The sequence below is a fragment of the Chelonia mydas genome, chromosome 24 (genome assembly GCF_015237465.2).
Source record: "Chelonia mydas isolate rCheMyd1 chromosome 24, rCheMyd1.pri.v2, whole genome shotgun sequence".
NCBI classification, from domain to species: domain Eukaryota; kingdom Metazoa; phylum Chordata; order Testudines; family Cheloniidae; genus Chelonia; species Chelonia mydas.
Window position 1 is genome coordinate 17,763,456 of NC_051264.2, and position 121,429 is coordinate 17,884,884.

At 60.8% G+C, this 121,429-nt stretch overlaps 9 protein-coding genes across 20 annotated transcripts; 4 read left to right on the plus strand and 5 right to left on the minus strand.

Annotated features, from left to right (window-relative positions):
• The first annotated feature begins 4,953 nt into the window (after positions 1–4,953).
• On the plus strand, positions 4,954–9,557 carry LOC114022268 (ly6/PLAUR domain-containing protein 5). Of its 2 annotated transcripts, XM_043535464.1 has the most exons (6): positions 4,954–5,134; positions 6,784–6,936; positions 7,529–7,705; positions 7,876–8,007; positions 8,730–9,017; positions 9,051–9,557. In XM_043535464.1, the coding sequence occupies exons 1-6, from the start codon at positions 5,056–5,058 to the stop codon at positions 9,293–9,295; spliced, it is 1,074 nt and encodes a 357-aa protein (XP_043391399.1). In that variant the 5' UTR covers positions 4,954–5,055; the 3' UTR covers positions 9,296–9,557. The 2 variants fall into 2 exon arrangements, with proteins under 2 accessions (XP_043391399.1, XP_037738749.1); XM_037882821.2 differs by having other exon boundaries at positions 8,730–9,557.
• A 5,386-nt stretch (positions 9,558–14,943) lies between these two features.
• Positions 14,944–33,615, minus strand: LOC119564170 (ly6/PLAUR domain-containing protein 5). Of its 2 annotated transcripts, none has more exons than XM_037883112.2 (6): positions 30,373–30,501; positions 25,502–25,600; positions 19,576–19,707; positions 17,639–17,815; positions 17,160–17,306; positions 14,944–16,359 (listed from the first exon to the last, which is right to left on the minus strand). In XM_037883112.2, the coding sequence occupies exons 2-6, from the start codon at positions 25,575–25,577 to the stop codon at positions 16,034–16,036; spliced, it is 858 nt and encodes a 285-aa protein (XP_037739040.1). In that variant the 5' UTR covers positions 25,578–25,600; positions 30,373–30,501; the 3' UTR covers positions 14,944–16,033. The 2 variants fall into 2 exon arrangements, with proteins under 2 accessions (XP_037739040.1, XP_043391387.1); XM_043535452.1 differs by lacking the exon at positions 30,373–30,501 and adding an exon at positions 33,420–33,615 and having other exon boundaries at positions 15,086–16,359.
• On the plus strand, positions 33,590–40,377 carry LOC102947794 (ly6/PLAUR domain-containing protein 3). 2 transcript variants are annotated; one of them, XM_043535451.1, is made up of 6 exons: positions 33,708–33,870; positions 35,529–35,660; positions 36,191–36,361; positions 36,453–36,596; positions 38,138–38,379; positions 38,410–40,371. In XM_043535451.1, the coding sequence occupies exons 1-6, from the start codon at positions 33,804–33,806 to the stop codon at positions 38,605–38,607; spliced, it is 954 nt and encodes a 317-aa protein (XP_043391386.1). In that variant the 5' UTR covers positions 33,708–33,803; the 3' UTR covers positions 38,608–40,371. The 2 variants fall into 2 exon arrangements, with proteins under 2 accessions (XP_027689284.2, XP_043391386.1); XM_027833483.3 differs by having other exon boundaries at positions 33,590–33,870; positions 38,138–40,377.
• Positions 40,378–44,287: 3,910 nt separating this feature from the next.
• On the plus strand, positions 44,288–50,113 carry LOC114022266 (chemokine-like receptor 1). The gene is made up of 2 exons (XM_043535508.1): positions 44,288–44,418; positions 48,075–50,113. The coding sequence occupies exons 1-2, from the start codon at positions 44,383–44,385 to the stop codon at positions 49,080–49,082; spliced, it is 1,044 nt and encodes a 347-aa protein (XP_043391443.1). The 5' UTR covers positions 44,288–44,382; the 3' UTR covers positions 49,083–50,113.
• A 2,073-nt stretch (positions 50,114–52,186) lies between these two features.
• LOC119564120 (chemokine-like receptor 1) lies at positions 52,187–56,865 on the plus strand. Its single transcript, XM_037882927.2, has 2 exons — positions 52,187–52,261; positions 54,967–56,865. The coding sequence occupies exon 2, from the start codon at positions 54,975–54,977 to the stop codon at positions 56,013–56,015; it is 1,041 nt and encodes a 346-aa protein (XP_037738855.1). The 5' UTR covers positions 52,187–52,261; positions 54,967–54,974; the 3' UTR covers positions 56,016–56,865.
• A 462-nt stretch (positions 56,866–57,327) lies between these two features.
• Positions 57,328–75,496, minus strand: PHLDB3 (pleckstrin homology like domain family B member 3). Of its 4 annotated transcripts, XM_043535107.1 has the most exons (17): positions 75,283–75,496; positions 73,584–73,685; positions 71,407–71,567; positions 69,638–69,769; positions 69,083–69,220; positions 68,605–68,733; positions 64,319–64,474; positions 63,568–63,678; positions 63,003–63,089; positions 61,852–61,947; positions 61,545–61,644; positions 61,248–61,359; positions 60,796–60,883; positions 59,986–60,045; positions 59,642–59,864; positions 59,137–59,222; positions 57,328–58,473 (listed from the first exon to the last, which is right to left on the minus strand). In XM_043535107.1, exons 1-17 carry the CDS (start codon positions 75,479–75,481, stop codon positions 58,339–58,341), a joined length of 2,115 nt encoding a protein of 704 aa, XP_043391042.1. In that variant the 5' UTR covers positions 75,482–75,496; the 3' UTR covers positions 57,328–58,338. The 4 variants fall into 4 exon arrangements, with proteins under 4 accessions (XP_043391042.1, XP_037738815.1, XP_043391043.1 ...); XM_037882887.2 differs by lacking the exons at positions 61,852–61,947; positions 75,283–75,496 and adding an exon at positions 73,878–74,104 and having other exon boundaries at positions 71,407–71,650; XM_043535108.1 differs by lacking the exon at positions 75,283–75,496 and having other exon boundaries at positions 60,796–60,887; positions 61,249–61,359; positions 71,407–71,659; positions 73,587–73,774.
• Positions 75,497–77,112: 1,616 nt separating this feature from the next.
• On the minus strand, positions 77,113–81,392 carry ETHE1 (ETHE1 persulfide dioxygenase). The gene is made up of 7 exons (XM_037882888.2): positions 81,282–81,392; positions 80,183–80,327; positions 79,766–79,914; positions 79,321–79,450; positions 78,786–78,875; positions 78,381–78,497; positions 77,113–77,890 (listed from the first exon to the last, which is right to left on the minus strand). The coding sequence occupies exons 1-7, from the start codon at positions 81,339–81,341 to the stop codon at positions 77,838–77,840; spliced, it is 744 nt and encodes a 247-aa protein (XP_037738816.1). The 5' UTR covers positions 81,342–81,392; the 3' UTR covers positions 77,113–77,837.
• Positions 81,393–90,596: 9,204 nt separating this feature from the next.
• LOC102932629 (persulfide dioxygenase ETHE1, mitochondrial) lies at positions 90,597–95,340 on the minus strand. Of its 2 annotated transcripts, none has more exons than XM_043535110.1 (7): positions 95,257–95,340; positions 93,611–93,755; positions 92,961–93,109; positions 92,504–92,633; positions 91,951–92,040; positions 91,639–91,755; positions 90,597–91,411 (listed from the first exon to the last, which is right to left on the minus strand). In XM_043535110.1, exons 3-7 carry the CDS (start codon positions 93,054–93,056, stop codon positions 91,359–91,361), a joined length of 486 nt encoding a protein of 161 aa, XP_043391045.1. In that variant the 5' UTR covers positions 93,057–93,109; positions 93,611–93,755; positions 95,257–95,340; the 3' UTR covers positions 90,597–91,358. The 2 variants fall into 2 exon arrangements, with proteins under 2 accessions (XP_043391045.1, XP_037738817.1); XM_037882889.2 differs by lacking the exon at positions 95,257–95,340 and adding an exon at positions 94,329–94,503.
• An 8,132-nt stretch (positions 95,341–103,472) lies between these two features.
• On the minus strand, positions 103,473–115,427 carry XRCC1 (X-ray repair cross complementing 1). Of its 5 annotated transcripts, XM_037882892.2 has the most exons (17): positions 115,085–115,427; positions 114,668–114,760; positions 113,776–113,883; positions 113,381–113,539; positions 111,962–112,042; positions 111,629–111,746; positions 111,163–111,308; positions 110,342–110,462; positions 109,888–110,104; positions 109,352–109,468; positions 108,951–109,050; positions 108,596–108,770; positions 108,445–108,499; positions 107,958–108,097; positions 107,568–107,658; positions 106,577–106,652; positions 103,473–106,181 (listed from the first exon to the last, which is right to left on the minus strand). In XM_037882892.2, the coding sequence occupies exons 1-17, from the start codon at positions 115,133–115,135 to the stop codon at positions 106,068–106,070; spliced, it is 1,962 nt and encodes a 653-aa protein (XP_037738820.1). In that variant the 5' UTR covers positions 115,136–115,427; the 3' UTR covers positions 103,473–106,067. The 5 variants fall into 5 exon arrangements, 4 of the variants coding, with proteins under 4 accessions (XP_037738820.1, XP_037738819.1, XP_037738822.1 ...); XM_037882891.1 differs by having other exon boundaries at positions 108,445–108,770; positions 115,085–115,244; XR_006287313.1 differs by lacking the exon at positions 107,568–107,658 and having other exon boundaries at positions 106,044–106,181; positions 108,445–108,770; positions 115,085–115,251.
• Positions 115,428–121,429: the final 6,002 nt, after the last annotated feature.

Consider the following 121,429-nt stretch of genomic DNA (forward strand, 5'->3'; position numbering starts at 1 on the left):
GCTGGGTATCATCCGCAGACTCTATAAGCGTGCTCTCGCTGCCATGGTCGAAACCACTGATGAAGATATTGACAGAACCAGACCCAGAACTGATCCCTGCAGGGCCCCACTCGGCACGCCCTTCCCGCGTGACTGAGGCCTGCTGCACTTGGCAGGGGGGGGGGTTCACACCCCTCAGCGAGGAAGTTGCAGGGGTGTAAAGTGCCGGTGTAGACGAGCCCTCTATTTGCCCGATTCCAGTCTCTGGAATCTCTCCCGTCTTCCACGACTGTCCCAAGATCATCACGCCCGGCTCAGCTGTCTCCTCCGTCAGCTCCCTGAGCGTTCCCGGACGCGTTTCGTCAGGCCCTGGGGATTTGAGGACATCGAACTCGTCTAAGTCATTTTTAATTGTTCTTTCCCTATTTTAGCCTCTGATCCTACCTCATTCTCACTGGCAGTCGCTATGTGAGACGTCCACTCGCCACCAACCTTCTTGGTGAAAACCGAAACAAAGACGTCATGAACCAGCTCTGCCATTTTCTGTTTTTGTCTTTCCCCCCTCATTGAGTAACGGCCCTGCTCTGTCCTTGGTCTTCCTCTTGCTTCCAATGTATTTGCAGAATGTTTTCTTGTTTCCTTTTATGTCCCTAGCAAGTTTGATCTCGTTTTGGGCCTTGGCCTTTCTAATTTTGTCCCTACAGACTTGTGTGATTTGTTCATATTCATCCTTTGTCATTGGACCGAGTTTCCACTTTTTTTCGGACTCTTTATTGAGTTTCAGACCATTGAAGCTCTCCTGGTTACGCCAGGGTGGTCTCTGGCCAGGCTTCCGATCTTTCCTCCACAGTGGGATAGTTTGGTCTTGTGATAATGTCTCTGAAAAACTGTCAACTGTCTTCAGTGGTTTTCCCCTTAGACTTGCTTCCCACGGGATCTGACCTACCGGCTCCCCGAGTTTGCTAACGTCCAGGGATGAAAGTAAGTCTTGGGGCTTACCGGTACGGGGCTGGGCTGGGGCCGGCTCTGGCCCGCAGAAGGGGCGGGGCCTCGGGTGGAAGGGGTGGGGCTGGGGGAGGTCAGAGCCAGCCCCGGCCCACCCTGTACCGGCAAGTGCCTCCTTCCCCCTCCCCGGGGTAACAGCGGCAGCCGGGGCCTCTGGCATCAATTTAAAGGGCCGGGGGCTCCAGCCGCTGCTGGGAGCCGCAGGCCCTTTAAATTGCGCCTGGGGAAGCCGATCCACCCTGGTACGGTGCACCGGCTCTTGCCGATACGCCGTACCGGGGCGTACCAGCTTACTTTCACGTCTGCTAACGTCTGCCTTCTTGAATCGCCCTTTGACTGCATCACCATATTGTGCACGACTCCGGCGGGTGCTGCTGATACGGGCGACCCACTCCAGTCCCTTCCCGGGGCCTGACGGACCCGCTCCATCCAGGAGGTGGTGACCGCGAACCCGGAGGCAGCCTGGGCAGAGAGAGGGACAGATTTAAACAGGACACTCGGACCACTGCTTGCAAATCCCCCTCTTTAGAAGAGACACACCTGGCACGAACCCAGGCTCTTTGTGTAAGGCTGGGAGAGAAGCGCAGGGATCACCCTTCTCACGGCAGGGCTCCTCGCAGGATCGCATGTGAGAGTCCTCTCTGAATTTATGCAGGTCAAAATCTCGTCTTCTGTATCCCCTTCCCTAACTCCCAAACCCAGCCCTAACCCTAAGGAGAAACTCTAACCCGAACCTGAGCACTTCTCTTAACCTTAACATTTAATGTGTACCTTAAACCTATCATCTTAACTCTACTCCTCAAGTGAACTGTAACCCTAAATGTAAATTCGAACCCTGACCTCAAATATTAGCCCTAACCCTACATTTTATCCTGACTGACCCCTCCCTGACTGACTGTGCGCCCCAGAACCGGACCCAGGGCCTGGCAGCGTCACCCCCAGGTCAGCTCCAGGGGGAGAATCCCCTCCCTGCTCCAGCTGGAGATTCTCATTTAGCCAGCCCAGGACGGCGTTAGCCCGTCTGGCTGTAGCGTCACGCAGGGGGGCCCGGTTTGGCTGATTCTCCCCCAACGCCCCAAATCCCTTCTGGAGTCGCTGCTCCCCAGCCCCTGCTGTGTGTCTGGCCAACGCCCCTCGCCCTAGTCGGTGACGTGTGGCCGAATGAAAATGCCCAGTTATCGGCTGGCCCGGCGGGTTTCCCGCTCCCCCTTTCTCAAAGCCGGCCGCAGACACACTAGTTATTTCACCTGGGAAACTGCAAGGGCGTTTTAGGCCTGTTCAGAGTTTCCCCTGAGCTCGCCCGTCGCTGCGTTTCCCCGAGACCAGCCCGAGCCGAAACCAAACGGCCGCTCGGCGCGTGAAGCCGGCCCGGTGCCACGTGGGCGGAAGGTTCGGTCCGGACACAAACGAGCCGTTTTCCAGAGAAACCGCGTCTCGGGCATGACACCAGCTTGGGTGTTCGCGTGGCTCCCTGCTGCGCTCGCGGGTTTAGCGCGTCTCCCATGCAGGCCGTTGTGGCCTGATTGTGCGTGCACACCAGTGGGGCTGGGTGTACATGTGGGCGTCAGGCTGGGTTTGGGTGTGTCCATGTGTGGGGGGGATTCCTGTGTAGGTCTCAGCCCTCGTGTCCCCCTTCCCTCAAGCCCGGATTCCCCCCTGGCCAGCGCCCACACGTGGGGCCGGATTTTTTGGCTCCGGGCCCGTTGCCCACCCAGGCGCTGGGGTCGTCGAACCCACCCACTGACACACAGAGCAGGGCTCAGCCCCTCCAGGAGGGGGCAGCCCCCCAACCGGATCGCGAGCCGAACACCTGACCTCTGTAGCCTGACCCAGAGCTGGGTATTTATAATTGTAACCTGAGGATTAACAGGCTCTTGTCCCAAGATCAGGCCCAGTAAGATTATTGTAAAATTACCGTATAATTTGGGAACCCCGATGTGCCCAGGTGCAACACTCACACATAGGAACTCTCCCTACGTATATAAATATATGATTTATTAATAATTTAGCAAAGTTATACACACACTTAAACGCAACGAGGCAGACAGAGATAACAGAGAAAATACATTTGGACGGCCATCCTTACACCCTGGACTGTTCACCATTATCTTTCTCATCACCGTCACCGTCCTCGTCTTCCCATCAGTCTGGCCCCCCACAAGGTCTACGTCTCTCCAGCCCATCTGCTGCCCCTGGGATGTTACTTTTATAGTCGGTTACGCTGACGCTGCCATGACCAATGCGTATTCAACAGCGCTCCTGGTTTGCATTTCCTCCCTGTAAGGGGTCCGTTTGCTACGGGTTAGTCGATGTCTGACGTCACCCCATTAGCATCCACGTCTGTTTGCTGTCATGGCACTGTTGCGGTCGGAGGCTCTGTCCCAAACTTTCTGGATGCTGGCGTCAGTGATGTTCTGTGGGTGGCTGATGTTGGGATTTTGGATAAAATTCCCGCTCTGGCATACCACTTTCAGCTCCCTATAACTTACCTACTACAGGACAGGCCCAACAAAGAAAATAAGAGGACGCCACTAGCCATCACCTTCAGCCCCCAACTAAAACCCCTCCAACGCATCATCAAGGATCTACAACCTATCCTGAAGGACAAACCATCACTCTTACAGATCTTGGGAGACAGGCCAGTCCTTGCTTACACACAGCCCCCCAACCTGAAGCAAATACTCACCAGCAACCGCACACCACACAACAGAACCACTAACCCAGGAACCTATCCTTGCAACAAAGCCCGTTGCCAACCGTGCCCACATATCTATTCAGGGGACACCATCACAGGGCCTAACAACATCAGCCACACGATCAGAGGCTCATTCTCCTGCACATCCACCAATGTGATATATGCCATCATGTGCCAGCAATGCCCCTCTGCCATGTACATTGGCCAAACTGGACAGTCTCTACGTAAAAGAATCAATGGACACAAAGCAGACGTCAAGAATTATAACATTCAAAAACCAGTGGGAGAACACTTCAATCTCTCTGGTCACTCGATTACAGACCTAAAAGTCGCAATATTACAACAACAAAACTTCAAAAACAGACGCCAACGAGAAACTGCAGAACTGGAATTAATTTGCAAACTGGACACCATTAACTTAGGCTTGAATAAAGACTGGGAGTGGATGGGTCATTACACAAAGTAAAACTATTTCCCCATGCTTATTTCCCCCCCCACACACACACCCCTACTGTTACTCACACCTTCTTGTCAGCTGTTGGAAATGGGCGACCCTGATTATCACTACAAAAGGTTTTTTTCTCCTGCTGATAAAAGCCCCCCTTAACTGATCGCTCTCGTTATAGTGTGTATGGCAATCCCCATTGTTTCATGTTCTCTGTATATATCTATCTATCTTCCTACTGTATTTTCCACTGCGTGCATCCGATGAAGTGGGTTCTAGTCCACGAAAACTTATGCTCAAATGAATTTGTTAGTCTCTAAGGTGCCACAAGGATTCCTCGTTCTTTCTGCTGACACAAACTAACACGGCTGCCCCTCTGAAACCTATAACTTATGAGTTACTTAAGTCTACCTATGCCAAAGGTTATAGGTCTCAAGCCTCTCACTCCCTACGAAAGGCAAATCGTACAGGGTCAAAGCCGGCAGGTTCCTGGCATTATCACTAAATAGAATAAAGCAGGATAACAAAGCAATGAATGTGATACGGGCAAGCTGGCCCCCTGGGCCACACCTCCCCCCGGCGTGAGGGACAGGGACTGGGATGGCGAGGAGAACGGGGAGGAAATTGGGCACGGGGGGGGGGGTCTCTGGGGCACCCCGGCTGCCCCCACATCCAGGGCCTGGGTATCCCCGTCTCCAGCCAGGGGCCGCTGTGGTACCGGTTGCCCAATGGGATCATTGCACCACAGCTGTGGAAGTCGCGCCGTGGTGCAATCCCGCTGAGCAGCGCGCGGGAGGGGGGACTATAAATTAGAGGTTCCCCCCCCACACACACACACACACCCGTACGTGGCTGAGACTCGCCCGCTCGGACACAGCTGCACGGATCCCAGGGGGGTTGCGCCTCTCCGGCAGCTGGGCTCTCTGGGGCCATGGGGGGCCCTGGGGCGGGACATGGGACGCCGGCGGCATCACTGCTGGCAATCCTGGCTTCTGCTCTGCTGATCCCAGGTACCAACAGCCCGGATTCCTGGGTTCCCTGGGAGCGGAGTGGGGGCTGGTGGGTCAGAGCAGGGGGGCTGGGAGCCGGATTCCTGGGTTTTCTCCCCTGCTCTGGGAGGAGAGGGGAGGAGGAGCCTAGTGGATAGAGTTGGGTGGGGGGGGTTCGGGAGCCAGGATTCCTGGTTTCTCTGGGAAGAGAGTGGGGTCTGGTGGTTAGACCTGAGGAGGGAGGAGACTGGGATCAAGGACTCCTGGGTCCTCTCCCCAGCCCTGGGAGGGGAGTGGGGTCTGGTGTGGGGGGGATGGCTGGGAGCCAGGACTCCTGGGTTCTTTCCCTGGCTCTGGGAGGGGAGTGGAGTCCAGTGGTTAAAGCAGCGGGGCTGGAAGCCAGTAATCCTGGGTTCTCTCCTCAGTTCTGGGAGGGGAGTGGGGTCTAGTGGGTTAGAGTGGGGGCAGCCTGGGAGCCAGGACTCCTGGGTTCTCTCCCCTGCACTGGGAGGAGAGGGAGGGGGAGCCTAGCGGATAGAGTGTGTGTGGGGTGGGGGTCGGGAGCCAGGATTCCTGGGTTCTCTGGGAAGGGCGTGGGGTCTGGTGGTTAGAGCCGGGGCAGGAGGACGCTGGGATCCAGGACTCCTGGGTTCTCTCCCTGGCTGTGGGAGGGGAAGGGGGGGGGGCCTAGTGGACACAGCTGGGAGCTAGGACTCCCCCTGCCTAGCCCCTAGTGGGCACAACTTGTGGTTTTGTTGTTTCGCTGGCTCAGGCACCGCCTCCGTTGTGAGTGCACACGCAGAATTCTAGACACACGACACTGCCCGCCTCTCTCCCCCCCCAACCACTAACACACAGAGGGACCCACAAACCATCACGTCTACACAGACCCACCATGGCATGCAGAGAAACACAATCTCACACACACACAGAGCAGGGCTCGTCCCCTCCAGCAGGGGGCAGCAGGGACACACACACGCAGGGACACACACACACAGAGCAGGGCTCATCCCCTCCAGCAGGGGGCAGCAGGGACACGGACACACGGACACACACACACACACACACACAGAGCAGGGCTCGTCCCCTCCAGCAGGGGGCAGCAGGGACACACCCCCACCCCCCCCCCCCACACACACACGGCTCGTCCCCTCTAGCAGGGGGCAGCAGGGACACACACACACACACACACACACGGCTCGTCCCCTCCAGCAGGGGGCAGCAGGGACACACACACACACACACACACACACACACACAGAGCAGGGCTCGTCCCCTCCAGCAGGGGGCAGCAGGGTCACGGACACACACACACACACACGGCTCGTCCCCTCCAGCAGGGGGCAGCAGGGACACGGACACACACACACACACACACACACACAGCTCGTCCCCTCCAGCAGGGGGCAGCAGGGACACACACACACACACACACACACACAGAGCAGGGCTCGTCCCCTCCAGCAGGGGGCAACAGGGACACGGACACACACACACACGGCTCGTCCCCTCCAGCAGGGGGCAGCAGGGACACGGACACACACACACACACACACACACACACGGCTCGTCCCCTCCAGCAGGGGGCAGCAAGGACACGGACACACACACACACACACACACACACACCCCGGTGCCCACCCCGCCTCCACGTCTCCGTCTCCCCGCAGAGGCCGGCTCCCTGCGCTGTGACAGCCACAGCTCCGTCCTGCTCCGCGACCGGGGGGGTAAACGCCTCGACAGCGTCGTCACCCCCAGCGGCACCGAGTCCTGCGCCCCGGCCCACAGCGCCTGCATGGAGGCTGCCGTCACCCTCAGCGCAGGTGACATCCCCACGGTGCAGGGAGGCCAGATACCGGGCTGGATGGGCCCAGGGGGCTGAACCCAGGGGGCAGGGAGGGGGCATGATACCGGGCTGGATGGGCCCAGGGGGCTGAACCCAGGGGGCAGGGAGGGGGCATGATACCGTGCTCGATGGGCCCATGGGGCTGATCCATGAGGGGCAGGGAGGGGGCGGGATACGAGGGTAGAAGGGCCTGTGGGGCTGATCCAGGGGGCAGGGAGGAGGCGGGACACAGGGCTCGATGGGCCCATGGGGCTGATTCGAGGGGCAGGGAGGGGGCGGGATACGAGGGTAGATGGGCCCGTGGGGCTGATCTAAGGGGCAGGGAGTGGGCGGGATACCAGGGTAGATGGGCCCGTGGGGCTGATCCAGGGGGCAGGGAGAAGGCGGGACACCGGGCTCGATGGGCCCATGGGGCTGAGCCAAGAGGGGCAGGGAGTGGGCGGGATATGAGGGTAGATGGGCCCGTGGGGCTGTTTCCAGGAGTCCCCCAGAGATGGGCCCCGCCCCAGGGTCTGGGGAACTCCCTGCTACTGTCTTCACCTGCCTGTCGTGTGGCTCTTTCTCTCCAGGGGGCATGTCTGTGACTCTGATCCAAAGGGGGTGCAGAGATGGACACCCCAAGGGAGGGACCGAACCCCCCGCTGGGCCCAGCAGATTCCTCCACATCCAGGCCGATGTCCGCTACTGCCAGTCTGACCAGTGCAATGCCAAGGGGCTGGATCTGGGGAGCCCTGGCCAGGCCACAGGTAACAGGAATGGGGAACAGGGCCCGGGGCCTCTCCCCTCTGGGGGGCGCCGGCTCCCATCCGGCCCCGGGGCAGGGACTGGCTGGCTCCGGGGGGGCGGGGGGGAAATGGGGCACAGGGGCCTGTCCCCTCTGGGGGGAGCCCCGGTTCTGATCCATGTCTCGTTGCAGCTCCGGCCCCCAGCGGCCCCACCCAGTGCTACGCAGGCCTGAGCCTCGGCCCCCAGCCCCACACTCTGGAGCGGGTGACGTGCGACGGGGAGGACGCCCGCTGTTACCACGGCAACGGCACCCTCACAGCAGGTGGGTGGGGAGCAGTGGGGGTGACGCTGGGCTTTGTACCCCAGCAGCCCTGGCTCCCCCTGCTGCCCTTGGGGTGCATTGCAGCCCCCGCACCCCCCCGCCAGTGACCAGGACGGCCCAACTGGCCGGGGCACTGCCTGGGTCAGGGTGCTGCCTCCGGCCCCCAGTGCGCCCCCGTCCCCGCCCCACTGCACCCTGGGGAGGTCGGCACGATGCCCGTTGCCCTATGACACATTACGGCTGCCCCATTGCACCCTGGGAAGGTCAGCACGATGCCCGTTGCCCCATGGCACATAACAGCTGCCCCATTGCACCCTGGGAAGGTCAGCATGATGCCCGTTGCCCCATGGCACATAACGGCTGCCCCATTGCACCCTGGGAAGGTTGGCACGATGCCTGTTGCCCCATGGCACATAACAGCTGCCCCATTGCACCCTGGGAAGGTCAGCACGATGCCCGTTGCCCCATGGCACATAACGGCTGCCCCATTGCACCCTGGGAAGGTCAGCACGATGCCCGTTGCCCCATGGCACATAACAGCTGCCCCATTGCACCCTGGGAAGGTCAGCACGAGGCCTGCTGCCCCATGGCACATAACGGCTGCCCCATTGCACCCTGGGAAGGTTGGCACGATGTCCCTCTCCCATGGCACATAGTGCCTGCCCCATTGCACCCTGGGGAGGTTGGCGTCCCTCTCACACACGTCCCTCTTGTGCCCCCAGGGAAGCTGGCGGTGCCCATCTTCATGTGGAGCTGCCAGGCCCCATCCTGCGCCGTGCCACCCAGCCGCCATTTCGGCCCCCTGCAGCTCCGCCAGGCTGGCACCTGCTGCTCCGGCAGCTACTGCAACGGGCAGGGGGCCCTGGCACCGCTCTCCCTGGGCCTCAAGATCTCCTCCGGCCACGTCCCCACCGGGATACCCGGCTACGGCCCCGTCGCCAACGCCACGGCCTGGAAAGGCCGCCAACACCCCGGGCGCAGCCACGGCACGGCAGCCACGGAGCTGCCCTCCTACAACGACAGCACGGAGGCCCACTATCCGGACTCAGACTACACCGGCTACGACGACAGCACGGACCCACTCAACCCCAGCTACGAGGGGGACCCGCCCCACAGCTCCCGCCCCCGCGCGCGCCCCACCTGGCCCGGCAAGAAAAACAGCTACCCCACATCCACCGTCCGCCCCAGCCGCAAGCACCCCAATCCCTGGGGCAACGTCTCCCAGGCGCCCGGCCTCCGCCTCTGCCCCCTGCTAGTGGTTCTGGGCATAGCCCGCCTGGGGCTGTGAGCGGGGCTGGGGGCCAGGACTCCTGGGTTCTCTCCCCAGCTCTTAGCAGCTATGAGGCAGTCACTCCCCCCTCCCCCACATTGCATGCCTCAGTTTCCCCACATTTAAAGGGAGGGCTCCCAGAGGTGGGGGATCAGCCCCATGTGACGCTCCCTGTTTCCCTGCGTTTCTGCTGCTGACTTCAGTCCCCATTGTGGGCCCCCCCTGTCCTGCCCCCCCCTCCCCCCAAGCCTCTCTCTTTAATAAAGTCTCTTACCCACAAGCCCTTGCATCGCCCAGCTGGTCTCTTTCCGGCGGCGGGGTGCGGGGTGGCAGGAATCCTGGTACCGGAGAATTGAGGCTGCTGCCCTGGGACATGTCAGGTGGTTCTGCAGCCCCCTTCAGGTCCCCCATCGGAGGGGATATGCCAGCCCCCTCTCTGGTACAGATGGGACCCACCCCCACCCCAACCCATCGCAGTATAGAGGGGAGGGAGAGAATTCCCCCCCCCATCCCCCCGTTCCTTAGTATGGTGAGAAGAAAGGCAGGGGCCCTTTAAATGTAGAGGAAAACTGAAAAATGGACCCAGGCATCCAGGTGGGACTCCAAATTAGACAATTCCATACTGAACACCCCCCCCCAGCTTCTTACCAGCCCCCCTTCGCTCCCTTGGGTCATTACGCAGCTGCCCTGCCCCAGAGGTGGCTGCATCTCAGCGCCGGGCGAGGGGTCCCTGTGTAACCAGCCCCCCGCGCCCCACCCCAGAGGTGGCTGCATCTCAGCGCCGGGCGAGGGGTCCCTGTGTAACCAGGCCCCCGGATGGATGATTTCCCACATGCTGCCGGCAGAGCAGGTTCTATCCAGCCCCAGCCTGGCTGGGAGCCAGAAGCCAGCTGGAGGGGTGGGGAGCGAGCGGGGAGCAGGACGGCTGGGGGGGCCAGCAGAGGGGGGGTCATTCATGGAAGCAGCCCTTCCTTATCAGTCTGGCCGTCCTACCCTGTCGCTCACACGCAGTTTGTGACCACAGAGCGGGGCTTCGGGATCCCCCGTCACAGCCACCCCCCCAGCCCAGCCGAGACCCTCCTCTGGACCCCAGCACAGGCCGAGCCACCATGACCCACGGCAGGCCCAGGGCATGGGAACTGGCACCGCCCTATCTCCTGGCATCAGCTCTCCTGATACAAGGTACCGGGGTGGGTTAATGGAGCCCAAAAGTAAGCAGGGCTGGGAGCCAGGACTCCTGGGTTCTACCCCAGCTTTGAGAGGGGAGTGGGGGCTAATGGTTAGAGTATGGTGTGCGGGGCGGGAGTCAGGACCGCTGGGTTCTCTCCCCAGCTCTGGGAGGGGAGGGGAGTCTAGTGGTTAGAGCAGGGGGAGGGGAGCCAGGACTCCTGGGTTCTGGCCCTGGCTCTGGGACGGGAGAGGTGGGACATGGAATTTCATCTAGTGATTGGCACGAGGCCAAAGCTGGGGCTTCTTCTGCCCAAGGACAGTGAGGTGGGGGCAAAGTGTGGGGCGGGGGGAACTTGTCCCTCTGTGACACAACCCGCTCCCCCCGGCCTTGAGGGTGTCAGGGGGCCCTGCTACTGACCCCTGTATCCTGATGGGCCCTTGTTCCCAAACCCTGGGGGGAGTCCCAGATGGCTCCCCCATAACCCCCCGACTCGCTCATGCCGCGGGCACCGCCCTGAGATGCTGCAACGACCGCGGAATCGACGACGGAGCCTTCACCCCACCGCGCCCTGCCAGCCGCAGCACCGCACCTGCGTGGAGGGCATCAACACGGGCGCGGCCCCCGCGGCTTCCCCGGGACCTCCGGGAACCAGGCAGCAGGGGGAGCCGCTGAGCCACGGGGCGGGGGGAGAGAGGGGGCAGAACCTGCTGGGGCGGGATCCGTGGGAAGCACAGGGCGGGGCCGGCGGGCGCGGAGACGGGACAGAGACGAGTTTGATGGGGGGCCTGTAACTGCTACAACATTACTCCCCATTTCCACTGGGATTATGCTCCATGGGCATTACTCCCAGTTCACTCCAGAGTTACTCCCAGTTTACACTGGAATTACTCCTGATTGGCAGTGACATTACTCTCAGGTTACTTCTGATCTGCAATTGACTCACTCCCAGTTTACATCGGAGTTACTCTAAATCTACAATCAGAGTTGATCCTCATGTATACCAGGGCTCCTTTCCTTTTACACTGGAGTTACTCCACATTCACTCCTTGGTTACTCACTATTTACAAAGGAGCTAATCCTGACCTGTACTGGTCTCATTCCCAATTTACTCCATAGTTACACCCAATTTAAACCACAGTGACTCCTGAATTACACTGCAGTTATCCCCGATTGCTCAATGGGTTTACTCTCGATTTTACCCTGGAGTTACTCCCAATTCACAACAGTTACTCTAGTTTTACTCTAGTCACACCGGATTTGCTCCTGATTTACAGTGACATTACTCCTGTTTCACACTGGAGTGACTCCTGATTTCCACATCTCAGTTACCAGACTGACACTGATTTGACTCTGGATTGACACTGATTTTACTCCCATTTCAACCGCAGTTACTCATAATTTATACTATATTTACCCTCTATGTGCGATGCCGCTACCCCTAATTTGCAACAGAGCCATTCCTGATTTACACTGGGGCCCCTCCCCATCTCCACCATAGCCCCTCCCCATTCCAACCAGATTTCCTCCCCATTTACACCAGATTATCTCAGGATTTAGGACCAGTCTTGCCCCTCTTACCCCCTTTAAGCCTCACCACCCACTGCAGCTCTGCTTTCGGTGCTGGCAAACCCAGGCCTAAGGTTCCCGGAGTAAAGGGAGGAAAACCTGCCTTTGAGTGAGAGACTCCAGGAGCTCCAGCTATTTAGCTAAACAAAGAGACTTGGTCCCCGTCTATGCGTCCCTGCGAGGGGAACAACTATTGACAACAGGCTCTTCGGTCGCGCAGAGGAAGGTCTGACCCGACCCGACGGCTGGGAGCTGAAGCCAGACAGATTCAGACTGGAAATAAGATGGACATTTTTAATGGTGAGGGTGAGTTCCCAAGTGGGGCGGTGGATTCTCCATCAGGCCAAGTTTTCAGTCAAGCTGGGATGTTTGTCTAATGGCTCTGCCCCGGTTCACACAGGCCCACGGCACACGGAGCGTCTACACTCGTTGGTAACCCTGGGTTAGGCAGGGTTGAGCCCTGGCCCCCGGCTTGGGGCTCCTGCGTCTACACTGCAGAGCGATAGGGCTTGACTCCGACTCGACCCCACGGGGGGGTCCTGGGTCGGTGTGTAGACAGAAAGGGGGCAGGGTTAGGCCTGCACCGTGGAAGGCCCCGGAGCTCCGCCCGGCTGGTGCCAGCTGGCCTTGGAAGAGGGAATTGTACCAAGGGTGGGTGGCATCTGGCCCTCGCCGTGCGCTCGCCTGGGTGCTCTCTTCCGCTGCTCTCTTCACCCCCCACCCCCAACTTTGATTTCCAGGCAACTGGACGGTGACCGTGGTGCACCCAAAAGCCCCTTCTCGGGCACCTCGGCGTCGTCTAACCCCAAGCTGCCTGGCTACTCCCGCCACCACATCTGCAACACCAGCCTCTGCAACTGGCTGGGAGAGTCCAGGAGCCAGGCAGGTAACTGCAGCTCTGGGCATCTAGGGGGCACCGGCCTCGGGGGGTGAGGAATGGGGCACGGGGCCTGTCCCCTGTAGGGGGCGCCGGCTCCCATCCTGCCCCAGGGCAGGGCCTGGCTTACGGAGGGGCAGTAACCTCCCAGGTGCGTCTCCCCACCCAGAGTCCCTGCCCAGCGGCGCTGGGTGCCCGGTGTCTCCGGCTCCCACCCAGGAGGCCTGCCCTGCCGCTGAGAAGGCCAAGTGCACTGCTTCAGCGGCACCCGTCCCAGGCCATCAGCATCGGTGACAGACGCCCCGGGTCCGCCCTGGCTTGGGCAGGGCAGTGTGGTCCAGTGGTTAGAGCAGGGGGGGGCTGGGAGCCAGGACTCCTGGGTTCTATCCTGGCTCGGGGAGTGGAGTGTAGTGGTTAGAGTGGGGGGGCTGTGAGCGAGGACTCCTGCGTTCTCTACCTGGCTCTGGGAGAGGAGTGGGGTCTAGGGGTTAGAGCAGAGGGGGCTGGGAGCCAGGACTCATGGGTTCTCTCCCTTGCCCGTGCTCTCCTTGTACGGTGGACGATCCCAGCAGGGCCGGTGCCCGGGGCTCTCAGCTGTGAGCCGTGGCGGCCCCAACCGCTCTGTGCTTTTCTTGCACAATCCGGCGGTGAGAGGAGGGATGGGCCCACCCGGCCCGGGCTGAAGAACAGACCTTGGACTCCAATAACCTTGCGCCCGGCCCCCTTCCTGGGCACTTCGCAACAGCCAGACAGCCCCAGCAGCTTCCTCCTTCTCCTCCGCTGTCATAAATCCGCCCTAAGGACACAGCCCCACCTCGATGGGATCAAGGCCCCCTTGCCCTCCTGCCATCGACTCTGTGTCACTGTGCGGTTGGTCCCCGGCTGCCCCACTCCAGAGGTGGCTGCATCTCAGCGCCAGCCGAGCCGACCCCATGTGGCGTTATGTGTCACTGACCCCTGGCTGCCCCACCCCAGAGATGGCTGCATCTCAGAGCCAGGTGAAACACCCCAGTGTTATGTTTCCAACCCTGAAGCTAGCTGCTTTATTCCTGTAGCCGTACCCTTCCCTGCTGGGGCCCAGCGGAGGTGACATGGGGGGAGAATCACCCAAAGAAAGGGGTGTCTGGGGGGTGCCACCCACGACCAGGCCTCAGGCTCTTTAAGAAGGGTGAGGAGCAGTTGCCTGGCACCCCATGTCCTCTTAGCAACGGGATGTGGACACCCTGGCTCCCTTGGCAAGCTGGGATGGAGATGGAGGCTTTAGGGGGCTGGACGGGGGCTGTCCAGTGCACCACTCCGGGCAGCTCATGGGCTGGGCTGGGTTATGGCTCAGATGGCAGGGGGCAGGGCTCAGCAGGGGGTGCTACACTGCAGGGAGTGGAGGCCAGTGGTTAGAGCAGGACTGGGGGGTTGCTGGGAGCCAGGACTCCTGGGTTCAATCCCCGGTTCTGGGAGGGGAGTGGGGTAGTGGTTTGGGGGCTGGGAGCCAGGCCTCCTGGGTTCTCTCCCTAGTACCAGCCCCCTCACCTCTTCTTAGGGGATGCCAAGGTCTGTATGGTGCTGCAGACCTGCGTGCAGCTGAAGACCTGCACCGTGTTCTCCTACATCCAGAACCTCAACACCATTGAAGAGAAGGGACACTGCTTCCTCGGGGGTGCCCCACATCCTCTCCAGCACCTAGGCCAGACCCCTCCCTGCTGCTGGCACTGGCCACTCGCGGACTGTGACGGGGAGGCTGGATGCCGGGGTAGAAGGGTCCATGGGCTGATCCAGGGGGCAGGGAGGGGGCAGGATACTGGGGTAGTCAGGCCACGGGGCTGAGCCAGGGGGAAGGGAGGAGGCGGGATACTGGGGTAGATGCGTCCGGGGGGTTGATCTGGGGGGACAGGGAGGATACCGGGTGTAGATGGGCTTGTGACACCTGGCACCCCCATAGTCACCACTGTCATATAGTTATGACATGTCTTGTACAAAGTCTGCTTTGTGAGGTATCATTCTAAAAATCTTAATCTGTTGAACATTAATCTCCTGTTAAATTGTGTGCGCTAGCGTTGTACGGGAAGGTTTGTACGGGAAGTTTGGGAACACCCACGAGCAGCCTTTCAGGTACAACAGTAAAAAAGCCAACCAGTGTTGATGGCTTATTGAGGAAATACACACAAGCACAAGGATTACGCCCAGTTTGTGTCTTTGTTTATTTGCTAGGTAATCTGCTTTGATCTGTTTGCGGTCACTTATAATCACTTAAAATCGATCTTTTGTAGTTAATAAACGTGTTTTATCTTAACCAGAGGGGTTTTGAGTGAAGTGTCTGGGAAAACCTCAGCTTGGCTAACACAGGCTTGTTGCACAACTTCCCCACATCAAGTTACTTAATGAGCAAGTTAATTAATGAGCTTGCACCGTACAGATCCCTGTGCAGCGCCCGATGGTCTAATTCTGGGTTTATACTCCAGTAGGGGTGCAAGGCGGGGGAGCTGGGAAACTGGCTGGCGTTTCATTGGCCAAACTGGTGTCTATGAGTGGCTTATGGTAAAGCACTCAGGTAACTCAGTAGGGTGTGTGGCGCCACCTGCTGTCGTGTTGGGTAACAACAGGGCCTGGAGAGACAGGCTGAGCCAGCCCCTCTGAATAATCAAGGGGGCACAGCAGTTCCAACAGCTCCCAGACTGCACCCTGTGGGGTACAGCCCATCACAGGGCCGATCCAGGGGGCAAGGAGGAGGCGGGACACCGGGGTAGATGGGCCCTTGGGGCTGATCCAGAGCAGCCGTCCCTCAGCTACCACTGAACACCCTCAGCTTGGCCAGATGGGGCAGCTCCAGGGTATCCGGCTCAGCCATTGCACATTTCCAAAGAAATCGCCAGTCCGCACATGAAGTGCGATCGGACTGGGGGGTTTGGTGGGGGGTGGGGGCACCTAGCAGGGACAGCGTCTCCCCTGCTCCAGAGTGACGGGTATTAAAGAGCCCTGGGCAGCATCTCCATCACTTCATGGGGGTTGTGGTGCATTGAGGGGCAAAGGGTGGGATTCTCTGGGGTGGCTGGGAGGAGCTGGGCACAGTGGGAACTGGGGCATTGGGATATTGGGCTGGGGCTGGCTCAACGGACCTTATGGTGCACCCAGGACTGGGAGGGGTCCTCTAAAGGGGGTTTCTCCATCCCTGCTCTGATCCCAGAGCAGCCCTCTCAGCCCCCCAGGCCCAGCCCCCCAGCAGCAGCAGCAGCAGCAGCGTGGGCAGGGGCAGCCCGGGCCGGGGGCTTGCATTGGCGGGGCGGTCCCGGGTGGAGGCTGTGTGCGAGGGGCGGGGGCTGGCTGTGGGTGCCGGCTCTGGCGCGTGGTTGCACAGGGGCTGGGCACAGCAGGATGTCCCCTCAAGCTGGATCTTCAGCCAAGGGTCCCACGACGTGATTGACACGCAGCCCACTGCGTGGCAGGAGCGGAAATAGATGGGGACTGCAAATCCCCCTGGGAAGCCCGGAGAGAGAGGGTCAGATGGCTCTCTGTCGGTCCCTCACTGGACGCGCCCTGCTGCCCTGCCAGCCATGTATACAGCTGTCCAGCCAGCCATCCCTGTACACATCTATATCCATCCATCCGTCCGTCCATCCATCCATCCATCCATAAGAACGGCCATACTGGGTCAGACCAAAGGTCCATCCAGCCCAGTATCCTGTCTACCGACAGTGGCCAATGCCAGGTGCCCCAGAGGGAGTGAACCTAACAGGTAATAGTCAAGTGATCTCTCTCCTGCCATCCATCTCCACCCTCTGACGAACAGAGGCTAGGGACACCATCCATCCATCCATCCATCCACTCCCCCATCCATCCATCCGTCCATCCATCCAATCCCTGCACCCCACACACACACCTCTGCATCCAGCCATCCCTCTCACCCTGGACATCCCCCAGACAGTCATCTAGCCAGCCCCCCCACCCTACCCCCCATGCACCCCCGCCAGCCCTCCCTAGGCCTAGACACACCCAGCCAGCCATTGGGATGCCTCTCGCTCCCATCAGCCCCCTCCCCAGCGCCACGGACGGTCCCTTTGAGCTGCACTTCTGGGGCTGCCCCCAATGGGAGTGGCCTGACCCCTCCAGCTCCCTCCACCAAGCCAGCCAGTCCCCAGTCTGCAGCCGGATCAGGGCCAGTGCCCCCTAGAAGGGAAAGGCCCCATGTCCCATTCCCTGATCCTACTGCACTGGGAACCCAAGAGTCCTGGCTGCCCCCCCCCGGCCCGGCAGCTCCGAGCCCGGCCCCTCCCTACCGATGGTGGCCGTGCCCGTCCCGCCGAAGCACCTCGGGGAGTCATCGTAGCAGCGGCTCTGCTGGGCCTGGCGCAGGGAGCAGCTCTCCGGGGTGGTCCCGAGGCAGGTGTAACACAAGAGACTGGCCGAGGCGTTGCCTGGGGGCGCTGCGGGGGAGGGAAGAGGGGAAAAGGGTGAGGAACCAGCCCCCCTGACCTCGACGGAGTCGGGGGGACGGCGGGATGAGGGGAGGTGCAGAAACCCAAGCTCATCAGACACCCCTTGGCAGGGTGGGGGCCTGAAGGGGGGGGGGGCCGTTAGGACCTGAGCTGAGACCCAGAAAACCAGTTCACACACAGCACCCCAAATCGCTGAGGATAGGATCGGGGCTGGCGCCCCCTGGAGGGGAAGGGCCCCGTGCCCCATTCCCGCTGAGCCAGCCAGCCCCTGCCCTGGGGCCGGACGGGAGCCAGCGCCCCCCGGAGGACGGAGCTGGTACCTGTGGGAAAGGCCGGGATGAGGCTATTGTCCCGGTACCGGTGGTTGCAGAGGCTGGCGTTGCAGAAGCGGGTGTGAGAGTAGATGGGGAGATACGGCCAGTCGGGAACGATGGAGAGGTCCCGAATCTGCGCCGCATGGCAGCCCTTCTTCATCATAACCAGCACCCGCTGGTCCCCTGGGGAGACGGGACCCCGCCGCGGGTGAGTGCAGGGGGCAGCAGGGAGTTCCACAGGCCTGCACCGGCTCACACCCACGGGCCCAGCCACCCTGACATCCTGCCCCCTCCTCCCCCGCCAGGATCAGCCCCACGGGCCCAGCCACCCGGATATCCTGCCCCCTCCTCCCCCGCCAGGATCAGCCCCACGGGCCCAGCCACCCTGACATCCTGCCCCTCCCGCCCCCCCGGATCAGCCCCACGGGCCCAGCCACCCTGACATCCTGCCCCTCCCGCCCCCCCGGATCAACCCCACGGGCCCAGCCACCCTGACATCCTGCCCCTCCCGCCCCCCCGGATCAGCCCCACGGGCCCAGCCACCCTGACATCCTGCCCCCTCCTCCCCCGCCAGGATCAGCCCCACGGGCCCAGCCACCCTGACATCCTGCCCCTCCCGCCCCCCCCGGATCAGCCCCACGGGCCCAGCCACCCTGACATCCTGCCCCTCCCGCCCCCCCGGATCAGCCCCACGGGCCCAGCCACCCTGACATCCTGCCCCTCCCGCCCCCCCGGATCAGCCCCACGGGCCCAGCCACCCTGACATCCTGCCCCCTCCTCCCCCGCCAGGATCAGCCCCACGGGCCCAGCCACCCTGACATCCTGCCCCCTCCTCCCCCGCCAGGATCAGCCCCACGGGCCCAGCCACCCTGACATCCTGCCCCCTCCTCCCCCTCCAGGATCAGCCCCACGGACCCAGCCACCCTGACATCCTGCCGCTCCCGCCCCCCCGGATCAGCCCCACGGGCCCAGCCACCCTGACATCCTGCCCCCTCCTCCCCCGCCAGGATCAGCCCCACGGGCCCAGCCACCCTGACATCCTGCCCCCTCCTCCCCCGCCAGGATCAGCCCCACGGGCCCAGCCACCCTGACATCCTGCCCCTCCCGCCCCCCCGGATCAGCCCCATGGGCCCAGCCACCCTGACATCCTGCCCCTCCCGCCCCCCCGGATCAGCCCCACGGGCCCAGCCACCCGGATATCCTGCCCCCTCCTCCCCCGCCAGGATCAGCCCCACGGGCCCAGCCACCCTGACATCCTGCCCCCTCCTCCTCCGCCAGGATCAGCCCCACGGGCCCAGCCACCCTGACATCCTGCCCCCTCCTGCCCCCCTGGATCAGCCCCACGGGCCCAGCCACCCTGACATCCTGCCCCCTCCTGCCCCCCTGGATCAGCCCCACGGGCCCAGCCACCCGGATATCCTGCCCCCTCCTCCCCCGCCAGGATCAGCCCCACGGGCCCAGCCACCCTGACATCCTGCCCCCTCCCGCCCCCCAGGATCAGCCCCATGGGCCCAGCCACCCTGACACCTGCCCCCTCCTGCCCGCCCAGGATCAGCCCCACGGGCCCAGCCACCCTGACATCCTGCCCCCTCCTCCCCCGCCAGGATCAGCCCCACGGGCCCAGCCACCCTGACATCCTGCCCCCTCCCGCCCCCCAGGATCAGCCCCAAGGGCCCAGCCACCCTGACATCCTACCCCCTCCCCCCCACCCCCCAGGATCAGCCCCACGGGCCCAGCCACCCTGACATCCTGCCCCCTCCCGCCCACCCAGGATCAGCCCCACGGACCCATCTAGCCCGGTATCCCCCTGCCCCGGATCAGTCCCATGGGCCCATCTAGCCCAGTATCCCGCCCCCTCCCGGATCAGCCCCCTGATGATCCCAGCTCTGTCCCTCGGGGAGTGGCGCAGTCCCGGGGTGCCCCAGATCTCCAGGCAGCGTTACCGATGCCCAAGGCGATCAGCCCCTCGGCACAGACGTTCTGCGCCGGCCCGCACATAACCTTGGGCACCTCGCCCAGAGAGACGCTGCCCATGAAGGTGCCCATGTAGCTGTAGCACTCCAGCCCGACGGCCACTAGGAGAGAGGAGATGGGAGAGGATGGGACAGAACCCAGGAGTCCTGGCTCCCAGCCCCCCAGCCCCACTCTAATCACTAGACCCCATGCCCCTCCCAGAGCTGGGACAGAACCCGGGAGTCCTGGCTCCCAGCCCCCCAGCCCCACTCTAACCACTAGACCCCGTGCCCCTCCCAGAGCCAGGGAGAGAACCCAGGAGTCACTGCACCCCGTGAACGGCGCTTCCTGCAGTAAGTGACTGGGGAACAGTAAAACGAAGGGGGATTGACGGGGACCAGGCGTGCTGAAGATTCAGAGAGAGACGGTTCCAGGGGGCGGTTAACCCCTGGGAGTGTGTGACCAGAGAGAAGGACTTTTGCAGTAACAGGGTCCCCCGGGGGATTGCAGCGAGCGGTCCCAGGGGCGGAGGAGTCTGCAACTCGACCCTGGCAAAGAGGTGGTGACCTCAAGAAGGACTGGCACACGAGGGGCTTTTCCTGGAAACCGTGGACAGCTGCCCGGCCTGCGAGTGGCCAGCAGGGAGATGTACGCTAAACGCCTTAAGAGCGACCTGGTGGAGCTGTGCAGGCAGAGGGGGCTGCGCATCGGGAGGTCCACCAAGGAACAGCTGATTGCCCAGCTGGAGGAGAGGGATCGCTTGGATGACCCGATCCCTGTCCCTGAGGGAAGCCGCCCAGCGGACGCAGCGTGGGCCCTGGGGCCTGACCAGGCTGGGAGGGGTCAGACTGCTGCCCAGGACACCCCGAGACCCTTCCTACCTATGCCTGGGGGAGGGGTTGGGGGAAGCCCAGCGAATACCGAGGGCACCCTGACCCCAGCAGCCAGCAGGGGATCCTCCCAGCGGAGCTCCCCATCCCTGGAGCGGATGCGGCTGGAATGGGAGAGGGAGAGGAAAATGAGGGAGCTGGAAGATCATGAAAAACAACGTCAACATGAGGAGAAACAACGTCAACATGAGCAGGAGGAGAAGGAGAAACAACGTCAACATGAGCAGGAGGAGAAGGAGAGGGAGCGTCAGGAGAAGGAGAAACAGAGGCAGCATGAACTGGAGCTGGCCAGGCTGAGGAGCAGTGGGGCCCCGGCTGCGGTGAGTGAGGGGGGACCCAAGACTGCAAGGAGCTTTGATAAGTGCTTCCTGGCCCAGCGTAAGGAGGGGGAGGACATGGATAGCTTCCTGACGGCCTTTGAGAAGGCCTGCGAGCTGCACAGGGTTGACCCTGCAGACAGGCTCCAGTTCCTCACCCCCTTACTGGACCCCAAAGCCGTGGAGGTGTACAGCCGGATGACAGGGGTGGAGGAAGGGGACTACGAACTGTTCAAACAGGCCCTGCTCCGTGAGTTTGGGCTGACCCCCGAGATGTACCGGAGAAGGTTCTGGAGTCAGCGTAAAACGCCTGAGGTCACCTACCTACAACTGGTCAACAGGATGCAGGGATATGCCCGCAAGTGGACAGCGGGGGCCCAAACTAAAGAGGACCTGCTTGACCTAATCGTACTGGAGCAACTGTATGAACAGTGCCCTTCCGACCTGAGGCTGTGGCTGGTGGACAAAAAGCTCGCGAACCCCCAGCACGCAGGGCAGCTGGCCGACGAGTTTGTGAACAGTCGGTCGGGGGTAGCCGGGAGGAGTCCCAAAAGAACAGGCCCCCCCCGATGCAGAGAGAGAGTCACCATGGGGCCTCCCAGCGGGGAAATAGGGAGAACCCCCTCCCAAGGGGAACGCCTGGCGTCGGGCCCCTCCGACCCGCTCGAGGGGACCAACGTGACCTGAGCTGCTATCACTGTGGCCAGAGAGGCCACGTATGGACCCAGTGCCCCAGGCTCAGGGACAAACTGAGCAGACCCAACCTACCCAGGGTTAACTGGGTAGGGACCCAGCTGGACGAGGGGCAGACGACACAGGCAAGGGGGGCTGCCAGTTTACCACCTGCTCAGGAGGGAAGAGTAACCCCAGCCAGCCCCGCCAGAGGGCCGGATGCTCCGGACTCAGGGTGCTCAGTTTACAGGGTGGGCGCGGGGTTGTCCCTCCGGAGAGAGTGCCTTGTTCCCCTGGAGGTGGATGGGAGGAAGGTCAATGGATACTGGGATACGGGCGCGGAGGTGACGCTGGCCCGGCCCGAGGTGGTGGCCCCAGATCGGGTGGTGCCCAACACCTACCTGACCCTGACAGGGGTGGGCAGGACCCCATTTAAGGTGCCCGTGGCAAGGGTACACCTGAAATGGAGGGCCAAGGAGGGCCCCAAAGATGTGGGGGTACACCACCATTTGCCCACTGAAGTTTTGATGGGGGGAGACCTAGAGGACTGGCCAAGCAAGCCCCAGACCGCCCTGGTTGTGACCCGTAGCCAGAGCCGGCGAGGGGCACTGCACCCTGACCTGGGGGAGGGTACCACACCGGAGGCGCAGGACCCTACCCTGGTGGGGAGGGAGTGCCGAGGGGCACGGCTCAGAGAGGCTGAGGCCTCAGACCTGACCACTGAGGGGGAACCGGGCCCCATCCCTTCCCCAGCCGCTGAGTTCCAGGCCGAGTTGAGGAAAGATCCCTCCTTGCGGAAGCTCAGGGACCTGGCCGACCTCAGTGAGGGACGGACCATGAGGAGAGCCTGCCAGGAGAGGTTCCTGTGGGAGAAGGGGTTCCTGTACCGAGAATGGGCTCCCCCAGGGGAAGGGGAGTCCTGTGGGATCAGGAGGCAGCTGGTGGTCCCCCAGAAGTATCGCCGCAAGCTCCTGTACCTGGCCCATGACATCCCCCTTGCAGGGCACCAGGGAATCCGGCGCACCCGGCAGAGGTTGCTACAGAACTTTTACTGGCCCGGGGTCTTTACCACAGTCCGGCAGTATTGCTGATCCTGCGACCCCTGTCAGAGGGTGGGGAAGGCCGGGACAAGGGGAAAGCGGCGTTGAGACCTTTGCCCATCATAGAGGAGCCTTTCCAGAAGGTGGCCATGGACATCGTGGGGCCTCTCAGCAAGACGACCCGGTCGGGGAAGAAATACATTCTGGTGGTGGTAGATTTTGCCACCCGCTACCCCGAGGCAGTGCCCTTAGCTTCCATTGAAGCAGACACCGTGGCAGATGCGCTCCTGACCATTTTCAGCCGAGTGGGGTTCCCCAGGGAAGTCTTGACAGACCAAGGCTCCAACTTCATGTCGGCCCTGCTCCAGTGCTTGTGGGAGAAATGTGGGGTCCGGCACGACTGGGCCTCAGCGTATCACCCCCAGTCCAATGGGCTGGTGGAGAGGTTCAATGGGACGCTAAAGATGATGCTGAAAACCTTTATGAACCAGCACCCGCAGGATTGGGACAAGTACTTACCTCACCTGCTGTTCGCGTACAGGGAGGTGCCCCAGGAGTCTACCGGATTTTCGCCTTTCGAACTGTTATATGGAAGGAGGGTGAGGGGCCCCCTGGACCTGATGAGAGACGAGTGGGAGGGGAAGGCCACTCCCGATGGAGAGTCAGTGGTGGAGTATGTCCTGATCTTCCGAGAGAGACTGGCTGAACTCATGGGCCTGGCCAGGGAGAATCTGGCCAGAGCCCAGAGGAAGCAGAAGGTCTGGTATGACCGCATGGCGCGGGCCCGGGCCTACGCCACCGGGGATCAGGTGATGGTTCTCATCCCCGTGAGAAAGAACAAACTACAGGCCGCCTGGGAGGGCCCTTTCAAGGTCGTCAAGCAGCTAAACGAGGTAAACTATGTGGTGGAGCTGTCGAACCGGGCGCACCACCGCCGGGTGTACCATGTGAATATGATGAAGCAATATTATGCCAGGGGGAATGTGGTGCTGGCCGTGTGTGGACAGTGGGAGGAGCAGGGAGATGACCCTTTAGTAGATATATTCCCTGGGACCAGAGCTGGTTCCCCCCTGGACACAATTCCCCTCTCGGATCAGCTCACCCCTGCCCAGCAAGCTGAGGTCAGGGGGGTGCTGCATCCGTACCAACAGCTGTTTTCCAACCAGCCTGGACGCACTAATCTGACTGTCCACTGGGTGCAGACAGGGTCGCACCCGCCGATAAGATGCTCCCCCTTCCGAGTCACAGGGAAAACTGCTCAGGACCTGGAAAGAGAGGTCCGGGACATGCTGGCTTTGGGGGTGATCCAGCCATCGGCCAGCCCTTGGGCCTCGCCGGTGGTGCTGGTCCCCAAAAAGGACGGGTCGGTCCGGTTCTGTGTGGACTATCGGAAGCTCAATGCCATCACTGTATCGGATGCCTACCCCATGCCCAGGCCGGACGAGCTCCTAGACAAGCTGGAAGGAGCTCGGTACCTTACCACCATGGATCTTACAAAGGGCTACTGGCAAGTGCCGCTGGATGCAGATGCCCGGCTGAAATCGGCCTTTATCACCCCTCTGGGGCTCTACGAGTTCCTGACCCTGCCTTTCGGCCTCAAGGGAGCGCCGGCCACCTTCCAGCGCCTGGTGGACCAGCTCCTGAGGGGGATGGAGAGTTTTGCTGTGACGTATATTGATGACATCTGTGTCTTTAGCCAGACCTGGGAGGACCACGTGTCCTAGGTTAGACAAGTGCTGGACCGACTCCCGGGGGCTGGGCTGACTGTAAAAGCGGAGAAGTGCAAGGTGGGGATGGCTGAAGTATCTTACCTGGGCCATCGGGTGGGGAGCGGCCGCCTAAAGCCAGAACCGGCCAAGGTGGAGGTGATCAGAGACTGGCCCGCTCCCCACACCAAAAAGCAGGTCCAAGCCTTTATTGGGATGGCAGGATACTTCCGAAGATTTGTGCCCCACTTTAGCGCCATAGCCACCCCCATCACTGAGCTATGCAAGAAGGGGAAGCCAGACAAGGTGGTCTGGACCGAGCAGTGCCAGGAGGCTTTCCGGGCGCTGAAGGGGGCTCTGGTCAGTGGCCCAGTTCTGGCAAACCCAGACTTTGACAAGCCCTTTGTGGTGTTCACCGACGCCTCCGACACGGGACTGGGGGCGGTGTTAATGCAGGAGGATGAAAAGGGGGAGAGACACCCCATCGTGTACCTGAGCAAGAAGTTGCTACCCCGGGAGCAACACTACGCGGCCATCGAGAAGGAGTGCCTGGCCATGGTGTGGGCCCTCAAGAAACTAGAACCCTATCTCTTCGGGCGACACTTCACCGTCTACACCGACCACTCTCCCCTGACCTGGCTGCACCAGATGAAAGGAGCCAACGCCAAGCTCCTGAGGTGGAGCCTGCTCCTGCAGGATTACGACATGGACGTGGTCCACGTGAAGGGAAGTGCCAACCTGATAGCGGATGCGCTGTCCCGGAGAGGGGGCCCCGAACTTCCCCAGGTCACTGGTCACAGTGACCCCGCTCAGTTCAGTCTCGAAGGGGGGAGAGATGTGACGATGTGACGCAGCAGGGAGGGGGGAGTGTTGACCTGGGAATGTGCCCTGGGGAGGGGAGACCTGAGAGCCTGTCACCTGAGCCAGGAGGGGGAGGGGGAGGTAACACCTCTGCCCAGGAATGTGAACAGAGGCTGCAGGAGGGGGCCTGCTGGGGGGGTTTAGTTTTCAGTTTGGTGCTGGGTGGAGGAACACAGGGAACCCCAGGGCTGGGGTCTAAGCTCCCTGCTCCCCCAGAAGGACTTGACTGAGGGGTCCTGGGTGTACCCACAAGCTCTGTTCTGGACTGTGTTCCTATTGTCCAATAAACCTTCTGTTTTACTGGCCGGCTGAGAGTCTCAGTGAATCCCAGGAAGAGGGGTGCAGGGCCCGGACTCCCCCACACTCCGTGACACGTGCCCCCACCAGTAGACACAGGACCCCGCTGGACTCTGTGGAGATGTGTCAGTACCTTGGAGCAGCAGAGCTGAGAGCAGGGAGCAGAGCAGCGCCCCCTTCAGGGCCTGCCTGGAATCACTGAGGTGCATTTTCTTGGACACTCTCCACTTTTCTGCAGGGAAAGGGTTAACATTGGATCGGGCCTCTCTGTGAAGTGAGCCAAGGACCCAGGAGTCCTGGCTCTCAGACCTCCCCCGCTCTAACCCACTAGACCCCGTTCTCCTCCCAGAGCCAGGGATACAGCCCCAGAGTCCTGGATTCCAGCCCCTTTCACCTCACAGCTGCCCCACTGAAAACTTCTCGGAGTCTGCAACACCTAGCACACTGGGGGGGCCCTGATCCAAGCCTGGGGCATGCCGGTGCAATGTCAGTCCCACTGCTGTGGCTCATGATAATAATAAGTAAATATGAACCGATATATATTTACCCTATGCAAAATTACCCCGTGGAACTCACTGCTACAGGACCTTGCCGAGGCCTTGTGCTTGAGGAGGGCTCACGGGGAGCAGGGGAGGGCAGTACAGCCCATGAGAGAACCCAGAGTTCCTACAAGGGGGATTAGAATAACTAGGACCCCCATGCTCCAGGCTGTGAGCGAACCGCCCCCTCACAAGGGTCAGGAAGGAACAACTCCCTTGGGCAGCTTATTCTGGCCACTTGTAGCTTCCTCTGCAGCTGCTGTAAGGATAAGACCTTTGCCTGCACGGCCTAAAGCCTCAGGCCTTCGCCTGCAGCCAGATTAAAAGAGCAGCCGAGCAGCAGCCATCGGCCGAGAAGCAGGAAGTCCCATCCTCACATGCCATCTACATGACAGTAAAACAATGTCAGATCCGGCTGGTAAGAAGCAGCCCCCGTCCTAATGGCCCCCACGACCACCCCATAAAGAAACAGATCTTAAGATGGTTAAAGGAAACGTAGTTTGGTACAGTCTGTCCGGCAAGAAATCATTTCTCAACAGCTGTGGTTGGGAAATCCTTGTTTCTGTGTTGTTTTGTCATTAACGTCCCCACGTCCCTCTTGTTTCTCTCTCTGGTCTCTGTCTGGTTCTTTAATTGTTTCTGTCCGTTACAGAATGAATTTTGCTCGGTGTGAATTAATGAAGGTGGTGGGGTTGGATTGGTTAGAGAATTTGGTTGCACTTTGTTAGGGTTGGTTAGTAACATTTTAGTGTAATAATCGGTTAAGGTACAGCTAAAAAAGGACTCAAATTTCACTATATACACTGGGGTCCAAAAGGACGTTATTTGGGAACCAGCTCCAGGTCACAGTCCCCAAGATCAGAGCTGCCAGACCTCAACCCTCTGCCAATGATGTCGGGCAGAGACTGGAGTCCCCCAGATAGAGCCGATCCTGACTGGCCATCAGGAAAGGGTGAGGGCTGTGGGGTGGGGCTAGGGATGGGGGGTTTGGGGTGTGGGAGAGGCTCAGGGCTAGGGCAGAGGGTTGGGGTGCGGGGTGAGGGCTGTGGGGTGGGGCTGGGGATGAGGGGTTTGGGGTGTGGGAGAGGCTCAGGGCTAGGGCCGAGGGTTGGGGTGCGGGGTGAGGGCTGTGGGGTGGGGCTGGGGATGAGGAGTTTGGGGTGTGGGAGAGGCTCAGGGCTAGGGCCAAGGGTTGGGGTGTGTGCAGGGCCGTCCTGAGGATTTGTGGGGCCCTACGCAGTGTTATTAAACGGGTGCCCCTGGGCCCGACAGCAGCCCGAGCTCGCAGCCTGGGGAGGCTGGGGGGGACGAGGCAGCAAAGGATAACAAGATGGCAGAAAGTCACAGTTCCCCGCAGAGACCCCCGGACCCTCTCCCTCACGCACAATGGACGTGCAGAAGGCACCTAATGAAAAGCACTAAACTTGGGAATTAAAAATGTCCGCCCCAGGTTCTTGATCTGCCCTGAAGTTTGTCAGACATTTATTTGCCAGAGCTCTGTGGGAAGGGCGACTCAGCTGCCCTGCTGAACACAACCCTAAATATGATGGGACACACGAGGCTGCTCTTCTCTGTTTTACATTTTCTTAATCAGTATTTCCAAGCTGATTTTATTGTTTAAATGTACTCTTAAGCCTTTATCGTTCCAGATTACTACATATTTAACTCACTGAAACAAAGACATTCTTTTCAATTAACCAGTCCCGGAGGGTTAGTGCCTTCATAGCAATGCTCATTGCTTGTCGAACAAGGGAACACGCATTTACTTTGTGTCCGGTGGTACCTTAAAGACTAACAGATTGATGTGGGCATAAGCTTTCGTGGGTTAGAACCCACTTCATCAGATGCATGGGGTGAAATGACAGGAGCAGGCGTTGTTATCCTGACACATGAGGGACGGGAGTTACCTCACAGGTGGAGAACCGGTGCTGACAGGGCCAATTCGATCCAGGGGGATGTGGTCCACTCCTAATAAGAGATGAGGAGGTGTCAATTCCCGGAGAGGCAAAGCTGCTTCTGTAATGAGCCAGCCATTCCCAGGCCCTATTCAGGCCCAAATTAATGGTGTTAAATTTCCAAATGAATTTTAGTTCTGCTGTTTCTCTTTGAAGTCTGTTTCTGAATTTTTTTTGTTCACGTACAGCTACTTTCAAATCTGTTATCGAATGTCCAGGGAGGTTGAAGTGTTCTCCTACTGGCTTTTGTATGTCACCGTTCCTGACGTCCGATTTGTGTCCATTTATTCTTTTACGTAGGGACTGTCCGGTCTGGCCAATGTCCATGGCAGAGGGGCATAGCTGGCACCTGAGGGCATATATCACATTAGTAGACGTGCAGGTGAACGAGCCCTGATGGTGTGGCTGAGGTGGTTGGGTCCTCTGATGGTGTTGCTAGAATAGATCTGGGGACAGAGAAGGCAATGAGGTTTGTTACAGGGGTTGGTTCCTGGGTTGGTGTTTCTGTGGTGTGGTGTGTGGTTGCTGGTGAGTATTTGCTTCAGTTTGGGGGGCTGACTGTAAGCGAGGACTGGCCTGTCTCTCAAGGTCTGGGAGGGTGAGGGATCGTTTTCCAGGATAGGTTGTAGATCGTTGATAATGTGCTGGAGAGGTTTTAGCTGGGGGCTTGTACGTGATGGCCAGTGGCGTTCAGTTATTTTCCTTGTTGGGCCTGTCCTGTAGTAGGAGATTTCTGGGTACCCGTCTCGCTCTGTCAATCTGTTTCCTCACTTCCCCAGGTGCGTATTGTAGTTGTAAGAACACTTGATAAAGATCTTGTAAGTGTTTGTCTCCGTCTGGGGGGTTGGAGCAAATGCGGTTGCATCTTAGGGCTTGGCTGTAGACAACGGATCGTGTGATGTGTCCTGGATGGAAGCTGGAGGCATGTAGGTCAGTATAGCGGTCAGTAGGTTTCCGGTATAGGGTGGTGTTTATGTGACCATCGCTTATGAGCACCGTAGTGTCCAGGAAGTGGATCTCTTGTGTGCACTGGTCCAGGCTGAGGTTGATGGTGGGATGGAAATTGTTGAAATCCAGGTGGAATTCCTCAAGAACCTCCTTCCCGTGGGTCTGTTTGATGAAGATGTCACCAATGTAGCGCAAGTAGAGGAGGGCGCTAGGGGACAAGAGCTGAGAAGCGTTGTTCTGAGTCAGCCATGGAAATGTTGGCATAGTGAGGGGACAGGGAGTGGCTGGCTCATTACAGAAGCAGCTTTGCCTCTCCGGGAATTGACACCTCCTCATCTCTTATTGGGAGTGGACCACATCCACCCGGATCGAATTGGCCCTGTCAGCACCGGTTCTCCACCTGTGAGGTAACTCCCGTCCCTCATGTGTCAGGATAACAACGTCCGCTCCTGTCATTTCACCCCATGCATCCGGTGAAGTGGGTTCTAGCCCACGAAAGCTTGTGCCCACATCAATCTGTTAGTCTTTAAGGTGCCACCGGACACAAAGTAAATGCGTGTTCCCTTGTTCGACAAGCAATGAGCATTGCTATGAAGGCGCTAACCCTCCGGGACTGGTTAATTGAAAAGAATGTCTTTGTTTCAGTGAGTTAAATATGTAGTAATCTGGAACGATGAAGGCTTAAGAGTACATTTAAAATATAAAATCGGCTTAGAAATACTGATTAAGAAAATGTAAAACAGAGAAGAGCAGCCTCGTGTGTCCCATCATATTTAGGGTTGTGTTCAGCAGGGCAGCTGAGTCGCCCTTCCCACAGAGCTCTGGCAAATAAATGTCTGACAAACTTCAGGGCAGATCAAGAACCTGGGGCGGACATTTTTAATTCCCAAGTTTAGTGCTTTTCATTAGGTGCCTTCTGCACGTCCATTGTGCGTGAGGGAGAGGGTCCGGGGGTCTCTGCGGGGAACTGTGACTTTCTGCCATCTTGTTATCCTTTGCTGTCTCGTCCCTCCCCGTGTCCCCCCCGCCCGCTGGGGCTGTGAGCTCGGGCTGCCGTCGGGCATAGGGGCACCCGTTTAATAACACTACGTAGGGCCCCATAAATCCTCAGGACGGCCCTGGGCGGCAGGCGGGGCCGGGGCAGAGACCTGGCCCCAAACATTGCTGGGCCCATGGAACTCGCCACCCATGGAGGAAGGTGCAGCCAGCTTGGGGGCCGGGGTCTGGCTCGAGGCTGGAGGATCCCAGACGAGCTCAGAGGAGGGTAAAGACGGGAGGGGATGAGCTCCGAGAGCTGCCAGGCTCCCCAGCCAAGCTCCCAGACCGAATCCCAGGAGCCAAGAGGCGTGGGGTGCCCCACAGACACCTGCAGCCCATAGGGGCCCTCCAGCACCGCACCCAGCCCTTGGGAGCAGCAGAGGACCCTGCTGTAGCCCATCCCCAGGGCAAGGGGGCACCACCTGGCATTTCCCTGCACCCGTCTCCCTCTACCCAGGATTGGGGCCCAATCCAGCCCTCCCTGCTTCGGGGCAGGGGCAGGGCCTGGGGGGATCAGCGGGTACCTGGGCCGTGGCTCAGCAACCTTCCAAGGGCCAAGGGCTCCTCTGTGTTCAGCACCCCAGCTCCAAAATCGCGGGCTCCCACCGGCCCTCGCCAGGCTGCCGCTTCCCCAAGGAAGCTGTGTGACAAGACATTGCCCAAGAGCAGCTCTTCCGTTGGCACAAACAGCCCGCGAGTAGGCACAGCCCCGGAGGCCTCCACCCCCTCCCACCGCCCGGCTCCCCTCCGCAAGGAATCCCATCGCAGCCCCACGCAGACCAGGAGAGAACCCAGGAGTCCTGGCTCCCAGCCCCCCCCTGCTCTAACCCACCAGTCCCCACTCCCCTGCCAGGGCTGGGGAGAGAACCCAGGAGTCCTGGCTCCCAGCGCCCCCTGCTCTAACCCACCAGCCCCCACTCCCCTGCCAGGGCTGGGGAGAGAACCCAGGAGTCCTGGCTCCCAGCGCCCCCTGCTCTAACCCACCAGCCCCCACTCCCCTGCCAGGGCTGGGGAGAGAACCCAGGAGTCCTGGCTCCCAGCCCCCTCTGCTCTAAACACTAGCCCCACTTCCGTCCCAGAGTAGAATTGGGGTAGAACTGGGGTACTGACTGGAGTACTGACCACCTTTCGCCCCAGAGGGCGCTCACGCCACATGACATGGCCTGCACTGATTTTCCAAGGCCTCAGCAGCCAGCAAGAGACCCTGACGCCCCCCCTCTAAGTCTCAGCTGCCCTGGAGCTGACGCCCAAAGAATCCCCGGCAGCTGCCCTGGGACCCTCGGAGCCAGGCTGGCAGGAGAGCCCAGCACCGTCTAGGCAGGGCCGGCTGAGGGGAAATGCCCCCTTCCTTGCTAGAGATCGCCCGGTGTCGCCCATGCTCGGCTGTGTGAGCTGGCGCCAGCCCCCTTGCCTGGTCTGCGGCGCTGCCCGCCCCTACCCCACAGGGAGAGCTCCAGGAAGGGGAGGTGGAGGAGATGTGGTCGCCCCCCTTCAAAAAAGATCTATTGGGATTGGAAAAGGTTCCGAAAAGGGCAACCAAAATGATGAGGGGTCTGGAACGGCTGCCATGTGAGGAGAGATTAATAAGAGTGGGACTTTTCAGCTTGGAAAAGAGGAGACTAAGGGGGGATAGGATAGAGGTCTATAAAACCATGACTGGTGTGGAGAAAGTAGATAAGGAAGTGTTGTTTACTCCTTCTCATAACACAAGAACAAAACAAACCAAAGGAAGTATTTCTTCACACAACGCACAGGCAACCTGTGGAACTCCTCGCCAGAGGATATGGTGAAGGTCAAGACTATAACAGCGTTCAAACAAGAACTAGATACGTTCATGGAGGACAGGTCCATCGATGGCTATTAGCCAGGATGGGCAGGGATGGTGGCCCTGGCCTCTGTTTGCCAGAAGCTGGGAATGGCGACAGGGGATGGGTCACTTGGCGATTCCCTGTTCTGTTCATTCCCCCTGGGGCACCGGGCACTGGCCACTGTCAGTAGATAAGACACTGGGCTGGGTGGAGCCTTGGTCTGACCCAGTCTGGCCGTTCTTATGGTCTTATGAGGAGAGCTCGTTCTCCGGGTAGGGCAGGCAGGCGAAGTGAGCCCCGGTGCCCATTTCCTGCCCTGGCTCCCCGAGCAGCGGTCGCCACCAGTGCCCACCCGTAAGGCCGGTCCTGCCACTGTCATCCCAACGGGGCACGTCTGGGCCCTGGGGAACCCGGCTGGGCACCCTGGTGGAAACCAGCCCACGAGGGAGGCGGTGGAATAGAACCCAGGAGTCCTGGCTCCCAGCCTGCCTGCAGTAACCACTAGACCCCACTCCCCTCTCAGAGCCAGGGAGAGAACCCAGGAGTCCTGACCCCCCACTGCGCTAACCACTAGACTCCCCTTTTCCCTGCCCCCCACACCCCGAGTCAGGGAGAGAACCCAGGAGTCCTGGCTCCCAGCCCCCCAAGGACAGATCCTTGGCGTGCTGTAGATCGACAGTGCTGTCCCTTTTTACCTGCCCGTCCCCGCCCTGGAGCCAGGTGGGGCTGGCGCCCCCTGGAGGGGAAGGGCCTCCTGGCCCATCCCTTGCCCCCCCCCTCTGAGTCTTCCCCTGGGTGTGTCCCTGTTTCCGAGGCCTGGGACAAGGGGGGCCCCGTGCTCCCCACACCCCAGCCCCAATGACTCAGGAGCTGCCTGGTGCCAGCTCTGGGGAAGGGAAGGATTCGCCCAGGGGTGCAGGGGGGCGGGTGAGACAAGGGAGGGGCAGCTGCTTGTCTGGACTCGGGGGTCTGTTCCCAGCTGCACCCCAATATCCTGGATGTCAGGCCTCTTCCTCCCCTCCTGAGCAGCCTCGGGGTCTGCCCAGGCTGGGGTCGGGTCCTGGGGGGGGGCACTGTATTGCGGGGGGGCAGAGCTACCCAACAACACACACAGCACCTCCACACATGCTCATACCCCCACCCACCTACCCAGCAAAACACAACCCTGCTCGGGAGAGAACCCAGGCGTCCTGGCTCCCAGCCCCCTGCTCTAACCACTATACCTGGTGTCTAGGGGGCTGGTTGCCACACCTATGAGCACCCATGTTGGCTGCGTGTTTCGTGACTCCTCCGGGCCAGGGCTGAGGCTGGGCCCTCGGTGCCAGCTCATGCCAGGGGCCAGGCGCTGAGTCAGTGCTGACCTCAGTGCCCTCAGGCAGCGGTACGGGGCCCCAGGGCAGGCTGGGGTCACTCAATAAGTCAGTGTGTCCTGCTGACCCAGTCCTGGCCCCAAGGCCCCAGGGTGACGCTAGGGGGCTCACCAGGGGGTGCTGGGCCACAGGGCAGGGGACACAGCCGGGGGCACCGTGCTGAGGGGGAGCAGGACAGGGGGGCTCAGCAGGAAGGCAGGGGCCACAGCCAGGGGGACTCCCTGGGGGGCGCTGTGCTGTGGGGAGCAGGCAGGGGGCTCACAGGGGTCGCCCTGGGGTGGGAGGTTCAGAAGGGAGGTGGGGGACTTGGCAGGGGGCGCTGTGCTGCGGGGAGCGGGGCAGGGGACTGGGCACCGGCTGCCGTGCCATGGGGAGCTGGTTGGGGGTGCTTACCCCTCGCGGTTGCTGGGGGCCTCCCCAGTTCCGATCCGCCCCGAGGCCCCCCCGGGCTCCTGCTCCCCCCGGTGCTGAGCCCCCAGCGTTGAAGCTGCCCCGCGAAGGCGTTGCCCGCTCTCCCGACTGGCCGGACCGGTTCCTGGCAGAGCCACCGCCCTGGTACTGACGCGCCGGGGCTTGGTGCTGGGGAGGCAACGTGAATAATCACCGGCCCGGGGCCCCGCAGCAAAGCCAGGGAAGGTGGGATGTGCAAGGGGGGGTGGGGACGCCCCGCCCCATCTGCTTCCTCTTATTTATCGTCTTAGCTTAGCGCTGGCAGCCGGAGTCGCGTGGAAGCTGCCGGGAGCCGAGAGAACCCGCCTGGTCGAGGCAGACGCAGCCATGGGAGCCCCCCGCCCCCCGAGAGCCGGCCCCCTTCTCCTGCTGGCGGCCGCACTGCTCCTCCAAGGTACGGGGCCCGGGAGCACGCCGCTCCAGAGGGGACGAGACTGGGGGTGCCCCCCCTACCCCCCGGGTTGGAGGGGTCGATCGGGCCCGGGGCACATTGATGGGGTGTTTTCATCTCAGCTGCATCTGCCAAGGGAACCCTGCTCCTTGGAGAGAATGACTGAGTCATGGCATGATAATCCAGCCCCAGGCCGGGGGGCTGGCTGGGGAATGGGGACACGGAGCCTTTCCCCTCTAGGGGGCGCCGGCTCCCATCCAGTCCCAGAGTGGTGGGCTGGCTGGCTCAGGGGGGCAAGGAATGGGGCACAGGACCTTTCCCCTCTAGGATCTCCTGGAGAGGGGACTCCCAGCTCACCGACGCCCCCTTCCCCAGTTCTGGGGGCTGGCTATTGACTCCGTTCTCCATGCTGGAATGGGAGGGGGCAGCCGTTAGGACCATGGGATTGGCGGTGGGGGGGGCGGGCAGGGGTGCTGTGCCTGCTGGGACAGGTTGCTCCACCTGGAATGGGTCTGGGGCACAGTGCCAACTGGGAGGACTCCTCCCAGGGACGCCAGCCTCACCCCGGGGTGGGGTCACCCCCATCCTGGAGCTGACACAGCCACCCACTGGAAAAGGGGGAGGTCTGTCGCCCGTGCAAGTGTTCGTGAGAAATGGTGCAAAACAGAAGTGCAAATGCAAGTGCAAGCTCCCAGACAAATGGTGCGAAGAGGAAAGCCAGCGTGCAAGCATCCGTGGGAACACCTGGAGAAAATGGTGCAAAGAGGAGGGGAAAGGTGGCAAATCTCTGCAAATGTACAGTGGAAATAACGCAACGAGGGCAGGGAGATGGGCCACCCGCCATGAGAATTTACAGAGCTGGGGGCAGGGGGGTCCAGAGAGGAGGGAAAGTGAGCGCACTTCTAGCGAGTTAAAACTGGTGCAAAAGGGGAGAGGAAATGTGCCACCGAATTTCTACGAAGATGCACAAGGGCGTAAAACACAGGCAGACCCACTCGAATGTTTATGAAGCAGGAGTTTGGGGAACAATCCATGAGGCAGAGAAAGGGGACAATTGACATGTAAAATTACACAGGAAACGTGTCACCCGGGAAAGGGTCCAAATTGACATGCCAAGCTATGTGGGAAAGGTGCAAATTGGCACGTAAGATGATGTGAAAATTGACATGCAAAATTACATGGGACAACATAAAAATTAACAGGCAAAGTTGCAAGGGAAAGGTGAAAATTAACGTCATTTGTCATGTTTCCATGTAATTTGACGTGCTAATTTTCACCTTTCTTTGCAAATTTGCATAATAACTTTCACGTGGCCCCATGTCGATTGTCACGTCTCCGTGTCATTTGACATGCAACATTACAAGGGAAAGGTGAAAATTGTACAGACGGAGTTATACAGGGAAACTTGTGAATTCACACGGAAAAGTGCAAAAGTGGCGAGGGAAGGGTGCAAATCTGCGTGCAAAAGCAGGTGAGAATCTGTGCAAGGAGGAGAGGGAGCCGTGCAAACAGCCGTGCAAAATTACCCGGGAAAACACACAAATGTCACCTGCCTTTGAGAAATTAGGGGTCCCTCCACTACCGGGGACAGGCCCAGGCAGGTCCCCGCACAGGTGTGCCAGCCACGCTGGGTTTCACAGGGATTCCTTCCCCCCACGCAGGAGCCACGGCCCTGGAGTGCCACAGCTGTGTGGAGCGCAGCGACGGCGGCTGCAGCCCCGAGAAGATGAAGACGATCTCGTGTCCCACCAACACCCAAGTGTGCATGGAAACCGTGGCGGCCGTGAAATGGAGTGAGTGGGCCCTCGGGGTGAGGGCTGGGAGCCAGGACTCCTGGGTTCTATCCCTGGCTCTGGGAGGTGACTGGGGTCTAGTGGTTGGAGCAGGGCAGGCTGGGGACGGGACTCCTGGGTTCTCTCCCTGGCTTTGGGAGGGGAGGGGAGTCTAGTGGTTAGAGCAGGGAGGCTGGGTTCTAGCCCTGGCTCTGGGAGGTTGGAGCAGGGGAGGCTGTGGACAGGACTCCTGGGTTCTCTCCCCAGCTCTGGGAGGGGAGGGGAGTCTAGTGATTAGAGCAGGGGGGCTAGGAGCCAGGACTCCTGGGTTCTAGCCCTGAGTCTGGGAGGCAACTGGGGTCTAGTGGTTGGAGCAGGGCAGGCTGGGGACAGGACTCCTGGGTTCTAGCCCTGGCTCGGGGAGGGGAGTGGGGTCTAGTGGGTTAGAGAAGGGGGAGCTGGATTCCGTCTCCATGTCTGGGAGGGGGAAGCTGGGATCCAGGACGCCTGGGTTCTCTCCCAGCTCGCTCACCCCTTGGCTGTCTCCCCAGGCCACGGGCAGTTCCTGGTGGGCGAGAAGGGCTGCGGCCTGGGCAGACCGGGCACCAACGACAAGGGCGTGGACCTGCACGGCATCCTCGCCTTCTCCCAGGTGCACAATTGCAACAGCAGCCGCTGCAACTCCCGGCTGGACATCCAGGCCATGGCGCTGCAGCCGATGGGTAAGTGCCCCACCGGGGGGAGAAGGGTGCGGGGAGGGGCCAGCCCCCCACCTCCTCCTCTCGAACTGCCCCCCCTTTGTCTGGTCGCCAGGTAACGAGAGCGCCCGGGTGCCCAACGGGCTGGAGTGCTACAGCTGCCAAGGCAACGAGGCCTGCTCTCCCAGCAACGCCACGGTGGTGAAGTGCTACGACGGGTACCAGGGCTGCTTCCACGGCAACGTCACCATGAAAGTCGGTGAGGCCCGGGCGGGAGGCTCAGAGGCAGCCCCGTCTGGGGCGAGGCGCGGCAGCTGTTTGCCCGCCGCAGGGAGCCGTTTCGGGTGGGAAGCCAGGGCGGCTCAGGGGAGCCGGGCGCAATCCCCACGATGGCGGGCTGGCCGGGACACCGGAGTTCGCACCCCAACGAGGGGGCCAAGGGCCTGGCAGATCTTTGCAAATCGTGCTCTGGCCGTGCATCTCTCCCCCCCCCGCCAAACTCCCGGAAAGGCAGCCCCTGCTGCAGCACAGCGCCCCCTTGTGGTGCATCGGGGCCAGCCCTGACTGCCGGAGGAGGGCCCCCCCGCTCCCGGTCCATAGCACTGCGCCCCCTAGTGGCACATTGGGGCCAGCACGGAGAGCCAGGGGAGGGCCCCCCCACTCCCTACAGCACAGTGCCCCCTAGTGGTGCATCGGGGCCAGCCCTGACTGCCGGAGGAGGGCCCCCCGCTCCCGGTCCATAGCACTGCGCCCCCTAGTGGCACATTGGGGCCAGCATGGACAGCCAGGGGAGGCCCCCCCCCACTGCCTAGAGCACAGCGCCCCCTTGTGGTGCATCGGGGCCAGCCCTGACTGCCAGAGGAGGGCCCCCCGCTCCCGGTCCATAGCACTGCGCCCCCTAGTGGTGCATTGGGGCCAGCATGGACAGCCAGGGGAGGGCCCCCCCACTCCCTAGAGCACAGCGCCCCCTAGTGGTGCATCGGGCCCAGCACGGACAGCCAGGGGAGGGCCCCCCCGCTCCCAGTCCATAGCACTGCGCCCCCTAGTGGTGCATTGGGGCCAGCATGGACAGCCAGGGGAGGGCCCCCCCACTCCCTAGAGCACAGCGCCCCCTAGTGGTGCATCGGGGCCAGCACCAACAGCCAGGGGCGGGCCCCCTGTTTCCCCCCCACACACTCCCTACAGCACAGCCAGGGCCGGATTAACCTTTTGTGGGCCCAGCGCCACACATATTTGTGGGCCCCCATGGGGCCATGGAGCCTGGCGTGGGAATGTCGGTCCCCACAGCAAGGGGCCAGCCAGAGGCAATGGGGCATGGCAGGGGTGGCCCTACCCCTCCCAGCCCAGTGCGAGGGCACCATTTACAGCCCGGCAGTTGCCAGACGCACACTGGGCCTCCCAGCCCTCTGCTGCCCGCGCGCCCCCTTCCCCTCGGGGGCTGGCGGGGTCTCGGGGCGCAGGGCAGGCGGAGCAGGCCGGGGCCCCTTCTGAGCATGGGCTTGGCCACTGGCTCCACTGCAAACCCGGCACTGAGCACAGCACCCCCTACTGGTGCATCAGGGCCAGCACTGACAGCCAGGGGAGGGGCCCCCCACTCCCTACAGCCCCTAGTGGCGCATCGGGGCCAGCCCCAACAGCCGAGGAGAGCCCCTACCCTGTTCACATAGCACAGCGCCCCCTCCTGGTGCATCGGGGCCAGCACCGGCAGCCGGGAGAGGGTCCCCAGCCCGCTCCCTGCAGCACAGTGCCCCCCAGCGCCACGGCCCCGCCCCTGACTCTCCCCCGTCCCGTCTCCTCCAGGCAACTTCTCGCTGAGCCGCCCCATCAAGGGCTGCGTGCAGGACAAGGACTGCACCAAGGAGGCAAAGGGCAGTGCGGCCGTCAACCTGGTGGGCTCCTGCTGCTCCGGCCACCTCTGCAACAGGGACCTGACCAACAAGACCTTCTTCGCCCCCATCATCCCCCGGCTGGAGGTCATGCCCGGCCACGGGGCCAACGCCACGGGGGCCAACGCCACAGCCAATGCCACGGCCACGGCCACGGCCACGGTCGCCACCACGGCCCCCGCCGCAGTCACCGCCGCCGCCACGCCCGCGCCGCCGGACCACGGGGACCACGAGGACCTCATCCAGGACGACCGCCGCGTCACCGTGGAGAGCGAGCGGCGGAACAACCCGGGCGTCAAGCTGCCAGGCGGCGGGAAGGGGGGCGCGGCGGGGCTGAGCGCCTCGGCCTGGCTGGTCTTGCTCGGGTCTGCCTTGCTCCTGTGAAGGGGGCACCGAGGAGGGGAAACAGCACGAGACGCCCCCCCCCGCCACCCACTGCCCCCCCACCCATCACCCCCACCCCCGTTCCGCTGGCCAGCCTCCCCCTGAGTTCTTCAACTCCAGCCAGGCTTCGGCCTGTGCACGGCGGCCATCTTCTTAGTTGAGCAGCAGCTCTTGACGCCAGGCCGGGTCGTCCCTGTTGGTGCCGCCAGGCGGGGCTAAGTCTGCAGGTTGCATCTTCGTGTGTCAGAGCCCCATCCTCACGACACCTGGCCTTCCCTTCGGCCTCCCCGCAGCAGCCATCTTGGTCTGGAAGCGGCGTGGCTTGATGTCCCTCTCGGGCATCTTTTGTAGTTTCCCCGTCACGCAAAGCCTCCATGGTTTTTTTTGACCATCAGGGAGCCCTTCTCATGGCACCACCACAAATCCAGGCTTCCCTTTGGCTTGCACAAGGCAGCCATCTTGGTTGCACGTGGCCTAGTTTTGCCTACTTGCAGTGGCCAACTTGTTTTTTAAGTGGGGGGGGAAACAACACGGAGGGGGAAGAGCGACACTACCCCTGCCCTCCAGAACAAATTCCCACGTGCTGCCTTCCCAAATCACAGGCCACATTCTTATAGCAGTGCAGCAAATTCAGGCTTCTCTTCAGCCTGCGCACGGCGGCCATCTTGTTTCTACACGGCCTAGTTTGAGCCCAGTCTGGGGAGGGCTGTGACGGCCGCCATTTTCTGTTCGCTTGGATGGATCCCATCCCTTCTTCACCTCGCTGAGGCGTGTGTTTTGCCACGCCAATGCACCTTCGAGCTTTTGTGTTATCCGCAAACACTGGGCAGCCATCTTGTTTCTTTATGCAACACCAGTTGACATCTGTCTAAGGAAGGTGGCCGCTGCTTGGGGGTCTTCGCTCCCCGGGGCAGCGTCCCAAGGCTGCTCCAAATCAAATACAGGACTACATGCAGCAGCCACCTTGCCATTATTCTGGGTCAGCCATTTTGTCTCCAGCCAACAGGCTGGTGGGTCCCGTTGCCATGGCTCCGAAGGTAACTCAGGCTTCTAACAGCCTGCTAGGCCTCAGAATTGGGACCCACAGACATTGGGAAGGGATGCCTAGTCTATGCCCCCTCCCCACACACACACACATAAAGCTGGTTGTGGAAGATGGCGCAACAAGATGGCCACCGGCGCGGTGGCCTGGGCACAACAATGGGAAGAAAAGGGCACTCGTGGCTTGGTGGGCTTGGGCACTCTCTCCCCCACCACCGCCTTGCCGGCTGGGTATTTAGCCCCAATAATGGGGTCCCAGTGCAGCTTCCCATCCTTCCACCAGCCCCGGTGGCACAGCTCAGAGAAGGATGGGAAAGTGCTAAGAGAGCGGAGGGGTCAATGAGTTCCTCATGGCCCCACTGGGGCAATAGGGACTATCCCGGATCAGCCCCACAGGCCCATCCAGCCCGATATCCCGCCTCCTCCCTGCTCCCCCACCCAGATCAGACCCATGGGCCCATCCACCCTGGTGTCCCTGCTACCTAAAACCTCTGGCCCCATTACGCCCCCTCACTGTGCAATATTCCCCTTCCTGACCTCTCAGCTCAGCACATGCCCTGGAGCCTGCGGGTGAGGCGTCCCGGAATCATTCTCCCAGCTGGCACGGCTGCAGCTGCCCTTCCCAATGTAAATAGTTTCAGAGACTCAACTCTCGCCATGGGAAGGGGGCCAGGAATTCCTGGGGAAGGGTTTAAAGGCTCATTAATAAAAGGATTGTAGCTGTGTTTAAAGGGGTCTAGCTCTGTTTCTTTGAGGGGTCTGATTTTTTGTCTGGGTCAGTGGCTGCCTTAACATCCCCGCCCTGCTCTGTTTAAGGAAAATGTTTCTTTTAGCATCAGTGGGGCCAGATCCCCAGCTTGGTGGGGAACGGGACATGGGGACTTCCCCTTCAGTAGGCATCACTTCTGATCTGGGCCCCCACCACGCAGGCCACTGCAAAAACCCCCCTGGACTGGGCTCGGAGCCCCAGTCAGGTCAGACACGCTCCCTGCCCTGAGGCACATACTACATAGAGAAGGATGATTACCCCCAACTTTACAGATGGGAAACTGAGGCACAGAGAGGAGCTGAAGCAAGGTCACCCAGTGAGTTAATGTCAGGGTTACAAATTTAAAATACAAGGTCTTTACCACAAGACCTTCAACATTTCCTAGGCTGGAATGGTCCCCTGGGATCATCCCCTAATGGAGCCCCGATGCAGCTCGAATCAGGGCCCAAATCCAGCTGAGAGGAAGGACTGGGGCAGCCTGGGACCCAGTACACCTAGGTTCCAACCCTCGCTATGCAGTCCCTCGGGCAAGGGGCGCTCTGTGCGTCAGTTTCCCCACCACCCATTTGGGGATAATAGCCCTGCCCTCCCCCATGGGGGGCAGGGAGGGTGACTAGGATCAATGTGTTAAAAACTGCAAGGTCCCCAGAGACCAGTGATGGGCAGACCAGGACTCTAGCCACTGCCCCGAAACATCAAGGAGGGCTGATGGCAAAGCCAGGCAGGGGGGTGATCTCCCTCTCGTTCGGGCCCCTAGAGAGCATCTCTGTCACCCCACCTGGCCCCGGTTTGGCCCACCTCTGGACCGTGCCGCCCCGCCCGCACACCGGGTACAGGGGCTTGCCGGGCCGCAAGGCAGGAGCTCCCTGAACGCCGTCCTGTGAGATGAAATTGGCGGCACCGAGCACGTCAGCGCCGCTGGCTCCGAGCAGGCAGGTCATACCTGGCGCCCTGATGCCCCAGCACAGGCCTCCGAAAGGAAGCCGTAGCTATCAGCAGGATCAGCCTCATCGTCTCTACAGCTCGGTATCTCCCGATCACGATCACCGTGAGCAACCTCCCGCCTCGCAGAGTATCACAGGCCCTTTCTCCGGAGCAGCCTTGAGGTTTCTGCTCTGCTCGAGACACGCGAGATAACACCTGATAGACAGATTTCAGGCCCCCAGCCCAGGGAGCTTTTTGCAACTGAGTCTGTCCTAGGCCAGGGCAGCGGGCTTCAGCCTGCACGTAGAGCGCAGGTTCCCCTCACACCCCAGCTCTGTCGGTGCCCCGCAATGCTGACCCACAGCCCCCTGCGAGCCAAGGCCTGGGCTCCCCCTCTACATACAGCTTTAAAGTCTATCGGGCCAGAACCCCAGTTGATGTAAATTCAGTGCTGTTACAGCCAATTGACCCCAGCTGGGGATCTGGCCCTATTGACTTAAATGGAGCTACGGCTGATTGACATCTTTATTAACGATCTGGATGGTGGGATGGATTGCACCCTCAGCAAGTTCATGGCTGGCACTAAACTGGGGGAGAAGTAGATACGCTGGAGGGTTGGGATAGGGTCCAGAGTGACCTAGACAAATGGGAGGATTGGGCCAAAAGAAACCCGATGAGGTTCAACAAGGACAAGTGCAGAGTCCTGCACTTAGGATGGAAGAATCCCATGCACTGCTACAGACTAGGGACCGAATGGCTGGGCAGCAGTTCTGCAGAAAAGGACCTAGGGGTTACAGAGGACGAGAAGCTGGATAGGAGTCAACAGTGTGCCCTTGTTGCCAAGAAGGCCAATGGCATTTTGGGCTGCATTAGTGGGAGCGTTGCCAGCAGATCAAGGGAAGTGATTATTCCCCTCTATTGGTGAGGCCACATCTGGAGTACTGGGTCCAGTTTTGGGCCCCCCACTACAGAAGGGATGTGGACAAATTGGAGAGAGTCCAGCAGAGGGCAACGAAAATGATTAGGGGGCTGGAGCACATGACTTACGAGGGGAGGCTGAGGGACCTGGGCTTATTTCGTCTGCAGAAGAGAAGAGTGAGGGGGGATTTGATAGCAGCCTTAAACTACCTGAGGGGGGTTCCAAAGAGGATGGAGCTCAGCTGTTCTCAGTGTTGGCAGATGACAGAACAAGGAGCAATGGTCCAAAGTTGCAGTGGGGGAGGTCAAGGTTGGAGATTAGGAAACACTATTTCACTAGGAGGGTGGTGAAGCACTGGAATGGGTTCCCTAGGGAGGTGGTGGAATCTCCATCCTTTGAGGTGTTTAAGGCCTGGCTTGACAAAGCCCTGGCTGGGATGATTTAGTTGGGGTTGGTCCTGCTTTGAGCAGGGTGTGGGACTAGATGACCTCCTGAGGTCCCCTCCAAGCCTAATATTCTATGGTTCTATGACCCCAGCTAGGATCTGGCCCCATTGACTCCAATGGAGCTACGGCCGATTGACCCCAGCTGGGGTCTGGCCCTGATTCTGTTCTCCATAAGTGTTTGCCCCTGACGGGCCCCCAGCTCTCAATCTCGGGGTGGGGGCGTGAGCTCCTGGATGCCCTCCAGCAGAGGGGGACTGCTGAAAAACAGGAAACACAGTGTTGAAATGAAAACCCCAGCTCGAGACGTTTGAGAACATGGCCAGATAATTATCTTGCTGAACAAGAACAATCTGCTGCTGAGGCTGCTGCGACTTGGCCTCCCTGCAGCACCCGAGGGGTTAATGCCCTGCTGCTCAAAAGCCAGGAGAATCATTGTTGCCATGGCTGGTGTACATGGCAGCAGCAGGTGGGATTCCTGTGTTGGCACCAGAGGAGCGCTCAGCCCCAGCATTGTGGATAAGAAAGGGCTGATGGGAAATCTAGCTAGACAAGCAACGTGATCTAGTGAGTAAGGACATAGGGCTGGGAGCCAGGACTCCTGGGTTCTCTCCCCAGCTCTACCACGAATCTATTGTGTGACCTTGGCCAAGTCTCCTCCCCTCTTACTGCCTCAGTTTCCCCTTCCAGCCTTTGCCTATTTAGACTGGGCGCTCTCTGGACAGGGACTGTCTGTGCAGCGCCTGGCACAACAGGGTCCTGAGCTCAGACCAGATCTCTCTTACTGTGAAATATACATCGTGAGCTGCTTGCACAGATGGGGAAACCGAAGCGGGGGGCTGGAAGTAATGTGGGCGGTTTCTCACAGGGCGTCTGCGGCAGAGCAGGGAACAGAACCCAGGAGTCCGGAGTCCCAGGCATCTCAGCCACAAGCCCCTGGTGCTATGCGGCCCCAGGAGAGACACAACGACGCAGCATCAATTAAGAAGCTTTATCAAGGAAAATCCAGGCCAAGGCCACAAGGCGCTGCCAGGCCCAGCCATCGCCGTCAGGAGGCACTTGTGTTGCAGTCAGGCCCCTGCTCAGGATCGGGGCCCCACTGCGCCAGGGGCTGCACAGATGCATTGCAGGAGACGATCCCTGCCCCAGAACCAGTTGCACCAGTATAGCCATTATCCCCTATGGGGAGCTAAAGGAGTGGCTCCATTTGCTGGCAGCACTAGTGCAGCTGTTATCCACCCTGCGCCCCAGCCCCTAGAGGGGCATGTTGCTGTCCTTTCCGCCCAGCATCCTGGTTCCTCATCCGTCAGAGACCTCTACACCTGCGGAGGACGTAGGAGAGCCAGGATATCCAGCCCCCCAGGCCCCCATGACCCCTGCCCCCCCCGCCCCCCGTCCAGTCCCCTTCAGGAGACACCAGGCTGGGACTGCCCATGCTGAGCCCTCCCCCCATCCTCCGCACCTGAGATCTCCTGCTCCCAGCCCTGCCTCGTGCTGCTCTCCTGGGGAGGGGACCACGCTCCCCCCCAGAAGGGGCGCATCTAATCACTTCCTGCCAGTGCCCCGGCTTTACCCGACTTCCTACCTTCTGCACAGCCTGCAGAGCCCCAGCGCCAGGATTGCAGACAGCGCTGAGAGGAACAAGCCCTGGTCTATCTCCACCCACAGCTCCCTGGCCCATGGCATCCCCCGTCCCCACCAGGAGCTGGGGGCAGGTAAGTCCAAGCCTTGATTTGACAGAGATTGCAGGGAGCCAGCCATGTAGCAGGGACAGCCATTTACCGGCACCAGAGATGGGGAGAGCCCATGTCCCCATCCCTCCCAGCAGCCGAAACAGAGAGAACCCAGAGACCTGCCCCACTGTCCAGCCAAAGAGGGTCCCCAGTGGAACCCAGAGTCCCACTCCCACTCCCCTCCCAGAACCAGAGGGAGAACCCAAGAGTCCTGGCTCCCAGCCCTCCTCGTGTAACCATTAGACCCCACTCCCCTCCCAGTGCTGGGGATAGAACCCAGGAGTCCTGAGTCCCGGCCCCACCTTTTCTAACACTGGAGTGGGGGTGTGGGTAGAGGGCAGCAGCCAGGACTCCTGGGTCCCTCGCAGCAGGCTGCTACCCCAGCACTGGACACGCCCAGCGGAGTCAGGCCACCAAGCCAGCCTGTGGGTCAGGTGAAGCGCGAGGGCACTGGAGCGCACCTGTAACAAGGGCCTCATCATCAAGTGTGGGGGGGTCTCCAGTGGGGTCCTGCGGGGATCGGGTCGTGCCCTGCGCTAGTTACCGCTGGGATCGGTGTCCGGGAAGGGAACATCAAACCCTCCCAGCTAACGTCAGCAGAAGGCCCAGAAATCGGGAAATTCCGAGGGGGCCGGGGCAGGGACCCAGAGCACGCGGGCAAACGCCGGGCGGTTTAACACGTCCGCACGTCCCCGCCCACGGCGAGGAACCGCAAATGTCAGCCAGGGGCACTCCCCTGGGGGGTAGCGACTCTGGAACAGATCTGGGGTGATGGCAGAGAGTCGGCTGGACTGGGGCTAATGCCGCCCTGGGCAGTCTAAGCAGGGATCTCGAGGAGCAGGGAGGGGATTTTCCCTCTGGAGCTGACCCGGGGGTGACTCTAGGTCCGGTTCTGGGGCACACAGTCAGTCGGGGAGGGGTCAGAGCTGAGCCCCGAGGACGATTTGAGGGTTCGAAGCCCTGCCGCAGAGAGAGTGATGCCAGGAGCTCCACCTCGTGTGCTGAGCCCAGGGCAGGCTCCGGGGCAACGTGATCCCCATCTGTCCGTCCCTACGCGGGGAGCAGAGAGTTGATCAGGGCTGGTCAGTTTTTACCGGGGTGGGGTGGAATTAACCATTGGGACCATGCACCAGGGCCGAGGGGGATTCTCCTTCCCCGGCAGATTTTCAGTTCATACTGGGGGTTTTCCTAAAAGAGCAGCTCTGGGGATGGTTTCGGGGGCGGTCTCTGGCCTGGGCTAACGTCAGGCTAGACGGCCACAGGGACCCCTGCTGGCTGGGGATCTGGCAATGACTAAAATCAGGTGAATACCCACAGGGCAGCTAGAGACTATCCCAGTTGGCTCAGGGGGTGAATGGAGCAAGAGGGGTACTATATAACGGGGTACGGTGGAAGAGCCAGGACTCCTGGGTTCTCTCCCCGGCTTTGGGAGGGAAGTGGGGTCTAGTGGGTTAGAGCGAGGTGTGCTAGGAGCCAGGACTCCTGGGTTCTATCCCTGGATCTGGGAGGAGTGTGGGGTCGAGTGGGTTAGAGCAGCGGGGGATGGGAGCCAGGACTCCTGGGTTCTCTCCCCAGCTCTGGGAGGGGTGTGGAGTCTAGTGGTTAAAGACATGGGGTCTGGGAGCCAGGACTCCTGGGTTCTCTTCCCGGCTCTGGGAGGGGTGTGGGGTCTAGTGGGTTAGAGGCTGGGAGCCAGGACTCCTGGGTTCTCTCCCCAGCTCTGGGAGGGGTGTGGGGTCTAGTGGTTAAAGCCGGGGGATCTGGGAGCCAGGACTCCTGGGTTCTCTCCCCAGCTCTGACTCTCTGTGTGACCTCCAGAGAGTCCTTTCACCTCAGTTTCCTCTAGTACAAGTCGGGATCGATGCTGCTGAAGCTGGTGGGGAGGAAGAGCTGGGACCCCCCCGTAGCCACAGCTCAGGAGGGGCTGAGTGGCTCTCCAAAGGACGGGGCCCTGTAGCACAAACCCAGGGTTGGTACCCCCCCCGGGGGGGGGCTGGCTGTGTGTGGCGCAGCAGGCTGGCGGGGAGGGAACACGAGGTTAGCTCCTGGGAACAGAAATCCCCTGAGACAAGAGGTCCCGGAGCTGTCTGGGGGGGCAGAATAGTAGGGGCTGCGAGTCGGGAGTGAGGGGCTATCACGGAGTGTGGGGGAATCCGGGCCCTGCACCCCTCTTCCTGGGATTCACTGAGACTCTCAGCCAGCCAGTAAAACAGAAGGTTTATTGGACAACAGGAACACAGTCCAAAACAGAGCTTGTGGGTACCCCCAGGACCCCTCAGTCAAGTCCTTCTGGGGGAGCAGGGAGCTTAGACCCCAGCCCTGGGGTTCCCTGCATTCCACCACCCAGCCCCAAACTGAAACTAAACCCACCCCCCCAGCAGGCTCTCATTCCTGGGCAGAGGTGTCACCTCCCCCTCCCCCTCCTGGCTCAGGTGACAGGCTCTCAGGTCTCCCACCCCCAATGAACCCCCCTGCCACATTCCCAGGTCAACACTCCCCCCTCCTCAGGCATTGACAGAGCTCCGCGAGGAGGGGGTTGGGAGAGGAGGGGCTGCGGGACAGGAGTGATGGGCACTGGCAGAGGTGGGGGGGAGACAGCAGGGGCTGCGTATTGGGAGTAGGGTCGCCAAATTTCTAATTGCACAAAACCGAACGCACTAGCCCTGTCCCCTGCCCCACGCCCTCCCCGAGGCTCCGCCCCCCCCCTCGCTCTCACTTTCATTGGGCTGGGGCAGGGGATTGTGCTGCGGGCTCCACCTGGGGGTGTGGGCTCTCGGATGGGGGCGGGGATGAAGGGTTTGGGGTCCAGGAGGGGGCTCTGGGATAGAGGGAGGGAGTGCAGGGTGCGGGCCCAGGGAGGGACTTTGGGTGAGGGAGGAGGTGCGGGTTCCAGCAGGGAGTGCAGGGTGCCAGCCCTGGGAGGGAGTTTGGGTGCAGGAGGGGGCTCAGGGCTGGGGGTGGGGTGCAGGAGGGGGGTGCAGGTTCCAGGAGGGAGTTTGGGTGTGGGCTCCAAGAGGAGGCTCAGGGCTGGGCAGGAGGATGGGGTGCAGGGAGGGGGGAGGGGTGCAAGCTCTGGGTGGGAGTTTGGGTACGGAAGGGGGCTCAGGGCTGGGGGTGGGGTGCGGGTTCCAGGAGGGAGTTAGAGTGCGGGAGGGGGTTCCGATTTGGGGCAGGAGTTCAGGGTGCAGGCTCTGGCCAGGGGGCGCTTACTTCAGGCAGTTCCCAGCCGGCGGCGCAGTGGGGCTAAGCCAGGCTCCACGCTGCTCCCGGAAGAGGCCGCCATGTCCGGCTCATAGGCGCAGGGGCGGCCAGGCAGCTCTGTGCGATGCGCACTGCCCACTCCCACAGGTACCGCCCCCGCAGCTCCCATTGGCCGCGGTTCTCGGCCAATGGGAGCTGCAGAGCCGGCACTCAGGGGCAGGGGCCGCACACGGAGCCTCCCTGGCAGCCCTGGAGCCTGGCTTAGCCCCACCACGCCGCCAACCGGACTTTTAACGGCCCAGTCAGCGGTGCTGACCGGAGCCGCCAGGGTCCCTTTTCGACCAGGCATTACAGTCGAAAACCGGACGCCTGGCAACCCTAGTCGGGACTGAGGGGCACCGGCCAGGCCACGTGCTAAAGCAGTCACCTCCCCCCAGGTTTCCGGCAACGCCACCCCACCCGTGGCCAACATCAGCGCCACACACACCTCCAATGTCCTCAACCAGCTCTCGGTGGCCATCTTCGTGGTCTCCACCCTGCTGGGCCTGGTGGGCAACGGCCTGGTGGTCTGGGTCACCACCTTCCGCATGCGCCGGACGGTCAACTCGATCTGGTTCCTGAGCCTGGCGCTGGCCGACCTGCTCTACTCCCTGCTGCTGCCCTTCTACGCCGCCAAGACCGCCGCGGACAATCAGTGGGCCTTCGGCAACTTCCTCTGCAAAGCCGTCAACTCCCTCCTCTTCCTCAGCATGTTCGCCAGCGTCTTCCAGCTGACGCTCATCTCGGCCGATCGCTGCCTGCTGGTGGCCCGGCCCATCTGGGCCCAGCGGCTCCGCACGCCGCGCTGGGCCTGGGGGGCGGCCGGCGGGGCCTGGCTGCTGGCCGGGGCTTTCTCGGTCCCCTACCTGGTCTTCCGGCGGGTGAGCTGCCAGGCCGAGCGCTGCAGATGCGTCAACAATTTCGGGGAGGGGGCGACGGGGGTGGCGCGGAAGCAGGCCCTGATCGCGGTGCGGTTCGTGGCCGGCTTCCTGGCGCCGCTGCTGGTCATCACGGCCTGCCACGCGGTCGTGGTGCTGCGGGCCGGGCACCGGGGCCGCCGGCCCGGCCGCACGGCCAAGGTGGTGGCTGCTGTGGTGCTGAGCTTCTTCCTCTGCTGGCTGCCCTACCACGTCTTCAACTTCCTGCACGGCTCGCCGCGCAACCGGGCGGCCATCCGGGTGGGCGCCTCCCTGGCCTTCAGCCTCACCTGCCTGGGCTGCTTCCTCAACCCCCTGCTCTACGCCTTCCTGGGCCGCCGCTTCCAGGAGGGGCTGCGGGGCAGCAGCCGCGCCCGCTGGCTGGAGGCCGCCCTGGCCGAGGACTCGCTGGGCTGCGGCCGCGGGCGCCAGCGCAACCGCTCGCTGGGCTCCACCACCTCCTCCGAACTGCGGGTGCCGCAGCCGTGACGGGGCGGGGCGCGGGGGCCAGGGCCCCGGGGGGCGGGGGAGCGGGGGGCAGCTGTGGGAGGGCTCCGAGCAAGACGTGCTGGGAGCAGTGCATGCTGGGAGCCCTGGGCCGCGCCGGAGCAGTGCATGCTGGGAGGCCGTGGGCCGTGCCGGAGCAGTGCATGCTGGGAGCCCAGGGTTGTGCCGGAGCAGTGCATGCTGGGAGGCCGTGGGCCGCGCCGGAGCAGGGCATGCTGGGAGCCCTGGGCCGCACCAGAGCAGTGCATGCTGGGAGCCCTGGGCCGTGCCGGAGCAGTGCATGCTGGGAGGCCGTGGGCCGCGCCGGAGCAGTGCATGCTGGGAGGCCGTGGGCCGCGCCAGAGCAGTGCATGCTGGGAACTCTTTCCCTCATTGGCCACACCGGAGCAATAACGGGCCACGCCCCTTTCCCACGCTGCAGGAACTCGGTGGTGCTCACTGGCCGCCGCCCCCACAGGGTGGGCGGGGCTGTTACAAGGCTGTGGCCCTGGCAGTTGCCGTGGATACCACCCCCTGGCCACCATTTTGGGGCCTGATTTTCAGACGGCGGCGGAGTGATTCCTAAAGCCAGGCTCTCTTTATACGGGCGGCTCAGATCTACTTTTGTGACGTCGACCACCCCATTGGTTGGTGTATCCTTCCACCGATTAAGGCAGTCCGTCCCAAAAAAAAGAACTCTGGAAATCCAGCCCCCTTTATACAGGAGCCGGCTCTACTTTCAAGGGACACCAACTGAGCATCCTTCCGCCACCAAAGGAGTCCCTCAAAACATAGGTCTCAAAACTGGACTCTTTTTATACAGGAGCCGGATCTACTTTCAGTATATGCTGATTGTGTATCCTTCTGCCAAAAAAAAATAGTCCCTCAAAAAAAAATAGCGGAAAACCAGGCCCTTTCCGTACAGAAGCCCTGTGACGTTCCTCCATAACTTGTGCGTGTGTCCTTCCGCCAAACAATAAAAGGTAAAATAGCCCCTTAAAAATCTTAAAATAAAGCTCCATCTTACGCAGGTACCGGGACTACTTCCTTTGTCATCGTCTCGCGCTCTGTTTTGTGGCCTTCCACCACAAAATATAGTCCCTGAAACACACATGGGAAAGCTGCGCCCTTTAAATACAAGGGCTGGGCCTTATTACGCCCCCCCGTCTGTCTTCTTCCACTCAAAAGAAGTAGTCCGCCCCACAAGTAGAGGGCGTCTCCTTGTCTCCTTTGTATCCTGTCCCAGACAGATGAACGCCAGCAAAAATAGCCCCTCCAATAAGCATCCTGAGAGGCATGCTCTGTGATACGGGCCAGAACTCCCCCGCCCTCCCCCTGAGCTTTGTATCCTTCCGCCGTCCCGGCAATAGCCTCTCCCAAGAAACGGTGAAAAAAGCTGCCAAAGTGGCTTGGGCTTCTCTGAAAGACCAAAGGCGGAGGGTGTGACTTTAGCCCCGGGGGGGCCGCGCCTGGAGGGAACAGCCAGTGGGGTAGAGCTCTGCAAGCCCCGCCCCTGGGCGGAGTCATGCCACTTAGTGGGCAGGGCTTGGTAAGCCCCTCCCATGGGCGGCGCCATGTCTTTTAGTGGGTGGGGCTGTGGCTCTGGCGCTCCCAGTGGCCACCTGGGGTGTTTGTTACAGAGAAAAGAACGGGTGAGACTTGTCCACGGCCACATGGTGAATCAGTGAGACAGCTGGGAATTGAACCCAGGAGTCCTGGTTCCCTGCCTCCCTGCTCTAACCACTAGACCCCACTCCCCTCACAGAATTGAGGATAGAACCCAGGCATCCTGGCTCCCAGCGCCCTACTCTCACCCACTAGACCCCACTCTCCTCCCAGAGCCGGGGAGAGAACCCAGGTATCCTGGCTGCCAGCCTGCCACTGCTCTAACCCACTAGACCCCACTTCCCTCACAGAGCAGGGGGAGAACCCAGGTATCCTGGCTGCCAGCCCTGCTGCTCTAACCCACTAGACCCCACTCCCCTCCCAAAGCCGGGGAGAGAACCCAGGAGTCCTGGCTCCCAGCCCACCTCGCTCTCACCCCCTAGACCCTACTCCCCGCCCAGGGCTGGCAAAGGGAGCCAGGGGTCTCTTTCCCCGGGCATGGCAGGCGGGCGGGGCTCCAGCCTGGCTCGCAGCGGGAGGAAGACGATACCTCCGGTTCCAGATCTGGAAAGGGGAAGCCGAGGCCCCTACTCTGGGGCCAGGGGAGTTTTCCACCAGAGGATGAAGCAACCTGGCTTCCCATCCCACCGGTCGGGGAGGAAGCGAAAGCCCAGGGCAGAGGTGGGCGAGGGGTGGCAGAGCACCCACCGGCAGCCCCACTGATCAGCCCCTCCCCGCCCCTCCCAGGCCAGCACCTCCCACCCACCGTGATCACCTGGGAGGGGAGGGAGAGGAGCGGGGGCAGGAAGAGGTGGGGGAGGGGGTGGAATAGGGCAGGGGTGGGGGCTTGGGGGAAGGGGTGGACTGGGAGCACAGCGGGGGTGGGAAGAGATGGGGTGGGGGGAAGGGGTGCAGTGGGGGCAGGGTCTGGGGCAGACCAGGGGTGAGAAGAGGTGGGGTGTGGGGTTGGGGGAAGGGGTGGAGTGGGGCGGGGCCTGGGGCAGAGCGGGGGGCGAGCCCCCCCCGTGGATGGCTGGGCCCTGACGAGACGCCCACCAAAGGCGACACCCCAGCCAAGACCAGCCCAGCACCCTAAGGCCTTGCCATGCAAGGGGGAGCAGAGCATGCTGGGAACTCTTGCCCCCCCCATTGGCCATGGTGCAGCCGTGCATGCTGGGAGCTGCCTGACACCTGGCTTGGCTGCTCTGAAGCAGTGCATTGTGGGAATCCTCCCCCTCCCCAGTTGCTCACACCTGGCTCCTCAGTGAGCCCTGCCCCGTGTCTCTGCCGGCTCCTCCCGGACACCTGGGTTCTCCCCTGCCGGCCCTGCCACGACCCCACCGCTCCCGCCCCGACAGCCCCCCGCCCCGGCCCCCACGCTGGCCGCAACAGGTGGTGGCCCCCCCACCCCACCCCCCAGCCCACTTCTCCTTTTCAGCGCATGGCTGCCCCAGCGTCCGCTCTGGCTGGGGCCCAGCCCGGGGGGGTGGGGGGCGGTCTGGCAGCCGCCGGGTTCCCGGAAAATAAGCTCCGGGCCAGACACAAGCGGACGGGGCCGGCGGGCGCTGCCTCCCCAGGTAACGGGGTGGGGGGCCCCACCCAGCCCCTGTGGCGGCCGGCCCGGGAACACGGGCAGGGGCCGGCGGGGGGGTAATAGTCTATCTCTGTGCGTGCGGGGGGGTGCACACGTTGTGTGTCAGCTGTGTGTGCGTTATAACCATCGCTCTGGGTGTGTGTCTGCCGTGACGGTGTGCGCGTTAAAACCATCGCTCTGCGTTTGTGTGCACACGTTGTGTGTCGGTTGTCGCTGTGTGTGTGCGTTATAACACTCCAGGTCTGTGCGTGCACACGTTGTGTGTCGGTTGTGGCTGTGTGTGCGTTATAACACTCCAGGTCTGTGTGTGCACACGTTGTGTGTCGGTTGTGGCTGTGTGTGCGTTATAACACTCCAGGTCTGTGCGTGCACACGTTGTGTGTCGGTTGTGGCTGTGTGTGCGTTATAACACTCCAGGTCTGTGTGTGCACACGTTGTGTGTCGGTTGTGGCTGTGTGTGTTATAACACTGGGTCTGTGCGTGCACACGTTGTGTGTCGGTTGTGGCTGTGTGTGCGTTATAACACTCCAGGTCTGTGCGTGCACACGTTGTGTGTCGGTTGTGGCTGTGTGTGCGTTATAACACTCCAGGTCTGTGCGTGCACACGTTGTGTGTCGGTTGTGGCTGTGTGTGCGTTATAACACTCCAGGTCTGTGTGTGCACACGTTGTGTGTCGGTTGTGGCTGTGTGTGCGTTATAACACTCCAGGTCTGTGCGTGCACACGTTGTGTGTCGGTTGTGGCTGTGTGTGTTATAACACTGGGTCTGTGCGTGCACACGTTGTGTGTCGGTTGTGGCTGTGTGTGCATTATAACACTCCAGGTCTGTGCGTGCACACGTTGTGTGTCGGTTGTGGCTGTGTGTGCGTTATAACACTCCAGGTCTGTGCGTGCACACGTGTGTCGGTTGTGGCTGTGTGTGTGTTATAACACTGGGTCCGTGCGTGCACACGTTGTGTGTCGGTTGTGGCTGTGTGTGCGTTATAACACTCCAGGTCTGTGCGTGCACACGTTGTGTGTCGGTTGTGGCTGTGTGTGCGTTATAACACTCCAGGTCTGTGTGTGCACACGTTGTGTGTCGGTTGTGGCTGTGTGTGTTATAACACTGGGTCTGTGCGTGCACACGTTGTGTGTCGGTTGTGGCTGTGTGTGCGTTATAACACTCCAGGTCTGTGCGTGCACACGTTGTGTGTCGGTTGTGGCTGTGTGTGCGTTATAACACTCCAGGTCTGTGCGTGCACACGTTGTGTGTCGGTTGTGGCTGTGTGTGCGTTATAACACTCCAGGTCTGTGTGTGCACACGTTGTGTGTCGGTTGTGGCTGTGTGTGTTATAACACTGGGTCTGTGCGTGCACACGTTGTGTGTCGGTTGTGGCTGTGTGTGCGTTATAACACTCCAGGTCTGTGCGTGCACACGTTGTGTGTCGGTTGTGGCTGTGTGTGTGCGTTATAACACTCCAGGTCTGCGTGTGCACACGCTGTGTGTCCGTTGTGGCTGTGTGTGTGTTATAACACTCCAGGTCTGTGTGTGCACACGTTGTGTGTCGGTTGTGACATGGCATGTGAATTATAACACCCTAGCTCCGTGCGTGTGCGTCTGCCATGCGGCCGGACCTGGGCTGCCCCATCGGGGTCAGACCGGCCCAGGCCAGGCAGCAGGCGAGCCAGGGGCTGCCGGGGGGGAAGGTGCCCCCAACTCGTCGCTCGTTTTCAGCACCGGCGAGAGCGAAGCGAGGGTGTGTCCCTCTGTCGCGCAGTGTAGACAGACCGGGGGGGGGGGGGGATCTGTGGCTCTGTTGTGCTGTTCTGGGGGGTCTAAGGCTCTGTTGTGCCGTTCTGGGGGGGTCAGAGGATGCTCCATGTGCGAGCTGGGAGGGGGCTGTGGGGGAGGGGGGGGCTGAGATTTGTCTTGGCTGTTCTGTGCCGGTGGTTGGGCTCTGGTAGCTTTTGGGGCGTGGCCCTGGCCGTGTTCTGGATAAGTGGGAGGGCTGGGTCTGCCCTGCATAGAACCCAGGAGTCCTGGCTCCCAGCCCCCACTCCTCTCTCAGAGCCAGGGGGAGAACCCAGGCGTCCTAGAAGCCGTGCACAGGGTTATTTCCCCCTTTTTCCTGGTTGAGAGGCACCACTGCCCCCGACGGCAGGGGGGGGGGGGGAGAGCAGCGATGAAAACCAGGTGCGGAAGTTGGCCTCTGTCCGCCCACAGTCCGGGACACTGGGCAAGGAGCCAGATGTACCCCTCCCTACCCCCCAGGCTGCCAGGGAGCGATCGTGCCCCCCCGTAGCTCCACCGCTCCCGGGGCCCTTAGCTGGGAGCCCAGAGACGAACAAAGGGCTCAGCCCCGCAGCACCTGGGGAAGACCCGGGTTGCGCCTGGCCATGCAAATAAACCCAGCCCCACCTCCACAGAGGGTTGCTGTGAACCCTTCCCTGGCTAGGGGGTGCCGCCCCCAGGGCAGGGACTGGCTGGCTCAGTGGGGCAGGGAACGGGACACGGGACCTTTCCCCTCTAGGGGGCACTAGCCCCGATCCGGCCCTAGGGTGGGAGACTGGCTGACTCAGTGGGGCATGGAATAGGACATGGGGCCTTTCTCCTCTCGGGGGCACCGGTGCTGGTCCGGCCCCAGGGCGGGGGACTGTCAGGCTCCGGGAACAGGCCTCCCCTCACTCTCAGCGTCTCTCTCTGTCTCAGGTCCTGGCATGGAGGCCAACGTCTCCAGTCTCTGGCTGACCAGCCCTGGTCCTTCCCCTGTCAAGGCCAAGGCTGACCTGGGCGCCGTCATGGACCGAGTCCAGGTCATCTTCTACACCGTGGTCTGTGTGGGGGGCTCGCTGGGCAACGGGCTGGTGATCTGGCTCACCGCCCGCCAGGCCGGCCGCTCCGTCAACTGCGTCTGGTTCCTCAACCTGGCGGTGGCCGACTTCATCTTCTCGGTCACCCGGGTGGTGCCCCTGGCGAAGAACGCCTTCTACCGTGGGCACTGGCCCTTCGGCGTCTTCCTGTGCCGGGCCACCAGCTTCACCAAATACCTCAACATGTTCTGCAGCCTCTTCCTCTTAGCGGCCATCAGCCTGGACCGCCTGGCGGCCGTGGCCTTCCCGGTGTGGTCCAGGAACCGCCGGGGGCCCCGCCTGGCGTGGGCGGCAGCTGCTGGGGCCTGGGGGGCGGCCGCCGCGGCCAGCCTGCCCTTCTACCTCTACCGCAACCTGGTGCCGGAGGGGAAGGCCAGTGGCCTCAAGTGCTCCTTGACGCTGGGAGAAGGGCCTAAGCTGACGCTGTATCTCCTCCGGCTGCTCTGCGGCTTCCTGGCCCCCTTCGCCATCATCCTGGCCTGCTACGGGGCCCTGGGGGCCATGCTGAGGGGGCGCTCAGCCACCGTCCGCTCCAGGAAGCCCTTCAAGGTCATGGCGGCCATCGTGGTGACCTTCTTCCTCTGCTGGGCCCCCTACCACCTCTTCCTCCTCCTCAAGCTGGCAGGCGTCAAGGGCCAGGCCATGGCCGTGGGGCTGCCGCTGGCCTCCTCCCTGGCCTATCTCAACAGCTGCGCCAACCCCGTCCTCTACTTCTTCATGGGGCTGGACTTCCGCCGGGCGCTGGGCCGCACCACCTTGGCCGGGGCCTTCCGCCGGGCCCTGCTGGAGGACGCGGGCTACTCCGCCAGGTCCCACAGCCAGAGGAAGCAGGCAGCCTCCTCCGTGGACGGGCTGGCCCAGAGCTCGGTGGCCCCCAACCTGGCTTGAGAGACCCCGAACTTATCCAGGACAGGGAGCAGGGCCTGTGGGGCCGAGGGAGGCAGGGAGTGAGTGAGGGGAGTGCCCCTGGCATGGACGGCAGTGGCGAAGAGAGCAGCCCAAAGGCAGATGCCAAAGAAGCCCCGCAGCCATCCCACCGTAGACACCAATGTGCTTCTTCCTGACCAGAGACCTGTGGGTGTCCCCAGAGCGGGGACAGCAGCAAAGAGGGCTACACACAGCCCTACACACACACACACACCCACACACACACACTCACAGCACCCCCGCCCACAGCCTTTATCCATCCCACTACCCCCACCAACGTGAGTGCCGCCGTCCTTGAACCAGACTCCTCCATCCACCCCCAAAGCACTTGGAGGAAGAGCTCCACAAACACAGCCTCTGCCCACCCCCAACACACACATGTGCACACAGCCCCTCCCGCACCCAGCCATGAGGTATCCCACCGGCCCCACCAATGTGCTTCCCTGTCCTGGAGAGACTTGCCTGTGGGTCTGCAGAACAAACAGCAGCTTGGATAGCGGCGAAGAGCCCACTGCCTGCCCAGAGCTCGACCCTCCCTTCCCACCCCCCACTGCTCCCTGCACACACACACACACAGATCCACCCCATCCATACCCCCTCCCCCACCACTGTGCCTGATTCTCTTATGGCCTGGCCCCTCTTACATCCCTCCAGGGCGGGAGGCCACCAAGCCCTGCCCTGTTGGAGACGGGGGCCCCAGTCAGGCCAGGAGGCCAGGTGGTCCCAGTGGCAGCTTGGTCTGAGTCCCCACAAACTCATGCCATGGATCGTCCCATTAAACAGCTTCTCCTTGAACGTCTCTGGCCTGTTCGCTGCACATGAGCCCAGCCCCGACATGGGGGAGGGAGCCTGGCACCCAGTGCCCCCCAGCGCAGGCCTGGGAGACAAAGGGCTCCTTGTGACGAGGTGCTGTCGGCACAGGAGAGGTTGTGGTTACAGTGGGGGTGAGGAGGCTGGGAGCCAGGACTCCTGGGTTCGCTCCTCAGCTTTGGGAGGCCCCGCCAATCCTTGTGTGCCTGAGACATCCACAGTCTGGGGGTCAGAGCTGCCAGCCACAAACCTCCCAGTCTATCACCTGCCTACTTGCTGCTTTGTGATCCACCCGGGGCACCAGCAGAGCTGTGGGGCTGGGGGGGGGGGGCGGGAAGGAAGCCCAGGGGGCTGGGGGTCAGGAGTGAGGGGCACCGGCAGAGCTTGGGGTGGGGGAGCCCAGGGGGCTGGGGGTCGGGAGTGAGGGGCACCGGCTGCGACAGAACTAGAGAGAGACAGCCCGTGGGTCGGACGAGTTTCTGTAATAAATAGTTGGCACCAGCAGGGGGCAGCAACCCTGGGGCCCACAACAGACACAGGGGGGTGGGGTACAGACGAGATCCAGGGGCGTAGGGGGGCTCCCCCTGCTGCCACCATTGGGCTCAGCCCCGGCCCCCTGAGCCTTGGCCACATGGCACAAAGCATGCTGGGAAAGGCCACACAGCCACCAGATTCTTCGCCGCCCGCTCAGAGAGACTCCACACTCCCCATTGGTGGGGACTTGGCCACGGTGCCCTCCAGGGACGGCCACCATTGGCCAGTTCGATCCCGGTCTCCTCCGATTGGTGCATCCCTGAAGTCTGTTCCCATTGGTCGAGATTTCGGAGCGTCCATGGGAAAGCCAAGCCGCCATTGGTCAGTTCAGTCCATGTCTCCTCCGATTGGTGGAAACTCCAGCTGAGTCTTTTGGGTAATTGGCCAGGTTTCAAAGCCAGGCCGCATGCAATTGGTGGGAATTCCAACCCCCACCCCCATTGGTTGGCATTTAGGGCAGGTCTCCTCCTATTGGTGCAGATTCTGAGCAAGTCTTTTCCTGTTGGCCAGGATTCAAGCCTTCTCTCCTCCGATTGGTGCAGGCCCCGGGCGAGCCCGCATCCAATTGCCCGGCCTTCAAACCAGGCCTCCTCCGATTGGCCAGAATTCTGAGTGAGCCTCCTCCCATTGGTCGGGATTCCAAGCCGCTTGCCTCCCATTGGTGCCAGTTTTGGGAGCGTCTGTGTTTTAGAAGAGCCCTGCTCTGATTGGAGGCAAAGGCCTGCTCCCCATTGCTCCCCCCCAGGGCCCAGGTCCAAAGGGGCGGGGCCAGCACCGCATCACACCTTGAAGAACCAAGTCCATCGCCCCCTGGCTGCCCTGCCCTGAAGCCCCTCCCGGGGGCGGAGCCAGTGGCCCGGCTGGCCACGCCCACCAGGTGGGCAATGTCTGTGGTGGGGGGAGCGGGCGGGTGGGTCCCGGGGGGGCTCCGTGGCCCGGCTCAGTAGCGGGTGTTCTCCTCGGCGGCCGTGACGATGGCGTCCATCCAGATGCGCATGGCCTCCGCGCTGGGGGCCACCAGGCAGAAGAGCCGGTCGTAGGTCTTGACGCAGAAGGTCAGTTTGGGGTTGGGGCTCTGCGGGGGAAGGGAAGGGCAGGGTCAGCCAGTGGGGGGTGGCTGGGACCCTCCGGGTCACTGGGCTGGGGGGAGCTGGAGGGCGGGGGGGGGGGACGATGCCAGAGGTTCCGGGGCTGGGGGGCAGGATGCCGTGGGGATCTGGAGGGTTGGGGTGGACGCTGTGGGTCCCCATGCTAGAGGGCTGGTGTGGGGGACGCCGTGGGTCCCGGCGCTGGAGGGGGATGCCATGGATCCCTGGAGCTGGGGATAGGTTCTGGGTGGGGACACTGAGGGGCGGGATGATGCCATGGCTCCTGGCGCTGAGGAGGGGCTCGGGGGGGACACACCATGGGTCCTGGTCCTGCGATGACACCACCGGGGGGGGGGGCACTGTGGGGCTTGGGGGAACACCGTAGGTCCTGGCGCTGTGGGGGGGCACTGGAGGGTGGGATGACGCCATGGGTCCTGGCGCTGGAGGGGGCACTATGGGTCCTGGTGCTGGCGAGGGTGCTGGGGGAGGTCCTGGGGGGGCACTGTGGGTCCGGGCGCTGGGGGTCTGGGCGCTGGGGGTCTGGGCGCTGGTGCCAGCGAGGGTGCTGGGGGGGCACTGTGGGTCCTGGCACTGGGGGGGGGGTTCTGGGGGGGCGCTGGGGGTCCTGGCACTGGGGGGGGGGGGCATACCTTGAAGGCGCTGCGCAGGTGATCATAATATACCTCCTCGATGGCCTGGAAGTAGATGACGCCCTTTAGCTTCGCCTCCTCTTTGTCTGCAATGAGAGGGGGCAGCGATGAGGAAGAGGGGCTGGGGGGGCCGGTTGGGGGCCGGGATACAGGGGGATGCGGGAGGCACTGGCTCCCCAGTGGCGGGTAGCAGAGAAGGGGGCGCCCGGGGGGGGTACCTGGGGGGCTCACAGCAGGCATCTCTGGGGGCGGGTGAGCAGAGGAGGGGGCTGCTGGGGGAGGGGGGTACTTCGGGGTGCTGTGGGGTAGGGGGTGCCTGGGGGTAGCCAGGGGGCATCGGGGGGCACTGGGGCTCACCCATGTAGTAGGCCAGCAGGCGCCGCTGGGGGTGAGTGCCGGGGAGCGGGTGAGCAGAGGACGGGGATGCTGGGGGCGGGGGGCACCCGGGGGGCGCCAGGGGGGTACAGGGGGCATCAGGGGGTACAGGGGGGCACAGGGGGCTCACCCACGTAGTAGGCCAGCAGGCGCCGCTGGCGGTCGAAGCAGAACCAGCGTTTCTTCCAGGTTTTGATGCGCCCGCCCATCTTGACCAGGAAGCCCCGGCAGGCCCTGCCCGTCACCCGCACCTCGGGGCAGGTCTCCAGGCTGTGCCCCGAGGCCTCCAGGTGGGCGCGCAGGTCCAGGGGGGCGGGGGCAGGGGGCTCCCGCGCCGGCCCCGGGCTCCGGTCCTGCAGGGGCAACACGGGGGGGGGGGTGTGTAAATGTGGGGCGGGAGGGGAGGGGGAGAACGCCAGGAATCCTGGCCCCAATCCAGCCCTGGGGGGACTGGCTGGCTCGGGGGGGTCTCACCTGGGCAGGGGGGGGTGGCTCCGTGTGTTGTGTCTCCCCCTGGGCCACTCGCTTCGCCTCCTGCGGAGACAGAGGGGGGGGTCAGGGCCCCATGGCCACCGCTGAGGGACCCGGCCCCGCACCCCCAAGAGACCCCAATCCGGTGACTCCCAGCCCCCACCCCCGGCTTCCTGAGGAGCCCCAGAGACAGAGCTGCCCCCCCCACGCAACCATCCTGCTCCACCCCTACCCCCCCACATCATCCTGCCCTCTCCCCCGCCCCCACCTCCACCCCAACCCCCTTCCCCCACCTCTAGCCTGGCCCCCCCCAGCTCCTCCCCCTGCCACACACCCCACCTTGACCCTGCCCCCTCCTCCAGGCCCCTTCTGCTGCTGTCCCCGCCTCCAAGCAGGCCCCGCCCCCTGCCCCCCCCCCCCAGCCCCAGTCTCACACCTCCCTCCCTGCCCCAAGCATGGCGGATCCCAGCCACTCTGTGCCCCCCCGCTCTGGTGCAGGGGTCGGGAGAGGAAACCAGCAGCTGATGCAGCGAAACCCCAACTTCCCTATTCCCGGCCTGGAGACCATGGGACAGACACGTGGGGGGACGTGGGGTTCCGTGGTTAGAGCGGGGGAGGGGTGGGAGCCAGGACTCCTGGGTTCGCTCACTGGCTCTGGGAAGGGGATAGGGCGGAGTGGTTAGAGCAGGGGGGTGGCTGGGAGTCAGGACTCCTGGGTTCGATGCCTGGCTCTGGGAGGGGGGTGGGGTCTGGTGATTCAGAGCAGGGGGTCGTCGGGAGGTGGGGGGAGAGCCAGGACTCCTGGGTTCTTACCCGCGCCTGCAGCAGCCGCTCTCTCTCGGCCATGGCCTCCCGCACCATCCGCTCCATTTCGGCCAGTTTGGTGACGCAGGAGCCCACGCTGCGGGGGGAGCGGGACATGGAGTCGGTGGGGAGTGAGGAGCCTGGAGTGACCCAGGGAGACACCCAGGGGTCCCCCCCCGCCCCGCCTCCGCAATGGGTAGGAGGGAAATCCCAGGGGAGGGGGACAGAATGGGATAGGGGGCTTCCGAGTATGGGGGGGAGTTTGGAGGGGCCTGTGTCTGGGAGACCCAAGGGTAGGGCAGTGCAAAGGAGGGAGGCAGAGGTGCATGGGGGGCCGGGGAAAGGCATGGAGGGGCGGGATGGGGGTGCTCGGGGGCACAGAGGGGACGATGCGGGGTCAAAGAAGCCCCAGAGCTGGGGGGGGGGCAGTGAAGGGAGGGGGACTATTGTGGGAATCTCACCTGTATGGCCCCCCCAGTGGGTACAGGGGGGCGTTGAGATGTGTGAGTGGCACGCAGCGCCGGTCGCCCCCTGCCGAGAGCTGCAGTGCCAGGATGTCTGAGTCTAGCCCCCCTGAGAGAGACAGAGACGGGGGGGGAGGGGGGGTATCAGCACCCCACAGGCACAGAGAATGCCCCACCTCACAAAAAAAATCCACTGGCCCCAACCGGCCCCACACCATGCCCTGGGAGATGTCCCAGCCCCACAGCCCCCCTAAATATACCCCACCCTCTCCTTCCCAGCCACTCCCCTCCTACCGTTGTCATTGAAAGACAGGGGGCGCGGGGTGGGGCGGGGGGCCGGCCGGTTCCCCCGTCTTCGGGGGAGGCTCGCCGATCTCTGCAGCCCGAAGGAGCTCTGGAGAGAGAAAGCAAGGGGGTCGAGCGCGGGGTTCACCCCCCCACACACACACCCCAGGTACCCCGACACTGCCCGCCCAGAACCTTCCCTGCCCATTGGCTCTGCTTTTGGGGTGGGGGTAGGAAGGGGCACAGACACAGGCGAGCACAGACAGCCAGAGCAGAGGCGGCGGGGGACAGGCACAGGACAGACGGACACACACACCTGGACGGAGCTGCGGACGGAGAACACGCAGGCCGGGTCGCGCTGGTCGCAGCCCAGCACCACGACCTTCCGATCCGTCTTTTGGGTGAACATGAGCTGCAGAGACACAGAGACACTGACGTACGGACAGACACACGGACACGGCAGGGGTGGGGCTCCCAGCCCTCCCTGCTCTAACCACTAGACCCCACTCCCCTCCCAGAGCCAGCGAAAGAACCCAGGTGTCCTGGCGCCCAGGCCTCCCTGCTCTAACCACTAGACCCCACTCCCCTCCCAGAGCCAGGATAGAACCCAGGAGTCCTAGCTCCCAGGGCCCCCTCCCCCCCACTCTAACTCACCAGACCCCACTCCCTTCCTAGAGCTGGGGCGAGAACCCAGGAGTCCTGGCTCCCAGTTCTCCTCAGAGCCACCTGTCTGCAATGCCGGGAACTCACCAGCAGGTGGCAACATGACCCCACCTGCCCAGCGTGCAGCGACCCCTAGAGGGCAGGTGTGACGCTGACTGGCTGCCTGGGACAGAGAACTGGCCGGACACGCTGTAGCTTGGCACCTGATGGCCAGGCCCCCTCCTCTGCCAGCATCAGCGGGTGGTGTCGGTGCTGGCCCAGGTCAGAGACCAAGGAACAAGGAGGGGAACAGGTAATTCTGGGGCCAGGTAACTGGGACTCAGAGGGGGGAGTCCAGGGCTCTCCCCCCCCCCGATGGGCTTCGCTGCAGGTCCCTCCTCCCTGCGCTCACAAGCTCTGTTCTACGCCGGGTTCCCGACCCCTCCGTGTCGCAGGCCGCCGGGGAGCCGCGGCTGGCCTGGGTCTCCGGAACACCAGGCCAAGGTGTTTCTTCACCAGGGGCTCCCAGCCCGCAGCTGGAGGGACCCAGGCATCCGGGGGAGGGGGGGCAAGGGGGCGGTCACAGCTTTGGGACACAGCAGAGAAGCTTTGACCTGAACTGGAGCAGACAGGACCGGGGGGGGGGGACGACACACAGAGCGGGCAGGCTGGGTGGTGACCCCAGCGGGGGGTGAAGGGTGACGTGGGGGGCACAGGGTGCACCCTGGCAGGTGGGAGACAGGTAGGTGGGGGAACAGGATGGGTGTGCCGGGGGGCACCCCGGAAGGGGGAGGGTGGGGCACAGGGGGGTTGGGGGGGGGTTACCTTGGTGAGTTCCTGGTTACTGACGGGCGAGTCATCTCCGCTCTGGCTCTCACAGGCTTTGCCCAGCTCCTCCAGCCGACGCCTCTCCTGGGGACACAGGCCAGAGCAGGGGTCACCTCATGGGGTCCTGCCCCGCCCCCTACCCCGTCCCCCACTCTGCCCCACGGGGTCCTGCCCCGTCCCCCGCTCCTCCCCACAGGGTCCTGCCCTGCCCTCTACTTAGACCCATGGGCCCAGCCAGCCCGGCGACCCATCCCCCACTCAGACTCTGGGAGGACAGTGGGGTCTTGTGGTTAGAGCAGGAGGCTGGGAGCCAGGACTCCTGGGTTCTATCCCAGCTTTGGGAGGAGAGAGGGATTAGATGGGGATTGGGGGCTGGGAGCCAGGACTCCTGGGTTCTATCCCAGCTTTGGGAGGAGAGAGGGATTAGATGGGGATTGGGGGCTGGGAGCCAGGACTCCTGGGTTCTATCCCAGCTTTGGGAGGGGAGTGGGATTAGATGGGGATTGGGGGCTGGGAGCCAGGACTCCTGGGTTCTCTCCGGGGGAAGGGGGGGTTTCCTCACCAAGTTGAGGCTCTGGATGGCCTCTCCCTTCTCCTGCGCCAGCTTGCGGCTCTCGCCCGCCATGTGCTCCTGCCCAAAGCGCACCTGGGCCTCCAGCCTGCACACCTTCCTCTGGGGTGGGGAACAGGGGAGGGTGAGAGCCCTGCGGGGGAGGGGACCCCCTCACCACAAGAACCCGGGTGTCCCTACCTGGGACCTAGGAAGGGGGAACCCCACCCCTGGGGACCCCGCTGCATTGAGCTGTGGGAGCAGCCCCCCACCCAGGCAGTGGGTAAGACCTGGCACCAGATCCCAATGCCCCCCTGGAATGGAGTCAAGGGCCCCCCAGGTGCCATCCAGGAGGAGGGTAAGACCCGGTGCTGGATCATCCTGCCCCCCTGGAATTGGCTCTGGATGTAGCCAAGACCTGGAGCAGGATCCCCCATGCCCTCTGGAACGGACTCGCTGCTCAGGACCCGGATCCTGGCACCCCTGGAATGGATTGCGGGTGTCACTGTGCTGGAGGAAGGTAAGACCTGGATCCCTGTCTCTGGGTCCCCTCCCCCTCTGGATTGCACTCTGGTTGCCAGAAGACCTGGAGCCGGACCATCCGGTCATGACCTGGAGCCAGATCCCAGTGCCCCTGGAATGGAGTCGCAGGTTCCACCCAGGAGGAGGGTAAGATATGGAGCTGGACCCAGATGCACCTGGAATGGAGTCACAGGAGGAGGGTAAGACCCGGAGCGGATTCCTGAGGATTGGCCCCACGCACCTTCCTCTCCTCGAGGCTCTTCTGGACCTGGGCTATCTGGCGGACCAAGGCCTGGCAGGCCTCCTCCTTCTCCTCCTCCAAGCGGCTCTCGCGCTCCAGCTGCTGGAACTCCAGGTCCTCATAGCTCTTCAGTGCCCCCTCCAGCATCTCCGAAGTCTGCAGGGAGGGAGACCCCATCAGGACTCCTGGGTTCTATCCCAGCTCTGGAAGGGGAGGGGGGTCTAGTGGGTTACAGCGGGGGCTTGGTACGTCTGGGCCATATATATGAACAGCCAGACTGGGTCAGATCAAAGGTCCAACTAGCCGGTCTTCCAACAGGGGCCGATGCCAGGTGCTTCAGAGGGCATGAACAGAACAGGGCAGTTATCGAGTGATCCATCCCGTCGTCCATGCCCAGCTCCTGGCAGTCAGAGGTTTAGGGACATCCAGAGCAGGGGGTCGTGGCCCTGACCAATAGCCATTGATGGACCTGTCCTCCAGCTACTTATTTAATTCTTTTTTTAACCCAGTTATAGGTTTGGCTTTCACAACATCCCCCGGCAATGAGTTCCACAGGTTGACTGTGCATTGTGTGAAGAAATACTTCCTTTTGTCTGTTTTAAACCTGCTGCCTGTTAATTTCATTGGGTGATGCCTGGTTCTTGTGTTATGAAGAGTAAATAACACTTCCTTATTTACTTTCTCCGCACCAGTCAGGATTTTATAGACCTCTGTCATATCCCCCCTTCATCGTCTCTTTTCTAAGATGAACGGTCCCAGTCTTATTAATCTCTCCTCATATCGCAGCCGTTCCATCCCCCTCATCAGTTTTGTTGCCCTTCTCTGCATATTTTCCAATTCTAACAGATCTTTTTTGAGATGGGGCGAGCACATCTGCACCCAGTGTTCAAGATGTGGGCGTCCCATGGATTTATATAGAAGCAAGATGATATTTTCTGTCTTATTATCTGTCCCGTTCTTAATAATTCCCAATGTTCTGTTCGCTTTTTTGACGGTCGCTGCCCATTGAGTGGATGTTTTCAGAGAACTATCCACAGCGACTCCCAGATCTCTTTCTTGAGTGGTATCAGCTAATTTAGACCCCATCATTGTATACGTATAGTTGGGATTATGGTTTCCAATGTGCATGACTTTGCATTTATCAACAGTGTCTGCTGTGGACCACCGGACCAGGGGGATGAGGTGGATGAGGCTTTCTTCTGGCAACTCACGGAAGTTACTAGATCGCAGGCCTTGGTTCTCATGGGAGACTTCAAATCACCCCGATATCTGCTGGGAGAGCAATACAGCGGTGCACAGACAATCCAGGAAGTTTTTGGAAAATGTAGGGGACAATTTCCTGGTGCAAGTGCTGGAGGAACCAACTAGGGGCAGAGCTCTTCTTGACCTGCTGCTCACAAACTGGGAAGAATTAGTAGGAGAAGCTAAAGTGGATGGGAACCTGGGAGGCAGTGACCATGAGATGGTCGAGTTCAGGATCCTGACACAGGGAAGAAAGGAGAGCAGCAGAATACGGACGCTGGACTTCAGAAAAGCAGACTTTGACTCCCTCAGGGAACTGATGGGCAGGATCCCCTGGGAGAATAACATGAGGGGGAAAGGAGTCCAGGAGAGCTGGCTGTATTTTAAAGAATCCTTATTGAGGTTACAGGGACAAACCATCCCGATGTGTAGAAAGAATAGTAAATATGGCAGGCGACCAGCTTGGCTCAACAGTGAAATCCTTGCTGATCTTGAACACAAAAAAGAAGCTTACAAGAAGTGGAAGATTGGACAAATGACCAGGGATTAGTATAAAAATATTGCTCGGGCATGCAGGAGCGAAATCAGGAAGGCCAAATCACACCTGGAGTTGCAGCTAGCAAGAGATGATAAGAGTAACAAGAAGAGTTTCTTCAGGTATGTTAGCAACAAGAAGAAAGTCAAGGAAAGTGTGGGTCCCTTACTGAATGAGGGAGGCAACCTAGTGACAGAGGAAGTGGAAAAAGCTAATGTACTCAATGCTTTTTTTGCCTCTGTCTTCACGAACAAGGTCAGCTCCCAGACTCCTGCACTGGGCAGCACAGCATGGGGAGGAGGTGACCAGCCCTTTGTGGAGAAAGAAGTGGTTCGGGACTATTTAGAAATGCTGGACGAGCACAAGTCCATGGGGCCGGATGCGCTGCATCCGTGAGTGCTAAAGGAGCTGGCGGATGTGATTGCAGAGCCATTGGCCATTATCTTTGAAAACTCATGGCAATCGGGGGAAGTCCCAGATGACTGGAAAAAGGCTAATGTAGTGCCCATCTTTAAAAAAGGGAAGAAGGAGGATCCTGGGAACTACAGGCCAGTCAGCCTCACCTCAGTCCCTGGAAAAATCATGGAGCGGGTCCTCAAGGAATCAATTCTGAAGCACTTAGAGGAGAGAAAAGTGATCAGGAACAGACAGCATGGATTCAACAAGGGCAAGTCATGCCTGACTAATCTAATTGCCTTCTATGACGAGATAACTGGCTCTGTGGATGAAGAGAAAGCAGTGGACGTGTTGTTCCTTGACTTTAGCAAAGCTTTTGACACGGTCTCCCACAGTATTCTTGTCAGCAAGTTAAAGAAGTATGGGCTGGATGAATGGACTATAAGGTGGAGAGAAAGCTGGCTAGATTGTCAGGCTCAATGGGTAGTGATCAATGGCTCCATGGCTAGTTGGCAGCCGGTATCAAGTGGAGTGCCCCAAGGGTCGGTCCTCGGGCCGGTTTTGTTCAATATCTTCATAAATGATCTGGAGGATGGTGTGGATTGCACCCTCAGCAAGTTTGCAGATGACACTAAACTGGGAGGAGAGGTAGATACGCTGGAGGGCAGGGATAGGATACAGAGGGCCCTAGACAAATTGGAGGATTGGGCCAAAAGAAATCTGATGAGGTTCAACAAGGACAAGTGCAGAGTCCTGCACTTAGGACGGAAGAATCCCATGCACCGCTACAGACTAAGGACCGAATGGCTAGGCAGCAGTTCTGCAGAAAAGGACCTAGGGGTTACAGTGGACGAGAAGCTGGATATGAGTCAGCAGTGTGCCCTTGTTGCCAAGAAGGCCAATGGCATTTTGCGATGTATAAGTAGGAGCATTGTCAGCAGATCGAGAGATGTGATTGTTCCTCTCTATTTGACACTGATGAGTCCTCATCTGGAGTACTGTGTCCAGTTTTGGGCCCCACACTACAAGAAGGATGTGGAAAAATTGGAAAACGTCCAGCGGAGGGCAACAAAAATGATTAGGGGACTGGAGCACATGACTTATGAGGAGAGGCTGAGGGAACTGGGATTGTTTAGTCTACGGAAGAGAAGAATGAGGGGGGATTTGATAGCTGCTTTCAACTACCTGAAAGCGGGTTCCAAAGAGGATGGATCTAGACTGTTCTCAGTGGTAGCTGATGACAGAACAAGGAGTAATGGTCTCAAGTTGCAGTGGGGAAGGTTTAGGTTAGATATTAGGAAAAACTTTTTCACTAGGAGGGTGGTGAAGCACTGGAATGCGTTACCTAGGGAGGTGGTGGAATCTCCTTCCTTTGAGGTTTTTAAGGTCAGGCTTGACAAAGCCCTGGCTGGGATGATTTAGTTGGGGATCGGTCCTGCTTTGAGCAGGGGGTTGGACTAGATACCTCCTGAGGTCCCTTCCAACCCTGATATTCTATGATTCTATGATTTGGTTGCCCAGTCACCCAGTTCTGAGAGGTCCCTTTGTAGCTCTTCACAGTCTGTCTGGGACTTAATTATCTTGAGTAGGTTTGTATCTTCTGCAAATTTTGCCACCTCACTGTCTACCCCTTTTTCCAGATCGTTTATGAATATGTTGAATAGGCCTGGGCCCAGGACAGACCCTGGGGACACCACTATTTACCCCTCTCCACTATGAAAATCGACCGTTTCTTCCTCCCCTTTGTTTCCTATTTTTTACCCAGTTACCGATCCATGAGAGCACCTTCCCTCTTATCCCATGACAGCTCACTTTGCTTAAGGCCTTTTGGGGAGGGACCTTGTCAAAGTCTTTCTGGAATCCTAAATACACTATATCCACTGGATCCCCCTTCTCCAGGTCTGCTGACCCCTCAAAGAGTTCTAATGGAACACGGCCCCCCTCTGTGCATGTCCAGAGACACAAGCCACTTGTTGGGCTTCATTCCCCTCTGCAAGTCCCCTCTGGGCCATATCAGTGTACGTGGGCCACCTCGGGGTCTCTTCCTCTGGGCCGTATCAGCCTGCCCCGCTCTACACAGGGTGGGACCTGCCGGGCCATCCCCAGCCCCTACCTGCTGCAGCTGGCTCTGCATCCGCTCCCGCATGCTCTCGGGCTGGGTCTCCAGGTGGGTCTGGGACTCGGCATGCTGCCGCTGGAGCTCCTCCACCTTGCGCCGCTCCTTCCCCAGCCGAGCCTTCTCCTGCCGGAGAGGGGCGGGGTCAGGAGCCAGGACACCTGGGTTCCACGGACATACCTCCCCCTCCCCCCGGCCAGGCACCATCCCCGACAGGCTGGGGAATGGGGCCAGCGTGGTGGGGGGGAGGAAGCAAAGGGTGCTGGGAACAGGGCCAACCCACAGCAAAGGGTGCTGGGAAAGGCGGACACGGCTGGACAGGAGCGAAGGATTCTGGGGTCCAGTGGGCAACGGGGAGAGTGGCAAAGGATTCTGGGGGAAATGGGCCAAGAAGGGAGGGAACACAAAGGATTCTGGGGAAAGAGGAGCCCCGCAAAGGCCGCTGGGAGGCACGGAGGCTGGGCAGGGGCCTGACCTTCTCTCTCTCGGCGTGGCACCTGCGCACCATCTCCGCGAACCTCCTCTGCAGGTGGAGGACCAGCTGCTCCTCGCGCTGAACCTCCCGCCACTCGGCCGCCAGCTCCCCCTCCAGCAGCGCCCCCTCCAGCTTCATCTGCCGGGAGCGGGGCAATGAGACCCGGCGCCACAGGGAACGGGGCCCACAGCACGCAGAGCCGACAGCGGGCAGCTCCCGCCCACGATAGCCCACCGGACCCCACCCCTCTTCCACGGCCAGGAATGGAACCCAGGCGTCCGGGATCCCAGTCCCCCCTGGCTCTAACCCCCGCCCCTCCGAGAGCCGGAGAGAACCCAGGCGTCCTGTCTGCGCAGCTCAGTGTTTTCCCCTCTCCCCAAACCCAGCTGCTTCTGCTGTGATTGTAGCAGGGACCGACCCAGCCCCTCCCCACCTGGCTGGGCGCGGTGCCCCAGCGAGACAGGTTTGCCAGGTGCCGGCAGCTGGGAACGCCCCCCACCCCCACCCCCCAGACATCCCCGTGACTCAGGGAGGGGAGCCCGGGGACGGACGCACCTCGATGTTCATCTCCTTCTGCTGGTGCTGCAGCTCCTTGATATGATTCTCCAGCTCCGCGACCCGAGCCAGCGCCTCGTCCTGGTCCCCCCGCCGCCGGGACCCCTCCGCGCCCGCCTGGGGGCTCTCGTCCTGGGCAGGGGAGAGTGGGAGTGAACCGGCCCTGTCAACAAGGGGACCCCATTCCTCACCCCCTGAGCCAGCCACTCCCTGCCCTGGGGCCACACGTGAGCCAGCACCCCCGAGAGGTTTTTAAGGTCAGGCTTGACAAAGCCCTGGCTGGGATGATTTAACTGGGACTTGGTCCTGCTTTGAGCAGGGGGTTGGACTAGATGACCTTCTGGGGTCCCTTCCAACCCTGATATTCTATGATTCTATGATTCTATGAGAGGGGGCAGGCCCCATGTGCCATTCCCGGCCCCCCCGAGCCAGCCACTCCCTGCCCTGGGGCCAGATGGGAGCCAGCGCCCCCGAGAGGGGACAGGCCCCATGTGCCATTCCCGGCCCCCCCGAGCCAGCCACTCCCTGCCCTGGGGCCAGATGGGAGCCAGCGCCCCCGAGAGGGAACAGGCCCCATGTGCCATTCCCGGCCCCCCCGAGCCAGCCACTCCCTGCCCTGGGGCCAGATGGGAGCCAGCGCCCCCGAGAGGGGGCAGGCCCCATGTGCCATTCCCGGCCCCCCCGAGCCAGCCACTCCCTGCCCTGGGGCCAGATGGGAGCCAGCGCCCCCGAGAGGGGGCAGGCCCCATGTGCCATTCCCGGCCCCCCCGAGCCAGCCACTCCCTGCCCTGGGGCCAGATGGGAGCCAGCGCCCCGAGAGGGAACAGGCCCCATGTGCCATTCCCGGCCCCCCCGAGCCAGCCACTCCCTGCCCTGGGGCCAGATGGGAGCCAGCGCCCCCGAGAGGGGGCAGGCCCCATGTGCCATTCCCGGCCCCCCCGAGCCAGCCACTCCCTGCCCTGGGGCCAGATGGGAGCCAGCGCCCCGAGAGGGAACAGGCCCCATGTGCCATTCCCGGCCCCCCCGAGCCAGCCACTCCCTGCCCTGGGGCCAGATGGGAGCCAGCGCCCCCTAGAGGGGGCAGGCCCCATGTGCCATTCCCGGCCCCCCCGAGCCAGCCACTCCCTGCCCTGGGGCCAGATGGGAGCCAGCGCCCCCGAGAGGGGGCAGGCCCCATGTGCCATTCCCGGCCCCCCCGAGCCAGCCACTCCCTGCCCTGGGGCCAGATGGGAGCCAGCGCCCCAAGAGGGGGCAGGCCCCATGTGCCATTCCCGGCCCCCCTGAGCCAGCCACTCCCTGCCCTGGGGCCAGATGGGAGCCAGCGCCCCCGAGAGGGGGCAGGCCCCATGTGCCATTCCCAGCCCCCCCGAGCCAGCCACTCCCTGCCCTGGGGCCAGATGGGAGCCAGCGCCCCCGAGAGGGGGCAGGCCCCATGTGCCATTCCCGGCCCCCCCGAGCCAGCCACTCCCTGCCCTGGGGCCAGATGGGAGCCAGCACCCCCGAGAGGGGGCAGGCCCCATGTGCCATTCCCGGCCCCCCCGAGCCAGCCACTCCCTGCCCTGGGGCCAGATGGGAGCCAGCGCCCCCGAGAGGGGGCAGGCCCCATGTGCCATTCCCGGCCCCCCCCGAGCCAGCCACTCCCTGCCCTGGGGCCAGATGGGAGCCAGCGCCCCCGAGAGGGGACAGGCCCCATGTGCCATTCCCGGCCCCCCTGAGCCAGCGGGTCCCCCAACCGGGGGCCTAGAGGGGACAGGCCGCGCGCCACTCACCCCGTTCTGGGCACTCTCCGTGCTGCTGGCCTCATCCTCCTCAGTGCTGTCGCTCTTGGCTCCCCCAGGGCCGGCAGAGAGACAGTCAGCGTTGCCCACCGGCTGGGCCCGGGCCACCTCGGGGCCCTGGGCTGGAAACGGCCCCCTCCGCCTGTCCTGCCCTGCCGGGGCCAGGAAGGGGCATCGTGAGGTCTGGCTCAGCCCCGCCAGGGGCTCATTCTCCTGGAGAACCATGGCCAGAGACCTGCAACCACAAGGGAGAGGAGGCGCTAGGGGGCGCTGGGCTGCAGGGGGGCCGGGTGGGGGGCTGTGCCCTGGCTGTCAGGGCTGGCCCCGATGCCTCAACTCAAGTGACTCCTTTCTGGTTCCCTAAATCTCCCCATTTAACCAGCCCCCCACACCCCACCCCAGAGGTGGCTGCATCTCAGCACTGGGTGAGGGGTCCCTGTATCAATAACCCCAGGCCCCACCCAAGAGCTGGCCACATCTCAGCACCGGGCGAGGGATCCCTGCATAAACAGCCCCCATTATTAGCATTAACCCCAGGGACTCCCTGCCACTGGATATTACAGAGAGTGCCCCTGGCAGAGGTCCTGCCTTTGTCATTTCCTGAGTCCTGCCCCTGGGCTGGAAACACCCCTGGAACGAAGCTGAACGCGGTCTGAAAACGAACCTCCAGCACTCGGAACAGCCCTGCTAATAAAAGGCCAAACTGTCCCCATGGGTGTAGGGCCACCTTGCACCAGGCAGGCGGCCCCATCCTCAATGCGCCATTCCTGCCCCAGAGACGGCACCTCCCTGGATCTCTGGGGCAGGGAGCCAGGGGAAGAGACACCCGAGGGAGTCCCAAGGGTGGGCCGAGCCCGGAGCAGGGAGGGGAATTTTCCAATGGGCAGGCGAGAAGAGGGATTTGTTTGTTCCAACAGCACAAAGGGAAACCATCAACCCCCACCTGCAGCCCTCCCTGCCGGCCAGCTCTCCCTGCTTCCTCACAGAACCACCCCGGGGCTCTTGGCCCCTTCCCAACCTTGGGATGCAGCCACCTCTGGGGTGGGGCATGGGGCTTGTTATGCAGGGACCCTTCCGAGGCGATGAGATGCAGCCACCTCTGGGGTGGTGCGTGGGGGCTGTTAACAAAGAAGTCACTTAGCCAGCAGCTCCAAATTAGCAACCACCACACTCCAAAATTATTCCCTTTGCTGTCAAACAGGACACAGAAATTCTCCTTCACTTCCTGTCCCAAAACCTGTTCATAGAATCATAGAATATCAGGGTTGGAAGGGACCTCAGGAGGTATCTAGTCCAACCCCCCGCTCAAAGCAGGACCAAATCCCGACTAAATCATCCCAGCCAGAGCTTTGTCAAGCCTGACCTTAAAAACTTCTAAGGAAGGAGATTCCACCACCTCCCTAGGTAACGCATTCCAGACCACCCTCCCAGTGAAAAAGTTTTTCCTAATAATGTTGCAGGACTGTTGACCAGATGCCATGTTTCTCCCCAGAGGTGGCCGCATCTTAGGGCTTCGTGAGGGGTCCCTGTATAAACAGCCCCCATGCCCCACCCCAGATCTGGCCACATCTCAGCACTGAGCGAGCATCCCTGTATAACCAGCCCCATGCCCCACCCCAGAAGTGGCCGCGTCTCCACGACGGGATGCAGGGAAAAATCTCTTTAGCAGGGAAAAATCACCCTGACCCTGGTTCACCCCGGCCTTGGCACCTTCCGCTTTATCTCTGGCGCTAGATTGTCCCCACTTCAACTAGCGCCAGGGGCTGGCGCTGCCAGGCCTGGTGCTGGGAAGAGCAAAGTGGGTCAGGCTTTTCCATGGGCCAAGGCAAACGGCTGACGTGGGAGCTGGGGACAGACCCCGGGGGGTGTTTGTATTTCACCTTCATGCGGGGCGGGGGAGGATGATCCAGCCAGTCTGTCTGAGGATCTCAAAGCACTTAAATATTGATTGATCTGTCCTCACAGCCCCTCCACCGCCCCCTTCCCCCAGGGGATCATTTTTTTCTGTTTGCTAGAGGGAGGAAATGAGGCAGAGCCCAGGAGAGAACCCAGGAGTCCTGGCTCCCGGCCCCCCATTCTCATTAATCAGTCCAGCAATCAATCAAGGGGCTCTCCCTTTAAGAGCCCCCCATAATGAGGGCCACAGCCCCAGGCCCGGCACCACTCACCCCGCAATCCGTGCCGCGGAGGGGGCGCGATCCCTGGATTTCTCCAAGCCCCTCCTCCCAGGTCGCAGGCAGAACCCAGGTGTCCGGGAGTTGCTCTGGGAACTGGGGAAGAGAAGCAGGGTCAGGCGAGCCATGGGGGGAAGGTCACGATCCAACCCCCCCCGCCGCAGCCAACTTCCCCCGCCCGTCTCTTTCTGTTTCTCTTTCTCTTCTCCCCCCCCCCCCCCCGCTGCTCCGCCCCATGGCCAGGTGACGGCCGCTGCGCTCCGGGACCCCCGCCCCAGCCCCGCTCACCGGCCGGCCCCGGTCTGCCCTGCCCGCGTGTCCGGCTCCGGTCCCGGCTGGGGGGGCAGCGGCTGCTCAAACTCGTTTTCCAGCCCGGGCTTGGAAACACAACACCTGTGACATCAGCGCCTGGGAGGGGAGGGCACGTCAGGGCCAGCCACAGCCCCAAGAACCCAGGAGTCCTGGCTCCCAGCCCCCCCCTGCTCTAACCACTAGACCCCGCTCCCCTCCCAGAGCCGGGGGGAGAACCCAGGAGTCCTGGCTCCCAGGCCCCTCCCCCCATTCTAACCAATAGACGCCACTCTCCTCCCAGGGCCAAAGAGAGAACCCAGGAGTCCTGGCTCCCAGCCCCCCCTGCTCTAACCACTAGACCCCGCTCCCCTCCCAGAGCTGGGGGGAGAACCCAGGAGTCCTGGCTCCCAGGCCCCTCGCTCTAACCAATAGACACCACTGTCCTCCCAGAGCCGGGGGGGGAGGGGAGAGAACCCAGGCGTCCTGGCTCCCAGCTCCCCCCAAAAGCCCCCGGCAGGCCGGGTGTGGATCACAAAGCAGGGGAAGTTGAACAGTTAAACCGAGAGCCAGAGCCCTGCACGAGGTCTGGGCTGGGACTTTCTGCCCTTATGTAATGGCCCCTAGGCCAAGAACTCAGTCCCACCCATCTCCTTGGCTCTGGGAGGGGAGTGGGGGCTAGTGGTTAGAGCAGGGGGGCTGGGAGCCCGGACTCAGTTTGAGCAGGTTCTTTCACCTCTCTGTGCCTTGGTTTCCCTGCCTAGGAGCAGGGTGACTCTTCCCCTGCTGGGCCCATGTCTGCTGGTTAATTACCAGCAAGGTGGTTGGGGGGGGAATCCACAAGCAGCCACAAAGAACCCCACCCTTCCCCCTCCCGCCCTGAAACCTCCCCTGCCACTCACTGTGTGCACCTGGCCCCATGGGAGCCTGTCCCAGGCACTCTGCTGGGTCAGGGGGCTAGGGCACAGGGTCTTTCCCCTCTAGGGGGCCGTGGCTCCCACAGGGCCCCATGGTGGGGGTCTGGCTGGCTCTGGGGTGCAGGGAACAGAACATGGGCTCTCCCTGCCCTGCCTGGTTTCACACAACCTCAGGGATTATACAACCCCAACCTCGTGGCCTGTATAAACATGGGGGCTGGGCAATCAGCTACACCAGGAATTTCAGAGGCTTAGAGCAGGGGGGCTGAGAGGCAGGACTCCTGGGCTCTATTCCCAGCTTGGGGAGGGGAGTGGGGACTAGTGGTTAGAGCAGAGGGGCTGGGAGCCAGGACGCTTGGGTTCCATCCTTGACTCTGTGACAAGGCTCCCAGGGAGGAGTCCGACATCCGTGAGAGAAACCAGTTTGTCTCCCCCGGGCCTGGCAGATCGAGACAGGCTGAGTCCTGCCGGCTGACACCCAAATTTACCTGCCGGGAGTTTCCCTTGGGAACTGCGTTCCCACGAGAGCCTGGCAGGGCGCTGCAGGTGCGGGTTGAAAACCAGAACCAGTTTAAAAAATATAAGAGGGCTAATTCGAAGGGCCCCGTGCCCCCACTCCTTGCCCCCAGCCAGTTCCCACCTTGGGAACAGATTGGAGCCAGCGCGCTTACAGGGGAAGGGTCCCATGTCCCCCGGAGCCAGCCAGCCCGCCCCCCTGGTCAGGGCCACCCCTTCTCTCCATACACCCCCCAGCTGCTCTGTCGCCAGCCACCAGGGGGCCTCAGGCAATTTGTGGAAGAGGGACTGGACTCCCGTGCCCTCCCCGCTGGCTGCAACACACCCCAGAGCTGGGTGCAAAGTCCACAGGCCCTGATAAGAAGAACTGCCCCCTGAAGGTCAGTGCAGGGGAGCAGTGGGGGCAGGGCAGGCAGCCAGCCATTGAAGGGTTAATTGGCCCCAGATCTCTGTCTTCCCCTTACCCCTTCCCCAGCTGACAGGTCCATGTGGCATGCCCCAGGGGCTTGTTCAAACCCACCACCGGCCTGTGGGATTCCAGCATTTGTGTGGGAACAGTCAGCGTAGGCTGGGAGCCAGGACTCCTGGGTTCTCTCCCTGGCTCTGGGAGGGGAGCGGGGTCTAGTGGGTTAGAGCATACGGGCGGGGGAGTGTCCAGCAGAGATTTCCCACCTCTGTGCCTCAGTTTCCCTCACTGTATAACAGGAATGAGGATCCTGACTCCGCTCCCCATGGCGAAAGAGTTTATGAGGCTCAACTAATTAACCCACATTAATGGCTTTGAGATCCAGGGCCAGAAGCACCAACAGAGAGTCCTGCAATCAGCTGTCTCCCCACCCCAAGCCAGAGCCGCTGGGGTTGCTAGTGCTGAGCTCTCAGCCCCTGGCTGCCTGAGGAACCCCACAGAGCAAGGAGGGGGCCCCATAAAATTCCCTCAACCTCTGCCCAAACCCTCCTCTTGGTAGGGAGCAGCAAAGGGAGCCCTTTTATAGCCCTGCCCCCTTCCCAGCATGCCTCGCTGCCCAGCCTACAATCCTGAGGACTACATCTCCCACAATTCCTTTCTTCCAGGGCTGCAGCCTTAAAGGAGCAGCACCCCTCATTGGAGGGGGTGTCTGGGGGTGGCTCTATCCCAGCCCCATAGAGTTCACCAGGTAGAAAGACCTCTCCCCTCCCCCCGGCCAGCTCCTAGCTAGGACAGAGCCCCGCCAGCATTGCGCCTGGCTCTGGGGTGGTGTCCAGCTGGCTGGGCCTGTTTGCTGGGGTCAGGGTGGGTGGGAACAGACCGAGGGGTGAGAGTCCCATTTTCAAGCGGGGCAGGGGGAATGCCATGGCTGTGGCTCTCCCCTCCCTGGAGAGGAGGGAAGGGAAAATGGAAGATGGAAGAATTAGCAGGATTGGATGAAGGAAGGATGGGGGGCAAGTTTGGCTCTGCAGGAGGCAGGAAGCCGATTCTCCTTCCCTCTCACCATTCTTTGTCCAGGGCCACGTGTAGGCACCTGCGGCTGTTCCTAGGGGGGAGTCGAGGGGGCATGGGGGAGGAGAGCACCCACAACCCCCCAGCTGCAAAGCCGGAGAACAGGCCGGGAAAAGAGTGAGGGAGCAGCACCCTCTGGTGGGAAACTGCAGTAACAGGCTGGCCCCATGGGCCCAGCCAGCCTGGGGTCCTGCCCCCCAACCTCAGCCCCAGGAGCCCACTAGCCCAGTATCCCGCCCTGCCTGAGTCACATGGGCCCATCTACCCCGGCATCCCGCCTTGTGAAGCAAACTCAAGTCCAAACGGGTCCAACAGAATTTTATTCTCTTGGCAGCAGCAGCTCGTTTCCAAACCCCGCCGAGGTTCAGCCCTGCTCCCGGACAGGGCCCCCTTCCCTTGCCCTCGCCCCCCACGGAGCAGGGAGTCCAGGGCCGGGCTCGCCGGAGACCCAGGGGGCAGAGATGGGGAAAGTCCAGTGAGTGCAAACAGCACTGACCCCGAGCCCCAGGGAGTGGGGGTTCCGCCCTGTTCAGCTGCAGGGTGGGAGAGGGACCTAACCGAACCAAGTGGGGTTCCCCCAGGGCACCCCGCTATTCAAACACAGGGCATGGAGGGTTGAGGGTCTCTCTCGAACCTCAATGCAGGCCACTGGCCTGTGTTGGGGGTTCCCTGCTATCAGCACTGCAGGCTCAGGGAAGAGGAGGGGTGTCTTTGCTTCACGGGGAGGCCAGGGGGACACCCCCACATGACAGCCAATGCAGAGGAAGGTGCAGACTCCCTAATGCCAGACTGGGGGTATCAGAGGAATGGGGGGGCTGGTGGGGGGGGGGGAAGGGAATCTTAACCACCCCCATTAATGGATGCACAATCCCGCCGAGGACCCAGAGGAGGGAGCTCCCAGCTTTCACTTAAAGGTGGGGACTGGAGTGGGACTCAGGGACAGCCACCCCCAAGCCAAAGGGCCTTACGGGTCAATGAGAGGCCATGGCCTATGTGGAGGTGGGAGGGGCTTGTTGTGAGGGGTGTGGCCTTGGAGTAAAGAGGGTGGGGCTAAGTCTCCACATCCTGGATCCCGCACTTCAGGTTTGCTGGGACAGCGATATCTGCAAAGGACAGAAAAAGAGACACAGGTTAGACAGAACGGGACGGGGTCCTGGCCTCCTCTACACCATCCACGGCCCACTATTGGGAATAGAACCCAGGCGTCCTGGCTCCCAGCCCCCCGCCGCTCTAACCCACCAACCTTCTCCCTCCCAGCCCATGGAGAGAACCCAGGCATCCTGGCTCCCAGCCCCCTGCCGCTCTAACCCACCAACCCTTCTCCCGCCGAGCCCCGGGAGAGAACCCAGGCGTCCTGGCTCCCAGCCCCCCGCCACTCTAACCCACCAACCCTTCTCCCTCCCAGCCCATGGAGAGAACCCAGGCATCCTGGCTCCCAGCCCCCCGCCGCTCTAACCCACCAACCCTTCTCCCTCCCAGCCCATGGAGAGAACCCAGGCGTCCTGGCTCCCAGCCCCCCGACGCTCTAACCCACCAACCCTTCTCCCGCCAAGCCCTGGGAGAGAACCCAGGTGTCCTGGCTCCCAGCTTCACCAATTTGTTTGGGTTGAGGAAGATTCAAGCTGTTCATCAGCCGGACAAAGGCCTCGCAGCTCTGGGTCAGTCGGGGATTCAGGGTCCTCTCCTCCTCCACCGTGGACACCGTCTGGCCTGCAGGGGGCGCCAGGGGGCAGGTGAGAAACAGCACCAGCAGGGGGAGCCCCACCCCACCCCCGCAGCACAACGCCCCTGCGGGCCCCCCACCCGGCTCCCTGGAGCACAGCGCCCCCTAGTGCCGGGCTGGGGCATCGGGGCCAGCCCTGACTGCCCCACTGAGCCCCGCCCCCTGCGGCACAGCGCCCCCTAGTGCCGGGCTGGGGCATCGGGGCCAGCCCTGACTGCCCCACTGAGCCCCGCCCCCTGCAGCACAGCGCCCCCTAGCGCCGCGCTCGGACTCACCCGTGTAGTCGTGGGCGGGGTAGATCAGACAGTCTCCGGGGAGCGTGAAGATTTTCTCGTGCACGGAGCGGTACAGGGTCTCCGGGGAGCCTGCGGGGCGGAGAGAAGTGGGGCCTGGTTACCATGGGGTGAGGGACACAGCCAACCCCCTGGCATGGCACCCCTGACATCCCCCAGTGCCCATGGGAACCCCAGCTCCCTCTTGCCATACCCCCCCAGCATAGCACCCTGCCCGTCCCCCACAGCGCCCCCTCTCTGAACCCCCTGGCACGGCACCCACACCATCCCCACAGCACCCACTGGCTGAGCCCCAGAGACACACCCTGCCATCCCCTTGGCAACCAGCAGCCATGGTCCTCATCGCTATGGCAACTGCTGGGCATGACCTGGAGATGTCCCCCGTTGCCATGGCAGCCACCATCATATCCCAGGGATGTATCCTCTTGTCCCCACGGTAACCATTCACCAGCCCTCCAAGAAACCCCTCCCCCTGGTAACACATTCCCCCCCCCCCATCACCGCAGCTCGCCCTCACCCTGCTGGAAGTCGGTGCGGCCGCAGCCCCGGATCAGCAGGGCATCCCCGGTGAAGGCCATGGTCCTGTCACTGAGCACGTAGGTCAGGCAGCCGTCCGTGTGTCCGGGGGTGGAGCGGGCTTCCAGGGCCTGCAGACAGGGGGAGCCGGCGACATGACCTCTTCATGGGACCCAGGAGTCCTGGCTCCCAGCCCCCCCTGTTCTAACCACTGGAACCCCAGGCCTTCCAAGAGCCAAGGAGAGAACTCAGGAGTCCTGGCTCCCAGCCCCCTACTCTGACTCTACTCTGCTCCCAGAGCTGATGAGAGAACCCAGGAGTCCGGGCTCCCAACTTCCCCTCCCTCCACACACACACGCTCTAATCACTAGACCCCCCTGCCCTCCCAGAGCTGAGGAGAGAACCCAGGAGTCCGGGCTCCCAGCCCCAGTGCCCAAGTGACTTACGAAGGCCCCGAATTCCAGGGCGTGGCCCTCGCGGAGGAGGATGTCGGCCAAGGCCCCGCTGTCCTGGGAGATCACACTGCGGCAGCCTGGGAGCATCGTCTTCAGCAGCCCGGTGCCCGTGATGTGGTCTGCGTGGCAGTGGGTGTTGGCTGCGCGGAGCAGAACCAGGGATTTACAGATGGGAACCTGACCCGCTCCCCACCCGCCCTGCCAGCTGGTCCCTGCCCTGGGGCCGGATCGGGGCCGATGCCCTCTAGAGGGACACGGGGCCTTTCCCCATTCTCCACCCCCTGAGCCAGCCAGTCCCTGCCTTGGGGCTGGATCTGAACCGGCGCCCCTTAAAGGGGAATGGCCCTGACCCCATTCCCTTCCACAACAGGACAGTCCCCATCCAGACCCCATGGGAGCTGCTCTCACCTGCGTACAGTAAATTGAGGCCCAGCTCCTTCACCAGCTTCGCGTCCCGCTTGGCCGTCTCCAGAACCGGGTCGATCAGAACCGCCTCCTTGGTCTTCAGATCCGCGAGCAGGTAGGTGTAGGTGCAGCTCACGGGCTCAAAGAGCTGTGGAGGGGAGATCCAGTTAGCACCGGCAGGAGAGTGGGGTCTAGTGGTTAGAGCAGGGGGCTGGGAGCCAGGACTCCTGGGTTCTATTCCTTTCCCTCCCCCCTCCAGCGTGGCACCAGTTGACGGTTGGTAAATCTCTCCCTCCCAGATATAATCACCCCTGACAGCCCAGCGGGAGTTACCGTCTCTTCACACCCAGCAGCTCCGTCTCCTCAGCTCGGCACCCAGCCGTGTTACTGGGTTCCCAGCCTGCTCCCTGGGGCCTAAAATCACACCCCCCCCCCCGCCCCAGAGCCCCACAGGCCTTGTAACCACGGCGCAGCCAGGAGGGAATGATCACGGCACGGCCCCGCAGCTGGCCCCCAGGGACCCAACACCAGTGCACTGTATGCTCTTATCTCTACAGAACCCAGGAGTCCTGGCTCCCAGCCCCCCCGCTCTAACCACTAGACCCCACTCCCTTCCCAGAGCCCCACAGAGAAAACCCAGGAGTCTAGGCTCCCATCTCCCACCACCAGCCCCCTCTCCCCTCCCAGAGCTGGGGCTAGAACCCGGGAGTCCTGGCTCCCAGCCCCCCCTGCTCTAACCACTAGACCCCACTCCCCTCCCAGAGATGGGGAGAGAACCCAGGAGTCCTGGCTCCCAGCCCCCTCTGCTCTAACCGCTAGACCCCACTCCCCTCCCAGAGATGGGGAGAGAACCCAGGAGTCCTGGCTCCCAGCCCCCTCTGCTCTAACCGCTAGACCCCACTCCCCTCCCAGAGATGGGGAGAGAACCCAGGAGTCCTGGCTCCCAGCCCCCTCTGCTCTAACCGCTAGACCCCACTCCCCTCCCAGAGATGGGGAGAGAACCCAGGAGTCCTGGCTCCCAACCACTCGACCCCACTCCCCTTCCAGAGCCAGGGGGAGAACCCAGGTGTCCTGGCTCCCATCCCCCATGCCCGGAGCTCACCTGCCGGAAGAGCAGCCCCTGGCCCTGGGCACGGCAGGTACAATGCAGTCTCAGGGTCATGGCCGGAGCGTGCTGGTGGCTGGAGCCTTGGGTGATGCGGTGATGCCAGGCTGGGGGGGGTGAGTCCTTTAAATGCCAGACGGTGGGGGCGGGAGGGGAGGAAGGGGGTGGAGGCAGAGGCGGGGAGGACAGGGCAGGCTGGAGATCTAAAAGTGGTTGGAGCTGGGGGGTGGGGCTGGGAGCCAGGACTCCTGGGTTCTATTCCTTTCCCTCTACCATGGCATCAGTTGCCGGTTGGTAAATCTCTCCCTCCCAGATAGAATCACCCCCCAGCAGGAGTTCCCGTCTCTTCACACCCAGCGGCTCCGGTTCCCCAGCCATGTTATTGCCACGGCACATCCCCAGCCTGCTCCCAGGGGCCCAAAATCACCCCCCCCCCCCCGCCCCGGCCCTGGAGCCAGCACAGGCCTGGTAACCACAGCGCAGCCAGGAGGGAATGATCATGTCACGGCCCCGGGACTGGCCCCAGGGTCCTCACAGACAACGGGACTGCACGGTGTGCGCTCATCTCTAGAGAACCCAGGAGTCCTGGCTCCCAACCAGTCTAACCAGGTCTTTGCCCTTGCGGTGTAGTAACACTGAACTCTGCCCTTTCAGCCCTTTTGGGCGGTGACAGTCGTGGCAGGCAGGATTCTCTCTCACCTGCCTTCTCAGGGACCCCCTGCCCCCCAACGGAGTCCCCCCTTCTCGCTATGGAAGCCCTGGTCACCAGCCGGCCAGGGGCCTCCTCCAGATCTCTAGGCTCCCCTGCTTCCAACCCTGCGGGTTTCTGCTTTTCAGGAAGCAGCTGAGCTGTTTGTAGAGTGGCTGGGGAGAGGTAATGGGTTGGGGAGGGGGGAGCCCGGACACCTGAGTTCTCTCCCCGGCTCTGGGAAGGGAAGGGAAGGGAAGGGAAGGGGGTCTCATGGGTTAGAGGAGGTGGGCCGGAGCCAGGATTCCTGGGTTCTCTCTCCAGTGCTGCCAGGTCCTTTCCCCTCTTTGTGTCTCAGTTTCCCTGCCTTGCAGCAGGCTGATCGTTCCAAGCCAGGGCGTGGGTTGGCTCCCACCGCTGGGGGGCCAGTTAATTTTAGGGTGACCAAACAGCAAGTGGGAAAAATCAGGATGGGGTGGGGGGGGTGATAGGAGCCTATATAAGAAAAGACCCCAAAATCGGGACTGTCCCTGTCAAACTGGGACACCTGGTCACCCTAGTTAATTTCAATGGCGTTGGATGTTCAGGGAGACACCCAGCGGGGTGGGGGATCCACGCAGAGCCACAAACAATCCCCCCCCAGCCCCCAAGCCACCCCTGCCACCCACTCCGGGCACCCGCCCTCCTGGGAGCCTTTCCCCGGGCACAGGGCCCTTCTCCTCGAGGGGGTGCCGACTCCAATCCTGCGCCAGGTGGGCCACTGGCTAGCTCAGGGGAGGCTGGGGGGGGAGAAATCAGACACTCATAGACATGTCAGCCTGGAAGGGACCTCGCTCGGCCACCCAGTCCAGTCCCCTGCCCCGAGGCAGGGCTAGGTATTACCCAGCCCACCCCGGCCGGTGTCTGTCGTCCCCCGTCCCCGTCTTCTCTTCTCCCGACTAATTTCAATCTGCCCTCGTAGGCCACGTGTTCCAGACCGTTCATCGTTTTTATTGCTCGTCCCTGGACTCGCTCCGATTTGCCCACATCTCTCCTCGCGTGTGGTACCCAGAACTGGACGCGAGACTCCAGGTGAGACGTCATCAGGGCTGAGCAGAGCTGAAGAATCATTTCTCGCGTCTTGCTTACAACACTCCTGATGAGACATCCCAGCAGGACGGCCTCTGGTTTTGCCACATCATTGCACTGTTGACTCACATTCAGCTTGTGATCCACTCTGACCCCCAGATCCCTTTCCACAGGACTCCTTCCTAGGCCGTCATTTCCCATTCTGTGTGCGTGCAGCCTTCCGAAGTGGAGCGCTTTGCATTTGTCCTTATTGACTGTCATCCTATTTACTTCAGACCATTTCTCCAGTTTGTCCAGATCATTTTGAATCTTAATCCTGTCCTCCAGCGCGCTAGTGTGACAAAGTGGGGGATTTTGTTAGTGTGTTGCATGAACACTGCGTGTGCCTCAGTTTCCCTGTGTGCTGTGTGTGTAACGAGGGGGTGAGAGGGGGTTTGTTGTTGCAGGAGACCAGGTGTGACCTCGCCTAGCAGCCGGGACCCCAGACACCGGTCTGGAGATTGGGAGCCAGCCGGGTCCAGCCGGGGGCAAATAAAGGACCGCAGAGAGGGGCCCAGGCTGCCTGTTTACCTGAGATGGAAGACAAAGGGCAGAGGAGGGGCTGGTGGGGGAGGGGATTTAGGGGGCTCGGCTGGAAGGAGGGGCTGGGCTGGGGACAGGGAGCAGCCGGAGCCCATGGGGACGGGGACAGAGTTAGTTGGATGGTGCTGAGACTGGCCAGGCCCGAGGGCCCTGAGAACTGCCCGGGCTGGGTCCAGACATTCAATAAACCTCCTGTTTTATGCTGGCAGAGAGTCACTGCTGCTAGAGACTGGGGGGCATTGCTCCCTCTGGGGGTGGGGGTCCCGGGGGCCCAGAGTGAGGGGACTCCCTGAGGGGGCCCACGGCAGAGCCAGGCTCCTGGAGGCTCAGAGACATGCAGTTCCAGGAGGCACTGCAGCCTATTAACCCCCATGAGAGATTGTGACCCCCAAGAAGGGCTGTCGCACGGGGGGTTCGTCCCAGGGGCTGTACGGAGCTGAGAGAGCCCGGGGCCTGGGAGACTGTGACAGCTTGCAACCCCTCCCAGCTTGGCATTGTCCTCAGACTTTATAAGTGCGTTCTCTATGCCATTATCCAAATCACTGAACAGAACCGGACCCAGGACAGATCCCTCCAGGACCCCACTCGAGGGGTCCTTCCAGCTTGACTGCGAACCGCTCACACCTGCTCCCTGGGAGCGCTTTTCCAACCAGTTGTGCACTAGGTTGGATTTCTCTGGTTTGTTTATGAGGAGGTCATGTGAGACTGTATCAAAAGCCTTACTCAAGTCAAGATAGACCACGTCTACTGCTTCCCCCCGATCCACCAGGCTTGTTACCCTGTCAAAGAAGGATCTGAGGTTGGTTTGACACGATTTGTTCTTGACAAATCCATGCCGAGTGTTACTTATCACCTGATTATCTTCTCGGTGCACACAAACGGATCGTGTGATTATTTGCTCCATTATCTTTCTGGGTACCGAAGTGAAGCTGACTGGTCTGTAATTCCCTGGTTGTCTTTATTCCCCTTTTTGTAGCTAGGTACAATATTTGCCCTTTTCCAGTCCTCTGGGATCTCTCCCGTCCTCCAGAAGTTCTCACAGAGAATCGCTACAGGGTTCAGAGTGGTAGCGGTGTTCGTCTATATCAGCAGAAAGAATGAGGAGTCCTTATGGCACCTTAGAAACTAACAAATTTATTTGAGCATAAGTTTTGTGGGCTAAAGCCCACTTCATCAGATGCACGCAGTGGAAAATACAGTAGGAAGATCGATATACACAGAGAACATGAAACAATGAGGGTTGCCATACTAACTCTTAACGAGACCAATTGATTAAGGTGGGCTATTATCAGCAGGAGAAAAAAAACTTTTGTAGTGATAATCAGGATGGCCCATTTCAAACAGTTGACAAGAAGGTGTGAGAAACAGTAGGGGGAAATTAGCCTGGGGAAATAGTTTTTAGTTTGTGTAATGACCCATCCACTCCCAGTCTGTATTCAAGCCTAATTTAATGGTGTCCAGTTTGCAGATTAATTCCAGTTCTGCTGTTTCTCATTGGAGTCTGTTTTTGAAGTTTTTTGTTGAATAATTGCAACTTTTAAGTCTGTAATCGCGTGACCAGAGAGATTGAAGTGTTCTCCGACTGGTTTATGAATGTTATAATTCTTGACCTCTGATTTGTGTCCATTTATTCTTTTACGTAGAGACTGTCCAGTTTGGCCAATGTACATGGCAGAGGGGCATTGCTGGCACATGATGGCATCTATCACATTGGTAGATGTGCAGATGAACGAGCCTCTGATAGTGTGGCTGATGTGATTAGGCCCTGTGATGGTGTCCCCTGAATAGATATGTGGGCACAGTTGGCAACGGGCTTTGTTGCAAGGATAGGTTCCTGGGTTAGTGGTTCTGTTGTGTGGTGTGTGGTTGCTGGTGAGTATTTGCTTCAGGTTGGGGGGCTGTCTGTAGGCAAGGACTGGCCTGTTTCCCAAGATCTGTGAGAGTGATGGGTCGTCCTTCAGGATAGGTTGTAGATCCTTGATGATGCGCTGGAGAGATTTTAGCTTGGGGCTGTAGGTGATGGCTAGTGGCGTTCTCTTATTTTCTTTGTTGGGCCTGTCCTGTAGTAGGTGACTTCTGGGTACTCTTCTGGCTCTGTCCATCTGTTTCTTCACTTCAGCAGGTGGGTATTGTAGTTGTAAGAATGCTTGATAGAGATCTTGTAGGTGTTTGTCTCTGTCTGGGGGGTTTGAGCAAATGCGGTTGTATCGCAGAGCTTGGCTGTAGACAATGGATCGTGTGGTGTGGTCAGGGTGAAAGCTGGAGGCATGTAGGTAGGAATAGCGGTCAGTAGGTTTCCGGTATAGGGTGGTGTTTATGTGACCATCGCTTATGAGCACCGTAGTGTCCAGGAAGTGGATCTCTTGTGTGGACTGGACCAGGCTGAGGTTGATGGTGGGATGGAAATTGTTGAAATCATGGTGGAATTCCTCAAGGGCTTCTTTTCCATGGGTCCAGATCATGAAGATGTCATCAGTGTAGCGCAAGTAGAGTAGGGGCATTAGAGGACGAGAGCTGAGGAAGGGTTGTTCTAAGTCAGCCATAAAAATGTTGGCATACTGTGGGGCCATGCGGGTCCCCATAGCAGTGCTGCTGGTTTGAAGGTATACATTGTCCCCAAATGTGAAATAGTTATGGGTAAGGACAAAGTCACCAAGTTCAGCCACCAGGTTAGCCATGACATTATCGGGGATAGTGTTCCTGACGGCTTGTAGTTCACCTTTGTGTGGAATGATGGTGTAGAGGGCTTCTCCATCCATAGTGGCCAGGATGGTGTTTTCAGGAAGATCACCAAGATCGCTAGTGGCTCAGAGATCTCTCCAGCCAGTTCCTTTCGTATCCGAGGACAGATTTCGTCAGGCCCTGCCGACCTGAAGACATGGAACTTATCTAAGTAATTCTTAACTCGCTCTTTCCCTCTTGTAGCCTCAGATCCTGCCCCATGTCCGCTGACATTCACTATGGTAGTCGGCTGATGAAAACGGAAACAAAAAAAGCATTTAACACTTCAGCCATTGCTTCGTTTTCTGTTACTGGCTTTCCATTCTCACTGAGTAACAGACCTGTCCCATCCTTGGTCTTCCTCTTGCTTTTCACGTATTCACAGAATGTTTTTTTGTTGCCCTTTCTGTCCCTAGCTGGTTTAATCTTGTTTTGTGCCTTGGCCTTTCTCATTTTGTCCCGATATGTGTCGTGTGTTTATGTTCACCCTTCGCAATCTGACCTAGTTTCCACTTTTTGCAGGATTCTTTTCTGCGGTTCAGCTCATTGACGATCCCCTGGTAAGCCAGAGTGGTCTTTTGCCATCCTTCCTACGCAGCGGGGTAGTTTGTTCTTGTCCCCTTAATAACGTCTCTTTAAAAACTGTCCTGAATTCTGTGGCCCTTAGACTTGCTTCCCACGGGATCTCACCACCAATTCGCTGAGTTCACTGAAGTCGGCCTTCTCCAAGTCCATTGTCTGATTTCTGCTGTTTTCCCTCCTCCCGTTCCTTAGCAGCGTGAGCTCTGTCATTTCCTGACCCCTTTCACCCAAGCTGCCGTCCACCTGCAGATTCTCAACCAGTTCCTCCCTGTGGGTCAGAACCAAATCCAGAACCGCCTCCCCCTCGCTGCTTTCCCCAAAGCTGTCTCCAATGCATTCCAAGATCTGTGCCCGGCTGTGTTATTTTCCCAGCCGTTCTCTGGGTGGTTGAAAGCCCCCGTCCCCACCACGGCCTGGGCTTTGCATGATTCTGAGTTGTTTAAAAAAGCCTCAACCACCTCTTCTTCCTGGTTAGCTGGTCTGTCGCCGACCCTCCCATGGCATCCCCCCCACCTCCCGGGTTGTTACCCCTTTATCCTGACCCGGAGACTTTCAACAAGTCCGTCTCCTATTCCCATCCCAGCCTCTGAGCAGGTGCAGACACCTTGGCTATACCAGCAACCCCTCCTCCCTTTGTCCCTGCCCGCCTGAGTAAGCCGTGCCCTTCTGTACCGATATTGCAGTCACGGGAGTTAATCTGCCAAGTCATTGTGATGCACCGTGTGTCGTAATTGGGATTCTTCACGGGGATCTCTATCCCTTCCTGTTGACTCCCCATACTTCGTGCATTAGCACACAGGCATCTAGGACGTTCATTAGATTTGCCCTTTAGTGTCTCCTCTGCCCCTGCCCACGTTCCCCCCAGATTCCCACCCTTCACCCAGGTTCTGCCACCTTGGCTGGCATCATATAACCTCAACCCAACACACCTGTGGCGTGGGCCTGGTATAAACATGGGGCAAGTGGGTGGGAACTGGAGAATCGGCCACACCCCGGATTTCACAGGTCACCTGGCTGAAAGCAGGGGGGCCTGGGAGCCAGAACTTCTGGGTTCGCTCCTCAGTTCTGGGAGGGGAGGGAAGTCTAGTGGTTAGAGCAGGCGGGGTTGGGAGCCTGGACTCCTGGGATCTATCCCTGGCTCTGGGAGGAGAGTGATGTCTAGTGGTTAGTGCCAGGGCAAGCTGGGAGCCAGGACTCCTAGGTTCTCTCACAGTTCTGGGAGGGGAAAGGAATCTAGTGGTCAGAGCAAGGGGGCTCTAGGACCCAGGGCTACTGGGTTCTATCCCCAGCTGTCCTGCACAGATTTCCCCTCTTTCTGCCTCAGTTTCCCTCACTGTATAATAGGGTTGAGTTTGCTTGACTCAGTTTCCCCAGGGAAGGAAAGGTCTGTCAGGGTCCACTAATTAACCTGTGTTAATTGCTTTAAGATCCAGGGCTGGAAGCAACAGCAGAGAATGCTGCCGGGGCAGCTCAGCGAGATGGTGCCGGGCTCCCTGCTCTGGGGGGAATTCTGCACCAAAAAAACAAAAAGTTCTGTGCACAACATTTAAAAACCCTCTGCATTTTCTTAGAATCGTAGAATATCAGGGTTGGAAGGGACCTCAGGAGGTCTCCTAGTCCAACCCCCTGCTCAAAGCAGGACCAATCTCCAATTTTTGCCCCCAATCCCTAAATGGCCCCCTCAAGGATTGAACTCATAACCCTGGGTTTAGCAGGCCAATGCTCAAACCACTGAGCTATCCCACCCCCCAAATCCCATATCATCCCCTCACTTTCAACTATTTTGGTAATTTATGCAAAATCCCTGTCAGCGAGTCTGTCTGTAACGACACAGACAACCCCCCCGGAGCAGAGAGAGACAGAAACCCCTGTGCCCGCGTGGATCCTTGCTGCAGGCTCAGGGTGTAGGTTACCCGGAAACACGGGAGCTGGGGGGTAAGGCAGAGAGAGAGCTGATGGCACAGAGAACGCATTAGCATAGTGGGATCTGTCCCAGTCTCTTCCCAGGCAGAGGTGAGGGGGCTCCCTGCTTCTCAGTGGGCAAACACACCCCAAGACCCACATAGCTACTCCTAGCCCCCCCACGCTTCCTCAGCTTCCCCTCCCTCATCAGGATCCTTGTCCCATGGACCGTTCCCCCTCAGCCCTGTGCCCTCATCTCTCCCTTCCCCTGGAGATTGACTCCCCTTTCCCATCCCACTGCCCCCCCACCCCCAGGCGCCAAAAAACCCCGTTCTGCCACTGGGGAGCTCTCCTCCCCCATTCCACTGGGGTCCCTCTGCTTTCCCCTCACACCCCAACTGACCCCTTACTTGCCTGGCCCACTCCCAAGTCCCTAGCACAGGGAGCAGCCGGAGAACCCCGCTCCTGGAGAAGCTGTGCAGCCTGAAAATCAGGGGGCAGGTGCCCCCCCCCATGGCACCCCTGGCCACGGCTCCCCGTGGTTTCCCCACAGTTCCTTGCATCAGCCCCACGCCTCTGCAGGGCAGGCGCGGCGACGTGGACAAGGGGCACACACCGGGGCTGCCTGCCAGTGGGGAGCGCGGGCCCCTGGCTGCACAGAGGTGGTGGTGGGGGGGATCACCCTGCAGCCCCCCCGCCCCCTGACACAGACTCAGCCGTGCACCCGACACCGCAGAAGGGCCTGCTTTCCTGCAGCGGGCACGCCGCGAGAGCGAGCGAGAGGGACAGTCTGGCACGCCCAGCCCCAGCGGTGATTTACACCCCTCCCGGCTGCTCCCAGGGCGCCCACTCGGGACCGCGGCCAGGGAAGGGCGCGTGGCCCCCCGCGTAGCTTCCCCAGCGCAATCTCGTATTCTGCAGGGAAACACAGAAAAGCTGGGGGGGACCCAAATTCTGCACATGCGCAATGGTGCCCAATTGCCCCAGGAGTGTCTCACAGCGGCTGGCTAGCTAAGGTGTCCAACCCCCCTTATTTACCCGGACCCTCCTCTTGGTAGCCGAAAAGGGAGCCCCTTTTATAGCCCTGGTCCCTTCCCAGCATGCCTTGCTGCCCAGCTTCCAACACCCATCAACCCTGGGGACTACATCTCCCACACTTCCTTTCTTTCAGGGCTGCAGCCTTAAAGGGGCAGCACCCCTTATTGAAGGGGGTGTCTGGGGTGGCTCCATCCCAACCCTGTGGAGTTCGCTGGGCAGAAAGACCTTCCCCCTCCAGCTGGGATGGAGCCCCACCAGCATGGCGCCTGGCTCTGAGGTGGTGTCCAGCTGGCTGAGCCTGTTTGCAGGGGTCAGGGTGGGTGGGAACAGACCGAGGGATGGGGGGTTCCCTTTTTTAAGCAGTGGGGGTTGTGGCCGGGGTTTACCCCTCCCTGGAGAGGAAGGAAGGGAAAAGGAAAGAACTAGCAGGACGGGAGGAAGGAAGGAATGGGGGGGGGGGGTGAGTTCAGCTCTCAGGGGTGGGGGGGGGGAAGCCGATTCTCCTTCCCTCTTGCCCTTTCTCTGGGCCAAGGCCACGTGCAGGCTCCTGCAGCTGTTCCTGGGGCGGGAGGTGAGGGGGTCTGGGCCCCCTGGGGTCTATGGGGGAGAGCAAACCCCGGAAACAGGCCTGGGAAAGTGAGGGAGCAGCACCCTCTGGTGGGCACCTGCAGTAACACGGTGGCCCCATGGGCCCATCTCACCCAGCATCCCGCCTTGGGAAGCAAACGCGATTCCGAGGGGTCCAGCACAACTTTATTTTCTCAGCAGTGGTTCATTTCCAACCCCCCCGCCCCAAAGACTGAGCCCCATTCATAAAGAGGGGCCCCCCCTCCCAGCCAGAGTGGGGGACACCCGCTCCCAGCTCTAGGCCCACTGGTGCCGACGCCCCACAGAGCAGAGGCAGTCCAGCTGGTGCAAACAGCAAGTGGAGGGAGCCCTGCAGCGTGGGTAGGACCCCCCCAATTCAGGCACAGGGTGGGAAGCAGGGCCTGACAGAACTGAGCAGGGTCTGCCCAGGCACCCCGTTATTCAAATGCAGAATATGGGGGCCTGGGGCCTCTCTCAGACCCCAATGCTGGCTGCAGGGGTTCCCTGCTGTCTGCACACCAGGCTCAGGGAAGGGGGGGGGGGGGGGGCTTTGCTCCCTGGGGGAGGCTAGCGGGAAGCCCCCACCCCACAGTGAATGCAGAGGAAGGTGCAAACTCCCTAATGCCAGACTGGGTGGGGAGGGGAGGGTAGGGGGGTCGGGAAGCTGCCATGGCTGAAGATCATTAACCCCCTCCCCAGTCAAGGGATGCACGCTCCCACTCAGGACCCCGAACAGGAAGCCCCCAGATTTTGTTTAAGGGAGGGACCAGAGTGAGAGTCAGGGACAGCCAGCCCCAGGCCAAAGGACCTTCCATCATCATAAGGGTCAATGAGAGGGTGTGCCCTATGATGAGGTGGGTGGGGCTTAATACAAGGGGGCGTGGCATTAGCGGAAGAGGGCTGGGCTAAGTCGCTGCATCCTGTATCCCACACTTGAGGTTCGCTGGAACGGCAAAATCTGCAGAGGATGAAAAAACAGACACATTAGACAGAGCGATAGGGGCCCTGGCCTCATCTACGCCCCCTGCCAGCCCTCAGCTGGGATAACTCCACCCCCCACTCCCCTCCCAGCCCCGGGAGAGAACCCAGGCGTCCTGGCTCCCAGCCCCGCGCTGCTCTAACCCACCAACCCTCCTCCCTCCCAGCCCCAGGAGAGAACCCAGGCGTCCTGGCTCCCAGCTTCACCAATTTGTTTGGGTTGAGGAAGGTTCAAGCTGTTCATCAGCTGGACAAAGGCCTCGCAGCTCTGGGTCAGTCGGGGGTTCAGGGTCCTCTCCTCCTCCACCGTGGACACCGTCTGGCCTGCAGGGGGCGCCAGGGGGGCAGGTGAGAAACAGCACCAGCAGGGGGAGCCCCCACCCCTGCAGGCCCCCCACCCGGCTCCCTGGAGCACAGCGCCCCCTAGTGCCGGGTTGGGGCATCGGGGCCAGCCCTGACTGCCCCACTGAGCCCCGCCCCCTGCGGCACAGCGCCCCCTAGCGCCGCGCTCGGACTCACCCGTGTAGTCGTGGGCGGGGTAGATCAGACAGTCTCCGGGGAGCGTGAAGATTTTCTCGTGCACGGAGCGGTACAGGGTCTCCGGGGAGCCTGCGGGGCGGAGAGAAGTGGGGCCTGGTTACCATGGGGTGAGGGACACAGCCGACCCCCTGGCATGGCACCCCAGCCACCCCTGGCACTACCTGGCCAAAGCTCCCTGGCATGGCATCCCCATCATCGCCCCAGCACCCACTGCCATCACCTTGGCAACCAGCAGCCATGTTCCCCAGGGCTATGGGGGCTAGGAGGTGAACCCAGAGATGCTCCCTCCATCTCCATGGCAACTCCCAATCATGTCCAAGAGATAACGCACCCCCCCCCCCATGGCACCTCCAGGTCATGCCCAGCTGTTGTCACCATCGCCATGGCGGTCACCATCATATCAAAGGGATGCACCCTCTGGTTACCATGGGGACAATTCACCAGCCCTCCAAGAAACCCCTCCCCCAGTAACACATGAACCCCCCCCCCACACACACACACACCCCTCCCCATCACCCCAGCTCGCCCTCACCCTGCTGGAAGTCGGTGCGGCCGCAGCCCCGGATCAGCAGGGCGTCCCCGGTGAAGGCCATGGTCCTGTCACTGAGCACGTAGGTCAGGCAGCCGTCCGTGTGTCCGGGGGTGGAGCGGGTTTCCAGGGCCTGCAGACAGGGGGAGCCAGCGACATGACCTCTTCATGGGACCCAGGAGTCCTGGCTCCCAGCCCCCTACTCTGACTCCATTCTGCTCTGCTCCCAGAGTTGCAGAGAGAACCCAGGAATCCTGCCTCACAACCCCCCTGTTCTGACCCCACTCAGCTCCCAGCTCTGGGGAGAAACCCAGGAGTCCTGACTCCCAAGTCCCCCTCCCTCCACACACACACACACACACACACACACACGCTCTAATCACTAGACCCCCCTGCCCTCCCAGAGCCGAGAAGAGAACCCAGGAGTCTGGGCTCCCAGCCCCAGTCCCAGCTAACTTACGAAGGCCCCGAATTCCAGGGCGTGGCCCTCGCGGAGGAGGATGTCGGCCAAGGCCCCGCTGTCCTGGGAGATCACACTGCGGCAGCCTGGGAGCATCGTCTTCAGCAGCCCGGTGCCCGTGATGTGGTCTGCGTGGCAGTGGGTGTTGGCTGCGCGGAGCAGAACCAGGGATTTACAGATGGGAACCTGACCCGCTCCCCACCCGCCCCGCCAGCCGGTCCCTGCCCTGGGGCCGGAACGGGGCCGGTGCCCCCGAGAGGGGAAAGGCCCCGTGTCCCATTCTCCACCCCCTGAGCCAGCCGGTCCCTGCCCTGGGGCCGGAACGGGGCCGATGCCCCCGAGAGGGGAAAGGCCCCGTGTCCCATTCTCCACCCCCTGAGCCAGCCGGTCCCTGCCCTGGGGCCGGAACGGGGCCGATGCCCCCGAGAGGGGAAAGGCCCCGTGTCCCATTCTCCACCCCCTGAGCCAGCCGGTCCCTGCCCTGGGGCCGGATCGGGGCCGATGCCCCCGAGAGGGGAAAGGCCCCGTGTCCCATTCGCCACCCCCTGAGCCAGCCAGTCCCTGCCCTGGGGCCGGATCAGGGCTGGTGCCCCCGAGAGGGGAAAGGCCCCGTGTCCCATTCTCCACCTGCCTCCCAGGGCTGCTCTCACCTGCGTACAGTAACTTGAGGCCCAGCTCCCCCACCAGCTCCGCGTCCCGCTTGGCCGTCTCCAGAACCGGGTCGATCAGAACCGCCTCCTTGGTCTTCAGATCCGCGAGCAGGTAGGTGTAGGTGCAGCTCACGGGCTCAAAGAGCTGTGGAGGGGAGATCCAGTTAGCACCGGCAGGAGAGTGGGGTCTAGTGGTTAGAGCAGGGGGCTGGGAGCCGGGACTCCTGGGTTCTACCCATGGATCTGGTGCTATCCCTCCTGCCCCATCAGTCACTCCCAGCTCCAGGCTCCCTTTGCCCTGGGAGCGGGACAGGAAGTCAGGAGCCCCGCAAGCAGGGCGGGGAAGTTACAGCACCAAGGATCTGATCAGACCAGCAATAAGGAGGGCTGGGATTTCCTGACTGCCAGAGCACGTTCTTCTGGGGAGAGAACCCAGGAGTTCCAGCTCCCAGCCCTGCCCCCCTGCTCTAATCACCAGATCCCATTCCCTTCCCAGAATGGAATCTCTCCTAGGGAGAGAACCCAGGCGTCCTGGCTCGCAGACCCGCCCCCGCTCTAACTATCAGACCCCACTCCCTTCCCGGAGCTGTGGAGAGAACCCAGGAGTCCTGGCTCCCAGCCCCCCTGCTCAAACCACCAGCCCCCACTCCCCTCCCAGTGCCAGGGAGGGAACCCAGGAGTCCTGGCTCGCAGCCCCCAGGCCCGGCCCGGGGCTCACCTGCCGGAAGAGCAGCCCCTGGCGCTGGGCGCGGCGGGTGCAGTAGGGTCTCAGGGCCAGGGCGCGCCGGGCAGCGGCCGCTGCAGGGCGGCTCCGGGACAGCCACATGGCCGGAGCAGCGGGCGCTGCGCTGGTGCCAGCTGCGGGGACGGGCCCTTTAAATGCCAGGGGTTGGGGAGGACGGAAGGGGGCGGGGACAGGGAGCCTGGAGCCCTTAAAGGGCCAGCTGCACGGGGGGGGGGGGGGGAGAGAAAGCTGGGTCCGTGGACATAGAGATGCCCCTGACACACGAGGGAAGGGTAGCACACACACACACGGGAAGGATAACACAAACAGATACACACACTAGGGAAGGGTAACACCCACCCATCCACCCGCAGACACGTGCATAGAAATATGGAGTGACACACATGTACACACAGGGATATAATTACACACAGGGTTCCAGATCTACACACGAATACACACACACTAGGGAAGGGTAACACAGACACACACACACACTAGGGAAGGTTAACACAAACAGACACACACACACATACACACACACTAGGGAAGGGTAACACCCACACACAGAGACACGTGCGCAGAGACATGGAGTGCCACACATATACACACAGGGATATAATTACACACAGGGTTCCAGATACACACACAAGTCCCTCTCATAGACACACACTCTCCCTGGAATACAATTATACACACAGCAGCCCTGGCACATGCGCACACACACAGAGATACAATTCAACACACACTGGGTTACACACATATCCAGAGTCCCCTTCTCTGTCTCACAATGTACACAGGGTTACACTTACACACACACACTCAGTCCCGCTGCCATACCCCAGGTGCACCGAGAACAAGACACAAGCACTCACAGGTCAGCCTCTTTGGAAACACACACCCACACACAGTAAAAATTTACCCCCTGCAACCTGTTAGTTGCACTGCTTTGTTGCTGTAGGGTCTTCCAAGGACAATTAGCAAACACATGGAAGAGGGTACAACACTGGGTCCACAGCTACAGATCGAGTCCCCTTTAAATATGCAAATGAAGGTCGCAATCCCTATCCTGATTGGTCCATTCTGCAGGACAGCTCCCGGGCTGGTAGTTTCATTTCCTGTTCATCTTATTAACCCTACAAATGCTAGATATAGGGGAGGCCGCATCACCTAGTGCAAAGGGGTGGGGTGGGGTGGGGTATGGAGCCAGGACTCCTGGGCTCTCTCCCCAGGTCTCCGTTAAGGCAGAGGGGTGGAAGGGGCGAGAGCCAGGGGCAGGGCTGGGAGCCAGGACTCCTGGGTTCTCTCCTGGGCTCTTGGGAAGGCAGTGAGATCTAGTGGTTAGAGCAGGGTGGGGCTGGGAGCCAGGACTCCTGGGTTCTCTCCCCAGCTCTGGGAAGGCAGTGAGATCTAGTGGTTAGAGCAGGGTGGGACTGGGAGCCAGGACTCCTGGGTTCTCTCCCCAGCTCTGGGAAGGCAGTGAGATCTAGTGGTTAGAGCAGGGTGGGGCTGGGAGCCAGGACTCCTGGGTTCTCCCCCCAGCTTGGGGAGGGGAGTGGGGTCTAGTGGTTAGAGCAGGGTGGGGGGCAGTGGGCAAGGACCAGGGGACTTTAACTGTCCTTGAAGATTCTTGTCCGGCTGGTCTCTGCCCTTTGCCAAAGAAGCAGCTGAGATTAACCCTTCACCTGCCAGCCCTTTCCTCCGGGACAGGCGCCCGCAGCCCACCTGGGAGAGGGTTAGAAACCCACGGAGCAGCTCAGCGCCGGGGGTCGGGATAGGGATGGGGGGGGAAGTGACAACGACATTGTTTGTTGTCTTGGCCATATGGACTTCGTTCCCAGGGCACAAGTCAGGACTCCAAGCCCAGCCCCAGGCTCTAAGAACTGGGTGTGAGCTCCAGTCGTTAAAGGGGAGTGGCAGGCCTGCCAGCCAGGACTCCTGGGTTCTCTCCCCGGCTCTGGGCGGGGAGTGGGATCTCATGGTCAGAGCAGGGGGGCTGGGAGCCAGGACTCTTGGGTTCTCTAGAGATGAGTGCATTCTGTGCAGTCCCGTTGCCTGTTGGGTTCCCAGGGGGCACGAGGCAATCATTCCCTCCTGGCTACTAGGCCTGTGTGGGCTCTGGCAGGGGGATGATTTGGGGCCCCCGGGAGCAGGCTGGGAACCTGCCGTGGCAATAACATGGCTGGGTGCAGGGCTGAGGAGCCCGAGCCGCTGGGTGTGACGAGACGATAACTCCTGCTGGGGGCTGATTATATCTGGGAGGGAGAGATTTGCCAGCTGGCAACCGATGCCATGATGGAGGGGGGAGGGAAAGGAACAACGCCCAGGAGTCCTGGCTCCCAGCCCCCTGATCTAACTACTACACCGCACTCCCCTCCCTGAGCTGGGGAGAGAACCCGGGCGTCCTGGCTCCCAACCCCCTTCCTTTGCCCTTGCGGTGTAATTACAGTAGCGCTGAACTCTTCCCTCCTTTCAGCCATTTTGGGCGGTGACAGTCACCGTGGGCAGAACTATCACCCCTCCCCGCAATGGAGCCCCCCTATCTTGTCAAGGAAGCCCTGGTCACTGGCCAGCCAGGCGCCTCCTCCAGCAATCAGCCTGATCTCTAGGATTTCACATCGTTGCTCCCTGCTCCCAATCCTGCGTTTTTTTGCTTTTCAAGAAGCAGCTGGCTGGGGAGCTCTAATGGGTTAGAGCCAGGGGCCAGGACTCCTGGGTTCTCTCCCTGGCTCTGGGAGGGGAGTGCGGTCTAGTGGTTAGACCAGGGGTGCTGGGAGTTAACCCTTCTCTTCCCCCCGCCCCCCACCACAGGCCGTTTTCTGTATTTATCTGCTCCATCAATGATCTTTTCTGACAGAAATTAAAATAAAATGTCGAGCCAAAGCCACTGAGCGGAGGGAAACCCTACGATAATAAGCCAGCGTGTGCAGTGTCAGTACTCAGGGCAATAAACAGCATGCCCGGCCCCCCAGAGCTCATAAGCAACCCTACAGCAATAACCCTAGGCGATGCAATCCAAGGTCTCCGGAGAGACCCCACAATAAACAAACCACTCTGCCCAGTTACCCTCCACGGAGCAAGGGAGCGTGCATGGAGAGAGCCAACAGACAACACATTAGTGTCTGTAGCCCCAGTGCACGCGAGAGACCCTACAGTAAACAAACATACCAGTGCTCACAGGAGACCCTACAGTAAACAAACAGGACTCTGCGGCCCTGGTGCTCACAGGAGACCTTACAATAAACAAATGAGCCCGTGCGACCCCAGTGGTCACGGAAGACCCTACAATAAACAAACGAGACCTTGCAGCCCCAGCATGCACAGGAGACCCTACAATAAACAAACTGGGATGCCCGGATACTCCACCACCAACAAACCATACTGCTGCACAGCCCCGTGGCGCATGAGAGACCCTGGCTAACCAACCCCGTGTGCCTGGGAGGGGAGACCGAGCCTGGAACAGCCTGCTGCTGGGAGCTGCGGCGGGGGGGGGGCGCGGGGATGGACGCATAGAAAGAACAGCCACCGCGCGTTGGCACGATGAATTTTGTCCCTCGCCCGAGCTGGTGAGAGAAACCAGGGGGGCGCGCGAAGGGGAAGACCTGATGCGCCCCCGTGCGGGCACTTGGTATAGCCCAGCGCTCGCTCCCTGCTCCTGGCCCCTCCCAGCGACTGGGTTGATTCGGCCGCGTCCGGCGGCGGCTCCTCCCTCCTCCCCCTCCCTTCTCGGTGGATTCTGCCGCGTCCGCCCCCTGTTCCCTGGGGATTCCCCACCGCCCGGGGATTCCCCCCCACCGCGATATTTACCCCCCTTCCCGCTGGGATTTGCCCCCAACCCCAGGAATTCACCCCCAGGATTTGCCCCCCTCCCTCACTGAGCCTCCTGCATTGTCCCCTCCCCATGCTCTGCCAGGACTCCTGGGTTCTCTCCCTGGCTCTGGGAGGGGAGTGGGAATGGGAATGGGGCGGGGGGGGGGGAAGGGCTGGGAGCCCAGACTCCTGGGTTCTCTCCCTGGCACTGGGAGAGGAGTGGGGTCTAGTGGTTAGAGCAGCAGGGGGCTGGGAATCAAGCCCCAGAGGCAGGAATGGAACCCAGAAGTCCTGACTCCTTGGCAACTACCACAAGCCACCCTCCCCTTCTGCTGCTGGAAAGAGAACCCAGGAGTCCTAGGGGGCACGCGGTCCCCGTATAAGGGTGAACCTCCCCTCTTGTGAAACAGGGCTCAGCCGCCCCTTCGGGGAGCTGGGAGCCTGCATGCCCGGGCTGACAAATAGAAAATCCTAGGGAAATTAAATGCAAACAACTCCGGTTAACGCTTCATTACAGGGCTGAGATATTCCACGCCCCTCAGCTTATCCCACCCCTGCCACCAGCTCTGCCCTGACAGCCTGACACGGGATTTTCCCTTCTCCCCTCTGCACGTCCCAAACCAACCAGAGCCAGGGCTCTTGATGGCCCGCCAGTCCTGCACCTTTAGAATGGGATCCTTGAGGAGAAAGCTGCCCGTCTACATATGTCTGTCCCATCTTTGTTACCCTCATTTCTCAGGATTAAAGGGTTAATACTGCCCGTCTCCAGACAGTGGGTTGCTTTCTCTCACTCTTTTGCTGCCTGCCCCGGTTTTCTTTTCTGGCCTCTTTGAACAAGAAAAATTCAGATAACAGGTCTCTGGAGGGAAGCAGCAAATATTCCATCGGCCAAGCCGGGCTGTTGGAGAGTGGAGGAAAGGGTCCTGCATTGGGAGGGGCAGCTTGACTTTAGCACCTAAAGGTGCTGATCAAGCTAGGGAACAAGATCAAGGCTCCCACCATGCTGGGCACTGCACAGACTCCGACCGAAATCAGGGCCCTGTTGCATCAGGTGTTGCCCAGGCCCCGACCAAGATCAGGGACCTGTCACTCTGGGCGCTGCACAGACCCAGACTAAGGTCAGGGCCCCCCATGTGCTCCATCCTGACCCACAGCGACCCATCCAATATTCCAGCGAGGAGATGAACTGAAAACAAGTCTTTGGGGGGGGGGGGGGCGGCAGGAGGGGAGATGAAAACAGGGTTGGATCTGGGGGGGAGCACTGGGAGGGGTATATGACACAGGATCGAGGGGTAGGCGGGGTCTGATGTGGGGCTGGATCTGGGGGATATGTGGATATGTGCATGGTGGGGTGGGGGGGAGAAAGCTACATAGATGGGGTGGATGGGGGAGTGGGCTTAAGTGGCTGGATGGAGGGATGTGGGGCTGGATTGAGGGTATATGGGGTCAGTACGTGGGGCTGGATCTATGGGACTTCTGTGGGGCTGGAAGAGGGGCAGGGGGCTCTCCCCGGTGGGGTGTGTGTGTGTCTAGCCAGGTCCCCCTAACTCCGGCCCTGGCATAACCATAAGGGTAGCCTAAAATTCCTCCTTACCTGTAAGGGGTTGAGAAGCTCAAATAACCTGGTTGGCACCTGACCAAAGGAAGCAATGGGGACAAAAGATCCTTTCACATCTGGGGGGGGGGCTTTGTTTTGGGTTCTTTGTCTTGGTGTTCCTTTGTGCTTGGGACTAAGCGGGACCGGACATCAGTCCATGTCCTCCAAACCCTTCTGAACCAATCTCTCCTATTACAGAAATTTTAAGTACAGCCAGGCAAGGTGGATTAATTTCTCTTTGTTTTCTCAACTTGTGAATTTTCCCTTTGCTGGAGGGAGGTTTATCCCGGTTTTGTTGTAACTTTGAAGCTAAGGCTCTGGGGGGGGTTCCTCTGTGTTTTGTGCATTGTTTGTTACCCTATAAAGTTATCTTCCAACCTGACTTTACAGAGGGGATTTTTACCTTTTCTTTTTTTTTTTTTTTTTTATAAATAAAATTCTTTTAAGAACGGATTGATTTTTTTTTTCAGTGTCCAAAGATCCAGGGGTTTGGGTCTGTGTTCACTTTGTAACCAATTGGTTAGGATATTCTCAAGTCTCCCCAGGAAAAGGGGTGAAGGAGCTTGGGGGGCTATTTTCGGGGAACAGGAATGCCAAGTGGTCCTTTCCCTGATTCTTTGTCTAAACCACTCGGTGGTGGCAGCATACTGTTCAAGGACAAGGTGGAATTTGTGCCTTGGGAAAGTTTTTAACCTAAGCTGGTAAAAATAAGCTTAGGGGGTCTTGCATGCTGGTCCCCACATCTGTCCCCCAGAGTTCAGAGTGGGAAGGGAACCCTGACATGGTGGCAGAGGTGGGCCCCATGCGCAGCCCTGACACTGCCCCGCTCCTTGCAGCTGCCTGCACTGTGCCCATCACCCCGGGGCCAGTGGGTCTGAGGGACCCGCTGGAGAAGGACAGAGACCAGCGGCTGGGACAGGCCGGGAGGGGGGGAGGGGTGAACAGGGGGAATGGGGACAGGCGAACAGGGGATGGGGGTGTAGGGAGATGGATGGAGGGACAGAGGACATGGGATGGAGGTATAGAGACAAGGGGCTGGGGAGCTGGAAGGGGGACTGGTGCCCAGAGGGACGATGGCCAATTGTAACACAAGGGTCGGTTTTGGCCTCGTTTGTAACTTGGGCGGGGTGTCAATGGGGCCAGAGCCCCAGCGGGCAGGAACTGGCCATCGCTCTGGGGACACTCCCTCTCTCATTCACACCAGGGCATTTCCCCTGTGTAAATCCCAGGCCGGTTTTGCTCACCCCGATCTTGGCCTGAATCTGGCCCCCGAGACTGGATTCCCGCTTCTTGGGCCCAAATCCCACCCAGAGGACTAAATTCCAGCTGCTGCTGGTGACATGCAGGCCAGGCTGGACTATTGGTGCATGACAGTGAGGTGACGCCAGCGAAATGCCTGAGGGACAGCACCATGCGGACTGGGGGGACCGGGAAACCATTGATAATCGGTCAAACGACATCATTCATTGCAGGGCCCCGCTCTCGGCTGGGGTCTGTGCAGCGCCCCGGCACGAGGGGGCCCCCGCTCTCGGCCGGGGTCTGTGTTTATTGTTGTACAATCTCTAATTTATAATATTATGTTAACTAACAATATGATAATACTTATAAATGATATGATAATTATCAATTACTACATTTTAAATGAGAGATTGAACAATACTTTATATTATAAATACATTTGTAATTATTATAAATTAGATATTGTATATTATATATGTTAAACAATATCAATCATTTCTAATAATTAATATAATTATATAACTAAATGATTACTACTATTTATCATTTATAACATTTTATATCATAAGTGATAAATTAGTAATAAATCAGGGACTATATATTAAACACACTACTTTGTTTTATAAATGATAAATTAGTAATTATTATAAATTGGGCACTATTCAGGATATATTAAAATACTTTATGTTCTAAATGATACATTAGTAGTAAGACTAAGCTTTTATCAGGGATATTTTTAGTAAAAGTCAGGGACAGGTGATGGGCAAAAAAGAAAAGTTCACGGAAACTGTGACCTGTCCTTGACTTTTACTAAAAATATCCCGGACAAAATGGGGATCGGTGGGTCCCCACACTGCCTGAAGCGGGGCAGCTGCTCTGGAGCTGCGGGGTACCCCTGCCGCCCGCAGCTCTGGGGGCCCACGGGTTCCCCCACCGCAGCTGGGGGCTGTAGGGGCTGCCAGAGGCGGTAGAGGTACCCCACAGCTCCCTGTCCCCGCGGGCAGCGGGGGACCCGCAGCTCCCGACCACCGCAGGCTGAAGTCACGAAGGTCGCTGGAAGTCACAGATTCCATGACGAAATCAGTCTTAATTATTAGTAATTATCAATAATTATAAATTAGCAATTGATACTCACTCTCTGTATTAAACACCATTAATATTTTCTATTACAGATGATAAACGATTTGATTCTTCTCCTTGCCTCAGGCCCGTCTCCCTGGCGCTGGCTCGTCTCCATTCCAGTCTGTCTTGGAGCAGTTCCTCAGAAACGCTGCTGTTCATCAAAGCCCAGCTAGCGTTGGGTCTTCCAACCCAGCTTTTACCTGCCACGTCTAACTTGAACCCCCCCGTTTCCTGGCTGTTCTTCCGATCTTCCTTCCCCCTGGCCAAACCGTCCAAGCCTGGATCCCCTCCGCGGTTCTAGAATTGGTGCCACCTTCCCCGAATTCATTTGTTCCAAGCACAAATTCGTCCTCGTTACCCCCAGGATCCAGCTCAATGGGTTTATTACCATTCTCTGCAAGATCTGCACCGGTCGCTTCCTCCGTCCCCAGCATTCGGAGCCATACACGCTGCAGGCCCAATTACCGACTCGTAGTTCTGACTTGTCACTGTGCTAGCCAGCCTCCTATCGCAGGTCACGCCTCACTCCTCTTTATGGATTCGACGCCTTTCCTGCTTCGAAGATCCTCGCTGAGTTCCCCATTTTCCTGCTGCGGGGACTGACTGCTGGCTGTAAGACCTTGCCAGAGACAGGATAACTGACCAATTGGTTGTGTTAATTATTAACATTTTGTTGTAAAACCCAGATTGCACGTTTAACGAACTCTGAAGAGCCATGTTATACCTAGCCTTGGAAGGGCTCGTTTTTTATCAGTAAACATCGATAAAAGCAATTTCACCGCACCCACGGAAACCGATGGAAAAAATCTTTCTATTGATGATGATCAAAATGTCCGGACGGGCGATGTGAGACCAGCGCGGCTGGGGAACGGAGCTGGATTTCAGGGTATTTGCTTTGTACATGTCGACAATGTGTGTTTTAACAGGTATAAAGCTTTCACTTTTTAAAATCAACATTTAGTCATTCAATAATTATTGTCTGACCCGCCCTGTTGCGTGACTGCCCCATAACTTCCCGCAACAGCGAACATTTAAATCAGTAAAAAAATTTAAAATGCTTTAAAAATTGATATGTCAAAAATGATAAAACTCAAATTGTTAAGCCTAATTATACATTAACCATTAGTTCCTAATTATTAATATGTATGAATTCTTACTATACATTCTCAACAGATCTTGGATGATAGATTATCAGCGATCAGTTACCAATTATTATAACCAGGTGACAATGTGTTGGGTACAAATCGATAGTTACGCAGTAAAATTAATCAGATGAAAGAACGCGACGGAAAAGAAATAACAAAAATAAAGATAAATTGTGAACTGGGAAATTTCTGAAGCAGGTTAAAAAAAAAGTCGAGTAACAAAAATAACTTTAGCCAGATTTTAATTTTAAACATGTAGGTGAAATTTAACCAATCTGCAAAAAGAATTGAGAGAAAGAAAATACTAAACAACAGAGTAAAAATAAATCACCCTTGAGGGGGATAAATAGCTGGGTAGAAATTTTGAGGTTTAAAAAAATCTGGCATTTGAGGGCTGGGTTTCTAGTGATGGGAAATTAATGCCCTCGGAGTTCATGGTCCATTTCATACTGGGGTGACAGATTTTCATTCAAAAGTCAATCCTAACCTGCAGCCCCCTGTTATCCCAGCCCTGAGATGCCCCCCAACAGCTCTGCCAGTGCCCCTCACTCCTGACCCGCAGCCCCCTGCTCTCCCTCTGTACAAGTCAGAGATGTTTTCTGGGTCCTGTAGGTTATAAGCACCTCAAACCCAACCTGCTCCTGCGGCTGGAAAGGGGATGAAGCCATGGGGCGGGGTTGATCCCTGTTATAGAAGCGTCTTCCAGCGTATTATATGCACCCCATGAGGAGGACGGGGGGCGGGGGGGGGAATTCGCTCATTTTATTTTTTTGGTACATTAATCTAAAAAAAGTAATGACTCTGTCTGTCCATCCTCTGCTGGAGGGGCTGACTGCCCCCTCCCCCAATCTTACACACAGCACCCCCTGGGAAGTCTTGAATTCCCCCAAAGCCCAACTTCTCTACAACGGCCCCTGCCCCTCCGAAAAGGTTCCAGACTCCAGCTCAACAGGCCCCTCCCCGGTCCGTGCGTGCCCCTCAATTCCAACCCACAGCCCCCTGCTATAACAGCCCCGGGCTCCCCCCGGCTCCGTTCATGGACCTACCTCTCGGTCTGTCTCAGCCCTGCTATCAGCCCCACTGCTTCGTTTCTGCCACTCCCTAGCAGCTGTGGGGTCAGATCAACACAAGGGGGCCACAGCTGGGCTCATTAACAGGTTTAATTAGGAAAGATACACACTGGCCATGCAGCAAAGGACAGGGCCCCCCAGGTGGTGTGGGGAGCAGCTGAGCTGAGCTCTGGCTCAGGACCCCCACACCCTCTCTTCTCCCCCTGGCTGGTCTGAGTCAGGAAAGCACTGTGGGGCACAGGAGAGAAAGTTCCCCTGCTGGATTCCCCTGCCCAGGCCAGACAGAACATGCGGAGACCCCCACCCCTGGCTACAGCTCAGAGGGAGAATGGATGGGTTATGACTCCACGGCTGGAGATGGGGGTCACGCAGACCCAGAGCAGCTGAGGGGTGGAGCAGTAGCTCCAGCCCCATTCAGCGAGATGCCTCCGCTCATCACACGCGTGTCCTGAGTTTCAATACAGAGGCCGCTCCCTGAACAAATGCGGGGGGGGGGGGGTTCGAGTTCATGGCAGCAGGGCCAGTACCTTTTCCGCAGCAGCTCCCTGGGGGATGTGGGTTTATGGGGGCACAGGCTCAGCAGCACGTCTCCTTTCGAAGGACAATGTGGGGCCCTTTCAAAGAATCCCACTGGGATAGAGCAAGGTCCCTAGCATGCCCCAGGGCCATTCCTCCACTGTGCTGTATGGGAGGGAGCCCAGGACTTGCAGCCTAAATTCAGTGTGGGGCCCAGACCAGGGCCTCAGCGAGACAAGACTCACCCCCCTGTTAAAGGGAGTTTTTAAACCAAGCTTCACCTGAAAGCCGTTTATTTTGCTCAAAGAAAATGTTGTAGAAAAGAGCTCCCCCCCCCCCAATACAAACAGCACCCCAGGATCTAGGGCAGGAGAAAGGGAAACCATGGAGACAGGCACACAGCAACCCTGAAACTGACCAGGGAGCAGGACTGAAACTGACCAGACACAGGGACCTAGGTCCCCCTCCCCCCAGCCTGAAACTGACCAGGGAGAGAAGGAAACTAACCAGCTTAATTTCCTTGCCCAGAGCAGTCAAATGGTAAGACCTGAACTCACCCACCGCCGTGGCTCGGTGAAAATTCACGGTGCCAAGCGGTCCCTGGCTGCACCGTTCCCAGGGCGGTAAGGCAGGGCGGTAAGGTTTCCTGCATTTCATCTGGGTTTGTAAATTCTCTGGAGTTTAGCATCTAACCCCGCCCCGCGGGTTCCTCCCTCCCAGTCACAGACTCTGTCCAGCACAAGTCACATGGGTTTAACTGAAAAGGGGGCCCACGCAGGTGAAGGGGACTGGACATGGGGGGTCCGGCGGATGCAGACACCCGTTCAAAGGGATGTGATTGTAGGGCGGGCGAATGGCGAGAAGCAGAGTCAATCCAGGATTAACCCAACAGGTCGAAACGACAGCGCTGGCGGAAAGGAGGTTGAGGGGATGGGTGGTGAGGGCGCCTCACAGATTGGGGGGAGAGGTATATTGAGGGGAACAGGGAGTCTGGCTGGGGGAGGAGTCAGATCAGCTGCGGGGGGTGGGTACATGTGGGGCGGCCCTGCCCCGGCACAGAGCCCAGCTCAGCCCCTGCAGTTGACGTTGATGCGAACAGGAGGCTCAGGCAGGGGCCGGAACAGCTAAAACCGCCCCGCCCAGCGTGTCGTCCGTACCCAGGTACACGGGGGGGCTCCCAGCCCCGAGTCTGCGCCGGCGCCACCCTGCGCTGGGGGGATCTGCGAGCGCCGCCCTAGGCTTGCGGCACCACCACGTAGGGCTGGTGCGGGATGAGCCGCTGGCGCTCGGTGCAGGTGTAGATCCAGCGGGGGCGGACGAAGGAGAGGTTGGCGTTGTCGTTCAGAGCCTGCGGTGGGCGATGGCAGGGAAGTGAGGGCCAAGCCCAGAAGAGCATCTGCCCAGCCCCCCTGCTCCAAGCCCCTCGACCCCACTCCTCTCCCAGAGCTGGGGAGAGAACCCAGGAGTCCTGGCTCCCAGCACCCCGCGATCTGAGGCACTGGACCCCACTCCCGTCCCAGTCGGGGACAGAACCCAGGAGTCCTGGCTCCACAGACTCTAGTCTACACCCTGCATTAAACACCCAAATGCGATAAACCGGTTAAAGGCCCCGTGTCCCGCTCCCTGCCCCACGGAGCCAGCCAGCCCCCTGGCCGCTCCAGGGGAGGACACGTGCACCTCATCCACTAGGGGTCGCTATTCTGGTGCTGGGGGGCAGGGGGAGAACGGGGGGAGCCCTCTCACCTCCTCGAAGGTGTCGTCCCACTCCTGGGCCGTGATGACGTAGTTCACCCGCTCGTTCATGTAGCCCTCCACCTCCCTGGGGGCAGGACGGCAGCATCAGTGAGAGCCCCTCATCCGCCCCACAGCCCCCGGCTCCCCCCGCCCCACCCCCGTCCCCCCCCCGGCTCCGCCCGCGCCCCTCGCTCCGCCCCCGTCCCCCCCCCCGACCCACCGCCCCCGTGCCCCCCCCCAGCTCTGCCGTCGCCCCTCGCTCCGACCCACCATCCGTTCCCCCCCGGCTCTGCCGTCGCCCCTCGCTCCGACCCACCATCCGTTCCCCCCCGGCTCTGCCGTCGCCCCTCGCTCCGACCCACCATCCGTTCCCCCCCGGCTCTGCCGTCGCCCCTCGCTCCGACCCACCATCCGTTCCCCCCTGGCTCTGCCGTCGCCCCTTGCTCCCAACCCGCAGCCCCCGGCTCCCCCCAGCTCTGCCCGCACCCCTCGCTCCAACCCACCATCCGTCCCCCCCAGTTCTGCCGTCACCCCTCACTCCCGACACGCAGCCCCCGGCTCCCCCCAGCTCTGCCCGCGCCCCTCGCTCTGACCCGCAGCCTCCGGCTCCCCCCAGCTGTGCCCGCGCCCCTCGCTCCAACCCACCATCCATCCCCCCTCAGCTCTGCGGTCGCCCCTCACTCCCGACCCGCAACCCCTGGCTCCCCCCAGCTCTGCCGGCGCCTCTCGCTCCCGACCCGCAGCCCCCGGCTTCCCCCAGCTCTGCCCGCACCCCTCGCTCTGACCCACCATCCGTCCCCCACATCGATTATAAAGAATTGCTCGCTGAACACAGACGTGTGTCCAGCACAGAGACGTAGCTGTCCCCAAGGTGGGGCACGGAGGCTGTTTAACAACCTCCCAGAAACAGATCACGCCTAGGACAGCAGCGAAGGAGAATTTTATAACTACAAAGGGGACTTCGGGAGCTACCCCCACGCAGCGGGATTTCACCCCTCACCCGCTGAACGCCGTGATGTAGCGATTCAGGAGTCGTCGCTCCTGGGAGGGGAACTCGCCATAGAGGAAAAAGCGTTTGCCCACGAAGAAATCTGGAGAGGAGGAGGAGGAGGAAAGGGGTCACAAAGAGCGGGATGCTCGAAAACCGCTTGGGCATCTCCCTGTCAGAGTTGTACGGTGTTCACCTGTGGGACTCCCTGCCGCAGGATATTAACAATCTCCTTCATGTGTTCTACTCAAACTCATTGTTAACAGCGGTTACCCATCCCCTAGAGGAGACAGGCCCCGTGCCTCATCGCCCCCCACCCAAGAGAGCCAGTTCCCCCCCATGGGGCCGGGTGGAAGCCAGAGGTCCCTGGAAGGGAAAGGCGCCATGTCCCACCCCACATACCAGGCAGCTCCGGGATGGGCTGATCCGGCTCCTCCTCCACATCCGTGTTCTCATCTGTAGACCCACCATAGGGGTCGTCATCAGGGTCCGGAGCTGCCTCCCGACCCGCTTGCTGCTTCTTGCGGTGCTCCTCCTCTACCCTACATCAGGGAGCGTGGGTCAGCCAGGGGGTGACATCCCTCCCGCTCCTCTGCTGAAGCAACAGAACCCCCTGCCCTACCTCACCCCCACCCCCCTCCCAAAGCCAGGGAGAGAACCCAGGCATCCTGGCTCCCAGCCCCCCTGCTCTAACCACTACACCCCACTCCCCTGAGCTACAGAGAGAACCCATGAGTCCCTCCCCAGAAAGAGCACCAGGGGATAGGGGCGGATCTCCCCCGGGGCCCTTTTCCCATCCCTCCTGTCCCCACCCCCTCTCTGGATCAGCCCCCATGGCCAAGGGGCACTTGCCCCCAACTCACCGGGGGCCAAGCTCTGCTGTACCCACCTCCTCAGCTCGTCGTCTGTGTCGCCAGAGTCGCCCTCCCCGCTGTCTCTCGCCCCTGGAGAACAGCACGGGAAATCAGTCCCAGCCACCCCACAGCACTGTGGGATACCTCCCAGGGCAGGGAGCCAGGACTCCTGGGTTCTCTCCCTACCTGCGGGCTCCCCGCTGTCCGTGGAGGCTGGGGAGCTCTCCCCCCTGGCCCGCGAGTTGCCGGCGTTGGCCCAGGATGTGCCGGGCTCTGTCTCCTCCCCCGAGGACTCGCCCTGAGGTGGCAGGGCCCTGGCAGGCGCCTTGCCCTGGTGGTTGGAGCTAGGCAGCCCGGCTCTCTGCAAGAGAAAGGTCCGAGGGGGAGGGGTCTGTGCAAGGTGGTGTAATGGGGGCAGGAGCTTGGGAAGCTAGACCCCACCCCCCTCCCAGAGCTGGGGAGAGAACCCAGGAGTCCTGGCTCCCAGCCCCACCCCACTCCCCTCCCAGAGCCAGGCCCTGCCCCACCTGACACCCCCTACCTGTCGGGGGGAGGGGGTCTTGCGGGGCCGGGCGGGCGGCTCTTCCTCACTCTCCTCTTCCTCCTCGCTGCCCGAGGCAGGCGGACCGTCCATCAGGTACCTGCCCAGGGACACCCCTCGGTTATCCCCTCAGCCAAGCGCTGCTCCCCAGCCCCAGGGAGATCCGAGTGTACCCCCTGGAGCCCCCCACCCCCCTGCAGTCCCCTACAACAGGACTGAACCCCCTGGACTCCAGCCATCACTGATTGCCCCCACCCCCATGAATGACCCCCAGCACCCTCCCCCACCAGTCTTGCTCCCCATCTGACCCCGATAGCATATAACCCCCCATGCCCTAGCCAGTGCTGACACCTCCTGGATGGCCCCCCAGACCCACTGGATGTAGGGTGCCCCCTCCTCACCGTTTGCAGGGCAGGTGCCGCCGGGCCCGGTGGCAGTCCAGCACCCACTCTTTCCGCACAATGGTGCCCCCGCGCCCCTTCACCTGGCTGTACTTGGGGGTGTTGGCGAAGGCACAGCTGGGGGAGAGGGAAGCAGAAGGGAGATCAGAGAGAGGTAGATGAAGGCATCAGGACTCCTGGGTTCTTTCCCCAGCTCTGGGTTGGGAGCGGAGTCTAGTGGTTAGACGGGGGTACCTAGATAAGGCGGGTGCTGTCGGGGGTCCTGTTGGGCTGGCTGGGCGGTACCGGCCGGGCAGGGGCAGGGAGCCGGCGGTACCTACGTGAGGTGGGTGCTGTCCGGGGTCCTGTCGGGCGGCACCAGCCAGGCGGGATGGGGAGCCGGCAGTACCGAGATGAGGTGGGTGCTGTCGGGGGTCCAGTCTGTCTGGCCGGGCAGGGAGCCGGCGGTACCCACATGAGGTGGGTGCAGTCGGAGGTCCAGTCAGGCTGGCTGGGTGGTACCGGCCTGGCGGGGGCAGGGAGCTGGCAGTACCTACATGAGGTGGGTGCTGTCGGGGGTCCAGTCGGGCCGGTACTTGGCGCCCATCTCCAGCGCCTTGTCCCGCAGCTCGGAGCGGAAGGGGTTCTGGAAGCCGCTCAGCACGAAGACCGTCCCCTGCAGGAGCCTATGAAAATCCTCCCCTGCCCCCTCCGGCGACGGCTCCTTCGGCTGCTTCTTGCGGGCCGGCAGCCTGCTGGGGGGCGGCTCCGGGGCTGGGGGAGGACAATAGGGGGGTTCATGATAACACCCACCTACTGGGACACCTGAGCCAACTGAAACACCTGGCCAAATGAGTGACAGATCTGCCCTCCCCTCCTTACACCGTACCCTGCCCCCCCCCGCTTCTCTGGCCCTTAAGGTAGCAACAGACCTCGACCCGTGATACTGTAGACCCGTCACACTGTATACTATGGAGAGAGCTGGGCAGAGAACCAGGAGTCTCCTCTCACCTTTGGGCTTCTTGGGGGCTGGCTGCATGGAGTGGGGAGCCTCGGGGTCAGGTTTCCGAGCAGAGGGGGGGGCCGAGTTCTCCTTGCTGAACTCAAACTTCCTCTTGGTGGGAGCCGGATCCTGAGGGAGAAGAAGTGGATCAGGAGCGAAAGATAAACAACTGGTACGATCAGCATTGGATTCCTGAACGCAGCCACCACTGCGGGGGCTGTTTATACAGGGACCCCTCACCGGGTGCTGAGATGCGGCAGCTTTAGGACAAAACGTGAAGGAGAACCCTGTACCCAAGCAAATCTGCAATGCAGCAGATTGTGGGTACCAGAATGCAGTCCCCAGTGATGGGAGCCGGCCCGGACGCCAGGGTTCACATAGATGACTACATTCCCAGGCCAGCAGGGCCACCTGCGCCCGTCAGCCCGTTCCAGACAGCCCAGGCCAGAGACCGGCCCCCCAGTCACTCCTAGGGTCAATCTTACCAAGGAACCCCCGTCTCAACTGAGAAACTGCCCGGGATGGAGAATCCCCCGCGCCCCTTGGGGACTTGTCCCAATGATTCACTGCCTTTCCTGGTGAGCACTGATGCCTTATTCCCAGGGTGAATAGAGACGGGATCACGGCTCCCGGGAGCCTTCCCTGGGTTAAGCCGAACGGGTCAAGTGCCTGGCGTCACTTGCTCTGCGGGGGGATTTTCAAGCCGTTCTTTGTTCTCGCGGCTCTTACCAATCCCCTTTGCCAGGGGAGGACACAGGAACTGGCCCCCGGGTTCCAGCAGCCCCCGCCACTGCGAGGGAGTGGCCGCGCCCGGCCGAGAGGACTGTACCTTGGGGGAGGCTGCAGCGCGGCTCGGGGAGGTCCTGGAGGTGGGTTTCTCTGCGGCGGGTGGGGAGGGGGAGGAGGCGGCGCTGGGTGTACTGGCCTGGAGGGTGGCCACGGCGTAGCTTTGGGACGGTTCCTCCGTCTGCGGGGCTGCACGGAAGAGCAGACAAGAGACATCACAGCCACAAATCACAGCAGCAGCCCACGAAGCCAGAGCTAACCAGACATACCACAGAGGGCAGGGGACAGCCCCTGGAAACCGGCATCTCTGGGTAACCTAGGCAGACAGCCAGCACACCCAGCTGTGGAGAGAACCCAGGAGCCCTGGCTCCCAGCACTCACCACTAGACCCCACTCCCCTCCCGGAGCTGGGCAGAGAACCCAGGAGTCGTGGCTCCCAGCCCCCACCCCATTCCATCCCACTAGACCCCCCCCAACCCCCCCCGCTCCCCTCCAGGGGTTCATGGTACCTCTGGGCGGTGTGAGAAGCGGTTTGCTAGCTCGGCTGAAGAACAGGGCCCCGGGCCTCATTGAGGCAGAACTGCTGTCCTCGTCCTTCACCTTAAACTGGCCCAGCTTGGTCACCTTCTGTACGGAGAGAGATGCACAGGGCTGGGCTAGCTGGGGCTGCAGGTCAGGAGTCAGGGGCACTGGCACAGCTTGGGGGAGGGGGGAGCCCAGGGCTGGGCTAGCAGGGGGCTGCAGGTCGGGAGTGAGGGGCACTGACAGAGCTGAGGGAGGGGAGGGGGGAGTCCACGGCTGGGCTAGCAGGATTGAGGGGCACCACCAAAGCAGTTACTCACCGGGGAGGCAGATTTTGATTGGGTTTCGTTGTTTTCGGGTGGCGAGTGGAACTTCACAAAAGACAGCCCATATGCTAGGGTCTATGGGGAGAACAGCCAGAAAGAAAGTGACCCATTGGCAGAGCTGGGAAGAGAACCCAGGAGTCCTGGCTCCCAGCCCGCCTCCCCTGGTCTAACCACTAGACCTCACTCCCCCCCACTGAGACACCCTGTACCCTATGTTAGGCACTTTTATAAGGTTATGAAATATTTGGTACAAAGTCTGCTTTGTGAGGTATCATTTGAAAACTCATCATTTGCTGAACATCACTGTCCTTTTAAAATGTGTATAACAGTGCGTATAAAGCTACGTACTTTTACCATACGATGTTACTGAAATAAGTTAGGATTCTGGGGAGCGCCCACAGACTAGCTCTTCAGAGACCACAAAGGACAGAGCAATACCCCACCAGGTGTTAAGAAACTATCAGCCGGGTAGGCAGCCGTTCTCTGGCAGGGGGAAGGTGTGAATAAGAAATGTACATTTCGCCCCAGAGATGGTTCTAGCCTCAGGTACACAAGGTGTGGGGTAATCCTCAGGGGGAGGGGGTAAAGGAATGAAAAACCGTGGCTTCTACCTCACCTCTCCCATCTCTCTGCTCATGACATCAGTGTATTCCCTGGAAAGACACTGAACTAAAGTGGGGGGTCCCAGGCTGAAAGGAAATCCAGCCTGCGAAATCTACTACAAGCTTTTGGCGAGAAAAACCCTTTTTTGCTTTTAACTCCACTCAGGGGGTAAATTAGGCAGTAGCTTTCGTGCTTATTTCCTGTCATTTTTCTTTGCACCCCATTCTGGCTTTTATGTCTCATCACTTGTAAGCGATTGGAATCGACCTTTCAGCAGATAAAAACCTTCTCAAATAGTTTCATCCAAAACAGAGTGTTTGGACCGAAGTGTTTGGGAACCTCCACTTGGCTGGTGCACAATACCTTCCCTTTGACGGGATTTCTATGAGCTCGTGCCGTCCAGGAGGGTGCTGGGCAGTACAAGCCGCACATTTCTGGGGGACAAGGCCGGGACTAAGGATTTGCGGGTGCTGCCCAGTGTGTAATTGAGGAATGGCTGGGAAAGTGTTCCTGTAACTCAGCTCGGGGTGACTTTGCATGCTGCAGGCTGTGTGAGCGGGCCAGGACTGGTGGCAAAGCAATGTCAAAGAGACCCAAGGGGACACAGCTGTTCCCCACTCCAGACTGTACCCTGGGGAACATGACACCCACCCCGCTTGAGCAATGGATCACGACGTCACCACTGTTCTGCACTGCCCGCTTTCACTCACCCACGTGTAATCCCTTCCACCCCTGCCTGGCCAGTATGCGAGGGGTCCCCAGACCAGGCTGTACTGCGGAGGAGGGTCCCGGGGTTGGGAGGGGTCCCACCTTGGTGTAGGGCTGGGTGCAGACAATTTTCACCCGGTCCCATTTCTTCTCTGCCGCTGCCTTCACCAGCTTGTCTGGGCCGAACATCCGGACCCGGTTGAGGTTGGTGCCAGCCTTGCTCTCCGAGGGCGACATAAAAGACGAGGTGACCAGCAGCACCTTGCGGGGGTGGGGCGGGGGGAAAGAGAGCCCGGGGTTAGAGAAGCCTCTGCAAACCCCGACATCCCCCCACCCCAAATCCTGTCGTCGCCACAGTCCTAAACGGTTAAGCCCCCTGCCGTCGCTCAGCTGGGCCCCACCCCACAGGGCTCACTGAACCAGGTCGACCCCTCTGCCCCCCACCTTAGACCTGGGAGTTCCCCAAAGCCCAGCATGCACTGTTTCCTCCCCCTCACCTCGTAGTCCTGCTCGCTGGGCGAGGCGGAGCTGCCGGCCAGCACCTCCACAAAGGCCGAGCCCTCGTTGCCCACATCGATGCTGTGGATCCGCTCCTCCTTCTCGAACTGCCGTGGGCGGAAGGGGAGAGAGTCAGGGGCCGGGGATGCGGTGCCCACCCAGGGCCCATTTCCAACCGACTCCGGGAACCAGGAGTCCAGGCTCCCCCCTACACCCTAACCACTGCACCCCCGTCCCCTTCCAGAGACAGAACCCAGGAGTCCCGCCCCCCCCTTCCAGGGACAGAACCCAGGAGTCCCGCCCCCCCCTTCCAGAGACAGAACCCAGGAGTCCCGGCTCCCCCTTGCCCCCCCCCCCCTTCCAGAGACAGAACCCAGGAGTCCCGGCTCCCCCTTGCCCCCCCCCCCCCTTCCAGAGACAGAACCCAGGAGTCCCGGCTCCCCCTTGCCCCCCCCCCCTTCCAGAGACAGAACCCAGGAGTCCCGGCTCCCCCTTGCCCCCCCCCCCTTCCAGAGACAGAACCCAGGAGTCCCGGCTCCCCCTTGCCCCCCCCCCCTTCCAGGGACAGAACCCAGGAGTCCCGCCCCCCCCTTCCAGAGACAGAACCCAGGCGGCCCGGCTCCCCCTTGCCCCCCCCCCCCTTCCAGAGACAGAACCCAGGAGTCCCGGCTCCCCCTTGCCCCCCCCCCCTTCCAGAGACAGAACCCAGGAGTCCCGGCTCCCCCTTGCCCCCCCCCTTCCAGAGACAGAACCCAGGAGTCCCGGCTCCCCCTTGCCCCCCCCCTTCCAGAGACAGAACCCAGGAGTCCCGGCTCCCCCTTGCCACCCCCCCTTCCAGGGACAGAACCCAGGAGTCCCGGCCCCACGGGGGGGGGGGGGCGGGGGGCTCACCTGCAGGATGACCGACAGCTGCTTCTCGCCCGCCTGCGCCGCCTTCCACTTGCGGTAGGTGTCGGCTTTGAGCAGGTTCTCGGCGCAGTGAGTCTGGGGAATGCGGGGGGGGGGGGGGGATCGTCAGGGGGGCGGGACACCCCCGGGGATGGTCTCTCCCCCCCCCCAGGAATGGTCTCTCCCGTCCCGTCCCCCCCCCCCGGCAGGGAATGGTCTCTCCCACTCAGCTCTCCCGCCCCCCCCCCCCCGGGGAATGGTCTCTCTCGTCCCCCCCGGCAGGGAATGGTCTCTCCCACTCAGCTCTCCCGCCCCCCCCCCACGGGGAATGGCCTTTCCCGCCCCGTCGTGGTCTCGCCGACCCAGACCTGACCCCCCGGAACGGCCCCGCCCCGCCCCCGGGAATGGGCTGCCCCGCACCGGGTCGGCGCTGCTCGCGGACACCACATGGCGGATCCCGATCTCCGGCATCCCCGCGCGCCGCCGCCGCTGCCCCCCCCGCCCGGAAACAAAACTCCGGCGCCCCCGGAAGTGGAACCGCTCTGCGCCGCCCGCTCCGCTCTAGGTGGGCTCGGCCCTCCGAGCGGCTCTGCGCAGGCGCCGTTGCCCAGCGAGGGATTGTGCGCGTGCGCAGCGCCCCGTCTAGCCCGAGCAGTGGGGCGCGTGCGTGGTTCCTTCGCGCCTCTTTCTCCCGGTCCCCGCTCGGTCGCGGCGCATGCGCCCCGGGTGCTGCTTGCGGCTCTTACTAGTGCGCATGCGCCTTTCCCTCATACTGACCTCTCGCGCCTGTTCTACCTCCTGGCGGCGCAGAGGTGAAGTCGCATCAGAGCGCGACATGACGTCATGCTATGGCGCACGCGGCCCCAATTTTAGTTAATTGTGATGTCTTAATCAGTCAGTGACTAATAATGACATCATCGTGACATGACATCATCAACATGGGCAGTCTTCCTGGTGTAACATCATCTGCGGTGACATCATCAACCTATGACACCACGGCACCAAGTGGTGATGTCATCAGCCCCATGATGTGATGTCATCAATATGTGCAGACACCTGGATGTGATGGCCTGAGAATGTGACATCATCAAAATAGGCAGACATTATGATGTGACATCATCCTGGGGCTGTCACGGGGTCCCCGGGCGATGCTCGGGAACTGCTCCCTGCGAAGCCGGGCAGGACTCGGGGAGCCTCCTCTCTGGGAGCAGCCTGTCCCCAGGGCAAGAAGCTTCCCCAGCTTCGGCCTTCCTGGGTCTGACCTCGGAGCATTCAGCACCCCCTGCCCCACCGTGCGCTTCCTGCAGCGAGTCTGCCCGGGCGGGGTCCTGGGGCAGCCAGAGGGCCCTGAACCCCAACTCCACAGTCAGACGGGACTCTCAGCCAGGCGGGAAAACAGAAGGTTTATTAAACGACAGGAAGACAAGCCCTTCCCCTGCGCCCCAAGCCTGCCGAGACCGACTTGCTCCAGCTGCCTGGCACCTGCCCTGCCCGATGCTCCTCCTCCGGCCTTTGTCTCCCTTCTGGGCCGAGAGACACCTGGTCGCATCCCCCTCCTGGGTCTCAGGTTACGAAGGGGCAGCCACAGCATCCATGCAGGCAGCTGGAGCAGCCCTCGCAAAAGTCACACGCTTATTCCCACCACCCAGACATTGGTGCAATACATAGGGAAACTGAGGCACACGCAGCATTCATGCAAACAGTAAGACTCACATAGGCTCACATAGGCCCCACTTTGCAACATCTCTCCCCCCTTCGAGACCGAACTGAGCGGGGTTTCTTTAGCCAGTGACCTGGGGAAGTTCAGGCCCCGCTCTCCGGGACAAAGCATCAGCTATAGCATTTGACCACCCCCATCTCATATTCCTGTAGGGACAGACTCCACCTCAGGAGCTTGACGTTGGCCCTTCTCCTCTGGTGCAGGCATGGTAGGACAAGTGGTCCGGGTACACAGTGAAGCGCCACCCAAACAGATCCGGCTGCAGCCTTTCAGGAGCCCACTCCAAGGCCAGTCACGTCTCCTCTATGGCCGCATAGCCTTGCTCCCGGGGCAGCAGCTTCCTGCTCAGCTACATGGTGGGGTGTTTCTCCCCCTTTGCATTGGCCTGCCTCGGCACCGCACCCAGCCCTGTGTCTGGGGCATCGGTGAACATCATAAAGGGCTTGTCAAAGTCTCGGTTTCCCAGCACCAGGTCCTTGACCAGATCCTCCTGCAGCGTGCAGAGAGCCCTCTGCCATTGCCCGGTCCGCAGTCCAGACCAGCTTGTCTGGCTTCCCCTTCTTGCATAGCTCAGTTATGGGAGCTGACAGAGAGCTAAAGTGGGGCACAGACCTCCAGTGGTGGCCCCCATCCCGATAAAGGTCTGGGTCTGTTTCTTAGTCTGGGGAGCAGGCCAGTCTCTGATCGCCCCACCTTGGCTGGCTCTGGCTTTAGGCAGCCGCTCCCCACCTTGTGTCCCAGGTACGATCCCTCTGCTATCCCCACCTTGCATGTCCCAGCTTTTACAGTCAGCCCTGCCTCCTGGAGGCGACTCAGCCCCCTCTTCACAAGGGACGCCTGGTCCTCCCAGGTCTGACTAATGACACAAATATCATCAGCATCTGCTAGGGTAAAATTCTCCATCCCCCTCAGTAACTGATCCCCCTGGCGCTGGAAGGTGACCAGCACCTCCTTCAGGCCAAAAGGACCAAGGATTTGTACAGCCCCAAATGGGTGACAAAAGCAGGTTCAAACCTAACATCTGGATCCAAAGGCACCTGCCAGTAGCGTTTGGTGAAATCCCTGGTCATGGGATACCGAGTCCCCCCCAACTTGTCTAGGATCTCGTCAGGCCTAGACATGGGCAGGCACCAGACATGGTGATGGCACTGAGCTTCCGATAGGCCACACAGAATCAGATCGACCCATCTTTCCTGGGGACCAGCACCAAGGGAGAAGCCTCCAGGGCTGGTGGGTGGCTGGATCACCCCTAAAGCCAGCATGTCTCTGACCTCCCTCCAGGGCCTGGGCTGTGTTCCCCGTTACTCTGAATGTGGAACACCTGATGGGAGGACGGGCTCCTGGTTCCACCCAGGGGACAGCTCGGTTTGTGAGCCCAGGCCGGCTGGAGAACGGCTGTGGGTACGAATGCAGGGCCTCTCTGATCTCTGCCTGCCAGACAGGGGTTAGCTGGTCAGAGAGGGGAATTGAGTCCAGCAAGAGACCGGCTCTGGTCTGAGGGAAGAGACCCATGCAGGGGATCTTCCCCCTTCTCCCACTGGCCACACACGGCCAGGACCAGCCTCTCCCTGTCACAGTACGTCGCCATCATGTTGACCTGGTCCCCTCGGTGGCTGTGAGCCCGGCTGGGCAGGTCCACCACATCGTTCTCCTCATTCAGCTGCTGGATGACCTTGAAGGGCTCGTCTCTGGCAGCTCGCGGCTTATTCTACCTCACCGGACGAGACCCCTCACCTGGTCCCCGGTGCCATAGGCTGAGCGGTCGTACCAGACCTTCTGCTTCCATGGGCCCTGGCTAGGTTCTCCCTGGCCAGACCCATGAGCTCAGCAAGCTGTTCCCGGAAAGGCAGGACATGCTCCACCACTGATTCTCCATCGGGGAGGCCTTCCCCTCCCATCCGTCCCCCACCAAGCCCAGGGCCACCTTCTGAAAAGGCTCCTCTGTGACAGACAGATGTCCCAAGGCTGCTTTACCCTTGTCCTGGGCCTTTTCACCTCTGGACAAGGCAGCCCTAGTTGGCAGGTGTCCCGCCCTGGCCGTGCTTCCCCACACTCAGCTGGGGTCTCCGATCCCCCTGGGCTCAGCTTTGCCCCGGTTGTCTCAGTGAGGGCAGGCAGGGAGCCCGCTGCTTTGCTCACAGCATCAGAGCCAGCGTGAGCCCCCTCTCCGGTGTGCAGGGGGGCGGGGAGAATCTCTCTGTCCCACCCAGCCCTCGGGCTCTGGTTACAGACAGGCAGGTATCCGGAGCCCAGCAGCTCCTCCCCGCTGCCAGCCAGGTCATCTGCATTTTCACTGACCGCTTCATTCAGCCGATTGGTTCCCTGGATTCAAATTCAAACCCTCGGCCGTTACAGGAGCAGGGCCTGGATCCTGTCCCAAAGAGACACAGTCACCCCACAACAGGGTCTCGCAGCCGATATCTTGGAGAACCCCAACGACCAGCCAGCCCCACCCCTCCTGGTCTGCACAGGGATCCGGGCCATAGGCAGGGCGAGGGGCTTCGTCCCTGGGACCCTCACCCAGCTCACACAGCCCCTCAGCATCTGAGGGGGCTGCACCACCCAGGGCCTGACAACAGTTCTCTCTGTCCCAGGGTCTCGCCACCCCAGGAATGTCTCCCCATTGACCATCACCTTCCGCTCCCACTGGGGGTCCGAGGGGCCTGAGCCCAGGAGACTCCACACAGACATATAGGCTGGGGCCGGGAGTGGGAGCCCGTCCACCTCCCCACCCATCTGGCTAAACAGCTCTATGGCCTTGGGACCCAGGATTGGGGCTAGACATGGAGCCTTTCCGAAGGGTCAGCCTGGTTCCAATAGCCAGCCTTCCCAAAGGCCGTGAGACAGGCATCTGTATCTCCCCCCTTCTTAACCTGGGGCAGCAATTTAGTGTCGAGGTTCCCTGCAGAACTGGCACCCCAGGGACTATCCCCACTCACCCCGGGCGGGTCCTTCTCAGCTCAGTCATCACCAGTTCCTGCTGCCTCTGTCTCTCCTGCTGTTCCGCTTCATGCCTTCCCTGTCTCTCCCGGTCCTCCGACCCCTTCGATCTCAGCTCCAATTCCATCCATCTCAGATCCACCGACAGGGAATCCGGTGGAGACCCCCGGCTGGTCGGGGACACCCGGCTGCTCCCAGCCTCTCTCGCGGCCCCAGCTGGGACAGGAACTGGTTCCTTAGAGCGTAGGCGCCAACTCCGCGGGTGCTCTGGGGCTGGAGCACCCACGGGGAAAAATTAGCGGATGCTCGGCACCCACCGGCAGCCAAGCTCCCCCCCGCCCCCGCCTCGCCTTGCCCCACAAGTGTGCTGCGTTCCCGCTCCTCCCAGCTCTTCCCACCGCCTGCTGCCTAACAGCTGTTTGGCGGCGCTTAGGACTTTCCCAGAGGGAGGAGGAGGAGCGGGGACGCGGCGCGCTCAGGGGAGGATGCGGAGAAGACGTAGGGCAGGGGCAGGCACTTGGGGGAAGGGGGTGGAAAGGGGGTGGGGTGAGGGCGGTGCAGGGATGGGAAGAAGAGGGACGGGGGCGGGGCCAGAGGCAGGTGTGGGGGTTGAGCACCCACTGAGCAGAGGGGAAGTCGGCGCCTATGGACTCTGATCATGGAGTCACAGGCCTGTGCTCTGTTCGCTGCCCACGATCCCTGGGAGGAACCCCTTCAGTGCGACAGCCCTTCTCGGGGGTCCACTCTCTCTTGGGGTTAAGCCATAGGCTTCTCCGCCTCCTGGAACCGCACCTCTTGGAGCCTTCAGCATGCCCGTCTCTTGCTAATCCCCCTTCGTCTTACTGCTCCCCAGTGACTAACTGCAGGATGGTCTGTCCGTGGGGTGCAGTTGATCCCACCACTGCCACCAGGTGTCATGGAGTCATTGGGGCGATGCTCTGGAACTATTCCCTACGAAGCCAGTCAGGAGTCTGTGGGAGCCTCCTCTCTCTGAGCATGCTGTTTCAAGGGCAAAAAGCTCTGACCTTCCTGGGTCTGACCTCAGAGTATTCAGCATCCCCTTCCACACCGTGCACTTCCCGCAGCGAGTCCACCCACGGCGGAGCTTCTGGGGGAGCCAGAGGGCCCTGTTGTGACGAAGTGGGACTGTTCTTAATGTTTCCTCTGAATAGTGTGGGGGTGCCTCAGTTTCCCCTATGCAGTTCTTAAGTCTCTAGGGGGTGGGGTAAGGGTGTATGATCATTGCAGAGCCCTAGAGGGCAGATGTGTGCAGGGATCTGGACACAGAGAATGGCCGACACCCTGTTTCCTGGCCACTGATGGCCTGGCCCTTCCCCCCTGCAAGGTGAGAGCTAAAGGGTTGGAGAACAAAGGAATCAGGTGACCTACTGGCCCGGGAAAGGGACAAAGCCCAGAGGAGGAGGGGCTGGAGGGGGAAGGAGTTTGGGGCTGGCTGGGACGTGGAGTGAAGGGCAGACGTGGTTGTCTGGCTCACTGCCCCCAAAATGGACCCAGCTGAGGGGTCCCGTTCTCCGCACCTGCAAGCTCTGTGTTAGACCATGTTCCTGTCGTCTAATAAACCTTCTGTTTTCCTGGCTGGCTGAGAGTCCCGTCTGGCTGCGGAGTTGGGGGGCAGGACCCTCTGGCTTCCCCAAGACCCCGCCTGAGTGGACTTGCTGTGGGAAGTGCACGGAGGGGCAGAGGAGGCTGAATGCTCCGAGGTCAGACCCAGGAAGGTGGAAGCCGGGTGAGCTGTGTGTCCTGCAGACAGGCTGCTCCCAGAAAGGAGACTTCCCCAGAGTCCTGACTGGCTTCATGGGGAGCAGTTCCAGAGCATCACCAAGGGACTCCGTGACACCTGCACCCCAACTCCGCACTCACACCTGACTCTCAGCCAGCCGGGGAAACAGAAGGTTTATCAGTCGACAGGAACACAGCGTAGGACAGAACGTGTTAGCACAGAAATCAGTGACTTTAAGCTAAGTCCATCTTGGGGGGCGGGTCCTCCCCCTGAGCCCCAAGCGTGCCGAGACCGACTCGCTTCCAGGTGCCTGGCGCCTGCCCTGGCCGTTGCTCCTCCTCCGGCCCTTGTCTCGCTTCTGGGC

Bases quoted from the DNA above. Each gene is read 5' to 3' on its own strand.
- LOC119564120 (XM_037882927.2), top strand. From the start codon at position 54,975: ATGGAGGCCAACGTCTCCAGTCTCTGGCTGACCAGCCCTGGTCCTTCC.
- PHLDB3 (XM_043535107.1), bottom strand. From the start codon at position 75,481: ATGGGACCCTTCCCCTGTAAGCGCGCTGGCTCCAATCTGTTCCCAAGG. The intron at 68,734-69,082 runs GTCAGGCCCCTG...CCTCTCCGGCAG, and splicing joins GCCACGCCGAGAGAGAGAAG to GAGAAGGCTCGGCTGGGGAA. The intron at 60,046-60,795 runs GTAAGAACCCAG...CTGTCTCCGCAG, and splicing joins AGCGGCTGCTGCAGGCGCGG to GAGGCGAAGCGAGTGGCCCA.
- LOC102947794 (XM_027833483.3), top strand. From the start codon at position 33,804: ATGGGAGCCCCCCGCCCCCCGAGAGCCGGCCCCCTTCTCCTGCTGGCG. The intron at 36,362-36,452 runs GTAAGTGCCCCA...TCTGGTCGCCAG, and splicing joins CATGGCGCTGCAGCCGATGG to GTAACGAGAGCGCCCGGGTG. The intron at 36,597-38,137 runs GTGAGGCCCGGG...CGTCTCCTCCAG, and splicing joins CAACGTCACCATGAAAGTCG to GCAACTTCTCGCTGAGCCGC.
- LOC102932629 (XM_037882889.2), bottom strand. From the start codon at position 94,436: ATGTGGCTGTCCCGGAGCCGCCCTGCAGCGGCCGCTGCCCGGCGCGCC. The intron at 92,634-92,960 runs GTAAGTTAGCTG...CCCTGTCTGCAG, and splicing joins CCCTGGAATTCGGGGCCTTC to GCCCTGGAAACCCGCTCCAC. The intron at 91,756-91,950 runs GTGAGTCCGAGC...CGCCCCCTGCAG, and splicing joins CCCCGCCCACGACTACACGG to GCCAGACGGTGTCCACGGTG.
- LOC119564170 (XM_037883112.2), bottom strand. From the start codon at position 25,577: ATGCACCTCAGTGATTCCAGGCAGGCCCTGAAGGGGGCGCTGCTCTGC. The intron at 17,816-19,575 runs GTAACGCTGCCT...CCGTCTCCCCAG, and splicing joins GCTGATCGCCTTGGGCATCG to GGGACCAGCGGGTGCTGGTT. The intron at 16,360-17,159 runs GTAGGGAGGGGC...CGGGCTTCCCAG, and splicing joins GACGGGCACGGCCACCATCG to GGGGATTTGCAGTCCCCATC.
- LOC114022268 (XM_037882821.2), top strand. From the start codon at position 5,056: ATGGGGGGCCCTGGGGCGGGACATGGGACGCCGGCGGCATCACTGCTG. The intron at 5,135-6,783 runs GTACCAACAGCC...GTCTCCCCGCAG, and splicing joins TTCTGCTCTGCTGATCCCAG to AGGCCGGCTCCCTGCGCTGT. The intron at 7,706-7,875 runs GTAACAGGAATG...GTCTCGTTGCAG, and splicing joins GAGCCCTGGCCAGGCCACAG to CTCCGGCCCCCAGCGGCCCC.
- ETHE1 (XM_037882888.2), bottom strand. From the start codon at position 81,341: ATGACCCTGAGACTGCATTGTACCTGCCGTGCCCAGGGCCAGGGGCTG. The intron at 79,451-79,765 runs GTAAGTCACTTG...CCCTGTCTGCAG, and splicing joins CCCTGGAATTCGGGGCCTTC to GCCCTGGAAGCCCGCTCCAC. The intron at 78,498-78,785 runs GTGAGTCCGAGC...CGCCCCCTGCAG, and splicing joins CCCCGCCCACGACTACACGG to GCCAGACGGTGTCCACGGTG.
- LOC114022266 (XM_043535508.1), top strand. From the start codon at position 44,383: ATGGCATCCCCCGTCCCCACCAGGAGCTGGGGGCAG. The intron at 44,419-48,074 runs GTAAGTCCAAGC...ACCTCCCCCCAG, and splicing joins CCACCAGGAGCTGGGGGCAG to GTTTCCGGCAACGCCACCCC.
- XRCC1 (XM_037882891.1), bottom strand. From the start codon at position 115,135: ATGCCGGAGATCGGGATCCGCCATGTGGTGTCCGCGAGCAGCGCCGAC. The intron at 112,043-113,380 runs GTGGGACCCCTC...TTCTCCCCATAG, and splicing joins GCACCCAGCCCTACACCAAG to ACCCTAGCATATGGGCTGTC. The intron at 109,051-109,351 runs GTGAGGAGGGGG...GTCCCTGGGCAG, and splicing joins CGGCACCTGCCCTGCAAACG to GTACCTGATGGACGGTCCGC.